At 51.8% G+C, this 139,999-nt stretch overlaps 1 protein-coding gene across 5 annotated transcripts; it reads left to right on the top strand.

Moving 5' to 3' along the window:
* The first annotated feature begins 70,437 nt into the window (after window positions 1-70,437).
* NDRG4 (NDRG family member 4) lies at window positions 70,438-135,744 on the top strand. 5 transcript variants are annotated; one of them, XM_077831248.1, is made up of 19 exons: window positions 70,441-70,524; window positions 75,974-76,018; window positions 80,765-80,788; window positions 96,790-96,825; window positions 99,384-99,413; window positions 106,884-106,989; window positions 116,138-116,258; window positions 116,901-116,963; window positions 118,462-118,522; window positions 119,655-119,741; window positions 120,995-121,051; window positions 121,971-122,074; window positions 126,362-126,418; window positions 126,510-126,561; window positions 127,579-127,626; window positions 130,888-130,923; window positions 131,467-131,518; window positions 133,214-133,252; window positions 135,590-135,744. In XM_077831248.1, the coding sequence occupies exons 1-19, from the start codon at window positions 70,456-70,458 to the stop codon at window positions 135,742-135,744; spliced, it is 1,242 nt and encodes a 413-aa protein (XP_077687374.1). In that variant the 5' UTR covers window positions 70,441-70,455. The 5 variants fall into 5 exon arrangements, with proteins under 5 accessions (XP_077687377.1, XP_077687378.1, XP_077687374.1 ...); XM_077831249.1 differs by lacking the exon at window positions 133,214-133,252; XM_077831247.1 differs by lacking the exons at window positions 80,765-80,788; window positions 96,790-96,825; window positions 99,384-99,413 and adding an exon at window positions 101,144-101,224.
* The last annotated feature ends 4,255 nt before the right edge of the window (window positions 135,745-139,999 follow it).

Below are 139,999 nucleotides of genomic sequence, written 5' to 3'. Positions count from 1 at the left end.
GTCTCCTTTCGTGACAATGGACAAGTCACATAGGCCTGGATATTTAAAGGTGTTTAGGCATTGCCTGTTTTGTCCCTTGGTAAAATGAGGATAATAGCAACCTAAAGGGGTCGGGCATCTTGTGAGGTTTAACTTACGTTTGAATGCCTGCAATATTTTATAAACATAAGTAAAAAGTATTAATTTGTTGCAATAAATCTGTACCTCAGTGTTTACAATAGGGAAAGGCCCCTGTCTCTGCCAAACTCCAGCGCCTCACTTAGGTGGGGCTCGACGGAGTATGTAAAAGTTACCCCTAGTTAGAAATCATTCTAGGTTCTTTGATCAGCCCAGTAACACGCTTCACTGTTGAACTCTTCTAGGGGTGTGACCCACCTGATCACCATGAGGGCCGGCTTTCTTACACCCTCGCCCTTCTATCCTACCTAAACAGCACCTTGTCACTGCTGCAAAGTGGCCAGAGAAGCAGGGCTGAACTTGCATTTTCTTCTCTTTACGGGTGGTTTTCCCCGAGAGGCAGTACTTCTGCTGGAACAAGCGGAGTCCTAAGCACTTAATATTGCTAATCGTCTTTGGTGAGATTTTGTATGAAACCGATAACATCACAGATTGCACACACTGCTGGAACCACTGCAGGGATGGAAGGGGTGGTGAGTATTGGGGAAGTCTGGCCCACACTAGCATCCAGTGTGACCAATGGTTTCTTTTTCCAAGACTAGCTTTAGAAAGGGATCTCTGTGATGGTTTTGATGTGGCTTTCCATGCTTCCCTGTGAACGGGCAACATGATTTAAACCTGTGGTGGGCAGAGTCCGTTTCTAAAGGCACTAAAATAACACAAGGGGGTATTGGTCTGGGATTAGGGCTCCTGTGTGCAACAGTAACCTATATAATAAGATTCCAGGATTGTCACTCTGGGTGTCATTTTGATGCCTAGTGTGTCTGTTGAAACAGGGTGAAGAGATGGGAACAGCTAGAAGCATGGCTGAGAGCTTTTTGTTTAGAGTATCACCAGGCTGACTCATCACTGGGATTCGCAGTTTGTTACTTGTCCAGTTCTCAGCCATTTTCACCTTTTTTACACGCTGCAAATTCAACCTGTACGACAGCCTGGGCTTTTACCTAGGGCAGATCATTATTGTTCATCATAACCCAGGCTTCCCATGGAAATACCTCCTGGGGGAAGAGTCTCTGAAGATTGCCCTCACAGCAGAGCTTTCAGTTGGGGAATGGAGCTGGGTGTAGAATCACAGTTCATTCTGCAAGGATCTTACTCCAAGCCCATTGACTCTTGGGGAATCTGTAAGAAGCCGCAGACTTTTGCTCCAAGGCCATGTCTTCTGTTTCCTCGCAGCAACAGGACCTTAGGGGTATGTTGGCACTGAAGGCTGGAAGCAAGCGCCTTGACCTAGCACGTTAAAAATAGCTGTGTGAGTGCTGCAGCTTGGGCTGCACCTTGGCCTCTCAAGCCTAGGGGCTCAGGTGTGCTTGAGAGCCCAAGCTGTACCCTGAGCCACCATGTTCACGTGGCTATTTTGAGTGTGCTACCTCGAGCCAAGCTAGCATGAGTCTGTCAACCCAGGCTGGCTCCCAGCTGAAGTGTAGATGTACCATCAGCATCTTAATCACCTCTCCATTCACACCCATCCCCCATTCCCATTACCAGCAGTTACTCACATGCCTTGAGAGAGGACAGACCCACTGGGGCTGGGTTAGATTTTGACGTGTACATTACTGGCCCAACACCTTCCCCCACAGTTAAATCTGGCCCCGGAAATGCTCAGATCCCTTGCTGATGATCCACAGATTCAGTTTCATTGGAAGAGGGAGGAAGGCTTGGTGATGTCCGACTACTATGACCAAGCCATTGTGATCTCAGCCAGCCATTTAGATTGGAGTGGCCAACCAGAGCCTGAGAAGGAGCCAGAATTTACCAATGTACATTGTCAAAGAGCCACAGTAATATGTCAGCAGCCCCCCATCAGCTCCCTGACGGTGCTCCCAGCGCCTCCCACCCACCCCTTTGATCAGTGCCTCCTGCTCCCTCCCCAGCCTCCTGAACAGCTGTTTTGTGGCATGCAGGAGGCTCTGGGAGGGTGGGGGGAGGAGTGAGGGCACTGCAGGCTCAGGGGAGGGGGAGGGGAAGGGGTTGAGCGGGGCCAGGGTCTGTGGCAGAGCCAGGGGTTGAGCAGTGAGCAGCCCCCGGCACACTGGAAAGTTGGCGCCGGTAGCTCCAGCCCCGGAGTCGGTGCCTGGACAAGGAGACACATATTAACTTCTGAAGAGCCGCACGTGGTGCCGGAGCCCCACGTTGGCCACCCCTCATTTAGACCAATCATGTCAGGAGCTCAAGCTGTATTGTCTGCTGCCAACGTAAGGGACTTACAGTCGCCCTTCTTTTTATGGCAGTGTTTGTATTAACCGCTTGCTTGCGGAATCCTACACATTTATCAGTTAATTACTGAATTTTCCCCACTAGTTCCGAGAGGAGTTTGAAATAACCCCATCTGTGCACTCACCTTCTTTGTGCTGTTTGTGAATCGCCTTGTCAGAGTCAGCAGAGGGAGCACTGAGCAGAAGACGCTGTTTTTGTATGAATCCTACCTTAACTTTTTTTTTAATCTAGGCTAGTATGAATTTAGGTGCTATTCTCCAGCAGCTGAGGTCAAAGTTGGAGCCTAAATTACTTGAGAATGTCTCTTTGAACTTGTAGACACTGTAACAGGATGGAACAAATATCAAATGGGACCCAACCTGCGCCCTGACAGCTGCAAACAAAAACCAAAACGTTAATTTCAAGCTCCATCAGGGACGAGAAAATATATCCCTGTTTGCCAAATAGAAAAGGACCAAACTGGCGAGAATGAAGCTGTGCTCTGAGCTACAAACAACAGAGAGGACAACCGTTAAAGTAAAACAATGGTAAAGACTATTCCTTATCTGCGTCCTGTTAACAACAGCCTTGCTTGTGTTAACAGATTGTGCATCCACTTTGGCATAAAACAAGCCCCATCAAATCATGAGTAACTATGAGTTACCTGGAGGTCCGGTAGATGTCACAATGAGTCAAGGAATGGAACCCAGGCGTTCTGACTCCCTGTCCCATTCTCTAACTGCTTTAAAACAGCTGCATAAATATCCATCTGTCTGAGAGCAGGAGAACAGCAATTCCACCAGTAGTTTTGTTATGAATATGTTCCCCCTCCATCCAATAGGTCAGCACCTTGTGCCTGGCTTTATTTCATCCAGTGCTAAGAGGAGGAGAAAGGGACATTTTTGGATTAGTAATAACTAGTTCTTATACAAAGGCCAGTATCTTTAACCCTGCTGTACAGATGGGGAAACTGAGGCACAGGGAGGGACGTGAGTTGCCTACGGTCACCCAGCAGTCCAGGTCTCTTGAAAACACAGGTCTCCCTATCTGCTAGGCTACTCTGCCACTCCCACCCCCATATAGCGCACTCACTTTCCCTCCTCCCCCTCCCATTTCCAGGGCGCAGTGCTGTGGGCCATGCTTCCTGCACAGGCGAAGAGCGCACCTGACGTTAATCTTTGCTATTCCCTTGTAGAGCGGAACTCCATTCCAGAGAGCTGTGCCCTGGGCGTCCCTTCGATTGTTGTGGAAAATTACAAGGAATGGCGCAACCCAAGAAGCCAAGGCGCTCGCTCCGCTTTTAAAACACTTCATTAATGTCATTGACAATTCCAGCAGGTTCCTGAGATTAGCACACTTCTATTTTTGAAGAGTTCTTTCTAACGGCGGCCTGCCAAGCAGGGCCAGCAGCCTCAGAAATCTTTCTATCTGGATTGGCAGGACACCCTGTGGTCTTTCACCTTGCATTAGCCTCTGTGAATTCTTGTAGCTTCAGCTCTTCCCCCTGCTGCTCCCCCGTGCCTGGAAAAAAATTGAAGTCATGTTTTGTAGTTAGCCCTGCAGGGAGGTGGAAGCAGATTCCATGCCAGGGCTGAGAGCTGCAAGCACCAGTCTTTGGGCATGACCAGCATGAGTTTGTTGCCCTGTCTGGGCAGAATTTTGGGCATGGTGAGTCTCCTCCTAAAATATTATGGCGCTTGGGAGGGTCCCCGTGCCGAGCTCTGTGCCTTGGTGCCTCAAGAAAATGTCTAGCTGGATTAAAACAAAAAACCGTTCAGCACCAAACCGCAACCAAAAGGGCTGACTTTCAAAAATTAAGGAAATTAGTTAGGGAAGTGGATTGGACTGAAGAATTTATGGGTTTAAAGGTAGAGGAGGCCTGGGATTATTTTAAATTAAAGCTGCAGAAGCTATCGGAAGCCTGCATCCCAAGAAAGGGGAAAAAATTCATAGGCAGGAGTTGTAGACCAAGCTGGATGAGCAAGCATCTTAGAGAGGTAATTAAGAAAAAGCAGAAAGCATATAGGGAGTGGAAGAAGGGAGGGATCAGTAAGGCAAGCTACCTTATTGAGGTCAGAATATGTAGGGATAAAGTGAGACAGGCTAAAAGTCAAGTAGAGTTGGACCTTGCAAAGGGAATTAAAACCAATAGTAAACGGTTCTATAGTCATATAAATAGGAAGAAAACAAAGAAAGAAGAAGTGGGACCGCTAAAAACTGAGGATGGAGTGGAGGTCAAGGATAATCTAGGCATGGCCCAATATCTAAACAAATACTTTGCCTCAGTCTTTAATAAGACTAAAGAGGATCTTAGGGATAATGGTAGCATGATAAATGGGAATGAGGATATGGAGGTAGACATCACCATATCTGAGGTAGAAGCGAAACTCAAACAGCTTAATGGGACTAAATCGGGGGGCCCAGATAATCTTCATCCAAGAATATTAAAAGAATTGGCACAAGAAATTGCAAGCCCATTAGCAAGAATTTTTAATGAATCTGTAAACTCAGGGGTTGTACCGTATGATTGGAGGATTGCTAACATAGTTCCTATTTTTAAGAAAGGGAAAAAAAGTGATCCAAGTAATTATAGGCCTGTTAGTTTGACATCTGTAGTATGCAAGGTCTTGGAAAAAATTTTGAAGGAGAAGGTAGTTAAGGACATTGAAGTCAATGGTAAATGGGACAAAATACAACATGGTTTTACAAAAGGTAGATCGTGCCAAACCAACCTGATCTCCTTCTTTGAGAAAGTAACAGATTTTTTAGATAAAGGAAATGCAGTGGATCTAATTTACTTAGATTTTAGTAAGGCGTTTGATACGGTGCCACATGGGGAATTATTAGTTAAATTGGATAAGATGGGCATCAATAGGAATATTGAAAGGTGGATAGGGAATTGGTTAAAGGGGAGACTACAACGGGTCCTACTGAAAGGTGAACTGTCAAGTTGGAGGGAGGTTACCAGTGGAGTTCCTCAGGGATCGGTTTTGGGACCAATCTTATTTAATCTTTTTATTACTGACCTGGGCACAAAAAGTGGGAGTGTGCTAATAAAGTTTGCAGATGATACAAAGCTGGGAGGTATTGCTAATTTAGAGAAGGACAGGGATACCCTACAGGAGGATCTGGATGACCTTGTAAACTGGAGTAATAGGAATAGGATGAAATTTAATAGTGAGAAGTGTAAGGTCATGCATTTAGGGATTAATAACAAGAATTTTAGTTATAAGCTAGGGACGCATCAACTAGAAGTAACGGAGGAGGAAAAGGACCTTGGAGTATTGGTTGATCATAGGATGACTATGAGCTGCCAATGTGATATGGCTGTGAAAAAAGCTAATGTCGTCTTGGGATGCATCAGGAGAGGTATTTCCAGTAGGGATAAGGAGGTTTTAGTACCGTTATATAAGGCACTGGTGAGACCTCACCTGGAGTACTGTGTGCAGTTCTGGTCTCCCATGTTTAAGAAGGATGAATTCAAACTGGAACAGGTACAGAGAAGGGCTACTAGGATGATCCAAGGAATGGAAAACTTGTCTTATGAAAGGAGACTCAGGGAGCTTGGCTTGTTTAGCCTAACTAAAAGAAGGCTGAGGGGAGATATGATTGCTCTCTATAAATATATCAGAGGGATAAATACCAGAGAGGGAGAGGAATTATTTAAACTCAGTACCAATGTGGACACAAGAACAAATGGATATAAACTGGCCACTAGGAAATTTAGATTAGAAATTAGACGAAGGTTTCTAACCATCAGAGGAGTGAAGTTTTGGAATAGCCTTCCGAGGGAAGTAGTGGGGGCAAAAGATCTATCTTGCTTTAAGATTAAACTCGATAAGTTTATGGAGGAGATGGTATGATGGGATAACATGGTTTTGGTAATTAAATATTCATGGTAAATAGGCCCAATGGCCTGTGATGGGTTTTAGATGGGGTAAGATCCAAGTTACCTGGGAAAGAATTTTCTGTAGTATCTGGCTGATGAATCTTGCCCATATGCTCAGGGTTTAGCTGATCGCCATATTTGGGGTCGGGAAGGAATTTTCCTCCAGGGCAGATTGGAAGAGGCCCTGGAGGTTTTTCGCCTTCCTCTGTAGCATGGGGCACGGGTCACTTGCTGGAGGATTCTCTGCTCCTTGAGGTCTTTAAACTACAATTTGAGGACTTCAATAGCACAGATATAGGTGTGAGGTTTTTTTGTAGGAGTGGTGGGTGAAATTCTGTGGCCTGCGTTGTGCAGGAGGTCAGACTAGATGATCATAATGGTCCCTTCTGACCTAAATATCTATGAATCTATGAAAAACCAATGCTCTCAGCATTGGGGGCGGCGTGTGGATGGCCCTTGCTCTCAGTGGGAGCTGAGCCTTCTTGAAAACAGGCCAAATCCTGCCAGACTGCAACTGGAAGCAGAGGGCGCAAAGCACCTCCCAGGATCAGGCCTGTACAGTGGGCCCCTGCCCCATGGACCCAACTGACCCCCCTCCACCCCTTCACCGTGAGCCAGCTGCACGAGCTGCAGCTGGTCTGCTTCCAGACCGCGCCACGGAAACATCCATACACGCTTGTGCTCCACACCCTTCACGCCCTCACCCTTGTGTCCCGTCCCGATACAAAATGGCGGGACCTCCTGCCACCTTTGGAGGGTGAGGAGCCCCGGTGGGCCAGCCTATATTCCACCTTGGTCCCGAGGCCCACCGGAGATATCAGTTGGCGGCTCCTTCACGGAGCTGTGAGCACGGGCGTGTTCTTGGCGCGGTTCACCTCTATCCCAGACACCTGCCCCTTTTGCGGCGTGAGGGAAACCCTGGCACACACATATCTGGAGCATACCAGGCTGCAGCCCTTATTCCGGCTCCTCACCAATATTTTTATTATGCTTTTGGTTGCACTTTTCCCCTCACCCTCTTATTTATGCACTCCTTATCTGCGGCCCCACAAAGTCATGGGATCTCCTGGTCAACCTCCTCCTGGCCCTAGCTAAAACGGCCATCTATAAAACCAGAGTGAGGAGGTTGGCCGATGGAGTCTCTGTGACTGTGGGGCCTATTTCCTAACCTCTGTCCGTTCACGTATCCGGGCAGAGTTCCTCTGGTCGGCGTTCACTGACTCCCTTGATGCCTTTGAGGAGCAATGGGCGCTGTCCGGGTTTCTCTGCTCGGTGTCCCTAACCGGGTCCCTTCGTTTGACCCTTTGACTGCACTCCTGTCCCTGTTATTTCATTAGTTGTCCCCCGGATTTATTTGGTGTCCAGGTCTTGTGGATCCCCCTCTTAGGCTGGTGGGGGGGATCCTTTAGCAGTGGATGGGCTTCGCCCGCCCACTTCCCGGATCCCAATCAGATCAGGCCTGTAGGGCCCAGGTATTTCTCTTGCAGGTATTTCTGTAGTGCCTGATGCTGTCTCGTGTGTGTGCGCTGGGCAATAAACAAGATTCAAGCAGAACATTACTTCTAAATCCTCGTTCCCCTCATGCTTCAGAGTCCATCTCCTCACGGAGTCCTAGGCATTAAAAATGGAATTATCCCAGCCAAAAAAAACCCAAAAAAACAACCCCAGGGAAATGCTTTATAGCCTCTTCTGGTTCATCCTGGGATCAGAAGAGAAGAGGCTTCCTATATTAAATCTCTGCCAGAAAAATCACCATTTGGCCTAAGAATGAACGTGAGAAATTTCAACCTAAAGGTAATCTACGTCCCCCACTGCCCCCAGAAAAATGCCTGAAAACAGGCTTGTAATGAAAATCCCCTCCTGGACCATGACTTTGCTGTTACAATTCTGCTGTGACATTGTAATAAAAGCATCAATGTAAAAAAGCAAATAGAAGTGTTAATAAAAAGCCAACCCCCATAGGATCTGAGCTCTCAGCTTGTGAGACCCATAAAAGCAGACAGATGTTCTGCTAGCCACAGGAGGGCTCTGGGCTTGTTCCCTGGTTGCAGTAGAAGCATATGGAGAATTACAAGAACAAGAGAAAAAAAAATCAAATACCAGAGCTGAACTGATCAAATAAAGCCCTGTGCCGGGGTCACACCAAGAAATTGCAAAAGGACTGTGCAAAATTACCATGGAAAAACAAACCCAAAGCCAGCTCCTTGGCGGCTGTAAATCATTGTAGCATCAGTGAGGTTGATGGAGTTATGACAAGTTTACACCAGCTGAGGATTTGGCCCACAGTCTAATGGTTTAAAGATGGGATACAAGGCCAGGAATGCATAAGAATGGCCACACTGGGTCAAGACCTAAGGGCCCTCGAGCCCAGTATCCTGTCTCTCACCGTGGCCAGTGCCAGATGCTTCTGGTAGTAGCTCTGTTTTGACCCTGCTGCTGCCACTTACTTGCTGGATGATCTTGGACTAGTTACTTAATTGTTCTGTGCCTCAGTTTCCCTAGATGTAGACCAGGATTAATAATGATCCCCTTCTTCCCTCCCTCCCCCAGAAGGATGGTGGGATCTCCTTTGTGGCTGTCATGCCCAGCTGGAGGGCGAGTCGGCCAGGGGCAGCCTAGCTTCTGAAGGAAAAATGTAGAGGAAACCACACAAGTCAAATGTCATGGAGCTTCCTGGTGCTGAGTAAGGACTTCAGTATCCGCCATCATTAGAGCCATGAATGCCTTTCTTGGCTAGCAGAGGCATCTGTATCTGTTCCAGGCCGTCCATCTGGGTGCTAGAGCTTTCACGATTGATGTTATATCCAGCACGTCATGGGTACTTGGCTCATGTGATAAGCGGCAAGTTACAGCTTGGGTTAAAATGAATTTAAATGAGTATTTCTGTCTTTAACAGACTCTTTACCTAAAATCACTGGAACGAAATAACCCCTAGCAGCCCTGGGGGCCTCCTCTTTCCTGCTGCTTGAAACATGCAGCCAGCCTACAAGGGTGCTGCGCTCCTGCAGCCGGGCCCCAAAGCCCCTTATGCTATACCGCTGGGAGAAGGGCCGTGGTAACGGACACATGCAAACGCTGGGGACAGGAGGCAGGGGGCATTCAAACAGAAGACAGGCCAAAACCCACCACATAATTCTCTTGCTAAACTCTCCTGATTTGGGGGTCAGTTGCATGGTTTGAGGAATTGGCAACATTGAGTGATATGACCAAGGTGACGTAGTGTGTCAATGGCGAGCAAGGAATACCATCCAGCTCTCCTGACTCCCAGCCCAGTGCTGTCTCCATTGGCCCATGCTGTGGCCCATCCAGTATCGTGCAGCGCCTTATCCTGTTCTGTTCTACATGGCCCAGGCAGTGGAACTGTCCACTGTGACCCCGAATGTAAATTCTGAATGGGCGTTTATTTCTGCGGGAGGTGTAATCCGATCATATGTGTAATTCACATTACTGCAGGTTGTGAATTAAACTCCCAGTGGTCAGTAACCAGCAAAGGGAAATAAGGCAGGGGCCCTGTTCAGAATTAATGACATGTACGCTCCCAGCCTTCCTCAGCCATATAGAAAATGGAGGTTTTTAATGACTGTTCAATCATTGATTCTGAGGCCAGGCTACACTCCATAAATTAGTGGAGTGACGGCATCCATTCCTAAGCCCTCCTCCGCAAAGGCTTTCAAAGGAAAAACCACTAGAGGATAAAAGCAAGCCAAGGGCCAGCTTCTCATCTCAGACCAGTGCAAATCAGGTGTATGCTGGAGGAATGGAGATCAGAATCAGGTCCAAACTGTACCACTCCAAGCAAGACCACTATGTGGTCACTCTTACATTGGTGTCAATCTGGAGTAATTCCAGTGGAGTTGCTCCAGATTTACACCTGTGTGGATGAATCCTGCCTTGGTCTCTGATCAGGTTTCTGAAGGTCTCGCCTGCATTTCTGGTACTTATTCAGTGCTAAATCATACCCTCAGATACACAGGCACTGCTCCCATTAACAGCACTGTGACTCCAACACTTGCCTCCAAGGAGAGAACTTGGCTCATGCACTCCTCAGGACAGAGATCATGGGCTAGATTCTGACCTCTGTTACATCAGTGTAACTCCATCGACTGGAGGGGTCTCTCCAGGTTTACACCAATGCCTTGGAGCTCAGAATCTGGCCCATGTCTCCGTCTCTGTTTAGACAGCACCGACTGTACTGATGGCATTTAGTGACCAAACGACGTTTCTAGGAAGCAATTGCCTCGCTTGCGGGTGGCTACCCATAAATCTGGGGGCACAAATCTATTGCAAATGAGTCTGCGTAGGCCCAGGGGCTTTGCCTGAATCAGCAGTGCAAAAGTGCAGTGATACCTCTGGGTGACATAGAGGCGACTGCTTTAAATCGCACATTGGGAACTACATCCAATACGGGGCAAAGAAAGACGATCTCATTTACAATTGCTTCTATCATAAAAACAAGCAGGGAGCTAATTACTTGGGAGCCATCTGCCTGGGAGAGCTCTGATCTCACCAGGCTTTGAGCAAATCTGTTGAACCCGTTGGTTTTTTCACCAGAATAGCTGATATGCTGCCATACAGAATAGATCGGATGCCTTTGGCTGGCCCCCTCTGCCTTTACCGTCTGGAATGCAGGTGATGACGCAGGATGGGTGGATTTTTGCTGCACTGTGACCGTTGTTTCGTGCCCTCTGCAGGCTGTGAGCAGAGAGTGTCTGTTACTCTGCACATGGGCAAGAGCATCTCTGCACAGCAACCTCCGGTGGCAGGAGATGGAGACAAGCCCAACTGATGCTGTTGTGCACAGTAAACGGCAATCATCTCATTTGGGAGGCAGCTCAGAAATCAGCTGCATTGGGACAATATAAGGGATTTGCAGCCTAGTAAACAAACAAGTCTGCAGACAGGCTTTCCGGAGGCCTGATGCTGAATCTCCCTCTGCGTGAAGGGAGAAGGAATCCTGGCACTATAGTGAGAGGAGCTGAATAAATACCTAGGTAGGTTACACTGGGGAACCTCCTCTTAGCAGAGTGATCAGTGCCTAGAAGACTGGGGGTCCCAGAACACAGGGCCTTCCTCTTGGGTAGCATCTCCTAGAGAGACCAGCGGTGTCTGGCAATGCAAGACTGACTCGCACCACAGCCCCCTCTTGAGAACGGTGCGATAACAGCACCCACAAAAGCAGGTCAAGCAGGGAATCTGAGATTATTAGCCCCTTGTGCTCCTCCTGTAAACGATCAGAAAGCCAGCGAGGAGACCAGCGGGCAGGCGTTAGGTGCTCCCCTTGCCTCGGGCCACTCTGGGCCTGGAGCTATATTCTGCCTGGGTGCATCCACAGGCGGCTGTGAGCAGAGTGCATTGCGTGGGTCCAGCCTGGAGGGGGCAGAAATGTCGCTGATCATGTGCAGGCTTGTGCTGGAGAGCCGGCCATGAGAACCCAGAGAGAGGAGCTGCAGTCCCTTGGCCTGCTGCAGACGATGTGGCTTGTGGCGCCTTCCTGCATGGGAAGGGATCCAGCGGGAGCCTGGGGCTGCAAATCATTTCGATCTCCAACGACTGGGTGCTTATGTAAATGATCCTTTGGGGGTTTACCAGGGACAGAGGATGTGGCTGCACAGACAGAACTTCTGGACTAGAGTTGGTCCTGACGCCTGTGGCCATGGCAGATTCCTGCCCCCGATGCTACAGCTTGAGCCTAGCAGCCTTTAACTTGGATCAAGAGGAAGCCATGAATGTTGGGAGGTGTGATCTAGAAGGGGGGGTGTGTGCCTCCATAGGAGATGCGGGTGGGTGTCCTATGGTAGTGCCTGGCAAAGAACCTCACTAATACCCAAGTCATGAGATCCACCCTGCTCCTCTAGCTGAGCAAAGAATAGCTTCCAGGCTGCTTTCAGACTTCCATAGCCCTGGTCTGCCTGCCTCCCGCTCTGCAGCAGAGCTCTCCTGGGGGGCATGACCTTGCTGACCCAGAGCCCCCCCAGCCTCGATCGCATTGTGTGACACTGACCCTAGCTTCCCCAGGAGAGCAAGAGGGACGGGGGGTGGGGAGGGATGCTCCCAGACCTGTAGCTCCCTCGCCTGAGAGCTGGCCCCTAACCGTCCACAAGCCGATTAAGCCCAGCGTGTTAATTGGCTGTGACAGCTCATTTTGTTATCGCCCGCCTCGTTATTGACCTGGTGCGCGTGACCGGGTGCAAAGTGAAGGTCAGAGCCGGCCCACAAGCCTCCCGTTCCAGCAGGGCTCGGAGAGCAGCAGGCCCGGGCTCAGCCCTGGCAGCCTCTAATCTGGGACTGTGCTGGAAACAGGCCACGCTCTGGGACAGGAGGGAAGCTGCATGGTTTGGAAGCTGTAGCTTAATGCCTCTGCTGCTGGACAGGCCCCTCCTGGCAGGCTCACCCTCTGGGCTGACAGCCCCCTCGCCCATCCCACCCTCCTGCTAAAGAGGTCTCCCTTTGGAGTCCACCCATTCTGCTCCTTTGAACCATCCTTTGGAGTCACTGCCCAGCAATCTGCTCGGTCTGCCTGGCACGCTATGGTGCAGTGCTAGAAAAAACCCCAGTGGTGGGGGGCACACTCCTGTCGTGTGCACTGGGACTGCAAGTGAGCAGGCAGAGCAGAGAAGGCCTCCGTGATGACAGCTGGGGAAGGTGAGGCACAGAGAGGAGAAGCCAAGAGAAAATGGGTGTTAGGCTAGGTGTGCTCAGACCCACTGAGGTCAACATGGCACAGAAGTACGCAGGGATATGGGCGGGGGGGACTAAACCCTCTCAGCTTCAGAGCTGGCCAGTGCATATATTTTTTTAAAGGACAGCCTCCCTTTCCTTGGGTGCAATTTGCCCTTGCAGATCGTGCGCCCACATATTTGTTTTGCACCAGCAATGAACGACAGGCACCCATCTGACTATTTAGAAGGTTAAGCCTCTGAATTGCAAGGTCCTGGGCCCTCGACATGGCTGGATTTGCATCCGCAGTTAGCTGCATGTATAAAAAATAACCCCACATGTGTGATGGGATGGGATGTGATGTGATGGCTTCTTGGCCAGAAGCAGAGGCAGGGAACTCAGCCTCTCTCGGGTTTGCTGATGCTCATGGGATGTACACTACAAAGTCTGCTTTCCTGGGCTCCTGCAGCTGCCCCTCCAACTGTTCGGCCATCTGCCCAGCTTCGGCTGCACTTCTGGAAGGAGGAGCCTTCTGACCGTGAGCAGAGCATTGCCGTAAGATGAGCTGACTCAGCCCTCTGCGCTGGGGCCTTCACTTAGAATCATAGAAGATCGAAGTTGGAAGAGACCTCAGGAGGTCATCTAGTCCAACCCCCTGCTCAAAGCAGGACCAATCCCCAACTAAATCATCCCAGCCAGGGCTTTGTCAAGCCGGGCCTTAAAAACCTCTAAGGATGGAGATTCCACCACCTCCCTAGGTAACCCGTTCCAGTGCTTCACCACACTCCTAGTGAAATAGTTTTTCCTAATATCCAACTTAGACCTCCCGCACGGCAACTTGAGACCATTGCTCCTTGTTCTGTCATCTGCCACCACTGAGAACAGCCGAGCTCCATTCTTTTTGGAACCCCCCTTCAGGTAGTTGAAGGCTGCTATCAAATCCCCCCTCACTCTTCTCTTCTTCAGACTAAATAACCCCAGTTCCCTCAGCTTCTCCTCATAAGTGATGTGCCCCAGCCCCCTAATAATTTTCATTGCGCTCCGCTGGTCTCTCTCCAATTTGTCCACATCCCTTCTGTAGTGGGGGGCCCAAAACTGGACGCAGTACTCCAGATGTGGCCTCACCAGTGCCAAATAGAGGGGAATATCACTTCCCTCGAACTGCTGGCAATGCTCCTACTAATGCAGCCCAATATGCCGTTAGCCTTCCTGGCAACAAGGGACACTGCTGACTCATATCCAGCTTCTCATCCACTATAATCCCCAGGTCCTTTTCTGCAAAACTGCCACTTAGCCAGTCGGTCCCCAACCTGTAGCTGTGCATGGGATTCTTCCTTCCTAAGTGCAGAACTTTGCACTTGTCCTTGTTGAACCTCATCCGATTTCTTTTGGCCCAATCCTCCAATTTGTTTAGGTCACTCTAGACCCTATCCCTACCCTCCAGCGTATCTACCTCTCCCCCCAGGTTAGCGTAATCTGTGAACTTGCTGAGGATGTAATCCATCCCATCATCCAGATCATTAATGAAGATGTTGAACAAAACTGGCCCCAGGACCGACCCTTGGGGCACTCCGCTTGATACCGGCTGCCAACTAGACATTGAGCTGTTGATCACTAGCCATTGAGCCCAACAATCTAGCCAGCTTTCTATCCACCTTATAGTCCATGCATCCAGCCCACACTTCTTTAACTTGCTGGCAAGAATACTGTGGGAGACCATGTCAAAAGCTTTGCTAAAGTCAAGGTATATCATGTTCACTGCTTTCCCCTCATCCACAAAGCCAGTTATCTCATCATAGAAGGCAATCAGATTGGTCAGGCATGACTTGCCCTTGGGGAATCTCTGTTGACTGTTCCTGATCACCTTCCTTTCCTCCAGGTGCTTCAAAATGGATTCTTGGAGGACCTGCTCCATGATTTTTTCGGGGACTGAGGTGAGACTGTAGTTCTCTGCATTCTCCTTCTTCCCTTTTTTAAAGGTGGGCACTATATTTGCCTTTTTCCAATAGTCCGGGACCTCCCCTGATCGCCACGAGTTTTCAAAGATAGTGGGCAATGGCTCTGCAATCACATCCACCAACGCCCTCAGCATCCTCGGATGCAGTGCATGCAGCCCCGTGGACTTGTGATCGTCCCGCTTTTCTAGATAGTCCCGAACCTGCTGTTTAAACCTTAAACATATATAAAAACACGAGGCGGAGGCTTTGCTATGAGAAGCAAAGCAACCGACTGTGTGGGCAGGTGTGTCAGGCCACTCACTGTGAAGGATCCCCAATTGCCTTACATGCTGGGTCTGTGGGGATAAGTCACCAACCACTGAAATGCAGCCACCTCTGGGGTGTAGCACCTGCTTTACTCTAGCAACAGCTTTCAGGAGGGGCAGAGCAGAACATCTTTTTGCACCAAAACCCCTTTGGGAACTTTAAGGAGGCAGAGCTGAAGTTTGTCCAAGATCCCAGAGCACTTACCCCTGCTCTTGAACAGATCTTTAAGGCCCATGAGGGGTATCTCATCAGCAAGACAGCCCTGCCAGCAGCACTGTGCCCCTTTAGCACCATGCTGGGGCTTCTTTCCAGTACTGACTCTGCAAGGGATGGGGGGGCAGAGGGGAAGAACGCCCCCTATTGAATCTTTAACACTGCTTCCTAGGTTTGATGTTGAGGTTTCCCACAGTTCTGGAGCAGGACTGATCCTGCTTAATACACAAGATTACAGCCTGAGTGGGTGGGGCTGAATCAAGAGGGGGGTGGCTCTTTGTCCCACCCCCCTCATGCTTTCGATGGCTGTCTCTCTTTTCGGAACCATTGCGCTGTCCTGAGCGCAACCCTCAGAGGCCGATTCCTGAGAACCAGGCCTGGAAAGTCCCTGCACAAGTTTGGAGCGCTTGGCCTGGGGGGGTTGGCTGTTTCTGGCATTCTCCGCCCCCGGAACACAGTCCTGGAGCACCTGTGTGACTCAGAGCCATTACAATGGGCATGAAGGGGGTCCAGATCGTGTCCCCTGGCAAGTGAAATATTAACAGAGCTGGAGACCCAGAGGCAGTAAGCTACTGCTGCGAGGCAGGTGCCTTTTCGTGCTCCGCCAGGTAGCAAGACGTGGGTAGGAGGCAGAGATCAGACCTCTCCATGGAGGGGGGACAGTCCTTCCCTCTCCACGCCCCGCCACCACAGGCTAGCTGTCAGTGGCAGCAGCATCTGGCATGTGCTGTGGAGATCAGCTGGCAGAGGTTACTGCAGAACCAATCGCTAAGTCTCGCACGTCACTACCAGCATGCACTGAGCTAGCCCGGGCCCTGGGGATTTGGCATCTTTCCTTGCGCCTGGGTTTTCTTATTTTGCAGCTCAGCAGGCTGCTGCTGGGAAGATCTCTGCTCAGCTGCCCCAGGGACGTCATGGCTTTATGGGGGATACGGCCTCTTAAGGGGTGGGGAGCTGATGTGATCGCTTTCCCCCGGGATGGGCGTTTCAGAGGTTCCCCCAGCTGCACAGATTGTACAGGGTCAGCAAGGCAGATGGGATACAGCCCCAAGAGCACTGTCTACTAACCCTTCCTACCCACCCTAGAGGCGAAGGGCGGGGGCTTGTGAGGGCAGTTCCCCTCACTGGCACCTCTGTGCCATCCCCACTCCCTGCAGGAGGTGGAAAATCCAAACCCGTGAATGACTCACAGGACTCCCCCAAAGTCCTAAAGTAGGGGATGGGCCAAAGGACTGCAGTGATATCCGAGTACCCCAGGGAAGTTGTAATAGTGGGTTGAACCAAAGAGGGGGCTGTGGAACAGGGGGTGCGGCCCCTGTCCTGTTTGATTATCACACCCAGCTGGGAAGAGGTTCGGTGTTCCCTGTAAAGGGCTGAGAGACCCCGGGGTGGAGATGGGGATGCAGGAGGGAGGTTGGCTCCTGTGACTAGCCCTGGGATGCAGAGTGAAAGGTTCTGGGTCCCAGCAGCCTGCATTGGCTGGGAGCTTTGTGTTACTTGTGGAGGTTTTATTTGAATTAAGAAAACGGTGGTTTGGAGGAAGGGGCTGAAGGACCCTGGATGTGGCAGTGAATCCCTCATAGGCTGGGGAGACAGGCCAGCAGCCTACGGTTGTGACAGCAAAGCCTAGAGACAGCCCTTTACTTGGGGAGGTGCTTGAAATCCAAACTACAATCCAGATCTGCATTTGACAAGCGGCTCTTGTCTTGATATGATTAACAACGATTTATTTGTGTTTTGGTAGCACCCAGGAGCCCTAGTTATGGGCCAGGACCCCCTGGTGCTTGGCGCCGTACAGTCACCGAACAAAACAACTGTCCCCGCCCCAAAGAGCTTCCAGTGTAAGGGCAAGACGAGAGACAACAGATGGATACAGAGTACAAGGAAACAAGGAGAGAACCCAACCCCCACTCCTCCAATCCAGGGAGCAGAGTAGCCAAGTGGGGAGGATTCCAGACTGACACCTAGGTTTTCTTCCTGGCACAGCTATTGACTTGCAGCGTGACCTGATGCAAGTCACTTCCCTGCTTTGTGCCTCGGTTTCCCTATCTGTAAAAAGGGGTTAGTGGTCCCTTGTAAAGTGCTTTGATCTCCTTAGGGGGGATTTGCTGAGTGTTATTATTGAGCATCTCTGCACATTGGCTGTTTCACAGATTCCAAGGCTAGGAGGGACCGCTGTGATCATCTAAGCTGACCTCCTGCATAACCCAGGCCAGAGAATTTCCCCAAAATAATTCCTCCAGCAGATCTTTTAGGAAAACATCTAATCTTGATTTAAAAATTGCCAGAGATGGAGAATTCACCATGCCCCTGAGTAAATTGTTCCCTGGCAAATTGCTGGGCTGATTTGCTTTGCAATCCAGGTCCAAATTGGCACCTCCTTGAGCTCATCGTGCTCTTGCAGAACGCTGCAGCAAGTTCTGAAAGCAGAGTAACTCTGAGCTGAGTGCTTGCTTCACCGCACCCCGGCTTGGTGTCTGCAGGGAGGCTGAGAGCCCGTACTTTACCACGGGGGCGGGGTGGGTGTGTGTAAGCAGTGTTGGAAACCTGCTCAGACACTCACGCCAGGTCTCATCAATCAGCACTGATCCAGTGCCCGTCTGACGCTGATGTGCCGGCGGGGAAGACTGCCAGGCTGGGGTGTGGCTGCTTCTTGACGTACCAGGCTGAATCTTGGGGACTGGGCAATGAAAACAGGGAAAGGAGAAGTGCCAGGGCTCTGTTTGTTGTTGCCCTGCAGTGGCTTTCTACTAGCTGGCCTGGGGCAAAGGGGCCACTAGGGCAGGCATACAGCCACCCCAGGGGATAGCCCTGGTGCAGGGGCCCTCTACGCCAGGTACACATTCAGCTGCGTGCTGCCCATGCAACAGGGGCTGTTCAGGGCAGAGCAGGAGTGGACCACAGGAAGGAGAGAGAGTGTCGGGCATGGATGGGGTGTTCTTATGCCTGCTGATTCTGCACGCCTGCAGTGGCCCATGGGGCTATTCCAATAGGAGGCCACGTTGGAGCAGCTGCTAGGGCTGCCAAGTGTACCCCTGCAGCCCCTAGGGATGCAGGTTTCTCTGTTAAAGGGGCAGCAGCTCAAACATGAAAACCACAGAACTTGGTGTTTACCCTCTGTGTTCTGCATCCCTTGGGAAGTGACTGAGAACCAGCTTCCAGCCCCACACACGCGTGATGTGTGGTCTGGACTGAAATACCAGTTTGTGACCATTAATCTTTCTCTGAAGAGTGACTCTGTGAAAATGACATTGTGAGGTTCCTTGTTCATTGGACCGATAATTTCCATCTCAAATGTTTGCCATTTACTAAGACAAAGATACGATTTTTCTAATGGCCAGGTCTGCAAGTTCACCTTGGGATCTGAGACTCAAGCTTGGTTCTTTCCTTCTTGAGCATCATCAGCTGTAATATAATTTGCCCTGAATAATGTTTGTCCTCATTTAGACCTTTATAACACCAGTGGTTTTAAGCTATGCCCTGTGGGACCTCTCTGGAGTCACACTGCTTTCACTAGTTTTATTGTAAACATAACTTAGTAATCAGTTCTAGCGATAATACCCAGGAGCTATGGCATGGTCTAATGCGTAGGGCACTGGTTGGGAGTCAGATGACTTGAGTACTTGTCTTAGCTCTGTCCCTGAGCTGCTGTGTGACCTTAGGCAAATCACCTCTCCTCTTCCCCTCCAACTTTTTGTCTACTTCCAGTCTCACCTGTGTGTGTCTAGCACCTAATACAACAGGGCTGCAAGGCGCTATGGAACAGCCACCACTGAAAGAACAGGGTCCTGCTCCCAGAGTTGTGTAGAAGTTACAAGCAGTTCCATTTTCTGAAGTCAGAGCGGATGCAACCCTGGATACAGGCGGAGGAGGAGGTCTCTCTGAGTCCCACGATGCCATTTTGCCATGGACCCTTTCCAGTGTTGGCCCACACTTCAGGGCAGACGCTGGGGTCCCTGAGAGAGGCCGGGCTGCAGAAATTCTGCTCAGGGAGCTTTGGTTAGACAGTATGCAGCAGAGATGTTCAATCATACCCCGTCTGCTCCCTCGCTTGAATGCATGCTGTGTATTGTCAGCAGCAGCAAGGACGACTCCTTCCACCATCGCCTTGCCTGCCACTTCTCTCCCTGGCCCAGGAGAGCCACTAATTCCTTTTTTAAAACCGTGGGTGCAGATGCTGGAGAACTGTCTGTCTGTGGCGGGTGCTGGATGCAACGCAGTCACACGGCCAGATACCGTGACATGAGCTGGATTGCTGTGATGCTCGGATACAGGGCAACAGCATCTCTCTCTTGGCTGAATGTGCGTGATCTATTTTCCTCCACTGCCTACAGCACTGCAGGGAGGCTCAGAACTTCTGCAGATCCTCTCGTGCGGGGATCTCCAAGCACTTTGCAAACAGTCAGGCACTGAGTCTCGCATCACCCCTCTGAGCTGTTATCAGAATTTTACAAATGTGGAAGCTGCGGGCCACAGAGGTGAAGTGACTTACCCACGGTCATGCAGTGAGTTAGTGCCGGAGCTGGGAATGAATCCCAGGGCTCCTGATTCTCACATGCCACATTTTGACCGCTTCGCTATACTGTGTGCTCTAAAAATTCGCCTAAGGCAGGCGCTGAGCACCATATGCTCAGAAAATGAGGAGGACAGCCCAAAGGGGAATGCAAGCCAGTCCGTGCTGGTTCTGAAAGCCCTGGTAGGAGCCTGTGAATAAGGTCATGGAAGATAGATGAAAGGTTACAGAGCAGGGAGAGGCAAAATGCACAAATTGATGAGACTGTTCCTCGAACCTGCTCTTACAAAGGAGTATAGCCAGCCCCAGCGTGTCAGCTATTAATAATGCAGAGGCACTCACAGAGGAAGGTACTTGGTCTGTAGAATCCATGCGTCCTAGGTGGAGCCACACAGCACCATTCCAAGGAGAGAAGCGAGGCCTTGTCTGCACAGATTTGCCCTGATTTCCGCTACCAGTGACAAGCAGCCAGTGCAAACCCCTGGAGTAACCAGGCAAAGGCACTATCAGCCCCAGGGAGCGGAGCGCCTCCTCACTTGAAATCACGGCTTATAGTGGCGTAGCCTGTCTGCACGAGGGATTTGCACGAATGCAGCTACACTGGAGCAAAGCCCTAGTGCAAGGCCTGAGTTTCATTCTCCCACCGAAACCTCCTCTGTCCCCACCAAAGATACTTGATTCTCCTTGGTGGTTCTATGGCCCACTTAGTGGCAGATTCCAGGGGCCTGATTCTCCTCGGCCCTGTATTACTTGTATTGTGGAAGCCCCTTGGGGCCCCGATCAGGGTCCCATTGTGCTAGGCGCTGTACAAACACCCACCCAGCAAAAAGACGGCCCCTGAACTGAAGAGCTTCCGATCCAAGTACAACAGCCGGGACAACAGGTGAGCACAACAGACGCATGGCGGGAGCACAACCCCTGTAGCCACCTGGGCAAAGAGGGTGCAAAGTGCAGCCAGATCCAAATTCTCCGCTCGCAGCAGTACCAGCGTTTTACATTCCCTGTGGCCAGGTGCAAATGATGACGCCAGGCTGCAGAGAGCTGGGCCCAAGGTGCCCTGCACAGAGGGTGAAATGCGATCACCCGAGGCATTACGTTGCTGCACAGAAGAATGCTGCCTGGCACACATGCGTGCCTGCCCTGACGGCCCTGGGTTGATACGCGGCTGCATTGACAAGAAGCAAAGCTTGTTTGTCGGGCGACGGGATCGATCGCTGATGCTGCAAGTCTGGTACTGACCTTGTAGTAGACACAGGCAGCCTGATCCTCCCCTCACTTACACCAGTTTAAATTTTCCCTTGACTTTCACTGGGCTACTCCTGATTTACACCGGAGTGAGGAGAAACCAGATTCTGCAGCATTTCTGTTGCCAGCGTTTCTTCGCCAGGAGTACGGTGTCTTCAACGCAGCCCGAGAAAGTCACCAGCGCTGGTAACTTAGGGCCTGTCTATGCTGCGGCTGGGAACAAGCCTCCCAGCCCGGGTAGACTTGCCTGAGTGGGGCTTGAGCTCCCGTGCTAAAAATAGCCGTGTGGACTCTGGCGGAGAGTCAAGCCACCCGAGCTCAACCCCAGTGGGTCAGGTCGGCTTGAGAGTCCAAGCCGCCACTCAAGCCGCAACGTCCACACTGCTATTTTTAGCCCGCTAGCTCAAGACCCACTAGCACAAGTCTGTCTGGGAAGCCTGTTCCCAGCTGCACTGTAGCTATACCTTAGTCCAGGGAGAATCGACATCTCAAAGTTTGGTTCCTTATGAGACACACACTAGAATGGCAGGAAGTCACCGGTCCGCCTCTGTGCTATTTGATCAGGTAGCTCCCTTCGTGGGTTTGGATCAATTACAGACGTCAGGAAGGCAGGTTGCTTCCCTTAGAGTGATGCCAGGAGCACAGATCCTGCTCTGCGCACTCAGAGATCCTCTCCTATGTGATGACTAGAGTTTGCTTAACACCGTAGCAGGCATGCCAGCTCTCAGGGAAGTTATCGTGAGAGATGCGACTCCGAAGTAAAATTACGCTTTACTCATGATCATAGAATCATAGGACTGGAAGGGACCTCGAGAGGTCATCTAGTCCAGTCCCCTGCACTCAAGGCAGGACTAAGTATTATCTAGACCATCCCTGACAGGTGTTTGTCTAACCTGTTCTTAAAAACCTCCAATGATGGAGATTCCACAACCTCCCTAGGCAATTTATTCCAGTGTCTAACCACCCTGACAGTTAGGAAGTTTTTCCTAATGTCCAACCTAAACCGGCCTTGCTGCAATTTAAGCCCATTGCTTCTTGTCCTATCCTCAGAGGTTAAGAGGAACAAATTTTCTCCTTCGTCCTTGTAACGACCGTTTATGTACCTGAAACTGTTATCATGTCCCCTCTCAGTCTTCTCTTCTCCAGACTAAACAAACCCAGTTTTTTCAATCTTCCCTCATAGGTCACGTTTTCTAGACCTTTCATCATTTTTGTTGTTCTTCTCTGGATTTTCTCCAATTTGTCCACACCTTTCCTGAAATGTGGCACCCAAAACTGGACACAATACTCCAGTTGAGGCCTAATCAGCGCGGAGTAGAGCAGAAGAATTACTTCTCGCGTCTTGCTTACAAGACTTCTGCTAATACATCCCAGAATGATGTTTGCTTTTTTTTGCAACACCGTTACACTGTTGACTCATATTTAGCTTGTGATCCCCTATGACCCCCAGATCCCTTTCCGCAATACTCCTTCCTAGGCAGTCATCTCCCACTTTGTATGTGTGCAACTGATTGTTCCTTCCTAAGTGGAGTACTTTGCATTTGTCCTTATTGAATTTCATCCTATTTACTTCAGATCATTTCTCCAGTTTGTCCAGATCATTTTGAATTACAATCCTATCCTCCAAAGCACTTGCAACCCCTCCTGGCTTGGTATCGGCCGCAAACTTTATAAGTGTACTCTCTATGCCATTGTCTGAATCACTGATGAAGATATTGAACGGAGCCAGACACAGAACTGATCCCTGCGGGACTCCACTCGTTATGCCCTTTCAGCATGACTGTGAACCACTGATAACTACTCTCTGGGAATGGTTTTCCAACCAGTTATGCACCCACCTTGTAATAGTTCCATCTAGGTTGCATTTCCCTTGATCTCGCCATAGAACTCTCAAATGTCAGGCTTTCTGAGGAGGATCGGGGCTGATGGGTTAAGGGGGCTGTATTGATGGTGGGCTCTGAGCAGTGGGATGAATGCTGGGAGGGTGAACTGAGAGTGGTGGGGGTCGCTAGGGTAGGGGGGCTGGACTGATGGGATGCTGATGATGCGGGTTGTGGACTGAACTGAGGAAGAGCTGAACTGGATGGGGACAGAACTGACGGGGGACAGGATTAATTGTGGGGGTCAGAGCTCCTGCAGCAGGAGCAAAAATTACCTTATCCAGTACATATGGGAGAGTGGGCAACACTAATTGTCACAGGTACACATCCTGGGGATGGCCAGGGGAGTTTAAAAATCAAGAGACTGACCTAAAAAACCACAATATGATCTTTTTTAAAAAATTGTCATGATTTGTGGGGCAATCTCATAATTTGGGGGGATCCGACTCTCGCTTTTTGATCTCCTGAAGTTGGGAATACTGTGTACCCAAACCAAACAGTCATGAAAACATGACCTAGGGCCAGAAAAACCCACATCAGTTCCCACTACCAATCCTGGTAGCGGGAATTGTCTTAGAAATAAGGAAACTGATAATATTCATAATAAAAACCAATAAGCCGGTGAATAGTAAAAACATTTTATACGTCTATAGCCTCTGTTCCCTGAGGATTGCAAAGCAATTTACGAACATTGAACGAACCCCATAACCCACTGTGAAACAGGAAAATAACACTGACTTTTCTTAAAGATGGAGAAGAGGCACTGAAGGTTTTTCGCCTTCCTCTGCAGCATGGGGCACGGGTCACTTGCTGGAGGATTCTCTGCTCCTTGAAGTCTTTAAACCACGATTTGAGGACTTCAATAGCTCAGACATAGGTGAGGTTTTTCGCAGGAGTGGGTGGGTGAGATTCTGTGGCCTGTGTTGTGCAGGAGGTGGGACTAGATGATCATAATGGTCCCTTCTGACCTTATTATCTATGAATCTATGAAACTGACACAGAGGATACGATCAGTGTTTTCAAAGGTGGGCACAGTAATTCATGTTTAAGCCTTATTTTCATGGATGATGAGCGCCCACAACTCCCACTATCCCCAGTGGGTGTTCTGGATGTCAGCATCTCGGGGGGGAAAAATAATCAGGACTCTTAATGAGGTGCCCAACTTTGAAAATGTTGGTCTGAATGACTGGCCCGTCATCCCACAGCAAATCGGTGGCAGAGCTTAGAATAGGATCAAGGTCTCGCAGTTCCCAGGCCCTCACTCTGACCACTAGGCAATACCGCCTCCCTTTAAAACCCAACCAACCAACCAGTGGCATAGCCAGTACCATCACAGCAACAACGTTAACTGCATTAATGCAACTGCTCGCCTCTCTTTCATCGTGTCTGCACAAACTAAATCTGATGGCCCAGGTGCATTGTGCGTGAGAGGGCCAGGAGGGTCAAGACACCTCACAAAATGATCTCATTCCCAAAGGGAGAAGAGCTGTTCTTTGGAGTTGCAGGAAGGATTCATTCATATTTTCACGCTCTGACACTACTCCACGGGTTTCCAAGTACAGCAAGTTACCTTTATTGATCTCATCTGCGCTGCTGCAGGATGCAAGAATCCACCTGTCTAATTGCTTCACTTACAGGATTGAAACGGAGGAAAGGGAACAATGTGGTTTTTTTCCTTTTTGCGTTACCCTAGCACCTGGGAGCCCTTGTCCTGGATGAGGACCCACTGAAATATACAACTGTTGTCAACAAACTGCATTAAGGTAGGTTGGTTATTTGGCTGCGTGATGTTACAGTCGTTTAGTGGCTTTACAATCCCATCCGTTGTGCAGGAAGAGAATGGGTTGTTTACTTCAATTTTAAATGGCCTTTTGTTTACTGGCATGCAATATCATTTGGTGGAATTCACTGTGGGCAGGCATCATTGTATCAAAGACAGATCAAATCAAGGTGAGGCAGAGGATTGGAGAGGTGTGAACCCCTGTGGCTCTCCCGTGAGAAGGAGCTCTGAAAGGTTCTCCCCGGGGAGTCCATGCAGCACCAGAGGGAGGTGACTGAGCGAAGGAGCTCTCAGAGAGGTGCTGAGACTCGGCTCTGAGTATTGTACTGCATGGCACATGCCTCCTGCTTGTTATCTCTATTGGTGGTGGTCTTGGGTCTAACCCACTAGAGTCAGGAGTGTGTGACTTGTAAACAACCCTTGAGCAGCTACAATGTCCTTTTAAAGTGTGGCTGAAAGTGACTTTGGCACCATGAGATTCTGCTTATTGTATCTCGGGTTTCCCAGAGAACAGCTGCTCAGCTTACAAGGGAAAAGGTGGCTCTCTCCTGTCTGCACAGAGCTGGGAGGGATCATTTCCAGCTCAGGGAGACATACCGGTGCTAGCTAGTGTGCTAAAAATAGCAGCATAGCCATGGCAGTGCAAGCGGCGGGAGGGTTTAGCAGCCCAAGAACAATCCTGTCCGAGACCCTAGGTGCGTACTTGGGGCGGGTAGCCCATCGCCCTGCTTGTGCTGCCATGGCAACACTGCTTCACTCTAGCTGGAGTGCAGCCAGTGACCATACGTCTCTGTAGCAAAGCGGGACTCACCCCCGCGGCGCCTCCTGCTGGTCGTCTGGGAATTAGCTCTTTTCCAGCGGACGGCGCGCCCTCTGCAGGCCAGTGTCTCGCCTACTGCTGGTGCCATGTCCCTCCCGGACCCTGGTGCCCCTTTCCTCAGGGTTCTGCCCCAGCAGTACCCCCACCCTCTGAGTCTTCCCTCCCAGGGGAACCCCCAACCCTCTACACCCACCTTGCCTCAATGGCTACTGCCAGTCATCATCTAGCCCCCTTTCACTGGGGCAGTCTGCAGTGGCCACTCATCATCGGCCCGGGGTTAGGACCAGCTGTCTCTGCCTATTCCCGGGCTGTATCTCTGCAGCCCCAGTACCTCTGTAGGCCTTCAGCAAGGCCTGCCGCCTGGGGGTTTACCAGGCTGGAGCTCCCCAGCTCCCTTTGTCTTTCCCCAGCACTGCCCACTTCAGGTACCTCACTCCCAGGCAGCCAGGCCCTTCCCCCTCCAGCGCTAGAGTGAGACTCCTTCAGCTCCTGGCCCCCAGCCCTCTTATCAGGGCCAGCTGGGGCCTGACTGAGCTGGCCATGCCTGTGGTCAGCTCCTCACTCAGGTGCTTTCACTCCTTTTCCCAGCTGCAGCCCTCTCCCTGGCTGCTTTTAACACCCTGCCTGCAGCTGCCCCATGACAGTCTCCTTGACACCTCCCAGCTCGAATGTAGACGTACCCTAACAGCCAGCCCCGCAAACTCCTCCCGGGTGTGAAGGTCACTCAGGGTTCTGCTGGGCTCCTACACCAATAAAGATTTGGCAGCTGGAGCTTGGCTGACCCGATTCTGATGGTGCATGATCCAGAATAGCCAGCTCCTTCGTCCAGAGCTCTGGTGGCTCTGCCTCACTAACAGGGGAGATCGTCTTATTTAGGTAGTGAAATAAGCAGATGTGACTCTGAAGGGAACAGATCTATTGCGTCAGAACGTGGGAGCCAGGGAGGTTTTCAGGGAGGAATAGCATTTTAAGGGCCTGGGTTCTGCTTAGTTACATCAGTGCAAATCGTAGAATCATAGAATATCAGGGTTGGCAGGGACCTCAGGAGGTCATCTAGTCCAACCCCCTGCTCAAAGCAGGAGCTATCCCCCAATTTTTGCCCCAGATCCCTAAGTGTCCCCCTCAAGGATTGAACTCACAACCCTGGGTTTAGCAGGCCAATGCTCAAACCACTGAGCTATCCTTCCCCCCAGGAGTGACTCCACTGAGTTACACTAGTGTAACATCAATGTGAGATCAGAGCTGGGCTTAAAGGAATGAAGTGTTGTAGTTTGATGTCTCAGAGGGGCCAAATTCTTCATACCAAACCAGATGCACAAATACAGAGTGTGGGATAAGTGGCTTGGCAGCAGCGCTGCTGAGAAGGATCTGGGAGTTGTGGTGGATCACAACCTCAACACGAGTCAGTGAGGTGATGCTGCTGCAAAAAATAAAAGCAAATGCAAGTTTAGTTTGCATTAACAGAGGCATAGCATGCAAATCACAGGAGGTGATAGTACGGCTCTACTCAGCGCTGTTAGGCCTTAGCTGGAGTACTGTGTCCAATTTTGGTAAGGACCCAGAGGCGAGCGACAAAGATGACCCAAGGGATGGAATGCAAGTCATATGAGCAACGGCTGAAGGGACTGGGTATGTTTAGTTTGGAAAAGAGACGCTGAAGGTGGGGGACATGATAGCGGTCTTCAAATACTTGAAAGGCTGCCATAAAAAAGAAGGAGAAAAGTTGTTTGCTCTTGCCACAGAGAGCAGGACAAGAGGCAATGGGTTCGAACTGCAGCATGGCAGATTTAGATTAAATCTCAGGAAAAGCTTCCTAACTGGAAGAACAGTAGGACACAAGAAACCCTCATCTTGGCAGGGGGTCAGACTAGATGCCCCTTGCCGTCCCTTCTAACCCTGTGATTCTATGATTCTGGCTGAGCTAGTCCCACTAAATAGCAGAATTTCTTCATGAGAAATTCCACCGAACTGTACAATGAGCTAACTGCTTATTCCTTGACGGGTGACTATCCTGGGGCATGGCTGCCCGTACTGCTAGCACTCCCTGACTCAGTTTCTTTCCCCAAGGTGGGTCTCCTCTGCTCGCCACATACCAGGCTGTGCTGGAGATGTGGCTTAGCACTCTGGCCAAGTCACAAACAACACTTAACCGCTTCCAGGGTAGCAAAAGTCCAAACTACAGAGTCCCAACAACCTCAAAAGTTCTTCTCCCTTTCGGGGACATCTCTTCTAGGGTTGCCAGTTTTGGCTGGACACACTCCTGGAGGTTTCATCACGTGATCTAGTCTTTCATTAAAGATAATACTATAACAGGGTTCAAAAAAGAACTAGCTAAGTTCATGGAGGACAGGTCCATCAATGGCTATTAGCCAGGATAGGCAGGGATGGTGTCCCTAGCCTCTGTTTGCTAGAGGCGGAGAGTGGGTGGCAGGAGATGGATCACTTGGTGATTACCTGTTCTGTTCTTTCCCTCTGAGGCATCTGGTGTTGGCCGCTGTCAGAAGACAGGATACTGGGCTAGATGGACCTTTGGTCTGATCCAGTAGGGCCATTCTTATGTTCTTATTAATCTTTAATTCCTGGAGGATTGGCAACCCTAATTTCTTTAGCCCTGAGGGCCATGCTCCCAGAGTCTTTTGGACTCTGGTATAAAGCGCTGGGCCCCCAGGCTGGTTCCCCTGGAGTACCTGGCCTCCTGCAGACCCTAGCTCAGAGCCTTCCATTGGCACCTGCCTTCCTGCCTGCTCCCTATGGTTTCACTCTGAGGGCTCTCATCTAACATTTTTTACAAGACCCAGGTGTTGATTCAGCTATCACCTGACCCTCTTAGCCTGGCACCCTCAGGCTGCTGGGAAGCTAATTAATTATGGCACAGGTGTGGCTGGCCCCATCTCCCCTTAAAGGGGCCAGTCACCTTGTGACAGTGACACATCTATGCTTAAGCATTGAAGTGAGATCCAAGAAATACACTTACGGGTGGCAAGGAGCTGCAGGAGCTGATGGCACAGGTGTTAATGAAATGCAGTATTATTAGTTGACGTACAGTAGTGTCTTGAGGCTCTAACCTTGTGCCAGACACTGTACAAAGACCTAGTGAGAGACAGTCCCTACCCCCGACAGCTGTCAATCTAAACAGGCAGACAGGGTGGGGCAGAGACTTGCTCGAGCACAGACAGAGGGTTAGTGACTGTGTCAAAGTGGGAATTTTCTCAATGTTTTGTATGAATACGGTGTGTGCCTCAGTTTCTCCTATGTGTTGCACTAGTATCTAGGTGGTGGGACAAGGATGTGTGGTCATTGCGGAGACCCCTAGAGGGGCGGGTGTGACTGCCGTCTAGTTCCCTGGGCACACACAATGCCCGGACACTCTGATCCTGGTAACTGCTGGCCGGGGCCCACCCTCTGCAAGAAGCCAGCTGGAGGAGTTGCAGAACAAAGAGAGAGGTGGAGGCCAGGTAACTGGTTTGCCCGGAAAACAGCACAAAGGACCGAGAAAGGGCAGCTGGGCGTTACTGAGGGTGAGCTGTGGGAAACTGGACAGTCTACTGGTTTGTGGCTCGGAGGGAGAACCCAGGGCCCTGGATCCCCCGCTCCCCGCCCCCAAGATGGACTCTGATGAATCTTCCTGCTTTCTGTGCTAGCTAAGAACTGTTCTACGCTGTGTCCCAGTCAACCAGTAAACCCTTCTGTTTCACAACGCTGGCTGAGAATCACTGCTGACTGTGAAGTTTGGGTGCAGGGCCTCTTCAGGGGGCATGTAAGGCTTCCCCAGGTGTCCTATTCATGTGGACTCACTGCGGGGAGCTCACGGCTTGAAACAGGGGTGCTGAACACCCCGAGGTCAGGCCCAGGAGCTGTTGAAGCCAGGGAGGCTTGTCCTAGTGAGAGTGTGCCCTGAGGGATGTCACACTGCAAGAGGGGCTTGTCTGAAGTTCATTCAGAGTGGCTCCAGAATACCGAGTCTGTGCACCCATGACCGTCACAAAGCCAGGAGCAAAACCTGGGTCTCCTGACTCTGAGTGCAGTGCTCTATTCACTAGACCACACTGCCTCCCAAGTGCACATCCTGGTATGTGCATGATCTGAAACACTCCATAGAAGGGACAAACAGCGAGGGCCCTTTTCCAAGGGACCTCGCAAAGGCCAGTGAAGTAACTGCTCCTGGAGGGGAGCTAGCAGATGGGCCAGCTCCAGTGGATGCTGGGTAAACTGAGATCCTTCTGTGTTGCAGAGCAAGAGGTGAGTGCGTGCCCAGGCCCACCGGAAGGAGCTGGTGCTTAGTCCTGAGAACTGAATTCTGTGTGGCCCAGGCTGGTCACATTGAGCCAAAAGGTTTCCCTGGTGGGAGGACAGAGGAACAGACACTGTGCAGAGAGGTCAAGGGCCCGAGAGAAGGGAGCGGGCTTGGCTCAAGGGTATCCCAGCTGGGATTCTGCAAGGAGATTTGCTATTTGCCTCTTCAAGGGAGATAGCAGCTGGAGGGCTCTGCTGCTCTGAAAAGGGGGCTGCCGGGGTTGGGAACCTAGTGAGAACACAGAAGAAAAAGAGATTCAGGCCAAAATTGTCAAGCTGGGGAATCTAACATGAGGCACCTAAATCCATATCTGAGCACGACTGTAAATAAAAATGGCTTGGTGTGGAGAGGTGTGATTTCCCACTGAGATCAACAGGGCCTGGAGGTGCTCAGACTAGCAGGCTGCTTCTCTTTCCTGCAAGGGAGGCTCGAGCTTTTAGACCCGGAGGATCGCTGGTTCAGTCCCCAAAGATGCCCAACCCCGGGTGTCATTCCACTCAGATATGGATTTAGGGGCCCAAGTGTAAACATATTGTCCTCGGATGTTAACTGTGGACTTAGTGCTGGAAAAGCTTGGCATGCCCCAGAGCCAGGGCTGCCTCCACCTTGGAGCAAGGCAGATGTTTGTGTGGAAGCTTCGCAGCGAGAGACTGTCTGCTGGGCCCAGGTGCCATGCGAGAGCAGGGCGTTTGCAGTGGTGGAGGGATTGTATGACGAGTGCCCGCTTCTGACGGGCAGAATCCAGGAAATGGACTGTGTCAAAGACAAAAGGGAGGAGGGCAGGACCCAGCGTAGACATTTCATTCCACCCGTTTATTATTTCAGCTTGTGCACTGTGCTGCTCTATCATCTAACTGCCCCCACGAGCAGTTCAGTGTCTCAGAACAGATCCTCAGCTAACGTTTTCCGCTGCCCATGTGACTGGAGACCCCTCCCCACTCAGCTCAGCCGCTCCAAACTGGCCTGGATAAATGAACCTTGGGTTTTGCCCTGACAGTGCGGTTTTATTCCGAAAGGTGACTTGGGCCAAGATTTTCAAAAACAGGAGCCTGAAGCTGGGCTCCCAAATCCTGATGGAGGCTCCTAAATCAATGGGCTGATTTGCAAAAGTGCCGAGCACCCAGCAGCTCCCATGGAAGCCAAGGGGAGTGAAGGGCGGTATAGATTGAACCCGATGATAAATGACAGTGCCGAGCTAGACTGCTGTGGGCTGGGAGCTGGGGGAGGCTCTCGTTAGAGGGCTGGAGAACTTCTGTAATGGCAGCACTGTTAAGGGTTAGCCCGTTGTCCTGTGTCATTAGCCTGCATTGTGCTAGCCTGGTTGATCAGGCAGTCCCTGTGGTTCTCTAGGGCCTCTGTCCAGCCTCTTTCGGGACCTGTGAGACACAGTACTTGGAAATCTCCACCCCTGTTCCCAGCGGAGAAATATCCACAGCCTAAAACCCGAGTGGCATGTTAGTGCATCAGCGAGAGCCAGGACGTAATCTTTACGAACAATGGATCCATCCCCAGAGAAAGAGGGATTGATCGGCTATGGGTCAGGGAGAAGGGCAGCAGCTGCGGGGCTGGAAGGGATGCAGGGCACCCTGTGCTGTTTCTGAACTGCCAATGAGCAGGCAGCCTTGCCTTTCAGTGCCAGCTTTTCTGACAGCTCTTAGTAAAAGCATGTAGGCTCAGTTCGATACCTGCTGTGTCCTCTACAGGGGCTGCCTGCCCTTGTGAGGACGTGGACTCGGTGGTCTGACAGCTGTTTCTCTCACTACTGTGATCCTAGGGACAGAGCCAAGCGATGGCCCACCACCCCAAGCTTCATTCTGAAGAACCTCCCTTTGCCTTTTCCATGCACCATCTTTCTGATGGGCGCTCCGGTCAGCCTTCCCTAAAGTTGACACTGATACATCTCCAGGAATCAGCCAGGACGAGTCACTCACAAAGCAGCCAGAGGTCTATTTCCCTGTCTTCTGCCTCTGACCCCTTTCCTGAATCTGAGCATGCCCCTTCCCCAGCTCTGGCATCCCCGAGAATGAGACCCAGGTCTCAGAATTGCTGACATGCTACCGTCAGATCATTACGCACCACACTGTGGGAGTCTAGTTTTTGTAATGTTACATTCTTGTTGCTAAAGGTGTGGATCCTAGCGACAGATGCTCTGGATCCATCATTGCCTGGTGGCTTAAACAGAACGGGCATGTTAGGGTCTTTCAACACTAGAAGATGTACAACCCAGGCAGATGGGAGCTTGAATAAGGAGATGATAAGCCTGTCAGATCCATGGAAAGAAACATGGGTAATTAGTGGCTTTATCAGAATGGGTGGTCATAGAATCATAGAATACCAGGGTTCGAAGGGACCTCATCTTGGCTGTTGGGAAACACACCATATCCTGGGCAGAGAGGGTTATTAGTGTCATGCAGGGGTGTATTGATGTTTATTGACCTAGTTATAGTCTAGAGAGAACTGATAGCAGAGCACAGTTTGCTGGATCCACTCGGTAATAGAAGGGAACTCCAATCAAGCCCCACAAGCTGGGGGCTTCAGCTGAAATCTCCCCTGATTGTCATAGATTCCAAGGCCAGAAGGGACCAGTCTGATCTCCTGTATTACACAAGCCATGGAGCTTCCCCAAAACAACTCCTAGAGCAGATCTAGAAAAACAGCCCATCTTGAGTTGTCACCCTGGGTGCTCCGCACCTCTGAGACGCAGGGTCTCAAGTGGATCTGAGCACCCCATTTCAGAGGCGAACACATCATTGTGCTCTGTGTTATCCCGCAGGTCTGCAGCAGGCACGTTACACTGGAACAGGTTGTTCGTGACATACTATGGCCCGAGCTGTAATTGGGGCCAGAAATGTGCCCAGTACCTGGGGAAGGAGGCTGGCTCCTTCTCAGAGTGGGACCTTGGTGTGAAAGGCAATGTACCACCCCACGCCCACTCCTGTTCTGGTAGCTGAGCTTCTGACAAGCAGCTGGATTGACGTGCTCTGTGGCTGAGAACCACGTTTCCCGGGACTGTAGGAGTTGGATTCCAAACCCTGCCCTTTGATTTTCCAAACCGGGCTCTGGTTGTCATGGATTTTTTGAACGTGTGGAAACTTTTAGAAAAATGATTCTTTCCACGCCGACCCCCATAAAAGCCACAGATCAGCGACTTGGAGCAGGTGCATTGTGCTGCTCCCTGGAGGTAAAGTAAGGAAGTGGGCGTCATCCTCCCTCTTGATAAGTGGCTGCTTTATTAAAAATGCTTATTAACACTCCCTCTGATAACATGCTGATTCCTTGGCGCTTAATAGAGGAGACCCTGTTATCCCTGGCCTCTCTGTGCTGTATCAACTTGTTAAACACATTTGCACACAAACAATCGCCCCCTTAACAGCCCCTCTCCGTTCCTTTGACAGGTATTCGTTTAAAGTCCAGCTCTGCTCTGAAAAGTACGTCTGTCAGTACTGTCACCATGGGGCTTCATGTCTGTCACCTCTCACTGACTCCAGGTCAGAGGTGCTCAGTTTGCAAGGAAAACTGGTTTTGGGGAACTGCTGGCCCGGCAAATTCGTGCTTGGATCCAGATGTCGAGTGGGGATCTTGCTTCTCACCATGTCACTAAGGGGCTGCTGCTGAGAGCTGTTGACACCGCTGCAAACCTGATGGGGTTACATGGATTTGGACCTTAGCACACTGTGTTGTTGAAGTTCATGAGATGGAGGTGAAATCCTGGCCCTATTGAAGTCAATGGGAGTTTTGCTGTTGATTTCAATGGAGCCAGGATTTTCCCCTTTAGCTTGTTTTCTTGTACCTGTGTTGGCTCTTCCCTGGCTAATGAGTAAAAAGTAGTCAAAAGATAGGATTCTGAATATGCAATAAGGGGTCAGATCTGTTGAGTTAGAAGACATCATTTTTACAGTCACTTATCAGAGTGGGAACACACTTGTTCCATTATTTGATGCAATATGTTTGGTTAGGTCCATAGGAAAACGTGGTTATCTCATTAGGTATGAGGTTGGTCTCCAAGGCTGTTGTATCTCACAGAACTGTAAAGACAATTGTCTCTTGTGCGTCTCCTTTAGAGAAACTCTAAATTCCTGGATTGGGGCTCGATCTGGCTTTCATCCAAAGGGGCTTCTTTACTGTGGCATACGTAGCTAGGGAAATGTAGGGACGATGATTCTGCTTTTCCCTGCACTGCACCTTCAATGTAAAGGCCTGCTTTCCCCGCTGTCTGGCACCTTGGGGAACCAACTGGACCTGTACAGAGTGGATGTCAAATGCGATCAGAATGGTAGTGTCTTACATGCACTTTCCACAGACGTAAGGGCTTGGAGTCAATGGAAAGACTGCGATTGATGTCTGTGGGCTTTGGATCAGGCTCTATGGGCCAGATTCAGTTAGTGCCTAGGGTTAGTGGTAGGAGATAGTGACGGGGTGTCCCCACCCGAGCCAGGAAAGGGTTAACAGGCAGCTGGGGGTGCAGTGCGCCCTGCCTTGTGACACCAGAAACAGGTGTCAGGCACCAAAAGAGGAGCCAAAAAGGAAAAGCCCAGCTCAGAAGCTGCCTGGCTGCTGGGAAGTGGGCCGGGGGGGGCAGACTTTGAGCTCTCGGTGGCGGGGACAAGGCTGGAGCCAGGAGCTAAGGAAGGCTGCTCCTTAGGAAAAGGAAAGGTTTGTTTCTTTGTGATGATTTGTGAACTCCGGGTGCCATGGGAAGGGTGGAACTGTCATGTGACATAGCCGGAGGGCTGAGCCACCTCCACCCGGAAGGTGTTAGGGGCTGGGCAGAGCCGCAGGGTCAGGAAACTGGATGCAGAGCCGGGGCAGAAGGGGGAATGATGTGGCCACAGGGCCATTCCAGTTGAAGTCAGTGGAAACTTTGTCATTGACTTGGAGAGCAGCGGGATCGCCGACTGGTGCCGCTGAAGTGGGTTCATATATAACTAACTAATGCTCAGCCCCCTACCCCCTAAAAATCAGGGCTGACTATATATATATATACATATATAACTAACTAAATAACTCAAATCGCTGGGCAAATTGTCCTCACCCTTAAAAAATAGTCATCTTTGGGCTGAGACCAAAACTGGAACATGTCATAACTGGCCAGTTCTGAGCAGTTGAAATAAGGGGAGCTAGAATGGAAACTGGTGCACCTCAGAGGAATAAGTGCACCCTGAGATCTCTATAGATCTGTAAGAACCTGTACACGTCAGCCCAGCTCTTTGAAGCCAACTGAAGTCACTGGAGCCAGCGGAGCTGTGCTTTAATTACACCATTGAGGATCAGGCCTCAGAGTGACACTTGCTACAGCATTTTGTGTCTGGCTAGCAAAAGAATCCAGATAGAAATGCTGAGTGGCACAGGGAGACCAGATGCAGCCTCGTGGGTGCAACCCCATTGAACCCAGTGGAGTTACCACTCGGACGCAGCTGTCCTATGGGAATTTCTATGGTCGGGTTTAAAAAAAATCCTCCATATTTGCACAAGATCAAGTGTGGGGAGGGGGGAGCTTGTGTTTACAAGGAGACCAGACGTCCCTTTGAATCATGACTTTAATTGACTTGAAACATGAATAACAAAATAAATGTGCACTACATGGACTGGGGGCTTCATGAAAAGAAAATCTGGAACTGGACCCAGCCCTATTCAAGATACTTAAAGAAGAATCTCTCCTGCTAGGACTCTGGTTTGGGAGGCACTGGCTGCCAGGGTGGAAAATTACTGGCAGCCCTGTGCTGACAGAGCGGAGGAAATGGCATGGGGAAGCTGGCGTCCTTCCAGCCAGAGCACATGTTACACACTGAGGCTGAGGGAGAGGAGCAGCCGCGACTCTGTGCTACAAGGAAGCAGGCTGTGCTGGCCTTCAGAGACAAGGCTGTGGGCCTGATCCTGGGTGGTGCTAAGCACCCCCTCCACCCATTGATCTCAATGAGGGTAGAGGATGTTGAACTCCTTGCAGGATCGGGCCTTATATATGCCCCGCATCATAGGGTGCTGGAAAGAGAAATTCCCCCTCCCCCCACCCCCCATCCTGTTATACGCATCTGCTTCATTTGGAATCCTGGAGCTGATTTGCCTCCTCTGGGGGGGTTTACAGCCAAAGCCAAGGGAAACAAAGTCCTCCAGGAGTGTCAGTCTGACAACCCCAGCGGGCCACGGGCTGAGGTTCTTGCTCAGCTTGGTCTTGACTCAGGGAAAACTCCTGTTGGGCCAGAGGACAAAATCTTCACTCCATTTTTATTTACGAAGACAAAAGTGGCCCCATGCCCTTCCCCCAGTGTACCCCCCAACTGACTTCAATGCGGGTTTTGCCTGAGCGAGCCACGGCTTCAGGACTTGGGCCTTAGTCTATTTCACAGACAGAGTACGTGCACATTTTAAGCCGATGTGGAAGTCTTTGTAGCCACCGGGACTTAAACCAAGTGCTTAACGTGCATTGCTGAATAGGGATGAACTGCTGAGTCAGGGCCCAGAGGAGATGGTTCTGGGGTCCAACTGAGTCAAAGTGTATGGGCAATAGACGATCTCATGGAAACATGGGAACCATTACTAAGTTACAGCACGAGGAATGGTGCAAATTAAAGTGCAGGGTTTTAGTAGAGAAGGTAATTAACCATTGGAACAACTTACCCAGGGATATGGTGGATTCTCCATCGCTGGAAATCTTGAAATCAAAATTCGATGGTGGTTTTTGTTTCTTTTTTCCTGACTGATATACTCAACCACAGCTCTTGGGTTTGAAGCAGGAATTCATTCAGGGAAGTCTATGGGCTGTGTTATGAAGAGGTCAGGCTAGATGACCACAATGGGAATTTGTGGCCTTTAAGGGTCCATCTACACTGCAAAACCAGACCCATGACAGCAACCCTCAGAGCCCGTGTCAACTAACTTGGACCTTGTGGGGCCGGAGCTGCAGGGCTAAAAACTGCAGTGTGGATGTTCAGGCTTGGGCTGCAGCCCAGGCTCTGAAACCCGGTGAGTGGCGGTGAGGGTCTCCGAGCCTGGACTCCAGCCCAAGCCTGAACGTCTTCACTGCTATTTCATAGCCCCACAGCCACAGCCCAAGTCAGCTGAACTGGGGTTTGAGACACGTTGCTGTGGGTTTGGTTGGGGTTTTTTTTTGTAGTGTAGACGTACCCAAAGTTGACACAAATGGTCTCTATCGAGGCAGCTGGGCAAAATTTTCAGAAGTGATAGAGATTTTGGGGTGCCTCCTCCTTTCGGGTGTCTGGCTTGAGATGCCTTAAAAGGCCCTGAGGCCTGCTGGACACACAGGTTTTGTCCTGGCATAATTATTTCAGTTAGGGGCTACGTTTTTTTTCCTGCTATACCAGTACAAGCCGTTCTCTGCCTGCAGTTCTACTGGTATAAAAGTGCCTCATACCCATAGAGCGTATTCTCCATCCCTACAGGGACAGCTTCGCCAATACTGATCTCCTTGGTAAAGTGCTTTGAGATCTACTGAAGAAAAGAGCTGTATAAGGGCTGCCTATGTAATTGCAGCCACAGTAGTCCAGGTGTACCGCTTTAAATGGATCATTATAGAGAAAGTGATACAACTTTCTAGGGAGACCAGCCCTGATTTTTAGGGGGTGGGGGGCTGAGCATTTTTTGAAAATCCACCCCCTTTAAGGTGTCTCGGGTTGGGAACCCGAGACACAAGGCTTCCAAAATTGCTAATCCCTTCAATCGGAACCAAAACAGACCATCAGACGTTCAAGGCAGGGATGCAGAGGCCAGCTAGTCACTGAACCAAACTGATGATCAGATTTATTTTTTCTTCAACGTGCTTTATAGCAGGAAGGAACGTACCTCAGTGTGACATATGTTTCTGAAGCACTGCGATGGAGACAGATCGGCTTCACTGAAAACCAGCTGCACCTTATGTAGAATGACCTTCACACGGAATTGGTGGATTGTCATCAGGGCCGGCTCCAGGCACCAGCTCTCCAAGCAGGTGCTTGGGGCGGCATTCAGATTGGGGCGGCCGTCCGTGTCCCGCAGTGGCAATTCGGCGGCTTCTGGGTGACAGCTCCGCCGCTCTTCCGGGCCCGGCGGCAATTCGGCGGCGACTGCTTGGGGCGGCAAAATTGGTAGAGCCCTCCCTGATTGTCATCCGTCTCTATGCACCCCTTTTCCTCTTTTACAGACACCCCCTGATTGCTCTGTATCTAGGTTGATATCTATTTATATACCATAGACCAATATGTGGGAGTGATGTACTGTTTGCAGGGCTCTCATAGGCTGATATATTGGAAAATGCTTCTGTCTGTAGATACAAATGAATGCAAGAGAATGGATGTCAGATCTGTTCTCACATGGACGTTTTTCAGAACTGCAAGCTGTTCTGCACCTTCCCATGGCCAACAATAACACTTGTAGCTGTATAGCCTGAATCCAGCTTCATGCTTCAGGACATAAACTGAGCAGAGCAGAGGGCAGGAAGGCACTCCCCTACCCCAGCATTTAATCTTCCACTCCTGGCGAAGATGACTGAGAAGAAGGTTGCGGTGAGACGAGTCTGAGTACCTGACTGCTTTTAACTGCCTTGAGCCTGGCCAATCTGCGTACAGAGCTGGGCGCTGGTTGCATTAGTAGATGATCGACTCCTAGAGTTGGATGGAGATCAGGTATCCAGGCAGGTGTTAAATAAGCTGAGCAGGAAACGGGGTTCCCGTCCTGTGAACATTTTTTAAGATTTCAAAACTTTTCCCTGTTCTGAACTGGGACAATAACGGAGACCTGCCAACATTGTTTTTGTGGAAAATGAGAGCGAGGGGGCAATTGGCTCTTCTGGGGTCTCTTTCCCTCTTTCCTGGCCAGCTGCTGTCTCCCTTTGATACTCATGGCCATGAGGGGTTGCTGACTCACTTGCCAACGGAAGCAGGAGTAGACTGGGCTTCTCTGCAGTAGCTTCGTTTTTCAAAATGGGAAAGATCCCTACCTGAGCGTGGTTTGGAGCAATTGCTTTTCAGGCCCTAGAGCTCTCTGTGCCCCTGTTCCCCTTTCACTGTGTACATGGAACTGTTAGAGAAGATTCCCATTGAGTCTAACAGGCACTGTGTCAATGCCTTAGTGAGGAGGCACGTGCTTCAGTGTTTTCAGTGTGCTGATAACATTCGACTCTGTCCTGCTGTCCCATCCAGCCCAGCAGATTGAAAGCATTGCTAGGTGATTGGTAATGACTGGAGCATGGAGGAAAACTAACTGGCAGAAATTCAATCCAGGTATGCTGAGCGGAGGGTGGGGAAGCAACTGGACGATGTCGTGAGAACTGTATCTGTCCCTTTAACTGTGAGTGTGTTGTGTGCGCACGAGCACCATTTGTTTTGAGAGTTTGCAGCCTGGAGTGGTTGTCTCTCTGCCTGTTGTTGTACAATCCTGTGGCAGCTGCCGGATGGTCTGTGTCTGGACTGGAGATTGCCATTACTGCAAGATGGGCGTCTTGCTGCGATAGTCCATGTCTACGTCACTGCGACAGACACGATGCTTTGGAAACGGAAAATTCAGGCTATTCTACTGAGATGTGACGGACACGTTGGAAACATGGAATGTTCAGACTATTGTACTGATGTTATACTGTTGTATGTACCATTGTGGACTGGCTAGCGGTTGTATTCCTGGCTCAGTGATGAGCCAATGAATGCTTCTTGCAGGAACTAAAGTCCCGGGGGATAATTATTTCAGGTCCCCAATCCTGGAGCCATGCACGTATCAAATCTGTGGAAAGTATGCCTCCAGCCTAGACTGGTTTGACCTGGTTCAAGAGACCGGGAAGACAAAAGACTTGAAACTCTGTAAAGTATCAGCCCTGGCCAGAGGGGAGCGTCACTCACACTCGATCCAAGAACTGACATGAAACTGGGACCAAGAGAGACAGGTCCTGTGAGAGGGCTTGAATTACTTTGTTCCTACCAGGGTCTCCATAGGGAAGATGGAGATGGCCCGGTAAGCTAGCCGTAGCAGCTCTTTGTTGTTCTTGAGATAGCTTTTCTCTGAAATGCTTTTGTTCTGAATAAATTGTCACCTGTCCTTTGCTTTAGAACTGCTGGCTGGTCATTGATTCTCCCTGTCATTGCCCTTGAGAGAACAGAACTGCTGATGCTGAAAGGAATCAGACCTGCTCAGATAATCCCAGTGAATCGCAGGAGCCTGCAGCCTAAGGCCCAGGAGCAGACTGTGGGATCCTGCCCTGAGAAAGGTGATGGCTGGAGGCCCGAGATCAAAGTCCTTAAAGAAGTTATATAGGGGTTAGGTGCAGTTGCCTCAGGACTGTGACTGTCCCCTCAAGATCAGATCCCTGCAATGTACTACTCCACATGGGGCCATGCCTTGAAACAACTTGGAATCTGAAGCTGTCACAGAACAGGGCAGCCCTCTGATTGAGCCTTGCACGTAGCTGTCAGCATGACACCAGTGCCCTGGGGTCTTCCCCGGCTGCCTATGTGGAACACAGGCATTGCCAGGCTGGGTCAGACCAATGGTTCTGTCTCTAGTGGTGACCAGACCCAGTGTCAGAGAAGAAGCTGCAAGAAACCTGGCAGTTATGGAATAACCTGCCCACAGGGAAAGTTGGTAACTTGGCTATTCCTGTTCTTCATAGAAAAGGACCTGCCCCTTTGGGAGGTCCCGTGCTAGTGCTGATGGCTGTTGGTAGGCCACCAGTGATCAAGTAGCTTCTTGAGCCCCCTCTCTCCCCTCCCTTAGTTGCTCATGCATGACTACCATCTAGCTCCAGCTTGATATGGAGTTTCCTGTTCACAGGCAGCTGAGAGCACTATTCATTAGCCTAGCTGTCTTTGCAAACACTCTCAAGATGGATGAACAGAGAGGGATGCTGTTGATAATTGCGCACTACTGGGCAGCTTGGAATGTATCATCTGCCTCACTGGACACCACCCACAGCAGATTTGAAAATGCCTGTTCAGGGCTTTGAGTTACTGCAGAGAATTCTGCCCCAGGTATCTGCCTGTGAGTCTTGCCCACGTCTGAGTCTTGCTCAGGGCCTAACTGATCGCTATATTTGGGGTCAGGAAGGAATTTTCCACTGGATCAGATTGGCAGAGACCCTGGGGTTATTTCGCCTTCCTCTGCAGCATGGAGCACGGGTCACTTACAGGTTTAAGTTAGTGTAAATGGTGGATTCTTTGTAACTTAATGTCGGTAATCATGATGTGAGGACGTCAGTAACTCAGCGAGTGATTAGGGGTCTATTACAGGAATGGGTGAGATTCTGTGACCTGCGATGTGCAGGAGGTCAGACTTGATGATCACGATGGTCCTTTCTGACCTTAAAGCCTATGAGAACTGCTCTGTGTCCCCTTCCAGGCTAGCAATCACTGTCCCAGAGCAACACACTATGTCCTCTCCCTGTGTTTAAGGTAATTTTTTCCATCTCGCTGCAGGATGGTCCATTCCTTTTGAAAGAGCTCCCTGGTTTTCTACCTCAGAGGCAGACTCCGCTGGAAGAACTGTGCCCGGGGCACCGAGGGTACCGGTCAATCACCTTTGCACCTGTCTTGGTTTCTCTGGCAACCACCTTGCAACAGTCACAGAAGCAGAGGGAAGAGAGGAAGGAAAGTGAATGTGAGGAAGGAGGCCTCTCACCTTGAGAAAGAGTCTGACAGTTAAGAAACAGCATAGTAATGAAAATACTGAGGAGAAGACTGCGTGGAGTGTAAACTAGGCATAGAGGAGGTGGTGGGGGATAGCACTGGTTAGGGGAGAGAGCAGGCTGGATACCACTGTAGATTCTGGGGAGCAAGCCTCCAAACTGGGCCCCTAAATGCATTGGACTTGGGGGGTGGGTTGACCCTGGCATTGCAGAGGGGCCAGTGACCTAATGACAAAAGCCAATCAACACCTATTAGCTAGGGATTGATGGTCTTTGTTTTGCTTTTCTTACATTTTCTTTCCATTGTTTTTCTCCAATAAAGGAGAAACTAAATGTAAACGTTGATGCCTGTCAGGGTCGAGGAATTAAGTACTCCGCAGTCAGGAGGTTCTAACTTCTCTGTCTGATTCTCTGTCCTGATCAGACCCCAACTCCCCAGTACCCCTGCCCTCGGAGCACAGATAGGCAACTTGTGCAACAGCGGCCACTTGGAGGGAAGCAGGATGGTCCTTTGGTTAAGGCTCCAAGACCTACAGCTCATTCCTCCTTCTAATCGGCAACCATGGACTCAGCCTCTCTGTGCCTCAGTTTACAAAATGGGGCTAATAAAACTTAGCTTGCAGGAATGTTGGGAAAATTAACTGAGCTTCATAAAGTGCTTTGAGATCCTTGGACATAAGTGCAAACTATTACAGCTGACAGTAATGTTAGTTCTAAGGATACATGTACACAGGATGTAACATGCAGGCCTAGTGTAAATGATTGCAACTCCCTGGGCTTCAACTAAACCTCACCAGCTTACACCAGGTCTGGATTTGGTCCATGAACTCTCTGGTATGCAGCTAACTCACTCTTTGCACATCCCCGGACACAGTAGCGTCTGCCCAATACAGAGCTATTACAAAAGTAATTCATGGGACACACAGAGACAGCTGCTGCTTTCACATCAATGAAAGAACAATCCAGTACTCCCTGTTGTAGCTGTGTGTGGGTGTTGGCACTTGGAGTGCCCTGGAAAATGAAACGGGCGTGTCTATGGAGGTGGTGAATGATACATGTTGAAGGCCTGGTGAATGATGTGTCCCTGGGTTATATCATTGTAAAACAAACTACGGCAGTATTTTGCAACCAGGGGCCTAGTTCCCCATCACTGTGGCTTAAGCTAGCATCTCTAGCATCTAGCAGCTGCGTAGGCCATTGCTGTCGTGTTTGTTCGCAGGGGTGTGGTGGGGAGAATTAGTGATGTGCATTTGGGAATGAGGGGGTTAATGATGCTGCCTTTTATTTCTGTCATGTGGGTCCTTGTGTCTAATATATTCAACCTATTGCCTGGCAAAGGTTTAAAGACGGCTTTGGCAGATGACACTGCAATTACGGCAGAAGCCCAGACTTCCCTGAACTGCTGAGTCAATGGAGTGTGCTCGGTCTTCTGACCGAGCCCTGACTCACCTGGCTGCCTTCCCTTCCTCCTCCCACTCCGGCTTTCAGTGCAAGGTGGGAGAACAACCAGACCGACCGGTGACGGACAACTTCCTGCTGACAATGGAACCAAACTGGATCTGATCTGTGTGTGACTTTGCAGGGTTCATCTGGAACCGGGCCAGCCCCGCTGCGAGGATCTCAGTGGAATGGGAGGCCGTAGGTTTTGCTCATTGTCCGGGGAGGCGATGAGCATTGTTTTGGAGCATCTGTGCAGGTGTCACTTTTAGTGTGGCTGAGCTGACATCCCTCCATCTAAAGTGTGTGTGAATCAAGTGGGACCCCACTGATGTCTTGTTTCCTGCACCTGACTTCCGTGACGCCCCCAGACTGGTCAACCCCACTGCGGTGTTTCGGAGAAGAATTAAGGAGCAGTTGGGAGATTAAGTATTGGAAAGGGCTGGAACGCAGCTTTTGGGCATCCTGCCAATGTTCTGGCAGGAGAAACATCTCTTGATTGATTGTTTCTGCAAAGAAACCTCTAGCACAGATAAAATTACAAGACCCACCAGTTGTCATGCTTCAAGACACAAAGCTGGCCGCCAGCTGGGATCAAGGAGAAATTTCACCCTGTTCTACTGTGCAAAAAGCAGGCACAATTATATTCTTTTAGGGGTTTTGTCCCTTCTTCCAAAGCATTTGCGTTCAACCCCATGGGCAACAGGATATCAGACTGGCTGGCTCGTTGGGGGGTTATGGTATAGCCAAGCCAGTGGGTCTAATTCTGATCTCACCTACAGCAAAGACAGGCTGTCTACACAGCAACTGAGAGCTGTGATTCCCAGCTCAGGTAGATCTACACATCCTAGCTCTGTTCGACCTAGTGCACCAAAACCATCAGTGTGGCCATGGTGACATAGGTGGCAGCTCAGGCTCTCTGCCCAAGTACAATCCCACCTGGCCCTGGGGGTACATACTCAGGGGGTGGGGTTGGGGTGGGAATCAGGCCCTGTATTCCTGCAGGAAGTCCCTGAATGCCAAAGGCTGGATATTTTCTAGGCAACCCTCTTTTTGTTTTTGTTTCCCTGGGCCAAGCTCTGGTCCCATTAAAGTCAATCAAAATCCCCATTGACTTCAGTGGGAACAGGATTTAATCAATGTTTTGGCCTGTGGGTGTCTTTGCTCCAGATTCTGCTCTCAGCTACACCAGGGTAAATCCAGATTTACCCTGCTGTAAATGAGATCAAAATAGGGCCCCTGGTGCCTATGCCCACTGAGGTCGAGGTCAAATCAGAGAAGGTTCCAAGGAGCCCAACAGGTTTAATTCTGACCCTAAGAGGCCACCATCTCCTCAGTGCCTTGCAGTCAAGCACATCCTTTAGCCTGGAGCCCTGGTGACTGCTGTCGTGGAACATGTGAATGTTGCTCCCAAGATTGGCTCAAGACACCCACCCCATTTTCACATCCACAACACCACTCTACTTTGTTTCCACAGCCTCATTTAAGTCCTTTCTCTTAAGGTGCACTCAGTCTGGTCTTAAAATTGCCATTTATTTCAGCTTCCTGGATACTAGAGTTGCGTAGTGTACAGTGGCTTAGCCCATAGCACAAAACGGTTACTGCTTCTAGGGATCAGTCACTAGACACCAGCCCTTCAAGGTGTGTAGAACCCAAGCCCCTGTGGGTATAAATACTAGAACTTAAAACCTTTCCCAGGGACTCTGGGACTCAAGCTTTCTGGAACTCAAAACTTCTTGAGATGGGGTCAAACTTCTAAAACTCGAGCCATCAGTAGCAGGCATTAATTTCTGGTGGGTGGGCCTTCTGGGAGGTCCTAATCCTGTAATGAAAAGCTTCTGGGTGGTCTTAACTTCTAGAACTCAAACTTCCTAGGAACTGACTTGGACAAATCAAGCCAAGGCTTTTCGATGGGAGCTGGAGCATTGTCTTTTGGAACTCAAACTTCTTGGGCATCTAGAAACCAATCCTGCAAGACCAGGAACAGGCTTCATCTGTCTCCTCGAGCCTAGGTCTTCTTGGCATCCACGTTTTAGAACTGTCAAGGTTCCTCCCCCACTCTGAACTCTAGGGTACAGATGTGGGGACCTGCATGAAAAACCTCCTAAGCTTATCTTTACCAGCTTAGGTCAAAACTTCCCCAAGGTACAAAATATTCCACCCGTTGTCCTTGGACTGGCCGCTACCACCACCAAACTAATACTGGTTACCGGGGAAGAGCTGTTTGGACGCGTCCTTCCCCCCAAAATACTTCCCAAAACCTTGCACCCCACTTCCTGGACAAGGTTTGGTAAAAAGCCTCACCAATTTGCCTAGGTGACTACAGACCCAGACCCTTGGATCTTAAGAACAAAGAACAATCCTCCCAAACACTTGCACCCCCCCTTTCCTGGGAAATGTCGGATAAAAAGCCTCACCAATTTGCATAGGTGACCACAGACCCAAACCCTTGGATCTGAGAACAATGAAAAAGCATTCAGTTTCTTACAAGAAGACTTTTAATAAAAATAGAAGTCAATAGAAATAAAGAAATCCCCCCTGTAAAATCAGGATGGTAGATATCTTACAGGATAATTAGATTTAAAAAACATAGAGAACCCCTCTAGGCAAAACCTTAAGTTACAAAAAAGATACACAGACAGAAATAGTTATTCTATTCAGCACAATTCTTTTCTCAGCCATTTAAAGAAATCATAATCTAACACATATCTAGCTAGATTACTTACTAAAAGTTCTAAGACTCCATTCCTGGTCTATCCCCGGCAGAAACCAGCATATAGACAGACACAGACCCTTTGTTTCTCTCCCTCCTCCCAGCTTTTGAAAGTATCTTGTCTCCTCATTGGTCATTTTGGTCAGGTGCCAGCGAGGTTATCCTAGCTTCTTAACCCTTTACAGGTGAGAGGAGCTTTCCCCTGGCCAGGAGGGATTTCAAAGGGGTTTACCCTTCCCTTTATATTTATGACAAGAACCTTGGCCTTCCTGATCTTCCTTCTAGAGCCCAACCAATATTCAACCCTCTTAGCTTTGGTTGGCTGAACTAAAAGCACAATGAAAAGCAATGTGGAAAATGCTATGTTGACCTGAATTGAAAAGCAATGTGGAAAAATCCATACTGCAGAACCCCATCTTCTCTCTCTTCAAACACACAACTTCCATGCACAACACATTTGTCCTACCAACAGATGTATTCTTTTCACAAGCTCTGTTTCTGAAGTATCTGTCAAACTGTGTTGTTCTACATTCTCTGGCTTACTGTACAGAAAGCCTGTGCTTTTGGAGGTCTAATTAATATTGCAATTTATTTCTGGCACACAGGCTGTTCTTCTTAAGGGGTATCCATCTAAAATCCTTTATTCCATTATTCAATAAAGCTCGACTTGGTGCAGAGATGATGGCCAGATGCTGATCTTATTTACAGTGGTATAAGTCCCTGGAAGTCAGTTGAGTTAGTCCAGGTTTACGCTGGTGTAAATGAGACTGAAATCTGGTCCATTTTATTCCCATAGCAGAAATACACATAAACCTTTGAGTTCTGTATTTTCTCTCCTTGCTCATCTTTCCCCCGTGACTTAGGGAAGCACCATGAAATTCAGACCCATAATTTTCCCAGCCATGGTGAGATGACTGACCATAGAGTGCAGACTTTAAGGCCATGTGATTGCTGGTGACCTGTCTGGTAGTAAGTTGTGGGGATTAAATGCACTCTGTGTTTTCATGTTCTCTCAGGAGTTCTCACTGGTAAGTGAAGATTAATGCTATACCTGATACTTAGCTATTAGATGTTCTGTTCATACGGCAGAGAGGTCGAATTAAAATTAAAAAGGGCTGCCAGGTGACACACAAAGTATGATAATAGATGAGTGATGATGCACCGACGATGAAATTAAATGTTTATATCAATAGTTTGTGTCTCATCAGCCACTTATTTCACTCGGGTGGTGAGAATAATGGGAGTTATCAGAAGTTATGAACCCTCCTTGAATGAATATACTCAGCAGCCTACAGGTTTTCCCATTGTAGGGATGTGTGTTTGTCATTTTAAGACATTGCACAATACATTGGTATTAGAGCAACCTTGTTGGTCAGCTAAAGAGAGAACAGGGTGAAGCTTGTGGCTTCCGTCTCCATACATCTCTATCAGCCTTTGTCCTGAAAGATCTTTGAGTCCTGGGATTTTTATGACAAGAAGCCAGATTCTAATGCCCAGGTAAATTCAAGGTAACTCTAGTGGAGTCAATGCAGTTCCTGCAGAGTTACACAAGTGTGAGTGAGATCAGAATCTGGGGCAAGGAAAGTGAACTAGTTCATTAGTAATTTTCTGAACCACCAGCTCACTACAACCAAATGATCTGAGGTCACGTGGCAACTCCTAAATATATGGAAATACATTTTAAGCAAAAACCTGTTAAGATTGAGACTTTAATGTCACAGTTGTAAGCCAGAATTTAGCAAGGGAATCCCCCGCATCGCTTGCAGTAAAATCTGGATCTCTTTCTCTAAATTATGCTATAGCTCCAACAGAAGTTATTGGCTTCATGCAGAAATTACTGAGTGAGGTTCTCTGGCCTGTGTCGTGCAGGAGGTCAGACTAGATCAGCGTTTCCCAAGCTGTGCTCCATGGAACACTGGTGTTCCACATGATGTGAACAGGTGTTCCGTGAAAGGATCTAGAATTTAATTTTGACTCTTGCACTTGATTTTTGCTCTACTTTGTACGCGCTTCCCAGTTAGAAATTGTTAGTTCACGTTATTTTAAATTTGTGTTTTTGCTTTGTTTTATACAATAAAATATATTTGAGCCTAAATAACGCAATTTTTTATTTGAAAACCAAACGACTGCAAAATAATATTATGCGTGTTCTGTAATAGGCTAAAAAGTGTTCTGTGGCCAAAACCGTTTGGGAAACGCTGGACTAGATGATCATAAAGGTCCCTTCTGGTCTTAAAATTGATAAATTCATGATCATTCAAAAGTTAAGGGCTCCATAACACCTGCATCTTGGCGTCATTATGCCTTTGTTACTCTGCGAGTGGTTAAATGGATTTCTTCAGAGGTAATGTGAACCTTGAGCTCCCATTGGCTCCAGCGTGAGCAGAAGATATTGATACCACAAAGAGAGCCTTCATGAAGCTTTGAGGTATGCTCGAGTTGCAGATCCCCTGCACAGCATCCCTAAATCCTGCCTCCATGTGCAGCGTAACTGTACCAGTCCAGGTCGCTCCACACTCAGAGGGCAGCATTTGCCCTTTACAATCTCAGCCTAAACACGGCACTTAACATACCGCTAGCTTTTGGCCTAGAACTTCTTTCTTGCTCAAAGGAAGCGAAAGCAACTGACCTTAGGTCAAAACCGTGACTTACATAGGCTGGGAAATAAATGAGATGCTTAAAAATCATTTATAAATCAGTGTCAGTTGGTGGCTTTGGCAACTAGTGTGTAATGTGGAAAGCGGAAACGTTTTCATCCCTGCTACAAATTCCTGTTGAAAATGTTCAACTGGTTCCAGTGAGTGCTGGGTTTTGGAGTGGAATATGGGGTTTACTGGGCTGCTAATGGGCTACTGTCAGGACAGAACATATATTCCCCTGCTCCAAAAGCACAAGGCCCTGCCACTGAGGCTAAGAAACAAAACTCGTTTGGCTGCATTCAGTATAGGGCTATGATAGGGGCTGGTGCAGGAACGGGCAGCAAGGTGCACCTACTAGCCACTCTCCCCTAGTTAAAGTCAAGGCTCAGGCTTTGCAGTTCACATGCCCTGGCTAGCACCTCAGCAGGTTCAGCTCCAGCACATGTGGTCTGAGCAGAGGGGCTGCACCCTAGCCCTGGGCTCACCATCATCTTTAGGGGGGTAACAGATGTGAGAATCATAGAATATCAGGGTTTGAAGAGACCTCAGGAGGTCATCTAGTCCAACCCCCTGCTCAAAGCAGGACCAATCCCCAACTAAATCATCCCAGCCAGGGCTTTGTCAAGCCGGGCCTTAAAAACCTCTAAAGGAAGGAGATTCCACCACCTCCCTAGGGAACCCATTCCAGTGCTTCACCACCCTCCTAGTGAAATTGTTTTTCCTAATATCCAACCTAAACCTCCCCCACTGCAACTTGAGACCATTACTCCTTGTCCTGTCATCTGCCACCACTGAGAACAGTCTAGATCCATCCTCTTTGGACCCCCCTTTCAGGTGGTTGAAGGCAGCTATCAAATCCCCCCTCATTCTTCTCTTCTGCAGACTAAACAATCCCAGTTCCCTCAGCCTCTCCTCATAAGCCATGCGCCCCAGCCCCCTGATCGTTTTTGTTGCCCTCCGCTGGACTCGTTCCAATTTTTCCACATCCTTTCTGTAGGAGGGGGGGGCAAAACTGGATGCAGTACTCCAGGTGCGGCCTCACCAGTGCAGAGCAGAGGGGAATAGTCACGTCCCTCCATCTGCTGGCAAAGCTCCTATTACTACAGCCCAAGATGCCATTCGCCCTCTGGGCAAGGAGGGCACAGGGCTGACCCCTATCCAGCTTCTCCTCCACTGTAACCCCCAGGCCCCTTTCTGCAGGTGCGGGTCTAGACGCCGCCAGGCTTCTCCCCTCCACGCCCCCGGCCTCGCGGGGCCCCCCTGCGGTGCCAGCTGCCAGCCCCAGCCCCAGTCCCCGCGCCCCGGGCGGGCAGCCGGGGCCGGGCTGAGCGCTGGCTGCTTCCCTCCCAGCCACCCACCCACGCAGCGCTGCGCGCGGGGCTGCCCGGTGCGCCCGCTCCCTGCGCCGCCGCCGCTGCGCGCGACGCGCCCCGAGCCCTCCCCGACGCAGCGGTGCCTCCTCTCCCCTTTAAAGCGGGGCAGCCCAGCCGCTCCCTCCCCCTGGCTGCAAACCCCGCGCCGCCGGCAGCCGCATCCTCCCGCCGCCCCAGCCAGACGAGCCCCCGCACGTGGGTGGATTTACAGCCCGCGCCGGCCGGCTGCCTCCCCTGCCCCCCCCCCGGGACGGAGCCTGGGGGCGACGCGGTGCGGCGGCGGCGGCGGGGGCTCCTGCGGGGTGGGGCGGGGGGCTCGCGACCCGCCCGCGCGTGGGGACTTTACCGCCGGGAGGCTGCGAAGAGAGAGGCGCAGAGGGCAGCCGGAGACTCCCGCCCTGCATCGCACTGATCTGGTGAGTCTTGGGGGCACGGCCCCCCCCCCGTGTCTCTCCCCCCCCCATTCCCCCGTGCCTATTCCCCACCTCCTGGAAGTCACCCCCACCCCCACGAGAATGCCCCCCTCCCCCAGTAAAGCCTTTCTGCCCAGATCGGACCCAGGGAGGTGGAAACGCAAGCGGGGGGGGGATCGGTTCTTGGCTCTTCTGCAGCTGGTTGGTCCAGGCACGAGCTTCCCAGCGGCGGCCCTAAAAACGGGGCCCTATTTGTATAGCGCTCAAAGGTAAAATCGGGCTGCATTTCACCACCCCGGTAGCCTGGCCTTTGAGGGTGGGCGTCCCTCTTTGGAGCTGGGAAGCAGCCCTGCTTTCCCGGCGCCCCTTGTTGCTGCATGCGTGCCGGCAGAACCCCCCCCCCCCCCAGCTTTGCAGACATGACAACTGTTGTGTAGCGAGAGAAAGCTTTGCTCTTTTGTTCGAGAAGGGTGGGGGGCTGGGGTTTTGTCTCCGAGCCCACAGCCTGGGTTGGCGGTCCATCTGTGCCTGGAAAACCCCAGCCGTGCGGTGCCAGGCTATCGGCTTTTTTAGTGCCTGGCATTTTTGCAGCGTAAGTGAGGGGTGGGGTTTTTTGTCTTTTTTTGTGAAATGGGTGAAGCTCCTACCTATCTGCATTGAACAGCCAGTCTCTCGCCTTCTCTCTCTCACTCACTCTCTCACACACACACACATATGCTCCATGTTGCACTTCCCACTCCATCCAGGCGCCCTGTCTCATTCCTGATTCAAGCTGCTTTGGGCTCAGAGGACTCTGATCTTCCCTCGCTAGTGGATTTTCCTTACTGATTGTCTCCAAGAGCTTCCCTCCCCCCCCCTTGCCATTTTCACCTGTTGGGAGAATACGAATCACAATGAAGGTTCTGGGACATAAGATAGAATTATTAACAGGTAAATGCTGTTTTATTTTCGACACCATTCCAAAGGCACTGTTCCATCTGCTGGGCTGATGGCCAAGTTACTTTCCAAGCTAAAGTCGAATGGGTTTTCCTACTTCTAGCCCAAGCAAAGATTCTTAAATTGATATAGCTACTTTCAGCAGCACTGCAGTGGCATAATGACTTGGGGCAAAATCCTGCGAGTCGGGGGAAATCCCCAGGCGCAGACCTCATCAGAGACTGGCTTGAGCCCTTGGTCAGGTGTCTGTCTAGAGGAGAGGGTGGGGATGTGGCTTTATGCAAGAAAATAGTGGTGGAGAGTTCTTATTTATTGACTCCTGAACAGGAGGCGGTGGGATGGGTTGGCTGGCTGCAGGAGTCCAGGTTGATTCAGAGTCTGGGTATCTTTCACTTTTGGGGGCAGTTTTTCTCCTTCCCTGATCCTTCTCTCTCCTTAGCTAGTCAATGTTTGTGCAGTGCTTGGAAACGTGAAGTGCCATGTAAGTCTAGTTTGTTTTTCCTCAGTGACCAGCAAATTCCCTGCAGCCAGCAGTTTTTTCTGGGGTATTGACCTCCATCCTGCTCAGTAATCTGCCTGTTGCTGTGGGGGGTGGTTAAGGAATGGAGAAGGGGGCCATTTCTCCGTGCAGGAGGCCGCAGTTATGCCCTATGTGACGCATGATGCTTTCTGCCTCCTCCTCCACAGGACCAGTGATTGATCCCAAACCCTGGTATGTGCGGGTGGGTCAGCACCCCCGTACTGCGTCAGGGTTCCTCGGACAGGATGGGCACTGGAGAGTCCTGACTTCCCCTGCTGCCGAACGGCACCACTGCCTGCCCACCCACGGTACCTGGGGATCTCGCTTGGCTTTTTCCCTGTGTTGCTTCTGGTTGCCAACAGCCCGTGCATCTGCCAGGATGCTGTGACTGGGCAATTCAGGGTGTACTATGGCAGCGGGTCCCTCTGATGGGGGCACTGTGTGTTTGGGGCCCCCAACCTATGATAGGGCTGTGAGGTGGCAAAGAAAAGGGCCTGTACTTGGCCCCAAATATGTCTGGGGCTCTGAGTTAGCTGCAGCTCCTCATCATGTTTGAGGGGCAGGATTCACAACCCCGAAGAACAACTCTAACTCTTGGTTTTACTGCAGTACTCTGCAGTAATGGCCCCCAACAGGAGAACAGGTTAGACTGTTATTCTGGTAGGATCTTTTTGCTGTAACAATAATCCCTAGCTCTTCTATAGCACTTTTAATCAGTAGATCACAAGTAGGACAGTGTCATTATCTGCACTTTATAGATAGGGAAACTGAGGCACAAAGTGGGAACATGACTTGTCTAGGTCAATAGAATCCAGCGCTCCTGCATCTCAGACCCGAAGAGATCCTTGATCTCCTCCAGAGGCTAATCCCCTGCACCCCAGCAAGGGCTGGAGCTGGGGGAGGAGGCAGCCCAGTCTGTAACGAGGGAAGCCAACTGGTGGGGGACCCAGACAGGATAACTGGAAGCTGACCTGGGGTGCATAATCTGCTGGTTTTTATGAGCACCCACCTTGTTGGAGTGTCACCAAGCGAGTAAGGAGATGTGGCTGAAGCCAGGGTCCCTCTTATGGCAGGCTGGAGGAGCTGCTGCAGGGAAAGTGCTGGAATAGGCATGGGTACTGTCTGTTTTCTTTCTTGCTCCGAACCCTCCTGTGCTGTCTGGCTGCCTTTTTTTTTTTTTTTTTTTTTGGCTTTCCTGCTCTGTGCTCTGGGGATTGGGGGTGGAGAATAGGTTACAGTCAGCCATAGCTGCAGCCCATGTAGACAATCAGTATATAATGGGTCCCTCTTCACGGTCAAGGCTGCTGTGCTTGGGGATCTCATTAGCTCACAATAGCACCTAACCAGCTTGATGTATGTATAAAACGGTTTAGTTCTTTGGGGACCAAAGTGTTTTACAGTATCAGGAAAGATCAGGGCTGTAATAGAAATCTGTAACATGGTTCCATCTACACAGACGAGACTGAACCAGACCTCAGCCTTCCATGTGACAGAGTGGATGTGAAAGTGCGCACATACCCTCGTGTCTGGGCCCGTGCCCCGCATGGAACGTGCTGCTCTCTTGTTGACCAGTAGGGGGCGAGCTTCCCTTGGCATGGGACTCTCCCGCCGCTGGCGTCTAAGGCACTGTGAAAGCAGCGAGAATGTTGGCACCAGCTGGGTGGCCTTCCGGCCTGGGCTTCTTGGGGTAGGGACTGGAGGGATGCTGGAGAATGATGCCGATTCTCTTGCCCTGGGATCTGTCCAAACTGGGGTGCCGTGTGTGTGGGGCCACTGATCTTTCCTAGAGTGGGGAGGGGAAGGGAGCAGACCCTACTGGGGAAAAATGTGCTCTGCAAGGGGCCAAGATGAATTGTAGGAGGATGCTTTCCCTTGGTATTGACATTGAACCAGTGGTGCCCTCCCCTCCCCTCCTCAGGGACTCCCGGTTAGACTGTGACGCTCTGATGTAAGCTTTCTCCATCCATTGCCAGTTGGGGATGGGGGGAGGCGAAACTCCCTTGCCTCCTATTTCGCTGCGGCCTTGTTCTACACGCTCGTGATTCAGGGTCTCCTCCTGAATGCTTCCCTAGCCTCCCTCCTCCTCCGATTGCTCCAACTCTCCTTCGCTCCTCCATCTGGCGCTGGGCCAGGCCTGGCTCCTCCGGGAGGTGGTTTCGTTACTCCCCGTCGATCAAGGATTCCTGTATTAGCCCAAAGGCTCCGTGATGGGACTCCTAAGGAGTGGGGGCCGGCACCAAGCAGGCGTGCTGACACACTAGCCGCCGTGCCAGCAGGCAGTGCCTGCGTGTGTGGCAGGCGGAACCGCCGGGGAGCCAACAAGTCGTTCAGTTTGCTCAAAGATCCCCAGTGCAGCGCTGTAATTCATGAGCGTAACGGCGGGCACTGTGTGATCTGTTTGCGCCGCCCTTACAGGGACACTGCTCTTTATAGCCTCCCCTGCTCTTTCCCTCTCCCGTTCTTAGAATCCTTCCCGAAGCTTCATAATAAATATTCTCTCCCTGACGTACAGTTTATTCCTTCTCCAGGAGGTTTGGCTGTAGTTCGCCCGTGCAGTGAAAGCCCAGCGTGGTTGCCTTTCGTTTGCTTCTTTGCCTGTACTCTGGGATCTGCAGGAGAGGGTCTCTGGGAGCAAAGGCAGGACGTGCTCCTTTATTCTGATAGCTCCTTGGGGCCAGGGCTGGCCCTCACTTTGTACAGTGCCTGGCGCAATGGGGCCTGATCATGGCTGCAGCCTCTAGGTGCTGTGATAATGCAAAGAGCAGCCCGTCCATTCATCAGCACTCCCTGCCTGACACATGTAGAGGGAGATTCGAGGAGGCTTTTCTTTCTGCAGTGTGGGATTAGGGGGAGAGCTAGCCCCTGGAAGCAGACTCTCCGGCTGTGTTACATGGAGTTAAATTGAGCCCTGGAACAAGTGGGTGTTTCTCCTCTATGCTTCAGTGCAGGTTCTCTTTCTTGTGGTAAGAGAGAGCCAGTCATTGCAGAATCTGAGGACTGAAGTACAGCAAAATAAGAGGCATAAGCGACAAGCCCACATGGGCTCTGGTTGGGCTCCCCTGGGGTTCAGTCTCTTGGCTTTTGCTTTAAGTCTCCTCCCCAGTTAGTGTGGTGAGGCTATTGCACTCTGGTGGGATTAGCCCGTGGCTCTGAACATGGCCAGGGGAGAGCACAGTGTGATACTCTCGGTGGGAGGTGGTGGAACACTCCGACCTCGCACAGAAAATCCCCAGTCTCCCTCTCCCAAATAGTCCTACCGTACCTGTTCCTTGTTTGTGTCTTGGGCCAGTGATGCTGGATTGGAGGGTTGTGGATGGAAAGATGGCAACACATGTGGGGCCCCCATATACAGAGGCAGGTCTGCTGTGCCAGGGGATCTCATTAGAACACAGGAGTGCCCTGACCAGGTTATAACACGGTTTGGTCCCAACGCACTACGATTAGCATGCAGGCCTTGAGTCGGAGCCCGGGTGTGATGTTCTTCCCATGACCAGGCCTGCTCAGGAGGTGGGCAGCTGAATGTTGGGCAAGGTGGAATTTGGGTGGCCTTGGCTGTTAGCCCTATGTAGAGGGTGTTACAGTCAGTAAGTCTGAGTGATGCATGGTGGGTTACAGTTGCCAGGCCTCGGAGGACAGGGAATGGTCTCCTGGCAAGTTGGAAAGACTTTTTCCTGGTCTCTCTCGACCTGGTTACCCAAGAGCAAGGATAAGTCTAATACTGCCATGCAGCTTTGCAGTAGGATGGCAGTCAAGGAGTAGAGGGGAAGGTCGCTGGCTCCTCAAACCGTTTCCCTTTCCAGCGCCCCTCTGGGCAGAGCTCCAGGCAGCTGTTTTCATCCTGGTGTCCGTCTGTGGCCGGCACTGACGTTGTGCGAGAGCACACAGCAGGGCAGTTTGCTGAGATAGACGTACAAGGCAGGGTGGCATCAGCACACCCGTGGCAGAGGAGCCTGCGGTGCCTGCTGATTTCCCATAGGAGTCTGTTGAACAGAAGAGGGGGCAGGCTTAGCTTCTGCAGGATTTCACTGAGGAGGAGGAGCATCACTGCAGAGATCTGCTGGGGAGATGCGATGACCTAGGCTAGCATCAGGCTGCCCATCCTGCCTGGTCACGAGGGCAGGTCAGTAGCACTGTGTGATATGGTTGGTTGTAGGTTGTTGATAGGAAGAGCTCAGGAGTCTGACCACACATGCTGCTCAAATAGCTTCTGTGCTGGGACCAGGTCTGAATCCTGAGTTGAGGGGCTGAAGACAGAGATTGGCAGGGACTCTGTTCTTGGTGGAATGGTGTTGCCAAGGAATGGGGTAGAGAGATGCACCTCCTTATGTCCGTGCTGAGTGTGGTCCAAACCATTTCAACTACTCCATTTCTTCTGAGAATCCAAACTGCTGGCAGAATGTACTCCTCAGCCCCAATACACTGAGCCACCCCAGAGTTTCTCCTCCGCTTAATCTCCTGGCAGGACCAAGTGTTCCCCCGAATGCTGTGTGGCTGGCTGAGTGCCTGGAGTAATGCCAGAAACACGGGAAGCTGCTTTGCTTTAGGACCGTTACCTGCCATTGCCGGGAACCCCAGAGCCCTGCACAGGGGGAATGTACCTTCCGATTGTTTGTTTGCAACTTCAGTATAAAGCTGTTTTATTTCTGGTCTGGGATCTTAAGCTAAAAGGGACAATGCTTTTCCATTCTCCTTCAAGTCCTTTTGCCTGCCTCAAACTCCCAAAAAGCCTGAAAATTGAGAGTCAAGATAAAATTGATTGTGTGGCTCTGTCCTTCACTCGCACTGTGTCCTAGTGTATGTACCGCATGTTACACTCAGTCATCACAGTTCTCAGACCCTGCGATACCTCGGCCTGGCCGTGAGATTGCAGCACAAGGCTAGGCACTGAAGGGCCATCCCCTCCATGAATACAGTGCGTCAGCACTGGGATGCCGTGTTGAGCGCCCACTAGTCACTAGGGAAGGGGCCAGTCAGCAAGTTTTCAGGCAGGTAGATTGTTGGCTTGTGCATATTCTAGTGCCCCCAGCATGCTGTGTGTGGGGAATGTCACGGCTAACGCTGAGCCCATCTCCTCTTAGAGCCCTGCCCGCTCTATCAGAATACCTATCTAACTGCTGCTCTGAAACATGGTCGTGCATTATAACAGGGCTTCTCATTGTCAAGCGAAGGAACCATGTCCTGGATCGCATCTCTGCTAGGGGAGCTCTGCCAGGCCGCCCTGTTGACACCGTGAGTGTCCTTTGACACTGTTTAAATCATGTTTTTATTCTGAGAACTAACTGCTTAAATTGTGCTACCGCCCTGCTCTGTCCAAGCCAGTAATGTGGGTTAAGCAGATGGGTCCCCAAAGGTGTCTGTCAATCCGAGATAAAACCATCTCAGGGGAGAACTGGATGATCCCCCAGCAAGGAGGCTGTCGCAGCAGAGTCTTACTCCTAGTGCGGCTGTCAGCTGGGGGAGAACATGGGCCACTACTTTCTATTCACACAGGCAGGAAGGAACCATATCAGAACATGGTTGGCCCACAGCCATGGTTCACAGCTGGGTTTAAACACTGGGGCAGGGCTGTATCCCACCAAAGATGGGATCTTTGAGGCCATTTCGGGATTCAGTGGTAGGTGAGATGTCCTAAGTGGAGCCCGCGCCAGGGGTACCCCATTGAGTGTCGAATGTGTGGACTTTGCAGAGCTGCGAAAAAGCTACCGGAGGTCTACCCTACATTCTTACCCTGGTGTCTGGGCCATTCACGTGCTGCAGTGATGCTGTTTGATCTTCCATGTGCAGATCCCCCTTCAGCTCTGAATATCTTTGCATCTGTGGCTTGCAGTCTCACCTGTAACATCCCCTTGATCAGTGTGGTTTTGGGTGGCCTTATTATTTACTATGGTAGAATCCTCTTGGCTGGCACAGATCCTGACGGAAGGGGGAAAAGCACCTGTTAAGCGATGCCCCTGGCCCTCAGAGGTTCACAGGGATGAGTTGCGCTGGCGAGATTTGTTTGAATGGCATAGCTTGCTGTGAAAAAAAAAGCATGAAAAGGCTAGAGAAAACCACATGAAGGCAAGAGGAGTTATTTAGCAGCCGTAACAGAGCAGGGAAGCAGCGTGATGAGAACTGAGGAAGGTGGAGTGGGAAACCCGTGCTAGCAAACTGTGATTTGCTCCTGTTAGCTATATAAACTGGCTGCATGCACCACCTTCTGTGCCAATTAAACAGGCAAGGAACACCAATAATCCATTGTTCAGAGCCATTGAAAGATATTGTACTGAATCTCTGCCCCCAGCCACTATCCCAGTCAGGCAGGGAGAGAGCTAGTTAAGTGGCTGCCATTTGAATGAAGCATGTTGCCTTGGTGTGTACGCCACAGTGATTGATGCAGGGCTTGGACTTCAGAAACACCTTGCAATGAGTCAGCTCTACCTCCAGTACACAGCCATACCAGTCACAGTTATCTCTAGATTGCAGAGATTTACAAAGGAATAGTTACACTGGCCCTCCTGTTTTACAGATGGGGAAACTGAGGCATGGAATGGCCAAGTTATTTGCCCAAGGTGTCAAGGTTCCTTCCCCACTCTGAACGCTAGGGTATAGATGTGGGGACCTGCATGAAAAACCTCCTAAGCTTATCTTTACCAGCTTAGGTCAAAACTTCCCCAAGGTACAAAATATTCCACCCTTTGTCCTTGGATTGGCCGCTATCACACCAAACAAATACTGGTTACTGGGGAAGAGCTGTTTGGAAACGTCTTTCCACCCAAAATACTTCCCAAAACCTTGCACCCCACTTCCTGGACAAGGTTTGGTAAAAAGCCTCACCAATTTGCCTAGGTGACTACAGACCCAGACCCTTGGATCTTAAGAACAATGAACAATCCTCCCAACACTTGCACCCCCCTTTCCTGGGAAATGTTGGATAAAAAGCCTCACCAATTTGCATAGGTGACCACAGACCCAAACCCTTGGATCTGAGAACAATGAAAAAGCATTCAGTTTTCTTACAAGAAGACTTTTAATAGAAATAGAAGTAAATAGAAATCACCTCTGTAAAATCAGGATGGTAGATACCTTACAGGGTAATTAGATTCAAAACATAGAGAACCCCTCTAGGCAAAACCTTAAGTTACAAAAAAGATACACAGACAGAAATAGTTATTCTATTCAGCACAATTCTTTTTTCAGCCATTTAAAGAAATCATAATCTAACACATGCCTAGCTAGATTACTTACTAAAAGTTCCAAGACTCCATTCCTGGTCTATCCCCGGCAGAAAAAGCATATAGACACACAGAGACCCTTTGTTTCTCTCCCTCCTCCCAGCTTTTGAAAGTATCTCGTCTCCTCATTGGTCATTTTGGTCAGGTGCCAGCGAGGTTACCTTTAGCTTCTTAACCCTTTACAGGTGAGAGGAGCTTTCCCCTGGCCAGGAGGGATTTCAAAGGGGTTTACCCTTCCCTTTATATTTATGACACAAGGCAACATAGCTAATCCATGGCAGAGCCAGGAATAGAATCCAGGCCTTCTGATTCCCAGTCAGGTGCCCTATGCTGTAGGCAAGCTAAAAACCTTTCAAGACTTTTGGGCCAGCAGGTTTTTGTGACTGCACTGTCTGTGTGGGTTCATGGAGTGGTTGGATGTGTATTGGTATGGGGAGAAACCTGAAGAACCCTATCTGGCCCGTGCTGTGTACAGAGAGCTGCGGGAGGGCGTCTGGAGAGCTATGGATGGGGAGCTGGTCTAGCGACCACATAAAAACAAGAATGGTCCTAGTGGGTCAGACTAGTCGTCCCTCTAGCCCAGTATCTTGTCTTCTGACAGTGACCAATGTGAGATGCTTCAAAGGGAATGAACAGGAGAGTTACCAAGTGATTCATCCCCTATTGCCCAGATGCCACATCTCGCAGCTTAGCAACACTCAGCATGGGGTTGCAACTCTGACCATCTTGGCCAATAGCCATAGACGGACCTATCCTCCAGGAACTTATCTAATTCTTTTTTGAACCCGGTTATACTTTTGGCCTTCTCAACATCCCCTGACAATAAGTTCCACAAGCTGACTGTGCGTTGCGTGAAGTCCTTCCTTTTATTTGTTTTAAACCTGCTGCCTGTTAATTTCATTGAGTGACCCCTGGTTCTTGTGTTTATGTGAATGGGTAAATAATGCTTGTTTCTCGACACCATTCATGATTTTTATAGACCTCTATCATATCCACCCTTACTTGTCTTTTTTCAAGACTAAACAGTTCCAGTCTTTTTAATCTCTCCTCATATGGAAGCTGTTCCATCCCTGTAATGATTTTAAAATATATCTTTTGAAATGGGGCACCAGAACTGCACATCATCATTGTTGTCAATCCATTGGCATTTGAGGATGATTGCCATAAAATGATAGCCAGTATGCAAGGTGTGGGCATACCATGGATTTATAAGGCTGCATTATGATATTTACTGTCTTATTATCTATTGCATTCCTAATGGTTCCCAACATTCTGGTCGCTTTTTTGACTGCCGCTGCACATTGAACAAACGTTTTCAGAGAACTATCCACTATGACTCCAAGATCTTTCTGGAGTGGCAACAGATCATTTAGACCCCATCATGTTATATATACAGTTGAGATTGTTTTCCAATGAGCACTATTTTGCATTTATCAAAATTTGAGTTTCATCTGCCATTTTGTTGCCCAGTCCCCCAGTTTTGTGAGATCCCTTTGTAACTCTTCACAGTCTGCTTTGGACTTAACGATCTTGAGTAAATTTGTATCGTCTGTAAACTTTGCCACCTCCCTGTTTACACCTTTTTCCAGGTCATTTATGAAGATGTTGAACAGCACTTGTCCCAGTACAGCTCCCTGGGGAGACCACTATTTTCTTCTCTCAGTTCTGAAAACTGAAGTTTAGTTTAGATTTAGTCCTATCTTTTTTGTTTCCTGTCTTTTAACCAGTTTCTGATCCATGAGACGACCTTCCCACTTATCCCATAATTGCTTACTTTGCTTAAGAGCCTTTGGTGAGGGACCTTGTCAAAGGCTTTCTGAAAGTCTGAGTACACTATATCCACTGGTTCACCCTTGTCCACGTTTATTGGGCCCCCACCAAAGAATTGTAATAGATAAGGGAGGCATGATTTTCCTTTACAAAACCCACGTTAACGCTTCTCCCAACAAATCATGTTCATCTAGGTGTCTGATAATTCTATTCTTTACTATAGTGTCACTCAATTTGCCTGGTACTGAAGTTAGGCTTACCAGCCTGTAACTGCCAGGATCGCATCTGGAGCCTTTTTAAAAAATTGGTGTTACCCTAGCTATCCTCCAGTCATCTGATACAGAAGCTGATTTAAGTGATGGGTTACATACCACATTTAGTAGTTCTGCAATTTCATATTTGAGTTCCTTCAGAACTCCTAGGTGAATACCTTCTGGTCCCGGTGATTCATTACTGTTTAATGTATCCGTTTGTTCCAAAACCACTTCTGACACTCATTCTCGGACAGTTCTTCAGATTAGCCACCTAAACAGAATGGCCAGGTGTGAATCTCCCTCACTTCCTCTGCAGTGAAGACTCATGCAAAGAATTCATTTAGTTTCTTCGCAATGGCCTTGCCTTCCCTGAGTGCTCCTTTTAGCACCTTGATCCTCCAGTGGCCCCACTGATTGTTTGTCAGACTTCCTGCTTCTGATGTAGTTAAATTTTTTTTTGCTATGCACTGTTAGAGAGAAGGAGACCCAGCAAGCAGCTGACTCAGTCTGGAGCCTGGGCTGGGCTGTTCCACAGTGCATGTGCTCCGCTGTTTGCACGGAGACTTAGGTGAGCTCTCGCGAATAGGAAGGCTGCTGTGTTATGCCATGAGGCTGTATGTGTTGGGGCTTGTTCACTTGTTGTGCACTTGGGACCTTGGCAGGGCGAGAATATGGCTTTCACAAGCCTTAATGTACTGGAGCTGGGACTCCTGGGCTTGGTTCCTAGATCTGCCACTGACTTGCTGCATGAACCTGGGCAAGCCGCTTTGCTAGTGTGTGCCTCAGTTTCCCCAGCTGTGAAATGGGGATGATCATTCCTTACTTCCCGGGGGTGCTGGCTGGCTGTATTCACAATGTTCTGAGATGCTATGAGATCCTCCCCTGTGGAAGGGCAAACTATTATATAATAAAAATAACATTTAAGGGACAAATTCCTGCACCCAAGCTTGGGTAACTGCGGGAGAATCCCCAGTAAGATATAAATGGATGCAGCTGGGTAACACTAACAATAGTACCCCCCATCTATCTATGTAGCCTGGCCCCATGGCCCTAGCTCACCCCCACCCCTGTGAGGCATTATCCCTATTGTACAGGTAGGGAAGCAAGGCCTAGAGAGGCTAAGGGACTTGCTGAAGATCACACAGGAAGTCTATGGCAGAAAATTCCCATCTCCCAAGTCTCAGGCTGGGGCCTTAACCACTGGACCATCCTTCCTCTCCAAGTGCCTGGAGACTGGAGGTTTGCTCATTAACTGGGTGTTAACTGCTTGCCCAGCCAGCCTGACCTTTCCCTGCTGCTGTATGATCGATCAGCTGCCTCTCTGATGTCCTTAAGGTTGCCGACCTGAACTGGGGCTGGATGAAAATCCCCCCTCCCCCCCGCCATGTTAAAGGTGCCAGGTTTCTTCCATATTGAGCTGGGGGGGGGGGGGGGGGGGGGAAGAGACTTTTTTAACCCTTCCATGGATGTGCCGCGGTCATCGCTGCTCTTGTGCAGCCATGGTCTGCTCCCTGTGCTGAATGCTCAAGTGTGTCGGGGGTTAAAGCCATGGTTGTGCCCCGTGATGGTGATGGGGGATAGTGATCAGAGCGAGGTCTGCCCCACCACTCTTTGGGTTAACCCGCCGTCTGCATGTTGCGTGCCGCCCGAACGCTCCATCACCTGGGATAATTTCTTCGGCTAGAATAGAAACCCCCCTGGGTCTGTGCTGGGGGTGGGTGGGTCTTCAGGGGGGCTCAGCCCAGAAATCTCCCTGACAGAGGGCTGCAAATGCTGCTTGGGAAATGCAGCCCCCGACCTTGTTGGCAGGGCTGAGTTCACTGGGCCTGCGGCTCCCTTTGTGGTGCAGTTTGCTCATCACACTGTACAGCATTCGCTCCTTCTTGCTTTACTGAGGCATTAACCACCGCATTACTGGGGTCGCCCTTATGGAAAAGGTCTGCAGAACTGAACAGAGAAGTCTCTCTCCTGGACAGCCCATGGAATTCTGTAGCAGGAGGCTCATTCCCTGTCAAACTCCATAGGTCGATAGAGTATCTCCTGGAGAACCCTGTTAATGTCATCTTCTCCATGAAATTCCCCAGGACATTTCCGTAAAGGGTGACCATTGGAGTCGTGCCCAAAGCCTCCCATGAACTGGGGACTTTCTGCTCTGAGTTGCCAGTGCTGGAACTAGAGCTTATCTGAAAAATTAGGATTTTTCTGTGGAAAATTTCAGCAAAAATGAAGAAAATTTGTTTTTGTCGACCGTTTCCATGGAAAGTTTAGAGTTTTCAATGCAAAATCCAAACTCAAAATATTCTGAAATGCCACCATGGTGCCTCATGGGAGTTGTAGTTTGGGTGCTTCTGCCTTCAGCCTCTCCTACATGCCAGGCTCCCTGGTCAGACTACCCTCTTGGTGAGGGGAAGTGGTGCAGTTGCATGGCTGCAGTGCATCATGGGAGAAGTAGTCCAGTTGGGAATCCCAGTCTCTCGAGAAGAATGGGAGAAACAAAGCACTTATACTGCAACTCCCATGAGGCACCACAACATTTCACCCTCAAAGTATTTTTGGGTTGGGCAATCACTTTAACAAAAAAAAAAAAGAAAGGAGAGAGCAGACATTTCCACCCAAAAACGTTTTCTGGTTGAAAACCCAATTTTGCATTAATCCCCCCCCCGCTGCAGTTCTGACAGAAAATGTTCGACCAGCCTTAGCCAGAAGCTCAATTTACAAGAGCATTTGGAGCAGATGAACACTCCCTTGCCACTCTTGTTTTCTCCCGCTCCAGCTCCTTCCTATTTCAGTCCATCCCTCCACATGCCGCTGTCTCCACTGTACCCTTTTTATAGCCGCCGCCTCTGGGGAGCTGAGTGGCAAGGGGTTGCGCCAAGATACCCAGTGGAGTAGAGATGACCTGTGCATACCGATAGTGGGGGGGGAGGGGCAGAGTGAGGGCAACTGGCTTCAGCAGCATTACTGAGCATGCTCAGTCCGTGTGAGCATGCGCCGTACAAGCCAAGCCGCAAATCTGGGGGTGGGCACATGACCCCGCATGCCCCCCCCCCCACATCACTCAAGGAGCAGGGAGAGTTACCAGGCAGCGCCCTCTGCCACGCGTGGTGCGCAATGGCTGCGCGTGAAGCCCCGCGTCAGAACAGCTGGGGAGAGATTTGGCATCTAAAAATACATCCTGTCTGCATTGGGTCGTCCAGTTTCCATGGATACAGCTGAGCCACGGACTGTGTGGTCAGGGGCTTGGATGGAACAGGAACGATCTGTCCCCGGTGCAGTCCAGGTGCACTAACGAAGCCAGGTGCTTCTCCCTATCAATGATGTGGGGCTACTGTTGCTGGGAACGCCCAGGAAACCAGCTGGCGCTGGCTAGCAATGTGTGACTCTCCAGTATCACCGCTAGCCTCCTGCACAGACCCAGGAGGGGATGGTGTGGGAATCAGTAGAGACCTACCAGACCTACCTTGGCTGGGAGCCCTGGGTTGTCAAAAGAAATCTAAATAGAAAAGATTTCCATTGGGAGGAGGAAATGAGGCCTAAGCCTGAGGTATCAGTCAACCACTTCATTGCTGCCTAGTGCACCAGATCCATGGGGCAAAACATGCTTCTGGGATGTGTGGGTCTTGAGGGCTCTGCACCTGACTCTCATCTCATGCCTGGGTGAATAATGAATCCACTGATGTGCATGGAGTTGCACCCATTTTGCAGCATTGAATCCCCATAGGTTACAATGGTGGTTACAGCTGATTGACGTTGGCATCAGTGAGATCAGAATTGACTCTAAGCCAGGGGGTGTCTAAGGTGTGTCTCACCTTGGGATGTAAGTACCATCCCCCTGCTTCCTCTGCAACCTTACTCTGGGCAACGGTCTTGGCAAGCACAATTTCCTGGGCCCTTCTTTCCCTGCGGGTGCATAACGTGGGCCTAAGTGTTGTTCTCCTTGAATCTCTGATTCCGTCAGGCACAAGCGAATACGCCTGTGACATACACCTGTTGTGCCAGGCACCTGGATGAGTCCTGCGAAAGGGGCCCGCACCACTTGGCCACTTTCAGAGCCATTCCGATCATACCAAGCTTGTCAGGGTCCCTGGGCTCTGGCTCTGGCTCTCTTGACTGGTGCTTCCTTCCTCTCTCTCCGCTCAATGCATCCCCACATCCAACCTGGGGAAACTTCCCCAGTCATGCTTTTGGCAGGTTGGCCCTGTACTTCTCCACTGGCCGAGGCTTCTAGCCCTTCTGTCCTGCTGGCTTCAGAATGGGGGAAATCCTGGACCCACTGAAGTCAGTGGTGGAACTGCCAGTGTCTTCAGTGGGGCTAGATCTCCCCTGAGATCAGCCCCTACTTGATAGGGGGATATTGAAATTCTGTTGTACTCCAGGTGAGCAAGTTTGGCCCTCGGTTACTCCACTGGAGCACCCATGACCTCAATGGGGTTTCATGGATGTAGCAGGGCAAAATTTGGCCCTTGGTCTTACAGTTTGTCCCCCTTTGGTCCCTCAATTCAAAAGACTTGACTGTCCCCTCACTTACACCAGTTCTGCACTGATGTGACTCCAGGGTCGCTACTCCTGACGTACAGCCGGGAATGGGAGAGGTGAATCAGGCTTCCTCTTACCCTCAGATGGCTGCCCCAGAACAGGAAGAAGAAACGTAGAGATTCTCCCTTCACTTAATTCTATCTCAGAGATGCCGAGAGTTGGGATTTCTTCTTTAGTTCTGCTCAGACTTGAGCCTCAATCCTATCATTTTTAAGATAACCAGGATAATGAAATTACTCTACCATGAGAAGCCTGGTACGGGCTTAAAGACAGGCAAATAGCACAAGACAGTTTGCACGTTTTCTTTAGAGGAAACACCAGGAGTTTGCTGTGGTGGTATTCACGGTCTGGGTGATTTTTGCCCTTCCCCCCGGCCCCCCAACGCTCCTGTTGCCTGATACTTTCATTTTTTGGCTTTCATGTTGTGCAACTGAATGCTCCAGGTGAATGTGTTCCTCCCTTAGGTCTTGCCTGGTATGTCTAAAAGAAAAGGAGTACTTGTGACACCTTAGAGACTAACCAATTTATTTGAGCATAAGCTTTCGTGAGCTACAGCTCACTTCATGGGATGCATAAAAGTGGAAAATGCAGTGAGGATGTTTTTATACACACAGATCATGAAAAAATGGGTGTTTATCACTTCAAAAGGTTTTCTCTCCCCCCACCCCACGCTCCTGCTGGTAATAGCTTATCTAAAGTGATCACTCTCCTTACAATGTGTATGATAATCAAGGTGGGACATTTTGTAAGGAGAGTGATCACTTTAGATAAGCTATTACCAGCAGGAGCGTGGGGTGGGGGGAGAGAAAACCTTTTGAAGTGATAAACACCCATTTTTTCATGATCTGTGTGTATAAAAACTTCCTCACTGCATTTTGGCCCATGGGCCATGACTCCTCTGCCGTCCTATCCATGGGCCTCTCTTGAGCAGAAGTTCCCCAGTCCTGCCCGGTAGTGTGGCCTGTGGGTATGCACAGCTGTCTCTTAGGGGCAGGATGAGACTTGGTAGCCCTGCTGAAGTCTCCAAACCCTCTTAGGGCTTGTCTACATGGGAACGGCGTCCTCTTTGATGCTGAGAAGGTGGGACTACTGGTAGAACTCCCCATGTGGACGCTTATTCCAATCAAAAAGCAGCTTTGTTTTGGATTAGCTCAACCCCTTCCAACACAGAGTAAATTAAACTGCCTAATGCCACTGCTGTGCTGGAAAAAGCGTGTCCGTGTGGGTAGTCACACAAGCATAACTATAGTGGTTTAGTTATACCGGTGTAACTGGGAACACTTTCCTGGTAGACAAGCCCTTACTTAAGACCCCCTACCCTGCACTCCCAGGGCAGTGGCTCTCGTTGCTCCATTGCAGAGCCTGGACCCTGGGACAGGGCAAGACTTACCCAACTGCAAGCTGCCCCCCCCCCCCGTGCTGAGCTAAGGAGCCCAGTGCAGAAATGCAACGGGAGGGTAATGAGCAAATGCCTTGTAATGGGCAAACTAGGGCATCCTCACGCTGCTGCCCTGCCCTCTCACCCAGCATTGTCTACAAGGGAGTTAATTAATCTCAGCTGCCTGACACCTCTCTAGGGAAGGGAGAGAGGGAGGATGGTTTGGCTCAGGCTATATATAGAGGGCGGAGAGTACAAACCTGAGGGTGCGGAGGGGCTGTGATGTCTCCTAGGTAGGTGTGCGTGTGTTTCAAGTCTGAGGCTTAGCTCAGCAGATGGGGTAGAAGAAGTTCAGATCCATGGGTATTACTCCAGGCTCTAGCTGTTGTGTGGCTGGAGGGGCTCTGTTCTCTCTTGGGGGTGGGGGGGGCCCACACCAAGCACTGCTCTCTGTATTCTTTGCAGTATTCAGGTGTGGGCGCACCCCTTGAGGGCAGGCTTTTGTTCCAGTCCCCTATCGTATCACTTTGTGTGTAGCCTCCTTGTGCTGCGGCAAGCCTGACACATGTCCGAAGTCAAGCGGGGCTGGCCCTTAGCTGGGGGTGGTGCTGCTGGGATGGTGCCATGTTTCACGGTAGGTTGGCCACATGTGGTCACAATCCTGTGGCTCTTTCTACAGAAGCAGGAGAGTTTTTGCCTGAAATTCCAGCTTGGACTCTACATGCTGAATCCCCTGCTGCTCGGTCAGTTTGATGCAGCCTCCTTCAAGTCTGTCGTAAACTCTTGTGCAGTGGAATATAGCACCCCAGAGGTGGCTGGAGCGGGTGAAACGATTGGTGTATAAACTGCTTTGTGCAGCTGAGATTAAATTTATCGGCAGCATCTCCCTGCTGTGTCTCCCTCCCCTCCAGGTTTACACGGGAGGCTTGTTTCCCCCCTCTTCCAAGATCTTTTGCACAGCTGAAATCTCTGTTTAAACCCGTCCATCTTAGATTGGAAGCTCTCTGGGGGCAGGGATGTTATTTTGGGTCTGTGATTGTACAGCCCCTAGCATGCTGGGGTCCGGGGCTGTGTCTAGGACTCCTAAGTGCTGTGGCAATACAAATAATAAATGATAATTAGGGCCCTACCAAATTCACGGCCATGAAAAACGCGTCACAGACCGTGAAATATGGTCTTTTGTGGGTTTTTACCCTATACTATACAGATATCACAGGGGAGACCAGCATTTCTCAAATTGGGGGTCCTGACCCAAAAGGGATTAGCAGGGGGGTCACAAGGTTATTTTAGGGGGGTTGCGGTATTGCCACCCTTACTTCTGTGCTGCCTTCACAGCTGGGCGGCCGGAGAGCGGCGGCTGCTGACTGAGGGCCCAGCTTTGCAGTCAGCAGCGCAGAAGTAAAGACCAAGCCATCCTTCCTTCTGCACTGCTGCTGACCGTGGGCTCTGCCTTCAGAGCTGGGCTCCCGGCCAGCAGCCACCGCTCTCCAGCTGCCCAGCCCTGACAGCAACGCTGCCGCCAGCAGCAGCGCAGAAGTAAGGGGGGACCCCCCCCAAACGCCTTTTTGGGTCGGGACCCCTACAATTACAACACTGTGAAATTTCAGATTTAAATAGCTGAAATCGTGACATTTACGATTTTTAAAATCCCATGCCCATGAAATTGACCAGAATGGATGGTGAATTTGGCAGGGCCCTAACCATCATGCTCTTGCAGATTACTCGGCAATGGGTCTGAAGGTAACCGCTGCTTGGCACCAGCTTTCTGCTCACAGGATGGAGTTAAGCACAGACCTGTGCAAAGAAAGTGAAGCTCTTGTCTTGTTGCCAAGCAGGAGCTTAGGCCCAGTTTCCCAAGGTCCCAAACGGTTGGAGCCAGCTCCGCGCTGACTTGCGTGGGTTCCATATGTAACTGTTAAGAGTCAACAGTTCCCCATAGCTCAGATTGCAAACCTGGGCCGTTCCAGCTGAGCTTTTCCCTCGCCTCTGAACCTCAAACAAGCTGGGGCTTTGTACATGCACTTGGGTGCACTGATGGGTTAATCTGGGTGCAAACTCCGGCATGGACACTTGGCTAAGAGCAGCTGCTTTCAGTTTAGTTTAGCTTTATTCCTAATCAGCAGGAGCTTAAACCGAATCAGCCAGGTTTCTGTGGATTTAAGCGCGTCCGCACCGCTTTTTGCATCAGTTCAACTGACTTCACTTTCAGTTGCACCTTTCGTTGAAACTGGTGCAGCTTTGCATGTGGACACAGAGCAGAAGGAAGGATTTTTGTGACAGCCCAGTCTGATATGCCTGAGGTTATGCAGCTGTAACAGTCTACCCTGCAATTCCATAGGTAATCTCGATTTAGTCCAGGGGCTTGGACATCTCAAACTCTTGGCTATTAGGGGGCGACAGCTCCAAAGCCTGCAGAACTGATGGCCCTGATTCTAGATCAAGCTGTCCGGGGTACTCACCTGACCCCTGCGCACCCCTCACAAGTGTTAAGGCATTTCTCCCCACAGCACCCCCGGTGGGCAGGGCAGACCTGTTATCCTCGTGGTGCAAAGCGGGAGCGGAGGCACAGAGAGACCGAGGCCGAAAATGTCTTTAGGCGCCGTTCTGCTCAGTGTTGCAAGGCCTAAGACCCAGCTCCACAAAGGTCGTTAGGCTCCTAACTTCAATGGAAATAGGAACCTAAATACCTTTTGAGGAGCTTGGCCTGAGTGACAGAGGATCCTGGGCCCCTTTCAGTGAGATTTAGCTTTACAATGCTGAAGTGACGTAGGAGCCTGAGTGGTGCACTGCCTAAATACTTTTAAAAATCAGGGCCTAAGTGACTCAGCCAAGGTCACCCAGGACGTCAGTGGCAGAGCACAGATTTGAACCTAGCTCTCCCAAGTCCCAGAGTGCTCCCTGCCCTCGATGACCACTTGGAGGATCCAGCCAGACGCTGCCCACAAATTTGTCAGTGCTTGTGGGCTTCAGCCCAAAGGGTCCCCCTGGGCCAGCCAACTCAGCGGTGTGCGCTAGGATGAGGGCACTGAGGTTAAACCCCAGGGCCCCTGGAGCGGTGAGGGACATGCCCCCCTTTCGGGTAACGGGCTCGTGGCTGAAGCAAGGAGCTGGGGTGCGATTCCTCCGGAGAGTCTGTCACCCAGCGACACGCAGGAGCCTCCCTCCCCACGTGGGAGGGTCTCACAGGCTGCACCCCAGGGTGCCCTCTCCTGGCAGAGCAGTTGGGTGAAGGCATCATGCACACGTGCCTGCCCCCCTGAAGGTGAGGGGGCATCAAGCGGCACTAAGCCTGTCAGACCCTCCCTCTCACCTTGGTGGGGAAGTTCCCCTCCCGCTGCCCGAACCTGTATAGCATGGGCAGCAGTAGTGCAAGCTGTACCCACCCCACCAATGTGCCCCCCTCTAGGCACGACTAGGGTCAGACTCCACGGCCCAGTCAATCCCTGGCCCCTCTGCTATGGCTGTCCATGCGGGGGACCAGCTACTGCCTGCTGAGAGAGCCACCATGTGCTGGGCACATCAGCCCCATCCTGATGCCACCCCAGATGGACCTTATGGGAGAGCTGATCCTTGGGGCGCGCACAGCAGAGATCTGGCTGCTCTCCTCTGCAGCTGGCCCTTGCCAGCTCCAGCCCAGAGCTCAGGCTGAAGGTCTGTGGGCAGTGCTAGGAGGCTGGCTGCCAGGCAGCTGACCTGTGTGCTGGGTTTTTTTCCCCCTGCAGGGCTGCTGCTGCAGGAAGTGACCATGGCAGGGCTGCATGAGCTGCGATTCACCGAGGAGAAGCCACTGCTGCGAGGCCAGGATACCGAGCTCGTGAGTTGCCTTCCTGCCCCACCGTCCCCCCGTACGTCCCGCCTGTCAGCCTCCTTCATTCCCAACACGGAGGTGCCTGTGCCGAGCGAGGAGGTGTTGATTGTATGGAAAGGCTTCCTGCCTTGCTTTGCCCTAGCCTTGGTTTGATCTGTTCACCCAACAGCACGGGGTATCTGTAACGTACTGGCTTTGTGTGTGGGTGATGTTGCCCCCTAGTGGCTCAGCGGACAAGGTGGATAAGGGATCTACTACAGCCACCAGCTAGGGGAGCTCTCCTTTAGCTCAAATGCAAGGGATCTAGCCCTGGCTCTGTGTGTGTGTGTGTGTGTGTGTGTGTGATTGTTCTCCTCCTCACACAGCTTGTCCTATAACCATAAATTTACCAGTGCATTCTGGGATATGCATCTGTCCCAAAGATCCGTTTCTCGGAGCATGGGCTTTTGGATAACTTCCACATAGAGATGCAGCTAGGAGGACTAGCTGACCTGAAACTAGTTGCAGTGTTTGCCCACACTGAAGGGAAGCCATTATAGGCTGGACTAGTTCAACTGGATTTGAGCTGAGGGCGTAGCTGGCTTTGTGAGCCGCGAGGGTGACATCATGTGGCCCAACTGAAGAATGGCAGCTTGCACTCTGCAAGGTTCTGAGCGTCTGGTAGCCGCTGGGCCCCTGTGGAGAAGGTGGCCAAGAATCAAGTGCTTGTCTGTTCCTAGTGTCTCCACTGCTCCCCTCGGCACAGCCTGGAGTACAGGCTGGCTGCAGTGACGGGCAGCGCCCAGCTGGGCAGTAGGTTCTGAAGCAGATGAGAGGGTGAACAATTCAAAGGCAGGAGATGAGGGTGATCTGGCTTCCCCCACCACTTCCTGTTCCTCAGAGGCTCCTTTCATGGCAGCCTGTGTTCCATCTGGAGTCTTGCTCCTAGCTCAGCTGCAGGGGGTTCTCTGACCGAATGATGCAAGATCACCCACCTGCCCCTGCCAGGCCTGGGAGTAAGGGACGACTCACAGGGACTCCCCCCACTCCGCGATCAGACCTTAGTAGGTGTTTGTCTCAGAGTGGGAGGGAGGTGCTGTCTGGAAAACAAGTGGGAAGGAGTTGGTGAACGTCAACAAGCTGACTTCTTCCTACAGGCTAGAAAGAGTGGGAGACCCAGCCAGCCCAAAGAGCACGCCCCCAGCACAATCTCTGAGGCCTGGAGGAAGGGGAGAATGCATGGTCATCTTCCTGAGGCCTGTTGGGTGGGTGGGGTGCAAGAGACAGGTCTGGTGGAGCTGAGTTGATAGGGGGAGGAAGGGGTTGGAACGACTCTCACTAGCTGGGTTTGGGTGGGCTTGTTCCTCCCCATCCCACTATCTCCTGTGGCCTTCTAATGTCCCTTCCCTAATCCCCTATGAGGATGAGAGCTCCAACACGCCCTCCTCCCTGTCGTAATGCTGACCTTGAAGGGCCCAGCTTGGTCTGCCGCTTTCCTGGGTTCCCCCAAGCCACGCTCCTGGAGGACCGTGCTATCTGGATGCCGGGAGGTGGGGAGGGCTGGCTGGTAACCTGGGTGAGTTCAAGGAGCAGGCAGCTTGCCAGGCCCAGCCAAGAAATCTGCGTTCTGAGTTTCACAGGGAGGAGGGGAGTAGTGATGGGAGGGAAAAGAACTGGGCAGGAGGCAGCTGCAAGGAGCCAGCAGACTGCAGCTTACACTGAGATGGTGCATCCATCGTTGCACCATCCTACCTTGCTGCCCCAGTTATGTCAATGCACCTCCAGCCTGGCCTGTGGCACTCCCTGCTCCTGCAGGCACATCAGACACTGTCCAGCCTGCTGAACTGTGGGTTGGCTCTCTCAGGTCGAAAGGCGATCCCCAGCAGTGAGGGGGTTGGCCCCCTCTCGCTGAGCCAGTCTCCAGCATCCTACCTGATCTCAGGAGTTGAAAGGCTGTTTTGCAAAGCCAGCGTGTGAGCATGGACCTGCTAAGCTGGGTGTGTCACCACCCACGTGTCTGTGCTCATCTCGCTGGCCTCATCAATCCGAGAGCGGGAGCCAGAGGACTGGGTGTGTGGTGGGCAGGGCCGCCCGTCCTCAGAACCTGCAAACATTCATTCGCTCTGGAGCTGCACTGGGACATTCCTCTGGGCTCTGCAGTGGTGCCCAGGCATGGCGTGTGGCCGGGTCAGGGATAACAAAGGGCTCCTAGCGAAGCAGACGTGGCTTTGAACCAGAGACTGCATCTCTGGACGTGCCCGTGAAGCTGTGTCCTCCAGCATTGTTCCTTTGGGGACTGTCTTAGTGTCCCAGAATCTGGTCTGATGCCAGGACTCTAGAATCTGAAGAGGTTTGACTTGGCCCCTTCCACCTTTCGGAGGTGGATATTTGCTTGGTGGGGATGCTGCAGAGGAGGTCACATCCTGCTTCCTGCGGGTGGGCATTGGAAATCTCATAAGTGAAGGGGTTTTCCCACGTGTCCGTGGTCAAAATCTTCCACTCCTAGTGCTGTTGTGGTGGTGACTGCCCCCCACCCCAGAGCTGGCTGCATTTCAGGGCCTCAGTGTTTGGCTTGTAAAGTGCTCTGGGACCCTTTGCAACTCAGGACCATCCTTTCAGCCTGAGGTTTGGATCTGGAATCTGATCTGATCCCAAACTCCTGCAAAGTCTGGACATTTGAGCCGGATTCTCCTCTGCCTTTCCCCTTATGGAATTGTTTACACCTGTGCAATGCGGGGCTCGGCTGCTGCCATTCGGAGATGTGCTAATTGCACTGGTAAAAACCAGTTGCACAAGGGGGAAGGCAGCGTTCTGGTCCAGCCTGTTACAGACAGGCCTGAGTGACACAAGTCAGATCTGACACAAGTCAGAACTCCCGCCAGGGGTTGGGGGAGTTAGACCAGGCTCAGAACAGCAGATCCATCTCCAGCTGGATGGTGCTACAGCAGAGATGCATCCCACTACATTTTCCAGTGTGGGTGGCTATAGTCAGGCACTAGAGCTGCTTGGAGAATGGGATTTCTGTCCTGCAGGAAATTCCGACATCCTGAAAGTTTGTTGCATTTCGAATCGGGACAGAGTTGAAATATTCTCGGAATAGAAATTCCAAAATATTTAAATTCAGAAACACTGAACCGACCTTGTCAAAACGTTTAATTTTGATAATGTCAAAACATTCTTCTATAAAATGAAATGAAATTACAGTAAAAGTCTCAAGGGAACAAAGCCAGAAAGTCCAAACAAGTTGCCTGGAACTGTTTCTGTTGAAATCGATGCGTTCCTGCAAAACGTTTCAATTTCAGCAAAATAGCATTTTTCTGCTAGACTGTTGCCTCATGTGCTTTTCACCCTGCTGTATTAAACCCCCAAATAATTATCCGGTGAGGGCCCCCTTCCCCGGATTTCTAAGCTAACAGGAGTTGTGTGCTCAGCACTTCTGAAAACTGGGCACCTAACTTCAGGCCAATACGTTCTAACCTTGGCGTCTGGGTGTCCGCTTCTGTAGAGCCAAGGGTTGGGCGCTGGGGATGGTAGCGTTCCTCTACCAAAAATGTGACTCTTCCTTGTCTTCCACCCCCACCAGTGCTCTCTCTGCCCCCCGCCCCCCGGATCCTGTCTCTGCCTGATCACTCGGAGGAGCGGTAAAGCTCGGACTATGTCACTGATGCCAAGAGGCCGAAACTGCTGGGAGACTGAGCACGTTAAGAGCTTTATTGATCCACTTGAATGACTGGCTGGGTGCCGAGGGAGGCAGCAAGGGGTTGGGGGAAGGTGAGGCCTGGCTCAGTCAGCTGCAGATGCCAGGTTGCTGGAGCTGGGCAGGTGGCCAGGGAAGACAGAGGCACTCTTCCAACCCAGCCAGGGGTGGCTCCATCACTTCATCCTGGCACGGAGGGGAGGGGAAGAACACGCACTCCTTGGTGGTGATAGGGGAGGGCGCAGTGGTCAGCAATTGCAGGCTGGAGCCCTGGAACTGTGCCGGGAAGATAATCTCTGCAGAGATCAGAGCAGGAAGCCTGTGCCCAGCTATCTGGTATGTCTGGGTCTCAGGTCACTCCAGCCTTTGGGTCTCTGCAAATGCAGCCTGAAGTCTGGATGCGGGGGAGCTGCACATTCATGCTGAGTTGTTCCATCCTGGGCTCCCTAATACTGAGATTTCAAGGCTCCAGGAGTCCAAATATTGCCTCCCCCTCCCCCGATCCCTGGCTGTGGTGCTGGGGATGGGATGGATGGGAGCTACAAGCACTTGCGTGGGTGTGGGGGACTTGTGCCATGTCCAGGGGCAGATACTCTGAGGCCTAGTGACTTCTGCCAGGCTCAAGCCTCTAGAGGCTGCTGCCTCCCATCTCATCATGCCTCCTCCCAAGTTGGTGCCACCAGCTGATGGACAAAGCTGTGACCCGCCTCCCAGCTGCTGGAGGTACTGAGGGATCGGAGTCAACTGCTGACACCAAGCAGAGCTCTGCTTCGTTTTCCGTGGAGAGACTCTCCCTTCACCTAACCAAGCGTGCAACAGGAAGCTTCCCCAGCAACTCAAAAAGCCGGGAACCACCTGAGACGCCAGCGGGAGGAATCTTGCTCCGGCCTGTCGTCCTCCTTGTGCTCCTGAGTGTTCCCTGACTGAGCCCTCTGATCCGTGCGTCAGTACCGAATGCCATCGCGTCGTGAGGACACGCAGTCCTATGCCCGAGACGCAGCCCAGGTGGCATCTCTAATGCCCATGTGCGGATGCTGATCCAGGGCACATGCCTGCACCCAGACAAGGGCTCGCCCAGGCGCTGATGTGGGATGCTGGTGTAACCTCGGCACGTCCCCCTCTGGGCCTGATCCACCGGCAATAGGAGTGTTACAACCCCAGCTCTTTAGCTCAGGCTAGCGCAGATTATGCTTTTAGCTCTGAAGGTCCCCAGTTCAGTCCCCAGTGTGTTGGCCAAGCTGGTGGCAGCTGGACACGTACTGAGGAGGAGGGCTCTCAAACCCTGGCGGACACAGCTGCCAGGGCTTCAATTCCGTAATCCCCCTCTGACAGCATTCCTAGAGCTGGTTGTGGCAGAGATTGCACCCTGAGGCCTGCGTCAGCGGCAGGGGATGAGCCGCACAGCACAGGGCTTTGCCGTCTTAACGCTTCTCGGGTCAGTTGTCCACTGGGACTGGCAGCTCCCTGCCTCCCTGATCTCAACTGGCCTCTTTGCTGGCAGTCTCAACTGGCCTCTTTGCTGCGGTCCCCGAGATCCTTCCCAGCTCTGAGTGGCGTGAATTCCTCCCTGGGGTATTCGTTATCGCCGGCTGTAGCCTTCTCCGGGGTCCAGAGGAGGAGGCTGTGCGGAGGCTCATCAGAGCTCTCAGCGGGTGACTGGAGGGCAGGTGGTGGCAGCGAGGGCATAGGGATGAGGCGATAGCCAGATGTCTGTGTTACTGCTCCGTGGTCAGGCCTATATGAGCTCTGATGGTTCTTTCTGGTCTGTTTCCCCTCCAGGAGCATTCGGATACGTTCCTTTCCGCGGTGGACACGGACTGGAAGGTAAGGCCCCTCCTCTGACTGTCCATCCCCTCTGCCTATTCTCTGGGACCTGGGTGGGATGGTCGTGTTCTCCCGATTGGCCCCACTGTTCCAGCGCTGTCCAGCAACGGGCTCCCCTGCTCCCTGACCAGTGCTACCGGGCTCTGCTCAGCTGGGAATGCTGCAGAACAGCTGCCGTTCGGTCCTCCCTTCCTGGTGCGCTTGGGTTCTGTGGCTAGTCACCCACTCCACATGCCTGAACTTCAGGAGCGAGGGGGACAAAATGGCTTGTGGGCACATCCCTGAGTGTGGATGGCTGATGTGGGGGATTCGGCCTGGTTCCCAGCCTGAGGCTCTGTGTCTCTCATACACTAATACGAATACTCTCAATGCTAACGGGTCTCTGTGCACCTAAAATCAACGGGACCGAAGCCATGATCTTCGGAGTGGCAGATAGTTAGCACATTACAGTATTCCGCCGCAAGTGTGTGTTCGCATCGCTGTCTTCTGATGGAGGGAATTGGAACTGCTACACTGTGTGACATTGGCCCTATATTGCTAACCTCTAATGGAGATCCTCCATTAGCTCAAGTGGTGGAGACTGAGCAGGTTTAACCGCACTGTCACAGTGACATTGCAAGTGGCGGTGGCATGTGGTATAGTGACAGCCATAACATTGTGACTGGCTTTGGATTTGTTAAAATAGTTCAGCTTTGAAATCGCCCATCTCGATCTATTCTAGTCACGACACCCACCATGGAAGTGCAGCCACCTCTGTGGTGTATCCTGGCAGCTGGTTAATGGCACCACTACAGCTGGGGGCTGGAAGTGTAAAGAGAATACACTATAGGAGAACAGAATATCCAGACCTGCAATAAAATCCCCCGCCCCAATGCAATTAAGTGCATGGGGCCAAATTCAGCTGCGGTGTAAGAGCATAACTGCTGCTGTCAGCGTTGCCCCTGATGGTCACACTGCTGTGGAGAGTGGCATCTGTGGGGTTTATGGGCCCTGTAGGGGACACGTTGGCAGATCTCCCCTGTCTCCTGTTCTCTTTCGTGAGGCAGCATGGGAGGCTGGATCTTATTAAATATCATTTTCCATTTATACCAAAACAAATCAAGGAAATCTCTCCTCATGCCTACGCCTGCCCGGTGCCCTGGCTTCCCCTGGCACTTATGCTCCTCGGGGTGCCTGTGCTGCCTGGAGAGGTGGAATCAGCGGGCCGGCCTTCAGGAAAACCGACTCCTCCCAGGAGTAGGGATGGAATAGGAGCGCAGGCTGCGGTGCTCACAGCTACTCCACTCTCTGCCTCCTCCAGCAGGAGGTGCTGTGGGGAATGGTGTGGTAGGGTGGGCTGCAGTGCTCACACTACTCCAGTCTCTGCCTCCTCCAGCAGGAGGCGCTGTGGGGAATTACACAGCAACGCTGGGTCTGGTGGGGGGTCATTACTGCAGTCCCTCGCTTCTACCAGAAGGGGGCGATATGGGGAATGGCATAGCTGCAAGCTCTAGGGTTGCCAACTTTCTGTTGGCACGAATACCCTAGCCCCGCCTCTTCCACGAAGCCCCCCTCTCCCCCCGCCCCCAGCTCACTTCATTCCCCCTTCCTCGGTGGCTCACTGTCTCCCCCCCCCACCCTCACTCACCGTCACTGGGCTGGGGCAGGGGGGTTGGGGTGCGGGAGAGGGTGAGGGCTCTAAATGACAGTGTGGGCTCCGGGGTGGGGCCAGAAATGAGGGGTTCAGAGTGAGGGAGGGGGCTCTGGGCTGGGGCAGGGGGTTGAGGTGCAGGGGGGGTGAGGGCTCTGGATTTGGGGGGCTCAGGGCTGGGGGTTGGGGTGCAGGAGGGGGTACAGGCTCTGGGCTGGGGGTGCAGGCTCTGAGATGCAGGAGAGGGCTCTGGGTTTGGGTGGGGCTCAGGGCTGGGGGTTGAGGTGCTGGGGGAGGGGGCCCTGGGTTTGGGGGGATCAGGGCTGGGGGAGGAGGTTGGGGCTTGGGGTTGGGGTGCAGGCCTACCTCAGGTGTCTCCCAGTCAGCGGCACAGCAGGGGAGCTAAGGCAGGCTACCTGCCTGTCCTGGGGCACCGCACTGCACCCCGGAAGCGGCCAGCAGGTCTGGCTCCTAGGTGTGGGGGAGGCAGGAGGCTCCATGGCATGCACTGCTCTCACCCATAGGCACCGCCCCCTCCCAGCTCCCATTGGCCAGGAACTGTCCAATGGGAGTGCGGAGCCAGTGCTCAGGGCGAGGGCAGGGCATGGCGCGGAGGCTCCTGGCTTCCCCACTGCCTAGGAGCTGGATCTGCTGGCTGCTTCCTGGGCACAGGAAGGGCAGGGCCCAAGGACAGTTTGGGACTAGCCTGCCTTAGCTCCGCAGCACCGCCGACTGGACTTCTAACAGCCCAGTCCGCTGTGCTGACCAGAGCCCCCGGGTGTTCCTGATCACCCTAGTAAGCTCCCTTTTCCTAGTCTCTGGAGCACTGGCTGGTGCGGTGCCAGCCTTGGCCTGAAGCGTGAGCCACACACGCAAACGCTTGGGGGTCTCTGCCTTTCGGAGGCCACAGAGTCTCAACAGCTCACAGCCTGGCCTAGTCTCCCTTCCTCAGTAGAGCCGAGAGGGGCCCTATGAGCTGGGAGCCCTGAGGGGAGCTCCCAGCGTGTTCCAGCAGGAGGCGCTGCAGGGGATGGAGTAGCAGCCCTGACTGTGGGGGGCGGGGGTTGCTGTTTGCTTCACGCACACACAGCCCCCCCATCTCTCAGGACTTGCTGTGGGGCGCTCCTAGGGACTCTCACCAGGAGTTGCTGTGGGGCAGGTGTTGATCGGCTAAACAGGAGTGGGGGAAGGCTGTCAAAACTAGCAACTTCCTCCAATAAAAACCAAGCTGACTTTCAGAAATAGCTGCCGTTTCCACGGTGACAGTTGCCTGGGCAACTCCACCCTGGGTTTTGTGCCAAGCCTGCAAATCTACCTCTTCCTCTGAGGGCTTTGGGCCCTAGAAAGCCGCAGCTTTGCTTGCGCTCAGAGATCCAGGTACCCCCTGCTTGTGCGGCAGGGAGATTTCAGCGCATCTCTTACCGAGACCACGAGGAACAAGCCCATTTCCTCCAGCCCTGTCTCAGCAGGGTGCTGCGTGGAGAGCTGTTATCCAATTGTGTTAGGCTGTCTGGGTCCTGCTGAGTCTGGCTTTCTGAAGAGCAGCTCTCCCAGCTAACAACATCCACGCAGCTGAACAGAACTGGAGCATGCAAAGGAATGACAGGAGAGTGGCGTATGTGTGAATCTCATTGTAATACATACGCTAACAACTCTGTGGCCTCTGTAGGAATTGTCACTCTGTTGCCCAAGTCGCTTCTGTGCTCTGCTGTGCCTCGGTTTCCCCATATGTAAAATGGGGAGAATGGTATTGACCTCTTTCTAAAAGTACTTTGAGATCTGCCGATTAGACTGGCTGTGTAGAAGAGCAATATATTATCAATAGAATTACTTGGAACTACACGCTGACGGTGCTCAGGGAACTCGGATCTTTCGGAAAGAGAAAGAGACAGTATCAGGGCTATGACACGCACATCGGATTCTGACAGCAGTGTGTCTCGCTCCTCCTCCTGTCCCAATCCCAGTTCATTACAATACTTTCTACTTCTGTCACCGGACAATGCCAAAGCATGGTGCAAATGTAGTAATGAATTACTTCTCACATTCCCCCGCCCCGCCCCGTGCTGCTTGATTAGCCCAAGGTCACACAGCACATGGGTGTCGGAGCTAGTGATAGAACCCAGGACTGCGGATCCCCACTCTAAACCATGTTTGTTCACAGCGGGGTCCAGGCCCATGGATTGTGACTGTCAATTTCCACCCTCCCAGCAAGACACTGAAGAGCAATACCATGATGATTGCAGTGTGCAGTGGAACCAAGTTAACAGGCATAGAGTGGGCTTGGGGAAGCATTTGGTGCTGATGGGCTGTGGGTCCTGGGTTCAAACCCTGCTGCAGGGGGCAACCATTTTAAAATGTGCTTTACTATATAAAGGGGAAGAACAGGCCTGTGGTTGATGCACAGAATTCTGTGCATCCATTCCCAGCTCTGTCACTGCCTCACTGGGTGACCTTGGCCAACTCGCCTCGGTTTCCCCACTTGTAAGATGGGAATGATTCTTGCCTACCCCACAGGGATGTTCTGAGGCTGGTAAAGAGATCAGAGCTTCTCAATACAAGGGCAAGGGGCTAACGGGGTTATTTGATGCTGCAGAGTTTAAAGTCCTGAGACGTCACGTTTTTGGCATTCCACAAAGGCTAAATGTGAATGTACCCACACACACACGTACTGAGCGTGCATATAACAGGATCTCTGCTGTGCACTGCACTATGTTGTTAGAACTTAAGGCCAAATTTTGCTCTCACTGGTCTTGCACCTGTGAAATTGTGACTTCAGGGGTGACTCTCACCTGTGTCTGTCAGATCTGAATCTGACTCCTGGGGCCTAACCCTGCTTGCACGGAAGTCAGCAGGAGTGGGATTGGCCTTGCTAGGTGATGCTAGCTAAGCAGGATGTGATTATAACTTGATTTCTAAACCAGCTTTGTTTCTACTCCTCAAAGGCTCCTGTCCTCTGTATGGACTCAGCCCAGGGCATGGTTTAAAAATAAGCCCCTCTGGTCCTCTAGAAGCAAAATCTGTTCTGACCTAGAGAACTGCCACTGTTCTGACCACTGTTCTGACCTAGAGAACTGGGTGCTTCTTGGGACCCCCCCCCCCCCCCGACATGCACACAGTTAGGAAAAGTAGCTGCTGGAGTTGTCTTTACAAATCCAGTTCCCATGAATCCATCACAGCAATGCCAGTCACTGATCCTAGAGCAGAGCTTCTCAATGAGCTGTCCGTGGACCGGTGCTGGTCCCTGAGATCTGACGCAGTTTAGGAAGGCAGCAAGCCAGTCCCTGGTATCAAGAAGGCTGAGGAAACACTGTCTTAGAGGACTGTAATCAGGCCTGTTGTCCCAGCTCTCAGTGAAGCTAGTGACACAGCTTCTATTCGCTTTAACAGAGACCGGGCTGGCTCCAGTGTTTACAGGCTTAAACCCTGTTAAAACTTGGTTTCAACCCTGTGAGCCATTCTTTCCGTTTGGACCAACCCGAAGCGTTTGTCCACATGGGGAAATTGACCCAAAGAGCTCTTCTGAAATACCTCCCTGTATAGACACTCTTATAAACACTTGGGAAGTAGATTAAGCTGACCCACGCATTTCGGGAATAGGAGTGGCCGTATGTGGTGTTTCAGAGTAACAGCTGTGTTAGTCTGTATTCGCAAAAAGAAAAGGAGTCCTTGTGGCACCTTAGAGACTAACCAATTTATTTGAGCATGAGCTTTCGTGAGCTACAGCTCACTTCATCGGATGCATACCGTGGATACTGCAGCAGACTTTATATACACACAGAGATCATGAGACAATACCTCCTCCCACCCCACTGTCCTGTGGTGTGACCCTGAATGCCTACAGCGCTTTCAGTTCAGAGCCTTGCTTATTCCAGACTAATGTAGCCTAGCTCCAAATTTAGCATCCTCTTGGAAAGCTGCTTTTCCCCCTTGTCTGGCCCAAGTTGCTGTACAGCTTTCTACCCTTATGCGTAGACCTAGATCGGGCCAGCACATCCAGCCCACAGCATAAAGCAACAGGGTGCAGCAGGCATCCAACAGCAGCTAGCTTAGAGTTTCCCCACCTGCTTGTTCTTTTTAGCAGCAAATCTAAAGCTGAAACCCACTGGAAAACCGCAGAAGTGACTTTTCCTGTCGCCATCCCTGTCCCTCAAATTAGCACTTGCGTTTTCGTCACCTGCTCTTTATGACCCTCTTCACATGCGCCAAACCCTCCCCGCACTCAGAGGACCGCCCCGTCTCCATAGCCTTGGGCAGCACACCCTGCGGCTTAGAATACCCCACAGCTGGGTGCTGAACTGTCTCTGAGTAGGGCACTGGCTGCTGCACCATTAACGGTGAGCTGGGAAGCATTGCGGGGGGGACTGATGTCAGGAGTTGACGGTGTTGCTCTGCGTGCTCATTTGCTGTCCGCGCTTGTAACGCCCCTTTAGAATCGGGCTGCAGGTGTAACCCACTGGTGCGTGCGTGTCAGGTCCCCCCCTTTGCGCCTGGTCTGCAGGGGGCATGAGTCTGCTACAGCCCACCTAAGGAGAGCTGGCTCTGGAGTTCACACTGTGACAGTTCAAGCTTTGAGCTCTGGAAGTCCCCGGTTCAGTCCTTGGTATGGTGGCCATCACACAAGTGCCTTGAGGCAGAGAATGGGTCTGTCTCTTTGTGCTGTACGGTGCTTTCCTCATCTTGGATGCCGTGAACAATCACTAAGGGCATGTGACCAGCAGGGGGCACTCAGACACTCTGATCTGGGGCTTGTGGGGGATGGAGTGGGGACACTGGCGGAGGAAAGTAGTCTAGGGTGATGGGCTGAGTCCAGATGAGCATCCTCAGAGGCGTAATCAGCAAGACCATTACTCAGCAATGCTGTCCTCCCATCCTGGGCTCATTGTTAAGGTCCCTTCCATGCAGGCAAGCTCTCTCTGGGCCTGATTAGCCTCTCACTTACACTGGTGTAAATGAGGAGCAAGTCTACTAAGTCACTAGTTTCACCAGGGTTAGAGGAGAATCTGCCCCCATCTCCCTTTGCCCTCGAGCAGGGAGCTGTAGTCCAGATTCCCTGAGTGCAAGCCTTGCTGTCCGGGGAATCGGGCTCTGCAGGGGATGAGATACGGTGCATTAATCAGCTGCATCACAGCATCCTCACAAGAGTGAATGAATAACAAGGCCATGACCTCAGAGGCTTTCAGGGACAGCCGCTCCCTGTGCCCCAGGAATGGAGGGAACAAGTTCTTCCCCAGTAGCGGCATGGCCCTACGTCCGGGAGTATCCCCTCCCATAGAGTGGGTGAGCCAGTCTGGCACCAGCCGCCATTGCACTGAAATCCGTGCTCCAGTGTGAGGTTCCTCGGTGGTGAGCTGCTGCTCCTGGCAGGAGGGTTATTCGCTAACACAGCTGAGTGTTCTGCTTTCTCTGAGGATTAGCACAAATGGGAAGGAGTGGCTGTGTCACTCTGGAGAGCTGTGAAATTGACAATGATTGCCCTGCCTGTGATCGCTGGGTGCAGTGCAGCAGCCGGCTGCTGCAATTAGCACTTTCCTGTCCCGTGATCTGGCTAAATATATTGGACTCTAGATCAGTCCGTCAGCAGCTGTCCCTCTGTCCTCACGTGTACGGTGGTGGTTAAAGAGGAAGAGTTGCACATGCTCAGCAATCAGCCTGACATGACCAAATGAGTCCCAATTCTGAGCCCATTCTCCTGCCCTCCAGAAGTGGCTGGACCAGGTGTTGGCCATAACTTAGCACAAAGGCAGTGACCAGCTAGAATTCATGAGCAAGAGTTGTTGCAGCCTGAGACAGGGATCTGGTGGGACCTTCTTGTGACAAGGTATAGTAGTCTGAGTACCTCTTCAGCACCAGGTTAAGCTCCAGGGATTTGACTTGTGCATGCTCACAGAGAAACTGGTTGTAGTACTTTCTATTCTGGCAGTAACTGGGGAGGATATTACACAGCAAATGCTAAAACTAAACTTTTTCACATCTGCGGGACTGGATAACTTGCACCCAAGAGTTTTAAAAGATTTGGCCGAGGAGCTTTCTGTGACATTGATATTTAGCAGTGTTTGGAGTGCAGGGAATATCCCAGAGGACTGAAAAAAAAACAAACTAGGTTTGTTCCAATATATAAAAAAGGCAATTGGTATAACCTAGTTAACTATATGTTGGTTAGCTTGACTTCAATCCCTAGGAAAATCATGGGAACGCTGATATGGGGTGCAATCAGTAAAGAATTAAAAGATGGCAGCATAATTAATATCAGTCAACATGGTCATATGGGAAATAGATCTTATCAAACAAAGTTAGTAAGTTTTGATGAGAATACAGGTTTGATTGACAGATAACTGTGATATAATATGCTTTGACTTCTGTAAGGCATTCGACTTAGCACCACATGACATTCTGAATAAAAAATTAGCAGTATACAAAATCAGTGCAGCACATATAAAATGGATTAAAACCTGGCTACCTGATAGAACTGAGAGTAACGGTAAATGGAGAATCCTCATCCGATGGGGACATTGCTAATGGCGTCCCACAGCGTTCTGTTCCTTGCCCAGGGCTATTCAATATCTTGATCCGTGATATAAAGGCAAACATAAAATCATTGCCAGTAACGTTTGCTGTTGTAACTGCTGGCAAGATGCTGTTCATAGCTCTTGGAGAAAAAGCAAAGCACAGGGCCTCTCCTTTAGGCAGACTGGCAGTCTGGGAATATCAGCAGTGTAAGGCAGGGAGCTGTGCAGCCTTAAAACCCCCAGTCAGGAGGGAAGGAGACCACGGTCTCCACCCAGGAGAGGTGATGGCTGGGAGCCAGAAACCTTAAATGAGTGCCCCCAAGGGACCACGGAGGGGGAATACAGGTGCTGTTACCCTGAAACTGAGATATCCTCAGTCAGCTAGTCTGCCTAAAGGCCAGCCCCTGTGCTTTGCTTTCTCTCTCCACAGGCAGTGAACTGCGAGCAATTACAGTTACCACACAGCTCCTTCTAAGCAAGCTCATTTATTCTTAAGGTAAAAACATTACAGAGAAAACCTATAGGAACATATATTTATAGAAGTATGCTTAAAGCTCACTGGGGGCCACTCTTATGGGACCCTCGTCAACCAAAGTCTTTCCAACCCTTCCGCCAGGGTTGGGGGGGCCCCCTTCGGGCAGAAGGTCTGTCCATTTGCTGGATCAGCATTGCTGTGTCTCAGGCCCTGTCTCAGTAAATGCTCATCCTTTTATGCCCAAAAGCCCTTTCTTTGTCTCCTCATCTCTGGAAAACCAGCTTGAACCAGTCTCTGCAAACCCCTCCAGGGAGCGGTACCTCTCTAGGATTGTTCAGTCTCAATGATTCATCTTCATCACTGTTTTTAGTGCCAGGAGGAGCTGTCATAACCCCCTTTTCCCATGGAGTAGAACATAATCATACATAACCCTTTCATAGAGCCAATGCAATATGGACCCCGAATAGATTGGTAAGAATCATAGAATATCAGGGTTGGAAGGGACCTCAGGAGGTCATCTAGTCCAACCCCCTGCTCAAAGCAGGACCGATCCCCGACTAAATCATCCCAGCCAGGGCTTTGTCAAGCCTGACCTTAAAAACTTCTAAGGAAGGAGATTCCACCACCTCCCTAGGTAACGCATTCCAGTGTTTCACCACCCTCCTCTTGAAAAAGTTTTTCCTAATATCCAACCTAAATCTCCCCCACTGCAACTTGAGACCATTACTCCTTGTTCTGTCATCTGCTACCACTGAGAACAGTCTAGATCCATCCTCTTTGGAACCCCCTTTCAAGTAGTTGAAAGCAGCTATCAAATCCCCCTCATTCTTCTCTTCCCTCAGCCTCTCCTCATAAGTCATGTGTTCCAGTCCCCTAATCATTTTTGTTGCCCTCCGCTGGACTCTTTCCAATTTTTCCACATCCTTCTTGTAGTGTGGGGCCCAAAACTGGACACAGTACTCCAGATGAGGCCTCACCAATATCGAATAGAGGGGAACGACCACGTCCCTCGATCTGCTGGCAATGCCCCTACTTATACATCCCAAAATGCCATTGGCCTCCTTGGCAACAAGGGCACACTGTTGACTCATATCCAGCTTCTCGTCCACTGTAACCCCTAGGTCCTTTTCTGCAGAACTGCTGCCTAGCCATTCGGTCCCTAGTCTGTAGCGGTGCAAGGGATTCTTCCGTCCTAAGTGCAGGACTCTGCACTTGTCCTTGTTGAACCTCATCAGATTTCTTTTGGCCCAATCCTCCAATTTGTCTAGGTCCCTCTGTATCCTATCCCTCCCCTCCAGCGTATCTACCTCTCCTCCCAGTTGAGTGTCATCTGCAAACTTGCTGAGGGTGCAATCCACACCATCTTCCAGATCACTTATGAAGATATTGAACAAAACCGACCCTTGGGGCACTCCACTTGATACCGGCTGCCAACTAGACATAGAGCCATTGATCACTACCCATTGAGCCCGACAATCTAGCCAGCTTTCTATCCACCTTATAGTCCATTCATCCAGCCCATACTTCTTTAACTTGCTGACAAGAATACTGTGGGAGACAGTGTCAAAAGCTTTGCTAAAGTCAAGGAACAACACGTCCACTGCTTTCGCTTTATCCACAGAACCAGTTATCTCGTCATAGAAGGCAATTAGATTAGTCAGGCATGACTTGCCCTTGGTGAATCCATGCTGACTGTTCCTGATCACTTTCCTCTCCTTTAAGTGCTTCAGAATTGATTCCTTGAGGACCTGCTCCATGATTTTTCCAGGTTCCGGCACTTAACTGTCGTTACAGTTTTAAAAGTTTTTCCTGATATTTAACCTGACTCTCCCTTGTTGCAGACTAAGCCTCTTGTCTTTTCCTCAGTGCAGACGGAGAACAAGTTATCACTGTCCTCTTTATAACAGCATATTTGAAGATTGATATCAAGTCCCCTCTCGCTTCTCTTCTCTGGACTAAACATGCCCAGTTCTTTCAATCTTTCCTTGTAGGTCATGTTTTCCAAACCTCTTATTTTTGTTGCTCTCCCCTGGACTCTCTCTAGTTTGTTCACATCTTTCTTAAAGTGTGGTGCTGAAAACTGGACACACTACTCCAGCTGAGACCTCGCCAGTGCTGGGTAGAGTGGAACATATCTTCTGTGTCTTACGTATATCACTCCTGTTAATACACCCCAGACAGATATTCGGCTTTTTCGCTGCTGCATCACATTGTTGACTTGTATTCCATTTGTGATCCATTATAACCTCTGGGTGCTTTTCATCAGTACTACTGCCTAGCCCGTTACACCATTTTGTAGTTGAGCATTTGATTTTTCCTTCCCAAGTGTAGTACTTTGCACTGCTCTTTACTGAAATTCTTCTTGCTGATTTCAGACTGATTCTCCCAATTTATCAAGATTGTTCTGAATTCTAATCCTGTCTTCCAAAGTGGTAGCAACCCCTCCCAGTTTGGTGTCATCTTCAAATTTTATAAGCATTATCTCCACTCTATTATCCAAGCCATTAATTAAAAATATTGACTAATACCAGTCCCAAGACAGATTCCTATGTGATCCTGTAGTGGGGTGGGCTGTCTGGTCAGCAGGCCTAGTGGCCTGCTGCTCTAGTCTTTCAGTTCAATGTGTCGGGCATCCCCTGGACAGGGTTCAGCTGGATCCGCTTTCTTGTCGGTAGCTCTCTAGTCCTGCCGTCCCAGGGCTAGGCGTAGAGGAATCTGGGATGAGTAGGGGGACCTAGGCCTTTACTAGGTCAGGGCTCTGAAGATGTGACAGCACAGGCTGGCCTACGCTTGGCCCACCTCCTGTTCACCTTCCCCTGGGCCTCCTCCTGTCCCACCCGTTGTCTCCGTTTCAGGCATGGCTGCTGTTTGATTATAGTTCTTTGCTCCAAACCCCCAGGATCTCAGTGCTGATGCAGGGACCCTCTGGTGCCCTGCAAGTGGTTCTCCATGTCTCTGGGGCGGCCTCCAAGGAGGGGGAAAAGACTCAGTCAGGCCTCCTCAGGATGAGCTCCTGCTGCTCCTGAAAGTGGTTTCTCTCCTCCCCACTCCGGCCTGGGCTGCTGGAGCTCTCGTTAAGCTGGGCAGTGCCAGCGGGGCAGAGCTTTCCTGGCCCAGTGCTGCTCCAGCCTCTCCCAGCCTTAGCAAGGGGTCGTAAACCCCGTCCCAGAGCCCACTAGATCCATCCTGCCAGTTTGACAGTGACTCTGGGAGTATGGCAAAGTTGTGCACGCACCTCCTAGTAATTTCATCTCCATCCCATTTCCCTCGCTTGTTTATGAGCCGCTCCTGCGAGGCTGTGCCAAAAGGCTTCTTCTGAACTCCCTCTGTATCCCCTCTACTGCTTCTCCCCCATCCATTGGGCTGGGTACCCCGTCAGAGAAGGAAACTAGGCTGGCTTGGAATGGTTCTTCACAAATCCATGCAGGCTGTTCCTTAGCACCTCATTATTCTCCATGTTTGACCAAACTGATTGGTTAATACTTTGTTACAGTCTCTTTCTGGGTATTGAAGTTGGGCTGCCTGCTCTATAATTCCTGGGGTCCCCCTCTCCCCACTCTTTGAAGATAGGTGCTGTTTGTCTTTCTGCAGCCCTCCTGGCCCTCCCCCATCCTCCAGGAGTTCTCAGAGATGATTGATGATGATTCAGAGGTTGCTTCAGCTGGTCTCTTAAGTACTCTAGTGTCAATTTCATCAGGCCCTGCCGACTTGAATAGATCAAACTTACCTAAGTATTCTTTAACCTGTTCTTTCCCGATTCTGGCCTGAGATCCTTCTCCCTGGTTAATATTCATTGTGTTAAAATGATCTTTTTAGTGGAGACGGAAGGAAAGAAGGCCTTAAACACTTGTTATGCAGTAGGTAAGGCTAGATGATCACAATGGTACTTTCTGGTCTGAACCTCTTTGAATTTGTAATTAAGGCCGAGTTGAGTTTTGCAGCCTCTGTGTTAGCGTGGATGCTACACTGGGTCCTCTCCAACCTTCCAGTGCTGGCTCTTTGAAGACAGAATCCATTTTCTGAGCATTTGCAAGCAAATCTGTTGATTGTTTGAGTTCACATTAATTTAAATGAGCCTTCTAAGAAATAAAATATGTAGTAAACCATGGGCAGTACCTAGGAGCCACAAGATGTGCAGGTTAGAGATTCTTTGGGGGTATCTGCTGTCCCCTGAACAGCTGCAGCCAATAAAAGAATGGTTAATTAAAAAAAACAAAAACCAAAACCCTTCACCCCTTTGGCCTTCCTAGTTGTCGTTCGGTTACAGCCAACAGCCACTCGTGGCCTCTTTGAGCCGGCGGAGGTAAAACTCAGGCTCTCCTGCTCTAAAAGCATAGGCCTTTACCGCTTCAGCTAAAGGTGAATCGCCAGTGAGATTTAGTAGTACGGGGGGTATGGCACAAGTACTGCCATTCTGATACCATCCAGGAGAGGGCAGCGGCACCGAAAGACTTGCCTGTTTACTACCAGCTGCTTAATCCTGATTCTGTTCTGGCATGGGAGAGCCGTATATTTTTAGCCAAGGAGACTGGGCTGTTAGCTCATCTGTGTCCCCTCGGGTTGTGCTCAGAGGCCAGGAGTCAGATTTTGGGCACTAGCGCTTGGAGGTTGGTGGTGTGAATTCCAGCGTTGGTGCTGTGGGGCGTGGATCCTTCTGCGTTGAGAGGCCAGCTCCAGGAGTGCACCCACCTCACAGGGTCCTACAGCCCGGGCTCCAGCCTGAGCCTGGAAGGCCACGCAGCAGTGAAACAGCCTGAGCCATTTGTTGCCCTCAGAGCGTGGAGTGTCACTACCCAGACAGATCTGAAGGTCTAGTCCGTTTTACAAGTTTTATTAAAGTTACAGTTAAAGTTGTGATGATAGAATTTGGATATGCATGGGTCAAGACCTGTGCACAAGTTACTCACGTCCTCCTGGATCGCGTCAGGGTCTGATGGGTCTCTCATGGTTTGATCATCAGTAAAGGGATGGTTCCTGCTGGAGTTTCCCATAGGGAGCTCAATTTGTCCCACTCTGGGCACCCTCTTTTTATAATGCGATTCTGACTATACCTCATTCACATGTATGCACATATTGCACCCCGCGGTGATGGCATGTGCTAGAAAAATATGATTACCGAGTATCTGGTAAGCAAAACATTGCTCTTACTGTTGATTTTTTGCAGTATCACCCACTGGGACCTCTTTTCCCATCATCTTGTGGCATAGGATCATTCTTTGGTCACTTACGTATGTCAAGCCTTCTCTTAAGCCTATGGCAGGGGCAGGCAAACTTTTTGGCCTGAGGGCCACATCGGGTTTCGGAAATTGTATGGAGGGGCAGTTAGGGGAGGCGGTGCCCCCGGCCCTTATCCGTCCCCACCTTGCTTCTCGGCCCCTGACACCCCCCTCCTCCCCAGGACTCCTGCCCCATCCCCCACCACCCCTGCTCCCTGTCCCCTGACCGCCCCTGGAATCCCTGCCCCTGACTGTCCCGCACCGCCCAATCCAACCCCCCCTCCTTCCTGACTGCTCCCCCTGGATCCCTGCCCCCATTCAACCCCCCCTGTTCCCCGCCCTCTGACTGCCCCGACCCCATCCACACCCCACCCCCTGACCACCACCCCAAACTCCCCTGCCCTCTATCCAACTCCCTGCCCCTGTTACTGCGCAGCACAGAGCACCGGTGGCTGGCGGTGCTATAGCCGTGCTGCCCAGAGTGTTGCCCGGCCGCCCAGAGCATTGCGCCCGTGTAGCGTAGTAAATTGCTCTCCCTAACGGCTACCAGTAGCACATTCCTACGCGGAGCAGTTTAATACACGACACCCGCAACGTGGCATGCTGAGGCTGTGGGGGAGGGGGAACAGCGGGGGAGGGGCCGAGGGCGAGCCTCCCGGGCCAAGTGCTCAGGGGCCAGGCAGGATGGTCCCACGGGCTGTAATTTGCCCACCTATGGCCTGGTATGGCTTACATAAAATCTTACAGGCCTTACGTTCAGCCCTACTTACTTAGATACCTAATGCATACTTAATCCTTCTGACTGCTGATCAGTCTCATACTTCTATAATCCAACAATTTAACACTAATTAGCATACAGTAATTATATATGATGTGATGTTGCACTCCATATGCTTTATAAAACTATGTTTATAAGTGTGAGTATGATGTAACGGGAATATGCTTTATGCAAAAAGTCTCTTGTAAGGTATCATTACAAATCTTATAATTTATTGTGTTCATTCTATTCGTATGAATGTATCATTCTTGTATCTAAAACTAGGAATATGAAGTATACCTCTGAGGTCCTATTGTAACTATGCAAACTGTGGGCCATTAATGATGATAATGATAAAGATAGAATCTTGATGGCTCCCATTGACCAGGACAATTGGTTGTAAATGGGTTATTTACCTGCAAGCCTTCCTGTATACGTGCGGACCAGCCCTGGAAGAATGGAGGGGGGGTCTCACAGGACATGTGAACATGTCACCTGATACTGGAATTCATCTTATACCTGGTGCTTTTCCATTTCGAAGGAGGGGTGGGAACCCAGAGAGACAAAAGATTCTTGCCTTGTGCCAAAAATATAAAGGGGGGGGTGGAACAGGACAAAGGGGGTCCCAGTCATGAGAGCCCCTGCTTTTCACCTATGATGCCTGCTGGAACCGACAAGGACTGTATCAGGGGAAAGGATTGGGCCCAGACTAGGAAGGAGTCTAGTCTGTGAAAGAAGTGTATTGGAACATCTCTGAGGGTGAGATTTACCTGTAATCAGTTTCTTAATGTGTTAGGCTTAGACTTGCGTGTTTTGTTTTATTTTATTTGGTAACTTACTTTGTTCTGTCTGTTAATACTTCAAACCACTTAAATCCTACTTTATATACTTAATAAAATCACTTTTGTTTATTAGTAAACCCAGAGTAAGTGATTAATACCTGGGGGAGCAAACAGCTGTGCATCTCTCTCTATCAGTGTTATAGAGGGCGGACAATTCAAGAGTTTACCCTGTATAAGCTTTATACAGAGTAAAATGGATTTATTTGGGGTTTGGATCCCATTGGGAACTGGGTGTCTGGATGCTGCAGGAAGGTAGCCTGCTGAGCAGTTTTTGGTTAAAGTCTGCAGCTTTGGGGGCGTGGACCAGACCTGGGTCTGTGTTTGCAGGTGGCTAGCGTGTCTGGCTCAACAAGGCGGGGTTCTGGAGTCCCAAGCTGGCAGGGAAAATGGGCTCAGAGGTAAATTCAGCAGGTCAGGTGACAGTCCCAAGGGGGTCTCTGCGACCGAACCCATCACATATGACATGACATGTTGGTCATTTATGGTGTGATGTTATGATTAACTAATAACCTAAAATCATTGGCTACAGCTGTAACGGGGTGGTGTTGTGATGAGGGGTGATGGCAGACAGCAGGGGAAGGTTTTCTGACTGTTGGGTCCAGTAGCAGTCGCAGACAGGGATTTTTGCTCTGTCAGAACTGATTTGCATGTCCCTGGCACGGTGCGTCACTCAGCAAAAATAAGCCATTTGAGCCGGGGCGGAGCACCTCCATCCATCCACCAGCTCCCCTTACCCTGGGGCAGTGCCCAGCGCCCCAGCCAGTTTAGATCGACAGTGGGGTTGTGGCCCTGGTTATACATCAGTAGCTGGCCAGCCGGACTGCACCTCTCTCCAGGCCCCACCGGGCAGTAGGGCACTATTGGTGGACTCTGGGGACTTTGCAGTGAGCCCCCTAGAGCGCTCTCCAGGGTTTGGAATGTCAGTACAGTGGGTGAACAGGGGGTTGGCATTCCAGAGCATGGCTTGTGGGCCCTGACGCCTTGAGAGCTGGGTGTGTCAGCAGGCCTGTATTTGGGCTGACGGCTAGCCTAGCAGGGGGAGTTGCAGGTCAGGATGGAGGAGCATGGGCAGGGCTGTGGGAGCCTGGTCTGGAACAGCATGTGGTGCTGCAGCTCCTGGCTGAGGTGTGTTAGCAGAGCTGTGCTTGCTTCTGTCCCTGAAAGACCGGCTGGTCTTCCCCTGAAAGCAGGTCAGTGTTTGCGGGGGCCCCTCTGCAGTGCACAGCAACGTGGGAATCGTTTTCAGAGGACTGACACGGCTCCTCTTCCCCGAACTGGCACAGCAGGGTCCTCTCTAACACATAGGCAGCCAAACATCAGCAAGGGAGATGCTGCTCCTCGTTTGTGCGTGACTGCAGGGCTGGGAGGGCCAGGCGTCTGCCTAGGGCAGCAAGAATCCTCACCCAGGCCCTGCAGCTACGTCAGCGGGAGGAGAATGTGCGATGGATTTTTATATGTAGAAGTTAGTCCAATAAAAGAGGTTCCCTCGCCCACCTGGTGTCTCCAATGGAGTTTTAGGCAGGAAAGACTAGGGATATTGATTTTCCCCCCCCCCCCCCGCCATGACTTTCCCAAGGAAATCCAGACTCCTTAATTATGTAACCCACTCTGATGCATCCCCTAATCCCATAGCATCCTGAATATTATTTATCAGGGTTTTCTTCACTCCATCAGTCTCCTTCTCCCACACTTCAGCTAGGAAGTGAAGGGGGAAGGCCAGGAGCTGAGCCGGGATCAGCACCACTGAGATGCTCAAAGCTGCCAGCTTGCAGTTTTCTCCTGGCTGAGTTACCTGGCGCTGACCTCGCTAAGATCACCCGCTTGCCAGTGCGTTGCAGAGGAGAGGAGGAGGTGGAGGAAAGGAGGGGAGCTGCTAGTGCAGCTCACTAGCCTTGTGCCACTGGAGACCAGGGATAAAAAACTCACTGGCGGCACATGTGCAAAGAGTTTGGAGATCTCGGGCTAATTCCCAGTGGGAGTCTCAGAGCCAGCACCCCCTTCAGGGAGCTCTCCAGACTGGAGTGCAGTGGGCTGTCGAAAATGAAAATGACAGATCCCAGGGAGTTCATTGACAACCTTTCCTCCCACTGTGACAGTCTGTAGCTTTACGTTCACCACTTATACAAAACTATGATCAATCTTGTACAAAGTATGTTTTGTGAGGTATCACTTGAAAACTTATAATTGGCTGATCATTATTGTCCTGGTACAATATGTGTGGCAAATTTGTATGCAAAGTTATAAAATTCTATTGTATGATTTTACTGAGACATGCTCCAACTTTAGAAAAGCAGGCATTGACCAGTTCCTCAGGGACAAAAGGCAAACTGGCACCTCAGCCAGGTGTCAATGCAATTGAATGGACTATCACCTGGTTAAGTGGCCATTCTTTGGCAGGAAGAAGGGGGGGAGTGAGAAATTTATGTTTTTGGCAGTGGAACAGCTGGGGGTTCCCATGTAAACAGACTGGCTGTCGCCTGAACCCTAGCTAGAGATGATTCTCAAAGAGAAGGAAAAGATATACAAATGAGGAACAGAGGCCCCAGATCACCTCTCTTCCCTCATCTCTATTCATGGCATCAACAATGGTTGAAAGACAAAGGAAGCATCATTGAACTGGGGAAGAGGTCCTGTCTAAAAGATGCAGCCAGACTGCTGTGAGCATGTGGTAAGGAAAAACTTTTTGCTTCAAGTTCAGGTAGCTTGTTAAGTTAGGTAGTAGTTTGCGTTGACCTTTTATTTCTTTGCAACCAATTCTGACTTTTATGCCAGCCTCATTACTTGTAATCACTTAAAATGTGTCTCTCTGTAGTTAATCAACTTGTGTTGTTTTATCTGCACCCAGTGTGTGTTTGGATTGAAGTGTATGGGAAAACTCCATTTGAGATACCAGAGTCTGTGCATATCACTTTCTGTTAACAAAATGAGGGACTTTCTGTGAGCTTGTATTGTCCAAAGGAAAGAGCTGGGCAATCCAAGATGCACACTCCTGGGGACAAGTCTGGGACTGAGAATTTGCTGGTGTCTCTGTAATATAATTCAGGAGTGGCTGGCTAGAAGCACTCGTGTAATTCAGCTAGGAGTGATTTTGCACACTGGCAGCTGTGTGTGAACAGACCTGGAGTGGTTGTTCTCACAGCGAAGCAGTGTGAAAGGCACCCCGGGTTGGAGAACCAACGGGACACAGCTGTTCAGCAGTACAGATTGTATTCCGGGTAATGTCACATCCACCCACTGTGGCGTTGAGTCATGGGCTTGCCCTCTGACTCCCTGGCCAAAGCAGCCCCCTTGTTGAGCTAAGCAATCCTAGCCCTGCAGTCAAGAGGGGAAGCCCAGCAGAGAATGAACTGGGCAAGGAGCAGGGTCTGATGCTGACAGATGCTGAGCACTGAGGGATGAGGAGTGGAGGTGCCAGTGAGCCATCCAGGTATGCAAAGGCCCCTTCTTAAGGATCCTAGATTTTGTGGCCTCTTTTCCAGGTTGACCCTTTCACTGGTTCCTTCTTTTGGTGATCTACCCCCCCTGCCATCCCCACTCCTGCAAATACTTGAATCCACTGGATTTTAACAGCTCCGCCCTCCTGATGTTTCAGCAGGTTGAACCAGTCCCTCTAGAGCAGTGGTCCTTAAGCAAGGGTACGCAGAGGTCTTCCAGGGGGCACATTAGCTCATCTAGACATTTGCCTAGTTTTACAACACTAGCAAAGTCAGTGCAAACTAAAATTTCTTATAATGAATTGTTTATACTGCTCTCTATACGACACACTGAAATGTAAGTACAATAGTTATATTCCAGTTGATTTATTTTGTAATTTATAGGGTAACAATGCGAAAGTCCGCCATCTTTCAGTATTAGTGGGCTGTGACCCTTTTGTATTTCTATGTCTGATTTTGTAAGCAAGTAGTTTTTAAGTGAGGTGAAACTTGGGGGTACTCAAGACCAATCAGACTGCGGCAAGGGGTACAGTCTGGAAAGGTTGAGAGCCACTGCTCTCAGAACGGGTACCACTCTGCACTATCACAGCAAACAGAGTGAGGCCTATTAAAAATGCACCGTGTACTAGAGAAGCCGTGTACCTGTGTCCCTTCCTGTGTGGGGTTGTGCGTGAGCACATTTTTCATGTCTCTGTGGGCATGTGTCTGTTTGCATGTAGGCATGCTCATGCCCTTGTGGAGCTGCATCTCTCTGGGCGTTCTGATGCATGCATGCATGTTAATATACTTCCTGTTATGTGGGTCTGTGTGCATGCATGCTTGTGCATGCATGCTTGTGCATGTTTCCGTCTCTGTGTTTGTGTGTGCATGCAAGTCAGCACATGTCCTTTTGTGTGTGTCTCTCTCTCTGTCAGGGCAAGGAAGATGGAGGGCGTAGTGATGATCTGCAGTGGTTTGTTTTTTTCTTAAACGGGTATTTTGAGCCAATTGGAGCATGCATAATTTTATCAGCAGCCAATTGCTAAGCTCCTGGGCTCCATTTCAACAACTGCCTGCAATAAAAAAAGAAGGAACAATTCCTAAGCCAGAGCTGGTGGAGGGAGAATGGGGCAATGGGAGGGGCTAATAAAGGGGATGGAGCTGGTTTATAAATCAAAGCCGAGAGGTTGACTTCATACCCAGGCTGTCAGCTCTCCGCACTCGTGACAGTGGCCCACCTCCTGGGTCCCTGTCCTCAGTGCTACCTTCTCTCCCCTGAGGAATCTGCACCGGACGAGCTCCTCACGATGCCAGAGTGCTGGGACGGGGTAGGTACAGCCCCCACCTCTCCCCAGTGTCAGGTAGGGATTTCCCAGGCAGCAACACCCATGATCCACACAGGGTCTTTGCACCAGCCAGGGCTGCCTTTCACAAGCCAGCGCAGGCACCAGGGCAAAGAAATCTCACCCTGCTTTCTAACTTGTGCATTTCCCCGTTTCCCCCCCACCCCTGAATCGCAAGCAGGGGTGCCCAGTCCCCAGCATTATCCTTGAGGCTTCGTCCCCACTAGGCTCGGGAGCTGCAGAGAACCGCCTTGGTCCTTGCAGCCCTGAGGGAAGGAAAATGAATTCAGGAGCTTTCTCGGGCAAGAGAGATGAGGTGTAGGGAAGCATGCCTGGAGTCCCGGGGCCATCCCTGCATGTGTCCTTCCCAGCTGTGATGCCTGTGTCCTGAGAGGTCTGCGGGCTGGCTGGGGGGCGATGGGGGGCATTGCATGGCTTGTTGCATGTATCAGCAGCCATCAAAGCCAAGCACATTCTGCAGTCTGCAGGGACTGCAGTAGCAAATGACAACAACAGGCACTGCTGGGGGGGGTGAGCACTACAGCGGGTGTAGTGGATAACCTTGTGCAGGCTGTAACATCGAGGCAAGATGCGCAGGGCTGGGCTTGACGAGCCCCGCTGCAGCGTGATGGATCGTCCCCGTGAGCAGCAAACGTACGTGGCGACCCATGATGACACCCAGGGCCTGGATGGTGCTCCCCATATCGCCCACCCAGGCTCAGTGTCCTCCCTTTGCTGCGACCTTGGCCCAATGGCATCTGAGCACCTAAGTTGGGCTAATTTGTGATGAGCTAGGGTCTCCCCCCCTCCGCCCCCTTTCCATGTAGGGAAGCAGGGTGCAAAGGGGCCCTTCTGCTCAGCCCAGGGGGAAGCAGGGGGACCTACGGCTTTGGGCTCAGGGACGCAGCGGTGTTGCTAGGCAGGGTGGAGCGTGTGGGAAGCTGCAGGGGGACGCTGGGGAAGGGGCAGGGAAGTTCTGGGCTATTGACCCTGCGCTGGAAGGAGCCGGGCCGGGGTAGAAAGGTGTGGTGCTGGGGCACCGCGTGGCTGGAGAGGAAGGTGCAGCAGCAGCAGCTTTGGGTAGCTTCCTATTTCCGACCCATAAGGTGGGGGATAAGTGCTACTAGCACAGCATATGTGCTAGCTGTTAGTCATTAGCCAGGGATAGCAGGGCATGGGGGGGGCTGGTAGGTAGGTCTCAGAGCTGAGTGTCAGGACACCTGGGTTCTAGTCCTTGCTCTGCCCTGTTCTGTGACCTTGGACAAGTCCCGTCTCTGCTTTGTGCCTCAGTTTCCCTGTCTGTAAAAGGGGGCTCATGATCCTCCTGTGAGAACAGTGGCTGAGAAGTGGAATATAATTGCCAAGCGGAAGTAGGGACGGTCATGGGGATGATAGGTACTTGCCTCCCGGAGGGGTCATGAGGCCTCGTTAGAGAGCTTAGGACAAATTACGCTTGGACAGAAACAAGCGGGTGGTCAGGATGGGGTGTGCAGGGGAGACTCATGACCTGGAGGCTCAGCACCATCCTCTGGCCCCATTGAGACCTTGAGCAGCTGGCTGGAGCTCATCAGCCTCCTTTGGAGGATGGGCCAACCTTGGAGCAGGGAGGGTGATTCCTGAGCATCTCGGTCTCTGTGGCTGATGGCTGGGATTCCCCTTTTCCTCCCTTCCCGAGCCATGGTCTGTCTGTCTGTATCGGAGATGCACATGGCTGTGCGTGTCATGCCGAATTCCCTTCTGCCTCTGCCCCTTTGGGAAGAGACGCATTCTGCCTTGGCACGGGGAGGGAAAGACCGCTGTGACCCTTGCCCCAGAGCCAGGAGGAGCAGGCAAAGCCAACGTGCCTGGATGGGAAGGGGGATGTACTGGCTGAGACAGAAAGCACAGCAGTTTAGTTAAGGTGACAGCAGAGAGCTTTCCTAGCCAGACAGACACTGGGTCCAGGTCAACCGTGAGTTATCCTTGCGCAGCATCAGTGAGTTTGCATGGATACCAGGGAAGACAGGATCAGGTCCCTTACATAAAAGCAAAAGCCACACCTGGCCAGCCTCACCACAGGGTGTATTTCTATTAAAGCCAGCAAAGTGACACCAGCCAGGAGTCTAGATTAGGAGCCAAAGGGCCTTTAACTCACTGGGAGGGGACTCTTCAGAAATGCACAGCTCTAAAAAATGGACAAAAGCAAGACGCAGTCTCTAACCTGAGTCCGTCCTTGGGAACACAGGCAGGGGATGACATCACTAAGAGCCGGTCAGAGAGCTGAAACTGCATCCTGCATCCCAAAGCCACCTTTTGCTTTTTTCCTTTGTTGCAACTGGAATTTTGTCAGGAACAGCTGAAGAGGGAGTGTTGGTTTGGGGTTAGAGCAGAGACCTGGGAGTCAGGATTTCTGGATTCTGTTTCCATTCCTGCCACTGAACTATTGGGACACCTTGGACAAATCACTTAACTGCTGTGTACCTCAGTTCCCCTAGAGAGAATGATTCTTTCTTACCTAACAGGAGCAGGGGAAGCTGTGAAGTGTAGCTATTAGAGCATCTAAAGTCCTTGGAGATCCTTGCCAAAAGGCTCGGAAGAAAAGCACAGGGTCACTGTGAAGTGTGTTGGAGAAATGCAGACTCTCCAGCCAAAGCTATGCACAAAGCTGAGAGGTCAAGCAGAGAGCACACTAGCAATCCAGGCCAGGGGACATGTAAGCTGCATGTGAAAAACACCTGGCATGCTTGAGCAAGGAGGGGATTGGCTTGCACATGTGTCTGCGTGCATGGCCCTGGCTTGCGCGTACAGATCAGGTGTTTTGCAGGTGGGAGTGCACTTTTGCACACGTGCTCTCAAAACAGTGTAAGGTACCGGGGCCAAGAGGGGGATGCGGGACGGGTGTTCTCAATGTCCCAAACAAAGTTTGGTGGCACCTTGAGGTCCAAGTCTGATAGGGCCCCATTGTTCTGGGTGCCGTACATGTACTCCAACTGCTCCTCTTCGTCCTCCTCCTAGCTAAGGTCTGGGTCAGAGGAGCAATTCTGGGTAAGGGGTCCGTGCCCTCTCCCAATCCCCATTCACTAACACTGAGCAAAGCCCAGAAGCTCATCTCCAGAAAGGCAGTCTGACCCGTAAGTCATGCACAGCGGCACTGGTGTGTGACGCTACACACTCACTGGGGTGCTGAGACTCCCATGTGGCAAGCCAAGGGTGATGCTTAGTCCTGATGCCCAAGCATCCTGCCCTGTCCTGTTCCCACTAAGCCCCGGTGACAAAATTTCCATTAACATTCCCGTCTCCTAGTTTTTATGTATTTAACTGATTGGAATTAAAGCAAACCCTTCCATAAACCAAATGTGATGTGTCTATGGCTCTGCTCGTGAGAGGCTGGACAGGCACCCTGGGGACAGCATCAGGCCTGCAGGTTTTTGTTGGGGGGGATTTTTGCAAGCACACTACTATAAGCATACCGCTGCTGCTTTAAACCAGTGGGCCTGGGTCTCGGGGCATCGTTTTCCATCCTTGCACATATGACCCACCCTGTTGCAGCTGCTGTTTTGGAAACCCTCATTTCTCATAAGCTTTTAAGAGCCTGGGCCTGGTGGAGCTTTTCTACCCTTTCACATAACCAAGGGAACTTGGCCACTTTGGGCAGAGTGAATCCAAAATGGCAGCCATGAGAGGGAGGGAAGGTATGGAGGGGAGACATCCAGCAAGCCCTGGCCCGTGTGCTTTTAAAGGAATGGCAATGATGTGATGTATATTAGATCACTGATTTGGGAGATACTTTTATGACTCCCTTGTGAGGCAAAATATACATATTAGGGGGAGATACCCAAGGACAAAGAAATACCATGGGCCCAATTTTCCTCTGGTCTGGTGCCTAGTTTTTGAAATACTGAGCACCCACCACTCCTGTCAAAGTCAACGGGTGCTGCAGTATTATGGCAATGCCAGAAGTCTAAGTCAGGACTGAGGCCTCATGGTGCTAGGTGCTGTACAAACACACAGTCCCCCGCTCTGTTGACAAAGAAAAGGAGCAAAACCCCTCCACCACAGAGCTTCGTGACAGAGGGGCAGACAGACCTGTAGCACCGGGCATGGGGTGGAAGCAAGGATCAGAGAAAGAGAGGTTGTGGAATGATTAGTTGAACCTCCTCCCCTTGTACCCAATGCCCCTCACCCCGGCTGAGTGACTCGACCAATGCCGGGAAGCCAACAGAAGCTGACTCATGCCTGATTCTTGTAAACTGTTCCTCTCTGAGCCACAAAGGGCAGGTCTGAGCAGCATGGCCATGCTTGAGGTAGCAATGAAAGGCCGGCTCCATCAAGAAGGCTCCCCAAGGCCATCCCAGAGCCCAGGCCTGCATTCCCTGGAATGTGGCCAACTATTAGCACATGGCCAGGTGCACTGTGCAGTCGATATCGTCTGCATGGTGAGACACAACGTTGCTGGGATCACGGGCAGGTGCCCAGAGGTGGACTCCAGCTGGGGATGTAACACCCTGGGCTACGGCGTCCGATATGCCCTTCCCCCTCACTGCCGGCAGTGAGAATGTACGGGGGGCTAATTAAGAATGGAAGGGGGAGCCCTGAAGTCTGGGGACTTCTGGTCGATCTGTCTGTCTTAGGGGCTTATACTGCTGCCCATCGGCACGGTGCTGTAAAATCAACAGCAGCAGCGAAGTCCCGAGTGGACTTTAGATTTCAGATCAACCCACTGGAACTGGAAAGTCCAGATCCAGATTTGGGCTGAGATTTCGAACCCCCCGACCCTGGGTGTGGTGTGGGTGTTGGGTTGGGTCCCCTCTTTAATCCTATTATATGTGAGTGCTCGGTGCTATGGGGCGTTCCTGCCCCAAGGTGTTTACCAATCTGATGCAGACACCGGAGCTGTGCAAGGGGATGGGTTCTTAGCAATGGGGTGATTGTTCTGACTTAACACCATTTTCCCCTACAAAAAGGAGAGACTTCATGGAGAAGATCCGGTTCCCCGGGAAGATGGGTCTGACGGTAGCAGAATAGCTCTGATACAGCGGATGGAGGTTTGGCCGGAGATGTCCTTGCTTTCTGCTGCGTGGACAAAGCTCCATGACGCACCCTCACTCACCCCTCGGCTTGTGGGCATCTATGATGCGCTTTACTGGGGACTAAACTAAAGAAGCAAACACCGTAGATCAAAATCCCGGGGCTGGTTGCCTCCCTCCTGTTTGTTCCAGCGCATTGCAGGGCTCTGAGCTCCCGCTCCCTTTTGGTGCATGCTGCAATACTGCCAAGCCACCATTAATCCCTGCCCCAAATCAATACTCCGCCAGGGGTGGGAGTCGAGAAAGCAAACCCATCAGAGCAGGCAGCTGGAACGTGGCTCATAAGAGGGCGAGTGGGAGCTGGCAAGCAGAGCCGATTGGGTCTGTGCCCTGGATCTGACTGAGCTGGGAACTGGAATGAATGCTGAGCAGGGAGGCCAGGCAGCTTAGGGGCTGGAGAAGGAGAACAGAGCGGCTTTCCCCTCGCTGCTGTGGTCCTGGGACGGACAAGGGCCAGCTTTGTTCAAAGGGGGCAGGATTCAGCCATTTCAGCAGCCGTACAGCGGAGCTGGGAGGCAGAGCAGCAGATGGTGCAGGATGAAAAGCTCAGGGTGTCGTCTGGTTTGTAAACCATTCAAGTGACTCTTTGTCTGACAAGGGCTGCCCTTCCTCCCCCTCCACAGCAAGACAGATTAGGGTCAAGGGCTCTTTCTGAGGGAGAACCTGGAATTAGAGCATCTCTAGCTCCTGCTGATTGCGATTGAGCGGGGCCAGGGCTCACTGCGTCTTTTAGCATCGTGCCTTATTGGGATTTAGCTTCCCGTTTTAACCCCACGGTCCCTGTTGTGCTATTCCAGTCCCCTCATCCCACCCACCCACATCCATGCTGGGAATGATTCTTTCTTTCTAGCAGGCTCCATTGTCTCCAGTAAGAATGATTTTCTCTAACACTAAAGTTCTTGCTGATTCTGGCTGCAGATCCTGTTTGCTAATTGCCCTAGTTTTCGTTAAAAGGGAACACTGATGTCCTGAGCCCGGCATCCTGCTCTGGAATCTGGCAACTTTCCAGTCCTCCCCCCAGGCGCTCTGGGAAAACCCCTGCCACGGCCAGTTTGCAGCCCCGGCACATGCTGTCTTGAGGTTGTTTCCAGCCATGTGCCTGTGACCCCAAAACCCCGAGAGGCTTGGCACAGCTGCCCTGAATCTGTCCTCCTGCCAATGCTGCTGCCTCTCTGGTTATAGCACTGGGTACGGATGGGGGGATCGGGAGCTGGAGGAAGGTGCTGAAAGACTGCCTGTTCCAGCCAATAACAACAGAGGCTGTCTGCGATTGACTGCTTACATTATCCTCCTCCTCCAGTAGGCAGGAGTGGTGTGTTCTGATTGGCTGGCAAGGAGATCACGGTGCGGGTGTGATTGGCAATTTTTAAGGGCAAGGGAAGTGGCAGCCCTGACAAGCTTAATGCCAGCCCAGAGGGACCACCTCTAGGCAGGAGCATAAGCCAACCTGTACCAAATGAGGAGAAGTGTTCCCTGGGGGCAGGTGGGCCCGTAACTGCCTGCTGTGGGGATGCTTGTGCCTTCCTCAGGAGCAGCTGGCTGTGGCCGCTGCTGGAGATGCGGGGGCTGGAGTGGGTGGAGCTGAGCAGGGCTGTGGCCCGGTCTGGCAATCTGCATGTGAAAGGGCATTTCAGATGCCATAGCCCATTCTGTTGAGACAGGCAGCATCCCAGGCGTCATGGGGGTCTGTGAGGTGGACACCTAACCTGAGATTCTCCAGCTCATTCCACAGCAAACGCCTGCGTGATCGTGATGGCTGACTTAGGCCTGGTTTGAACCAGTGACCTAGGGATGAAGGGCCCTGTAATTGCCCTCTCTCTCTCTCTCCTAACCCTGTGCTCATCATCACTATAGTATCTGAGCAGCTCATCTCCTGGTGTTGGTTCCTCTCTTCGGAGGCCTCCATGTCTGCCATGACCCTAGGATCCTCCTCACCCTGCATCGTGACCTCCCACTGGAATTAGGAAACTCTCAACCTCTGGCGTGAGATGTGTGGGAGCAGGAAACGGGGCCTGGTCAGCACCGTGGGACTCCCTCGTGGTGGAAATGAGAATGATCACGAACCATAGCATCTTCCTAGTGCAACGGCCCAGCCTTCCCCCGGGAACAGAAACATCCTATCCATGGGGCAGGAAAGGCGTGACTGTGACATTACCCAGGGTTGGGAGGCACCTCACCACCACCTGCCCTGAGCACAAGGAAGTCATGTCTGTGCCTGCTCTGGGTCAGCTCCCTGACACCAGCAGCCTCTGGCAGCACGCGTGCTGCTTTGCAGGTCTCTCTGTCTCTGCGCAGGTGGCAAAAGGCGCACATCAGCCCCTGCCTCATTTGCGTGTTCCCTGTATAGTCCAGCCCCTTATCCACTGGACACTCACAGACTTACCAGGCCTGCTCTTCCCAAAGGAACACATCTCAGGGCCAGCACTTCGCGTAACCCTACAGCACTGAGATGTAGCGAAAACAAGAATAAATTTATCGTCAAAGCACAGAGATTCAAGTGAGAGTGAGTAAGAACGTTGGGAACAAGTGGTTACGTACAGAACAAAATCATAACACACTTTCTAGAGCCTAAACTTAACTAACCTGTTCTCCCCTGTCTGTTTATCGACCCAATGTTCTCTTCAGCGTTCTCAACCATGCCTGGTTGAGACTCCTCTTTCATGAAGTAAAACCCGCTGCCCGTTTACTTGCTAGGCGAAGGAGGACAGAGTGTCGTCTTTGTTCCCCAGATACACTAGAGCAAACCTTGGATGTTTACCTCAGGGAAAGCCCTCTCCCCCACCCCCCTCCCTACTCCCTGCAGGGTTTACTTTTAATTTTCTCTCTTTGAAATTCTTACAATCCTTACGGGCAGTTCAGACAGGTGAGAGGAGACCCGTTGTGAAACATACAATACTTAATTTATAGTCAAGAGCCAGCTAGATAAATATTTCTTGTCTGAAAGAGAGCCTACCTTTCACTTTTGCTGGTGACCGGTCCCCAGACACACTCTAAGAATACAATTTTCAGTATACATACATAACTCCTCACACAGCCTCTGTACGTACGTTTCACGACAATGTTGGTGACCAGTGTGACATCGGCTTTCATTTGAGACCTGACTTGACGTTCGTTGGTGAACTATAATGTACATACCCGACCCAAGAGATCCCAAACTGTGACCCAACCTCTCTGCACCTCCTTTGTGCTGCTTGCCAGTTGGCATTAAGACGTTCCTGGGTCACATCAGACCCTTTGGGGTCTTTAACTTGTAAGGCACTTGGATATCATGCTGATGAGTCAGCTATAATTGCCTGGACAGTCATCCCATTATTGTCAGTAAAAACCACGCTGAGTTCAGTCCCTGTGATCTTCCCAGATCTCTTGTATCTGCTGTCAAGCTAGTGAATTGGTGCGAAATTTGCTTGTCTGCAATTTGGTGTGTGTCTCAGCATTGCTGTGATGAACCTCCCTTCACCAGATTCTCTGCTGATGTAAATTGACATCGCTCCTTTGAAGTCAATGGATCTATGGTGATTTCCACTGTCTGAGGATTTGGGCCCTGTTTCTCTGCAACTGTTGAGCTGCTAATTCAAGAAGCTTAATGGGACAGGACATTATTTCCCTGTGTACCCACTTCGGATCTTCCCGTTTCATTAGGGCTTCTGGTAAATGCTAGAACTGCAGCATAGAGATCAACATTGGTGTCCCAAGGCTGCCTTGTCATGCCTTTAACTCTCTGATGGTTTAGGAAGGAGGGGGAAATTTCTTAGGTGATTAATTTTTATGAAGCTGCCGCTACTCTCTGGAGTGTCAAGAAATCTGTGCTAATAAGAGCCTAATGAAGTTGACATTTACAGGAAGGATTGTGCATTTTATGGGTGCCAGGAGCTGTCACTGACTCTCTGTGTGACCGTGGGCAAGTCACTGTCTCTTGTTGAGCCTCAGTTTCCCCATCTGTAAAGAGATCCTGATGATTGCCTCATTGAGGAGTTGTAAAGCTTAATTCACAAATGGGGGAAAGGCACCCTGTGCAGAGGGGGTTTAAGTAGGGATTTAGTGGGATTTAAATGGTTCAGGTGGTTTTGTGCCAGCCTTCACCATGGGGCGAACATCACCCTAATGTTTCTCAGGGGCTTTGACATCCTTGGATGGAATAGACCCTAGAAGGGCAAAAGATTATTTTTGGGTAGCCTCCTTCATACATATTATGGGCCTGCTGCTATTTAAGTCAATGAGAATGACTGGTCCCTGTATCCTGATGGCTTCATATAGTTAAATAATAGAGGAGTGGGTGAAATGCAGTGATTTGTGTGGAATTGCCGTGTGCATGTGTGTGTGTAATTAAAGGTGGAAAATTCAAATCTGATGAAAGGAAATCCTTTTTCACACAACACACAATTAGCATATGGAACTCACTGCCACTGGATGTCATTGAGGCCGAGAATTTAGCAAGATTCCAAAAAGGGATTGAACAGTTGTTTAGATAACTAGAATAGCCAGAGTTATCAGAGTTAATGATGATACACATGTTGGAAGGGATTAAACCTTGTTCTTCTGAGCTTCATTCAATTATTAGAGACCAATGTGGGGGGCAGATAATCCCACATCTCTTTGTTCTTGCGCTTTCCTCTGAAGTATCGGGTTCTGTCCGCGGTCAGAGACAGAACACTAGGCTAGATACCTTCAGGTCTGCTCCAGTCTGGCAATTCATAGGCTCCTAATCTTTGGGGCATACTTCTGGGGCTGGAAGACAGCAGGACAGCCCTGTCTAATCTGCTCTAGATCCACATCTGGCCTTTTAAAAATGCAAAATGGCAAGACAAATCTGGGTTGCTGTAATCCAGAGTCTCCTGCCAATACCTGCCAGTGGGGGATATCTGGCATGGTTTTGGATACTTTTGTCTGTCCCATTGCTCACCCCGGTTGGGTATTTGTGCAAGTAAATGACCATGTGTGTTTCCAGTTGGTGATTTGGGTGTGAGTCATGTATGCAGATGAGGTTGTGGATTTGGGATGCGGCTGTTAAAAATCCATCGCCCCTTTTCTATCTTTGGGAAGGATGTGGGGGATATTTGTGTCGATCGGATCCAATGCCATGAAAATGGTTGCTGTGTTTATGGGCATTTATGGGAGTCAGTTTGGGGAACGTCTGTAGGAGGGAAGGGTCGACAGGAGCGTGCATCTGCATGTGAGGGTACACCTGTTTTGAGCTGTAGCTCACCAAAGCTTATGCTTAAATAAATTGGTTAGTTTCTAAGGTGCCACAAGTCCTCCTGTTCTGTTTGGCAGAGTGGACGCTAGAAGTGTGTAAAGGCATGGGTGTGTCCGTGCGTGAGAGTGAACGTGTGTGCTGCATGTGTGAACAGGCTTGAGTGCATGGCAGCGTACACACGTGTGATGATGTCAGTGACAGGGGTGCATCTGTTGCAGGCAGAGTGTGTCTCTAGCGATTGCTGTCACTGGTTACTTCCATCCCAGCACGATGCATGGCCAGGCTTGCATGGCTCTGCGAGTGAGAGAGCTGAGGAGGGCAGAAGTTGCCTGGTAGAACTTTGTTATTGGTCACCTTTTTCGGTAATAGGGTGACCCCAGGGAGGGGCGACATGTAACCCTGTCTTTTCTCTCTCTCTTCCAGGAGCATGATATCGAGACCCCATATGGGCTGCTGCATGTGGTCATTCGAGGGTCCCCAAAGGGAAATCGCCCGGCTATCCTGACCTACCATGATGTTGGACTCAACCGTAAGTGCAACCCTTCCATCCTGGCCACAAGCTGCTAACCGTGTAGGGGAGAAGGGGGCGTGATCCCATTGTCAGTCTGGTCAGTGTTATCCCCAAGGAGTCCAATGTTTCATGGCTGCAGTCATCAACTGGCTGCCTTTGGGGTTTGGCATCAGGAATAACTAGCAGAGGTTGCCAATGCAACCTGCTGAGAGTGAGCAAACTGCTGCAGCTCCGAGGGTAGTGATGGCTGGGATGTAATGTTCTCGCCTTTTGGGTTTCAGATCCCATTTCTAGGCAGGCTCAGGATATCTGTGGAACTCACTGCTGCAGCATGTGATTGAAGCTGAATAAGATTTACCAGAGATTTAAGAAGCTGCAATGGGGCCTAGTAGCATGGGTTCTTAGAGCTGGGGTAAAATTACAAGAGGTATTACTCTTTGTGTGCATGGTGCAAACTGATCACCAGTAGGGGGCAGGAAGTTCTCCCTCTCCCCTCCATGGCTATGTATGACGCACGGCAGGTTATGCTGCTTGAAGGTTTTCCACCTTCCTCTAAGGAGCCCATGTTGGCCACTGACAGAGGATGCGGGACAAGATGCAGCCTTGGTCTGCCCCAGTATTGGAATGTCTGTGCCTCTATCTCCCGACACTGCAGAAGTGCCGGGGGTCACTGTGCTCCTGGAGACGGGCATGTCTACCTCGTGAATTACACCTTCTCCCAACCCTCCAGGATGATGCCAGGGAGCCCTGAGCTGCTGGGTGGTTGAACTGAGCCACCTCGGCTGTAAGGCGCCAAGTAGGGGCTGAACGCCTGTGACCTCGTTAACGTCCTCTCTGATGCCTCAAACTGGCAGGGCCGTGCCATCCTAGGCAGCTGCATTTGCGCTCCATCCTGAGCTAAGCCCACTCAGGGGTCTGAGTGCGGGCGTGGTGGAGAGAGCTGGCAGGAGGTCGGTTTTCTGAGCACAGCCCCAGCGGAGAGCAGCGAGGTTCTGTGGAAGCGGAAAGTGAGGGGGATTAGAAGCAAGCCCGGAGGCAGGCTGCCAGCCACAAAAGAAGGGCAGAAGAAAATAAACCTAGTCCAGGAGAGACTGGAGATTATATTTGAGAGGCTCCTGGCCCGTTGCTGCCGGAGTTGGGGTTGATGGCTCTGTGGATCTGAGACAGCCACTGCTCCCTGATCTCAGAGCAAACCCAGATGAACTGGAGCCAGGGACTTTATTAGCCAGTGATGATGGGTGATGGCCCAGAGCAGCAGTCACCACGGGTGGCCCAATTGGCTTCCAACTTAAGTCCTCCAGAAATTCTGCACCTGGGGTGAAATCCTAGCACCAGGGAAGTCAAGGGGAGTTTTGTCATTGACTTCACTGGGCCCAGGATTTCACCTCTGCAATCAAGCTGCAGTCTATACTCTTGGCTGCAGAGGCAGGGAGTGCTGTCTAGTGGTGACAGCAGGGGTCCGAGGATCAGCACAGATGGGTTCTGTGACTGACACTGGGACAGAACTGTGTGTTGTGGTTAGAGGATTGGGACTGGGAGTCAGGACTTCTGCGTCAGTTCTGCCACTGACTCTGTGTGCACAGGGAAAGGCCCATTTAACTCTATGAGTTTTCCCACCTGAAGTTAAGATTATTGTTCCCATTTTTGTCTCACAAGGGTGGTGTTATTTTTACTTCAATGTTTGAGAAGAAATTATTTGCACTTTCATTCTAGATCATTTTATGACCCCAAAATTTCTTTTATTTGAAATGGTCTCCCCCCGCCCCCTTCAAAATTGAAGTTTCTCACATTTCCAAATTTCACATATTTGGATGAGAAAAACTGATTTTAGAGGCAGTGACACTGTGACTTTTGAAAAACCTTTAACTATTTGCCTTAAAACGGAATCAACAATTTGAGAGTGAAAATTCTTTTTATTTATTTGTAGCAAAACCCCACCTTTCCCAGGCGCTTTGTGAAATTTGAGATAGTTTTGTAAAATCTGTTTTTTTACACAAGTCTACTTTTGAGGATTTCAGATTTTGTTGCAAATATTTTGTACAGCCCTCAACCCTGGCCCTGCCTGCCATGCAAGGGTGAATTCTATTGAATAACACTGAGTTCCTGTTAAAAAAACTGAACAGAGGAATTTTTAAGGGCCAAGACAGTAGTTGTGAGTCCAAGTGAATGTTAGTAAAGCACATTGGATGAAAGGGAAAGCATGTATATTAGTTATTTTCTATCTGTTTAGGTGTTTATATGGCCCTCAGCCCTGTAATAGCTGAGCACCTCTCAATCCTGAATGGATTTTATCCTCACAACACTCCTGTGAGGTAGGGAAGGGCTTTTATCTGCAATTTGCAGAGCAGGGACCAAGTCACAGTGATATTGCCTAGGGGCTAAAGCACTGGAATGGGAGTTGGGAGACCTGGGTTGTGTTCCCAATTTTGCCACTGGCCTGCTGGGTGACTTTAGGCAAGTCACTTTTCCCTGTGTGTGCCTCACTTTCCCCATCTGTGAAATGGACATAATGAGACTGACCTCCTTTGTAAAATGCTTTGAGATCTATAGATGAAAAGTGCCATATCAGAGCAAGCTATGATGATGAAGTGATTTGCTTAAGGTGACACAAAGGGTACATTTACACTGCAAAAATAACCCTTGGCAGTGAGTCTGAGCCCAGATCAACTGACTCGCACTCACGCTACAGGGCTAAAAATAGCAGCATAGACATTCCCACTGGGGCTGGAGCCTGGGCTCTGAGACACACCTCTTTCGTTCAGCACCTGAGCGGGAACGTCTACACTGCTATTTTTAGCTCCATAGTGTGAGTCTCAGGACCCGAGTTAGGTGATCTGGGTTGTGAGACTTGCTGCCATGGGGAGGTCTGCAGCATAGACGTAGCCAAAGAGTCTGGCTGAGACATGATCTTTTGAGTCCCAATCCAGTCCCCTACCCACCAACCTGTCCTTCCTATCCCATTACCTTTTCCTGGTGAATTGATTATTATTATTGATTATTTTTGATTACACCAAGATGGAAGTGAGCTGTAGCTCACGAAAGCTTATGCTCAAATAAATTGGTTAGTCTCTAAGGTGCCACAAGTCCTCCTTTTCTTTTTGCAAGATGGAATTGTCTCCAGTACACAGTTCTTGATGCAGAATTGTATTAACGCAATTCCCCATACTGGAGTGTGTGTGAAATCCAAGTTCCATTGACTACAATGGGGCCAGCATCATGTCTGTAGGGCTACCAAGCTGTATCCACTGACAGTGTGAATGGCTGTAGTGTGATTGGCAGCTGTGATTAACCAATCAGATTACACAGATTTGCATAAGCACCATACAGTGTTTTCTCAAACTGTGAATATACAAATCTGTCTACTCTGATTGGCTAACATCATCCCAGCACGCAGGATAGCTCCTGTCATTACTTCCAAGCTGGCGACAGGGATTTTCTCCTCCCACACTGACATCCATGGGAGCTTTGCCAGTGAGGTCAGAGGCTGCAGGATTAGCCCCTCAGGCCTGTCCCTTAGCTTCGCTGCAGTCCCTACAGCCTACCACAGCTCTTGTCCCTACAACAGCGGCTGTTTTTTACCTTCTGAGAGAATCCAAGCCCCTCCCATCCAATTCCATTGTGAAACAAAGTAGCAACAGCAAAGGGTTGCATCCATTCTGGGGAGGGTCAGCCTTGCTGAGTATAATAATGACAGGTTTCAGAGTAACAGCCGTGTTAGTCTGTATTCGCAGAAAGAAAAGGAGTACTTGTGGCACCTTAGAGACTAACGAATTTATTTGAGCATGAGCTTTCGTGAGCTACAGCTCACTTCATCAGATGCATACCGTGGAAACTGCAGCAGACTCTATATATACACAGAGAATATGAAACAATACCTCCTCCCACCCCACTGTCCTGCTGGTAATAGCTTATCTAAAAGCCATTTCCAGCACAAATCCAGGTTTTCTCACCCTCCACCCCCCCACACAAATTCACTCTCCTGCTGGTGATAGCCCATCCAAAGTGACAACTCTTTACACAATGTGCATGATAATGAAGTTAGGCCATTTCCTGCACAAATCCAGGTTCTCTCACTCCCTCACCCCCCTCCAAAAACCCACCCCCATACACACACAAACTCACTCTCCTGCTGGTAATAGCTCATCCAAACTGGCCACTCTCCAAGTTTAAATCCAAGTTAAACCAGAACATCGGGGGGGGGGGTAGGAAAAAACAAGAGGAAATAGGCTACCTTGCATAATGACTTAGCCACTCCCAGTCCACCAATGTGATTTATGCCATCATGTGCCAGCAATGCCCCTCTGCCATGTACATTGGTCAAACTGGACAGTCTCTACGTAAAAGAATAAATGGACACAAATCAGATGTCAAGAATTATAACATTCATAAACCAGTCGGAGAACACTTCAATCTCTCTGGTCACGCAATCACAGACATGAAGGTCGCTATCTTAAAACAAAAAAACTTCAAATCCAGACTCCAGCGAGAAACTGCTGAATTGGAATTCATTTGCAAATTGGATACTATTAATTTAGGCTTAAATAGAGACTGGGAGTGGCTAAGTCATTATGCAAGGTAGCCTATTTCCTCTTGTTTTTTCCTACCCCCCCCCCCCCCGATGTTCTGGTTTAACTTGGATTTAAACTTGGAGAGTGGCCAGTTTGGATGAGCTATTACCAGCAGGAGAGTGAGTTTGTGTGTGTATGGGGGTGGGTTTTTGGAGGGGGGTGAGGGAGTGAGAGAACCTGGATTTGTGCAGGAAATGGCCTAACTTCATTATCATGCACATTGTGTAAAGAGTTGTCACTTTGGATGGGCTATCACCAGCAGGAGAGTGAATTTGTGTGGGGGGGTGGAGGGTGAGAAAACCTGGATTTGTGCTGGAAATGGCTTTTAGATAAGCTATTACCAGCAGGACAGTGGGGTGGGAGGAGGTATTGTTTCATATTCTCTGTGTATATATAGAGTCTGCTGCAGTTTCCACGGTATGCATCTGATGAAGTGAGCTGTAGCTCACGAAAGCTCATGCTCAAATAAATTCGTTAGTCTCTAAGGTGCCACAAGTACTCCTTTTCTTTCTGAGTATAATAATGACTCCGCAATAATCCTAGCTGGGTAGGGAGCCCTGAGGATTTCAAAGTAGGGTTGGGTGATTAATAGATTTTCAGTTCTCTGGCACTTTCGAAAAATGAGAAGGGGGGGGGAGATTTTGTTGTGGGTTGAAGCGAAAACAAACTTTTTTGAAATGCATGCCGAATCAGAAAGTTCAAAGCCTTTTGTTCAGGAGCAGAGAGTTTCGATTTTGTCCAAACAAAATGTTTTGCTCATTTCAGTATTGACCCGTTTCAAACATTTTTGACTGCTTTTTTTAATTAAAGGGAATCTTGGACTGAAAAATCAAAACGTTTTGTTTTTAAAAAAAGTTGAAACTAACCTTTTTGGTTTTTCCACACTTTGGTTTCAATGAAAAAAAAAAACCCCATTCGGCAAATCCAACATGAATTTGTGAAACATTTCTGTGCCACCGAATCTGCATTTTTTTGCAGAAAAAAAGTTTTGGTTGAAAATCTTGCCCACTTCTACTTCAGAATTAACCCAGGATAGAATTATCACCTCCTAGACAGTGGAGACCCTCCAAAGTTGCTGTCAAAATAAAATAGTACATAGTGATTGCAACAGGCCGAGTACAGAGGAGCCCAAATCCCAAGATGGCAGATGATATTTTATGTAGGATTATAAAATCCAAAGTCTCTGAGCACATTCACATTGGATTATGTGAGACCCTTGTATATTTAAAAATCACCATCTGGCTTCTTCAAAATATATTCAACTAAGAATGGGGTAGAAATGGTCGTTTAAACCACAGTATGCAGCCGTTGAGTAATCACATGGCGTTTTCCTTACCTTATAATAAATCCATTGTTCATCCTAAATAAAAATTCCGCTAGAAAGTCCTGCTTTGACAAAGGGAATTTCACAGTGCAGTTATTTGGAAGCTAGTGAATATTGATATTAAACTCCTCCATGCCCCCTTCTATCTCTGGACTTGCTGGTGGCTGGAGTGTGGTGAATGCTGCCTTCTGTGACAGGATGTGCCAGCTAGGTTGAAATGGTTCCAATTCTGCTACCAGTTATATGGGTGTAAATCCGTAGTACTTTTCCAATACTAATACAGTCCCAAAGCTTGCAGAAAGCAATGCCTGCCTCCAGCCTGCGGACTGCAACAGGGAGGAGACCTTCTTCCAAGCAGGCTGCGGATTCCAAGCTAATGGAGGCTGCAGCCGTGGAAAAGCAAACAGGAGCAGTACGATCAGCCGCAGATTTAGGGACTGTACTGAAGCCTCAGAAGGAGGGCTGGGGTGAGAGGAGCGGTGGGGGGAGGTCTGAAACACCTGGCTTATTTTTTTGCCCAGTATAACAGCGCAGAGAGAGCAAACATTGTTTGATGTGACCCTGAGACACGAGGAACAAGGCTGTGCCGAATCAGCCTGCTAGTGCTTAAAAACGTTTGCCTCTCCCCAGGGATAAGCAGTAGGGGATTCTAGGGCAGAGAATCGAGATCGAGATCAGCCCTGCTTCTGGGAAAGAGCAGGGGCTGCTTTCATACCCAGGAGGCTTTTGGTGAATGGCCCATCCAGAGGGGATGCCACCGGGAAGGTCCCAAAGCCCCCATCACTTGGCTTGGCTTGGCTTGTGGGGCCCATGCGTGCATCACACTGTCTTTTCCTTCTCCTCTCCGCCCACTCCATTTTTGTGAGCAACCTGGCACTGAAGCGTACAAGAACCCTCAGAAAGCGATCCCCTGCCCGGGGCACCCGTACCAGCACAGCAGATGGGCAGGGCGAAAGGACAGTGGGGCGCAGGCAGCCAGCCAATGCTGCTGGGTTGCCTGCAGGGAGCTGGACGGTTGGTCAGCTGTGAATTCCAGTGCCGGCAACAGGCGCTGGGTTGGGGAGCAGAGTCCTCTCCTGATCCACAGCAAGGGATGCTTTCCCCCCTGCCCTGGAGCGTCTCCATGACGCATTTGGTTCTTGGCCAGGCTGCTGAGTCTGCTGCTGCAATGGCGATCCCAGTATACACAGCCGTGCCCTTGGAGCTGGCCTTGGGTTCACGGCAGCCTGGGTCATGTTCAAACCGCTGGCCTAGAGCTGAATGCCGTGGTGTTCGCTGCCCATCCACTCCGCCCCAGCTGCTTGGAGGAGCCCGGAGGTTTGTTCTTTCCCCCTGGGATCACGGTGTAATGTTTTCAGGGGCATTGGTGGGTTGTGTTCAGTTCTGTGGCCCAGCAAGGCCTCGCTGAGCAGTTGTGGGCATAGCAAGCTCTGGTTTGAATCGGACTTCCTCCTCAGACAGGCGATGGCTGGAAGCAAAGGGGGGAACCTTGTATCGTTCACCATGGAGCTGAGAGGGGAGCATTGATGGGATCCAAAGGGAGCCCTGCCCAGAGAAGGGCGTCCTCTCCTGTCCCCCTTGCTCAGCTGTGACAAGGAGCCCAAGGCTCCTTGGGGGGAGTTCCTAAGTTTTGGGGGGAAGAGTTCCTAAGTGATGAGGGCTTTGGGACCTTCCCGGTGGCATCCCCTCTGGATGGGGCATTCACCGAAGGCCTCCCTGGGTATGAAAGCAGCCCCTGCTCTTTCCCAGAAGCTGGCTGTGGCTGTGCGAAGGGAGGACTGGATGGGAGCAGAATGGATGTCACCTGATTGCAGGCTGGAGGCAAGCTGCTGCTGCAGGAAGGTCACCTTGGAAGCGCTGCAGAGGGGGGAGGGGAACAGCATGCAGGCTGGCCTGCCGGAGAGAGGGGGGATGGTAACCATCTTAACCAGCCCTGGTGAGCTGGGCATTCCCAGGCCAGGTAAGTGAGGCATACAACAGTTAGGGGATGAGAGTTTTGAAAGAGCCCAGGGGGATTAGGAGCACAAGTGCAGCCCAATAGCATTTTGGTGGGGCATGTGTGCCTAAGTCACTTAGATGCTTTGGAAAATCCCACGCCACGGGCCCAGTTTCGAAATGTGCATGCCTGTAGTTAGACACCCAAACGACTAGACAGATCCCACGAAGAGTGGTTTGATTCTCAGTGCCATGCAGCTCTGCAGATGCTCTGAAAATCAGGCCATTGCTGTGGGTGCCTCCGTATGGATGTAGGTGCCTGAAGATGTTGGCCTTTCTGACTTGCCCAAGTCCACACGAGAAGTCAGTGGCAGAGCCTTGAGTAGAAACCTGGAATTCTGACTCTCAGACCTGTGTGCTAACCACTAGACCACATTGTCTCCCCTAGCGATGGGTGAGTAAAGCGTAGCAGGGAGAGCCCATCAGAAAGGATTGGTGTTTGTGGCCAAGAAACACAAGATGTTGAGAAGAGGACAGGCCTGCTTCTGATCTCGTTCACCCCAGGGTGAATCAGGAATAACGCTCTTGATGTCAGCAGTGTGAGTGTGGGGCAGGTGTGAAAGGCTAGTCAGGCCCATCCAGGAGTCAGATACCTGGGATACCACATCTGCTCTGCACCCCAGAGCCAGGCTAGATATTGAGAGCAGCAGCTGATGGCCAGGATTTCTCTCTCAGCGTTTGTCTCTCCATGCATTTGTTTTCTTTAGCCTTCATCTTGATTAAATGTCAGCTTGACAGAATTCCATTTGTATGTTTTTACCATTGCGATGGATCATGTCGATGTTTATTCTTAACCATTTAAAAACATTTTTCATGATTTACATTGTCACAGTTGCAGGAAATTACGGAGGGATTAGACCATGGGGAGGGGAGGGGGGTCAGACATAGGGTGACCAGATGTCCCAATTTTATAGGGACAGTCCTGATTTTTGGGTCTTTTCCTTTTATAGACTCCCACCCCCTGTCCCGATTTTTTCACGTTTGCAGTCTGGTCACCCTAGTCAGACAATTAATTACCGTAACACGTCAAAATATACCAAGTGTAAATATCCTGTTCTCAGGCAGTGTTCTTCTTACTTGGCCAGTCTGTAAATTTCTATCAGGATCGACGGAAATATTTTTATTGGTTTGTGTGTGTACGGTGAAATTGACGGTTTACCAGCATTTACTGCTAAAAATCTAATAATTCCATGCCTAATTAAATGGTTGCTGACCTTTTGCCTCTGGTCTTTTTTTCCCTTTGTCCTTTGTCCCCCTTCCTTCCCCCGACCTTGTACAGACAAGCTGTGCTTCAACACATTCTTCAACTTCGAGGACATGCAGGAGATCACCAAGCACTTTGTGGTGTGTCACGTGGATGCACCAGGGCAGCAGGCCGGAGCGTCGCAGTTCCCACAGGGGTAGGTGCCCAAGCCCTCCCAGCCTGTCTGGGATGCTGTTCATGGAGGAGCCCAGCTCTTCATGTTCAGGGTCTCTGTCTGATTTCCTGGCTCCTTTCCCTGGTTCAGAAGGTGGGCTCTCCTGCCGGGAACGCCCGGCCTGTACCAGCTGCTAGGAGGTGCTGCAGAGCAACCTGGGGCTTGGCCTCCCTCATCCTGGGCCCCGCAGAGCATCCCGTTTCTGAAGGGGAGTCAGGTTCCTCAACCCCTAGAAGGGTCAGGATCATGGGGACTTCCTCCTCCCGAGCACATCAGCACGGCTCCTAGCGTAGCAATAGGGAGGGCGGCTGGAAGGGGCACCAATGGGGTCCCTGGGCATGGCCCACACCCTGTGGGGGGAAATAGGAAGGGGATGGTTGTGTCTGTCCCAGAGGGGGGAAGGGAAGGGCTGTGCCCTGCTCTGGGAGGAGAGGCCAGGTAGTGGGGAGTGGGAGGGGAAGAGCTGTCTCTCCCTGGAGGGAATGTGTGTGCTTAGGTGCCCAGAGCCTCTCCCAGCCCTGGCCTGGGTTCTCCAGGCCCCAAGGCCTGGGCTCCCCCTGTATGAGCACTTTGGGGCCTTGCCCCAACACTCCTTTTCTCACTGTGTGTCCATCCTGCCCCCAGGTACCAGTTTCCATCCATGGACCAGTTGGCTGCCATGCTCCCTAGCGTGGTGCAGCATTTCGGGTAAGTACTGGGGGCCTGTGACCTAGTGCCATGGGGCCAGCAGGGAGGGGTGGGATGTCAAGAAAAATGCCAAGGGCAGGCAGCGGGCGTAGGGAGGCAGAAACCATGATGTGGCGTTTGGGATGCACAAGCGATGCAGGGTTGGGCCTGGCTGAAAAACAGGGATCGAAGCACCCATGCCTGCAATGCACACTGTTAGTGCCAAGACTGACCTACGAACACCAGGTAACTCGGGGTTCCAGGCCTCACAGCTTGTTCCCTGCTCTCCTGCCTTGTCCACTTGGCTGGCGCTGGAAACAGTCAGCTCTTCGGCCATGGCTCGGCGACCCCCAGTGAGACGGGTCAATCCCCTCCACGCCGTGGGAGAGCCACGTGGTGCGCAACAGACTCCGCTTGCCACGGAGTCGCTGCTTAGACCAGGGTCACAAGAGACTCTCGCCCTTTGTCCCCTGCTCGTGGTTTGTGCCGTCACCTTCGCGGCACGGAATAAGGGAAGCTGCTTTCTCCGTTTCAGGAGCCTAGAAATGCACCCCAGGGCCTGTCCCGTCCGGCCCAGGGGTCTGAATCCAGCCCAAGTCAGTAGTAAGCAGCTGATCGATGCCCTGTGGTGAACAAGTCGGGAGGTCTCCAGTCCTCACCAAAGCCACCCTGATGTCTGGCTCTAGCTGGCTTCCTTCAGGGCCCCACTCATCAGGGAATACGCCAAGGGGACTGAACTCCTGTCTCACCGGCAGCTCAGGGCCACGTGTGTGAGGGGGTTAGCATGGCAGTTGGCCAGGTTCCGTGGGTAGCAGCCTTCTAGCCCCGAGGTGTGGTGCCAGCCCCCAGGCTGGATTTCGTGGCTCAGGACGACAGCCTGGTGACAGCCACAGGATGCTCATATTCCCTACCAGTCTGGCCTTGATTTATCAGATGCTGCCCCTAAAGTGAGAGAGGGAAGATGGGGGCAGGTTTACTCACAGAAGAGGAGGAATGTAGTGTACAGCTGTTTCTGGCGGCTTCTAAACCACAGAACATGGTGAGCACTCTTAGAGGGCTCCCGACCTATTTAAAGGGACACTACCCAATTCCTATAGGCTACAAGGAACTCTGTTTGACCAGGGCTTGAGAGCCAGGAAAGGAGCCCAGGATGTCAGGGGAGGGAGAGCTCAGTGGTTTGAGCATTGGCCTGCTAAACCCAGGGTTGTGAGTTCAGTCCTTGAGGGGGCCATTTAGGGATCTAGAGCAAACAGTGGGGATTGGTCCTGCTTTGAGCAGGGGGTTGGACAAGATGACCTCCTGAGGTCCTTCCCAACCCTGAGATTCTATGATTTTATGTGGAGACCCAGCCAGGGCCCTGTGGGAAGATCTCCCAGGTACCGCCTCCTCTTGCCTTGGCCCCGTTTCCCTCTCTCTCTGCTGCTCCCTGTGCCCTGCCTAGAGGCTCCTTAAAAAGCCAGACTGGCCTAGCAAGGGCTATTGGGAGCTGCACAGGGACACTTCTGTCTCTGTTTCTCAGGTTCAAGTACGTGATCGGAATCGGCGTGGGAGCAGGAGCCTATGTCCTGGCCAAGTTTGCTGTAAGTGAGCCCTGGCTGGGAGCGTTCTGCAGAGTGACCCAGGATCCCATAGAGCAGGGCAGGTGTGACCCACTTCCAAGAGAGGTCACGGGGCAGAGGGAGAGCTGATCTCTCAGGCAGCAAGTCAGGCTGCTCCGTTTGCATCAGCGGGAGCTTTCTCAGGGTGTGGGGCTCATTCCTGGATGGAAGGAGTTGCAGTAATCAAGCCTGAAAGAAGGTCATCAAGGTGTGGATCACTGTGGCCATGGCTGTTTCTGATAGGCTGGAATACAACTTCCTGGCCAATCAAAGCAGGTGTATTTTGCCACTGTGGCTATTTGGGTATCCAATAGCATTGAGGAGCCCCCAACAATGTCAGCCCATAGCCTTGGGGTACCAGATTCTCTGAGAAGTCGGGGATCTGAGAGAGGAGACAAGTGCTTCAAAGTGCGTCCCGCATCTGACCAGCCAGAGCTTGGCTTTAGTCAGCTGTTCTTCATCTGGTTGGTGATTTTGGCTGAGCGTTGAGAGAGCTAGGAGATGGTGCTGTTCACGTTTGATGTTTGGGAGCCATAGTCCTGGGCATATCCTGTAGGCTCTTATGAGTCACATGGACGAGAGGCTTGGACCATCTGGAGCTGCGTCCTGGAGCTGCCTGTGACAGCCCTCTGGGTTCAGGCCGACAGGAAGGGCCTCTGCCATTTCAGGGCAGTTCCTTCTATCCCTGCAGTTCCTTGGTGTAAAGAATGCAGGGAGGTGCAGCAGGGTGAACGTGGATGCCGTCCCCTTGTCTGGCGGTAGGGGCAGTTATCCACCAGAGCCATCTCTGGACCATGCCCTGCTCCCAAGCCTGGCTGGGAGGGATCCTGGCAGCCTTGTTGTAGATTCTCCGTGGGCAGAGGTGCAGAGCAGTGGTGTGCAAAGCCTTTACCTCATTGGCACTGGTTGGCCTGTTTCATGTCGGAAGGTGGTGGGAGGGTCCATCCGAGGACGTGGTCTCCTACCCATCCCTTGCCCCTGGAGAAGTGCGTCACTGTCAGTAAAGGATCTCCACCTATGGTGAATCCACACATCTGCTAACTGCCCCCCCAGCATAGGCCTCTCCTATCGCACCAGTGCCGTGAGCAATAGCCCTGTGTCTGCTTGCCTGCAGCTGATCTTCCCAGATCTGGTGGAAGGGCTCGTCCTGATGAACATCGACCCCAACGGCAAAGGCTGGATTGACTGGGCAGCCACCAAGGTGAGCAGCGTCCACCTCTCAGGCTCCAGCTGGGATGCACTGGGATGAAATCACTTGGAGCGGGCGTAGGGACTGGCAGGGTCTCCTGGGGCACAGGAGAGTTGGGGCTCGGCTGTAATGAATATAAAGGGAACTCGTTAATGAGGCCGCTGGACACAGACAGACCCTGTGGTTCTGTCTGGCTCCCCAGCTTGAAGGCTAACCACAGCCTGTGTTGCCTGGTCTCACCACACCGTGTCTTCCTCAGGCATGGCCTTGACTGAGGCCTCTGTGCTTAGGAGAGGAGGGAGCAGGGAAGGAATAACGTGGATTGTTGAGTTTAAAATAGTCTCCTGTGGCCAAATCCAGCCTGAAAATCCACCCATGGAGCTGCCCCGGTAGTGTGCAGGGACTGTGTCTGCTTCCCCTAGGGCAGTGCCCCCCTGGGGGGAGTGTGCAGCAGAACCCAGCCAGCCCTGACTGGGGGCAGGGAGGGAGCACCACCCAGTCCCGCTCTGGCCCCAGCTCCACTCCGGCCCTGCCCCCCAGCCCCAGCTGCAGGTCCAGCCTTGGCCTCAGCCACCAGCTGGCCCAGGCCCACTCCCAGCCATAGCTCCCAGCCCTGCTTCTGGCTGCAGCCCCTGGCTCCCGGCCCCGATCGCAGGCCTGCTCCTGGATGCGGCCGCTGGCTCCCAGCCCTGACTGCGGCCCTGCTCCTGGCCAATGCCCCAGCTGCAGCACTGACCCCACTCCCAACCATAGCCCCTAGCCCTGACTAGGGCCCCGCTTCTGGCTGTGGCCCCCGACCATGGCTCCTGGGAGGGCATGGACCAGGTAAGGGGGGGGCATAGACCAAAAAGTTTGGGGACCACTGCTCTAGGGGTTAAAGAAGTCAGTATCCCCAAGAAGATCAGCCCTCGGGGTACATGGACCTGGGTAGTCCAGGGTGCAGAAGCTCCAGGCATGGGTGATCACCTCACAGCAGATACCATCATCGGGCTCTTCCCTGACCCAGCCCTGGTCTACAGCAGGCTCCCCAGAGACAGGGGATGGTCTCCGACTCCTCTTCTTTTCTTTCTGCTCCGATTGGTCCGAGCCAGAGCAGCTGTTGCTCTTCCCCGCTGGCTCAACAGGTTCTGGGCTCTGGCTCCAGTGACGCCTGCCTGTCTCCAGTTAACGTCGCGAGGAGGGATCCCATGGCGAAGGTGCAGGGGTGGGAGTGCGTGGTGCCTGGCGCCAGTCAGCGTAACACTTCTAGCGTTCTCTGTCCGCAGCTCTCTGGCCTGACCAGCTCTTTGCCTGACACCGTGTTATCTCACCTGTTCAGCCAGGTAAGGGGGAGAGCACTGGACACGTTCACAGCTGCCCTGCTCAGATCAGACTCTGGTGGAGAAAGGGCCAGTGTACAATCCAGACAGAGAGTCAGCCAGCTACCGGCTGGACTGGATCAGCAACTGGGGCTGCTCTGCTGTCTCCTGGCCATGCTGCTGTATGGAGGAAGAACAGGCCAAGAGATACCTCCCTCTCTGGTCCTGTCTGTAGCTGGGCTATGCCATGGGGAAGGAGAGCTGGCTTGAGATGCAGGCCCCCGAAGAGAGCGCAGTTGTGAGTGCTTTGCCCGCCTGTGCCCAGGATGTATAGGAGGGGCCCATCGACAACTGGATTTGTAGGGCACAACGTGGGGTGTCTCCCCCAGGATGCAGTGCTGGAGGGCCCCACAGCCCACAGTGATGGATGCTCTGCTCCTCTGGCCAGCACCCCTTTCCCAGACTGCAGCCTCTTCAGCACAAACTAGTTAGCGGGATGGGTCAGAACCAGTCCCTGGGAGCCAGCCCCAACTCTTGGAAAACTGAAGCCAGATCTGACTCCCAGTGTCTCAAGTGGCGTCACCTTTAGAGCGGGCTGAACCCCTGTCCTCGACCCAGGTACTGTGCGATGTTCAGACTCCAGATCCCAGGTCTGCAGCTTCAGTCCCTCTCCTGGTGGCAGCCAGAGGCCAATCTCGGGAGTTCGTTACGAGCACTCCCCTCCCTCAAATACAGCCCTGCAGGGTGTGAATGCTCTGTGGGCTGAGTGGCTAAGACTTAGCCCCCGCAGGGTGATCCTGGGGGAAACTGGGTCTTTTTCCTCCGTTGCACTCAGATCAGTCCCCATGCCCCGCTAGCCTGTCCCTCCATACAACACAAGCCGAGCCCTTCCTCCCTGCCACGGGTCAGCTGATCTCTCGTTTCTCTCGCCCCTCCTGCTCAGGAAGAGCTGGTGAGCAACACGGAGCTGGTGCAGAGCTATCGACAGCAGATCGGGAGTGTGGTGAACCAATACAACTTGCAGCTGTTCTGGAACATGTACAACAGGTAACTGCCCCCCTCACCTCTCCGCAGTGGCACACGTCTCCACCTGGGGCAGACTGTACCACCCGGGAGGGGTTATCTCTGGCGTCATGGGCTGAAGAGCACAAGGGAGCTGGCACCTTTGGCCAGATGCAGATCCTCTGTGGTGCGGTGGAATCTCTTCCAGCTGGCTGGGGGGTCTGTGCAGCCTCCGTTGGCCTTTCACATGCAGACCCAGCAGAGGGTGGGTGCCTCACGGGGTGACCCTCTTGTGCCTCGTAGCTAATGGCCATTGTTAGCTGGGGCATGGGTGGGGCAGGGTGGCACGGCATCGGTGGGAATGGCAGGGAGATCTCTGCTCCATCTGCCCGGGTGGCAGCTTTTGGAGATGGCAAGCAGCGGAGCTGAGGATGCCCCTGGTGCCACCAAGAGCCCAAGACCATTGGATGCAGTTCATTGGTCGAGGAGCAGGAGACCCCATGCGGGTAGCCATAGAGCCCTGCTGCTTCCGGGCCCCCTGGGGACGAGGTGCAGGAGGCCACCCTCTGAGAGCTGGGGTGGTACATGTCGTGTTGCCCCCAGTCAGGCTCCAGATCAGGATTCGCACCCAGCACCCTCACAGACACAGGCCTTTGATGAACGGCAGCCAGAGGCATGGGAAATAGCCCGCAGCATGTCTGGCCTTTCTAGCTTGGCCACCACCCACGGGATCGTGGCCGGAGTGGGGCTCTTTGTCTCTGAGAGGCAGGTCCTGAGCTGGGCACCCCCGTTGCTTAGGGGCTGTTGGGGTGGGAATCAAATTACAGCTGGGTCAAGCACCACCGAAAATCCAGCTTTGAGGGGAACAAATGGCAAACGTGGTGCCTGAGGTCCTGCGGGGAGGCTGTCACTGCACTCGTGTGCTTTGGACAGTGGGGCACACAGATTGGCCGTGCTCCCAGCAGGGGAGTAGTGGGGCATGTGATCCAGGCAGGTGGGGTGGCAGGGGTATGGGCTAGCCCCAGTCTGGGAAGGGGAGCAATGGGCCACATGGATAGGTCACACTCTGGCAGGGGAGTGGTGCGGTGTGCTGGCTGGCCCCACTCTGGGCAGGGCGGGTAGTTGCGACACCCAGGTAAGCCATGCTCCAGGCAGGGGGTGGTGGGAGGCGTGATGCGGACCAGGCCTGCTTCGGGCTAGGGAGTAGTGGGGGCATGTAGGCTGGCCCCTCTCTGGCCTGGGGCCAGTGGGGCACATGGGCCATGCTGCGAGCAGTGGGGCGGTGGGGGCATGTGGGCTGGCCCCCTCTCTGGGCAGTGGGACATAGGGGTAGGGTGCAAACAAGAGTGATGGGTTATGGCTGGAATCTACGAGAGCCCATCTAATCAGGAAGAAGAGATGGGTGAGGCTTTTTTTAAACAACTAACAAAATCGTCCAAAGCCCAGGACTTGGTGGTGTTGGGGGACTTCAACTCCCGAGACATCTGTTGGGAAAATAACCCAGCAGGGCACAGATTATCCAACATGTTCTAGGAATGCACCGGAGACCATTTTTTATTTCAGAAGGTGGAGACAGCCACCGGGGGAGAGGCTGATCTAGATTTGATTTTGACAAGTAGGGAGGAACCGGTTAAGAATGGGAAAGTGGAAGGCAACTTGAGTGAAAATGATGGTGAAATGGTAGAGTGCATGATTCTAAGGAATGGTAGGAGGGAAAACAGCCCAATAAAGACAATGGATTTCAAGAAGCAGACTTCAGCAAACTCAGGGAGTAAGATGGCAAGAGCCATGGGAAGCAAGTCGAAAGGGAAAATCAGTTATTGGCAGTTTTTTAAGGAGACATTATTAAGGGCACAAGAGGAAACTATCCCCCTGCATAGAAGAGACGGGAACTCTGGTCAGAGACTATCCTGGCCTAACCAGACCTTCAGTGAGCTGAAACTCAAAAAAGAGTCCTACAAAAAATGGAAACTATGTCAAATTATGAAGGATGAATATAAACAAACAACAACAAGCATGTAGAGACATAATTAGAAAGGTCAAGGCACAAAACAAGATTAAGCTAGGTGGAGACCTAAAAGGTAACAAGAAAACATTCTACAAATACGTTAGAAGCAAGAGGAAGACCAAGGACAGGGCAGGCCCATTACTCAATGAGGAGGGGAGAGGAACAATAACAGAAAATGTGGAAATAATGAAAGTGCTAAATGCCTTTTTTGTTTGTTTTCACCAAAAAGGGTAGTAGCGATTGGACGTCTAACATAGTTAGTGCCAGTGAAAGTGAAGTAGAATCTGAGGCTAAAATAGGCAAAGAACAAGTTAAAAGTTACTTAGACAAGTTAGATGTCTTCAAGTCACCAGGGCCTGATGAAATGCATCCCAGAATACTCCAGAAGCTGACTGAGGCGATAACTGAGCCATCAGCGATTATCTCCAAAAACTCATGGAAGACGGGAGAGATTCCAGCAGACTGGAAAAGGGCAAATATAGTGCCCACCTATAAAAAGGGGGAATAAGGACAACCCGAGGAATTACAGACCAGTCAGCTTAACTTCTGTACCTGGAAAGATAATGGGACAAATAATCAAGCAATCAATCTGCAAACACCTAGAAGGTGATAAGTTACAGTCAGCATGGATTTCTCAAGAACAAATCATGTCAAACCAACATAAATGCTGTTTTTGACAGGGTAACAAGCCTTGTGGATGTGGGGGGGGGAAGCGGTAGATGTGGTATATCTTGACTTTAGTAAGGCGTTTGATACTGTCTTGCATGACCTTCTCATAAACAAACTAGGGAAATATAACCCAGATGCGCTACTATAAGGTGGATGCAGAACTGGTTGGAAAACCCTTCCCAGAGAGTAGTTATCAGTGGTTCACAGTCAAGTTGGAAGGGCATAACAAGTGGGGTCCCACAGGGATCAGTTCTGGTTCTGGTTCTGTTCAATGATTTAGATAATGGCATTGAGAGAACACTTAAAAAGTTTGCGGCCGATACCAAGATGGGAGGTTGCAAGTGCTTTGGAGGATAGGATTAAAATTCAGAACGATCTGGAGAAACTGGAGAAATGATCTGAAGTAAACAGGATGAAATTCAATAAGGACAAATGCAAAGTCCTCCACTTAGGAAGGAACAATCGGTTGCACACATTCAAAATGGGAGATGACTGTCTAGGAAGGAATATTGTGAAAAGGGATCTGGGGGTCATAGTGGATCACAAGCTAAATATGAGTCAACAGTGTAACACTGTTGCAAAAAAAGGGAACATCATTCTGGGATGTATTAGCAGGAGTGTTGTAAGCAAGACGCGAGGAGTAATTCTTCCGCTCTACTCCGCTCTGATTAGGCCTCGACTAGAGTATTGTGTCCAGTTCTGGGCGCCACATTTCAGGAAGGATGTGGACAAATTGGAGAAAGTCCAGAGAAGAACAACAAAAATGATGAAAGGTCTAGAAAACATGACCTATGAGGGAAGGTTGAAAGAATTGGGTTTGTTTAGTCTGGAGAAGAGAAGACTGAGAGGGGACATAACAGTTTTCAAGTACATAAAAGGCTGTTACAAGGAGGAGGGAAAAAAAAATTCTTGTTAACCTCTGAGGATAGGACAGGAAGCAATGGGCTTAAATTGCAGCAAGGGAAGTTTAGGTTGGACATTAGGAAAAACTTCCTAACTGTCAGAGTGGTTAAGCACCGGAATAAATTGCCTAGGGAGGTTGTGGAATCTCCATCACTGGAGTTTTTAAGAACAGGTTAGACAAACACCTGTCAGGGATGGTCTAGTTATTATGTCGTCCTGCCTTGAGTGCAGGGGACTGGACTAGATGCCCTGCTGAGGTCCCTTCCACGCCCACACTTCTGTGATTCTGTGCTCTGGGCTGAGGAATGGTGGGGTGTGCGATCCAGCCCTGCTTTGGGCAGGGGGGTGGGCCAAACAGGTCAGGCCCATTCTGGGCAGCGGGAGTCAGGCAAGTGGGATGGCCCTCCTGCAGGCCTGGGGCCACGTGGGGTACGCATGGTTGCAAGGGTAAGAGGAAGACGGCCAAGTGTCTCATTAACCCCTCTGACACTGGGTTCGGGGAACTTAGTGCTCGTGCCAAGACTTTGCCGTTGTGATATGTGCTGGAGTTCGGAGACCATCACTCCACATTTCCATGGGTTGGGCTGGGTTCTGCTGCCCTCTTGCACCTCCATCCATGACCCTCCCCTGTCTGGATGGAGAGAAGCTTTCAGGCCGGAGAAGCTGCCGGCGTGCTTTGCCTATGGGTATTCTGGGAGGTCGGCCATTTTGCTCTGGGGCACTAACCTCTGGCCCCACTCTCTCCCCCTCAGCCGCAGAGACCTGGACATTAACCGGCCTGGGACTGTCCCCAATGCCAAAACACTTCGGTAAGTCACACACTGGTCCCAGTGGGGCTGAATTGCAACCGGGTGTTAAAGACCAAGCCCCTGACCACTCTCTTCCTCTTGGTGTTTCCAGCTGCCCAGTCATGCTGGTGGTGGGGGACAACGCTCCTGCTGAAGATGGGGTGGTGAGTAACGGGTTAAACCCCATGCTGCCTACTTCTCCCCCTAGCAGGAGCGGGCATTCCTAGGGCACTGTCGTGTCCTGCCCAGACCCTCGGCATCCTGTGCCACTTTCAGGCTGTTCCAGTACACCAGCCTTCATGCTAGGGGGATTTAAACCGGCTCCCCAGACTAAGGAAGGAATCCAGATTCTCTCCCCCTGCTGCACCCCCACTCTCTTTTCTCCATTGAGCGGTTTCTCCTGTCCTCACTCCCTGAGAGTCGGTTTCTTCTCGAGCGGGTTGAAAAACAAAATTTGTTGACATTTTGATTTTCTTTTTCCTTTGCTGTATGTCCCTTTCTTCTCCCTCTCTCTCAGCATGTCTCTCTTTCTCTTCTCCCCGCTCTCCCGGGTTTTTGCAGAACAAATTCCCATTTTCCACCGGGTTTCTCCCCCAGCACCTCTGCATGCCCCCATCCCTGCCACTTTCCCTTCTCTGCCCCCTGCTCTCTCCCCATTCCGGGCAGACACAGTAAGTCAATCCTTCCCTACGGACACTGGGGGGCCACTGCCCCACCCTGCAGGGCACTTTTTCTCTCCAAGTCCCAGCCTCTGCCTGCATCCCAGATTCACCCCGAGCTGAGCCCCACCTGGCATGGAGCGGATAGTGCATGCTGCAGCCATGGGGCCAAATGAGGAATCCCTCAGCTACTTTTTGGTTCTCTGTGTCTTGCTTTCTTGACCCATAAAGGAGAATTAGCTCTGGGCGCATGGAGAGGGAGGCCTGTCTGGGACAGAGTCAGAGGGTGGGGCACCCTTCAATTCATAGATCCCAAGGCCAGAGACCTTCCCCAACGTAATTCCCAGAGCAGATCCTTTAGAAAACCAGCCAATCTTGATTTAAAGTTGCCAGTGCTGGAGACTCCACCACAACCCCTGGTAAATTGTTCCAGTGGTTAAAAACGCATGCCGTGGAGGTGTAGCAGGCATCCCCGGCACGCTGCTCTCTGACCATCCTAAACCTCTCTCTTCTCCTTGACAGGTGGAGTGTAACTCCAAGCTGGATCCAGTCACCACCACATTCTTGAAGGTAAGCTGGATCCGCCAGCCACCTCTCACTGCGTGGGGGGCTGGCCGCCAGTCAGGGCTGAGAGTGGTGCAGACTTCTCCCTCAGAGTTCTGCCCATGCCTCTTGGCCCCCCCCGCTATTCCTTTCCCTAATCCCCCCTCCCCCGGCTCTGCCAATGGGGACCCCTTAATCCTGCCCTGGAGTCCTCCCGCTACACCAGCCCTGGCCCCTCCACCAGCTCTGCCAATGGGGGCCCCTTAATCCTGCCCTGGTGTCCTCCCGCTACACCAGCCCTGGTGCCCCCCCAGCTCTGCCAATGCCCCTTAATCCTGCCCTGGAGTCCTCCCGCTACACCAGCCCTGCCCCCCCCCAGCTCTGCCAATGGGGGCCCCTTAATCCTGCCCTGGAGTCCTCCCGCTACACCAGCTCTGGCCGCCCACCAGCTCTGCCAATGGGGGCCCCTTAATCCTGCCCTGGAGTCCTCCCGCTACACCAGCTCTGGCCCCCCACCAGCTCTGTTCAAACCCCTGAGTCCCACCCTGCAGTCCCCCTGCTACACCAGCCCTGGCCCCCCCACCAGCTCTGCCAATGGGGGCCCCTTAAGCCTGCCCTGGAGTCCTCCCGCTACACCAGCTCTGGCCCCCCACCAGCTCTGTTCAAACCCCTGAGTCCCACCCTGCAGTCCCCCTGCTACACCAGCCCTGGCCCCCCCACCAGCTCTGCCAATGGGAGCCCCTTAAGCCTGCCCTGGAGTCCTCCCGCTACACCAGCCCTGGTGCCCCTCCAGCTCTGCCAATGGGGGCCCCTTAAGCCTGCCCTGGAGTCCTCTCGCTACACCAGCCCTGCCCCCCCCCAGCTCTGCCAATGGGGGCCCCTTAATCCTGCCCTGGAGTCCTCCCGCTACACCAGCCCTGGCCCCCCCCCCAGCTCTGCCAATGCCCCTTAATCCTGCCCTGGAGTCCTCCCGCTACACCAGCCCTGGTGCCCCCCCAGCTCTGCCAATGCCCCTTAATCCTGCCCTGGAGTCCTCCCGCTACGCCAGCCCTGCCCCCCCCCAGCTCTGCCAATGGGGGCCCCTTAATCCTGCCCTGGAGTCCTCCCGCTACGCCAGCCCTGCCCCCCCTCAGCTCTGTTCAAACCCCTGAGTCCCGCCCTGCAGTCCCCCTGCTACACCAGCCCTGGCCCCCCCAGCTCTGCCAATGCCCCTTAATCCTGCCCTGGAATCCTCCCGCTACACCAGCCCTGGCCCCCCACCAGCTCAGCCAATGGGGGCCCCTTAATCCTGCCCTGGAGTCCTCCCGCTACACCAGCTCTGGCCCCCCACCAGCTCTGTTCAAACCCGAGTCCCACCCTGCAGTCCCCCTGCTACGCCAGCCCTGGCCCCCCCACCAGCTCTGCCAATGGGGGCCCCTTAAGCCTGCCCTGGAGTCCTCCCGCTACACCAGCCCTGGTGCCCCTCCAGCTCTGCCAATGCCCCTTAATCCTGCCCTGGAGTCCTCCCGCTACGCCAGCCCTGCCCCCCCCCAGCTCTGCCAATGGGGGCCCCTTAATCCTGCCCTGGAGTCCTCCCGCTACGCCAGCCCTGCCCCCCCTCAGCTCTGTTCAAACCCCTGAGTCCCGCCCTGCAGTCCCCCTGCTACACCAGCCCTGGCCCCCCCAGCTCTGCCAATGCCCCTTAATCCTGCCCTGGAGTCCTCCCGCTACACCAGCCCTGGCCCCCGCACCAGCTCTGCCAATGGGGGCCCCTTAAGCCTGCCCTGGAGTCCTCCCGCTACACCAGCCCTGGTGCCCCTCCAGCTCTGCCAATGCCCCTTAATCCTGCCCTGGAGTCCTCCCGCTACACCAGCCCTGCCCCCCCCAGCTCTGCCAATGGGGGCCCCTTAATCCTGCCCTGGAGTCCTCCCGCTACACCAGCCCTGGCCCCCCCCCCAGCTCTGCCAATGCCCCTTAATCCTGCCCTGGAGTCCTCCCACTACACCAGCCCTGGTGCCCCCCCAGCTCTGCCAATGCCCCTTAATCCTGCCCTGGAGTCCTCCCGCTACACCAGCCCTAGTGCCCCTCCAGCTCTGCCAATGGGGGCCCCTTAATCCTGCCCTGGAGTCCTCCCGCTACACCAGCCCTGGCCCCCCCAGCTCTGTTCAAACCCCTGAGTCCCGCCCTGCAGTCCCCCTGCTACACCAGCTCTGGCCCCCCACCAGCTCTGTTCAAACCCCTGAGTCCCACCCTGCAGTCCCCCTGCTACACCAGCCCTGGCCCCCCCACCAGCTCTGCCAATGGGGGCCCCTTAAGCCTGCCCTGGAGTCCTCCCGCTACACCAGCCCTGGTGCCCCTCCAGCTCTGCCAATGGGGGCCCCTTAAGCCTGCCCTGGAGTCCTCTCGCTACACCAGCCCTGGCCCCCCCCCCAGCTCTGCCAATGCCCCTTAATCCTGCCCTGGAGTCCTCCCGCTACACCAGCCCTGGTGCCCCCCACCAGCTCTACCAATGCCCCTTAATCCTGCCCTGGAGTCCTCCCGCTACACCAGCCCTGCCCCCCCCAGCTCTGTTCAAACCCCTGAGTCCCGCCCTGCAGCCCCCTGCTACACCAGCCCTGGCCCCCCCAGCTCTGCCAATGCCCCTTAATCCTGCCCTGGAGTCCTCCCGCTACACCAGCCCTGGCCCCCCACCAGCTCAGCCAATGGGGGCCCCTTAATCCTGCCCTGGAGTCCTCCCGCTACACCAGCTCTGGCCCCCCACCAGCTCTGTTCAAACCCCTGAGTCCCGCCCTGCAGTCCCCCTGCTACACCAGCCCTGGCGCCCCCCATCTCTGCCACACCCCTCGATCCTGCATTGCAGCTCCGCGCTCCTCCCACCCCCCACCGTTATGCCAAACCTCTCCTGCACGCTCCTCCCCCAACAGCTCTGCTAGCGTAGACTCGGGTAGTAGGAATTGCTAGCTGTCCCTCCATGGGCAGGGCTGGCCTCTCCCAGGAGTGGCCTGCAATAAATGGCCCGCGCCGCGTCCCTGTGGCCTGTCCCCCGCCCGCAGATGACCAGGGGCATTCCAGCAGGGAAAGGGCTCTTTGGGCACCCCCACCGCTCCTGAGCGCCCATGTCCACCTTGCTGGATTCCCCCTGCGCAGCCAGCTGGGCTGAGGTGCTGGCAGGTTGGAAGAGGGTCCCTGCAGACTGCCCCAGCAGCTACCGAAATGTCCATGCAGCAGGTGGGCTGGGCTCTGAGCCAGGGCGCCGGTAGAGTTGTCCCCAGGGCCCTCCACTAACAGAGTTCTGTTTTTCCCCTCCAGATGGCCGACTCTGGGGGGCTCCCACAAGTCACACAGGTGAGTCCTCCAGCCCCCCACCCTGGCTCTTTCTCCTCCCTTCCCCCACCCCGGTCCTCAGCTCCACGCCACCCTGGCTCTGTGCTGGAGCAGCAGGCAGAGGTGTGTCTGCGTGTGGCTGGAGGGGGCGGTGGGATCCCTGCCCCAGGGGCTCGGTGAGCTGCCCCCGCTGCTCTGCCCAGGCCCTGCGGAGGCCCCCACTCTGCTCTGCTCCCATGGGGGCTTGGGGTGGCCCCTGGCCCTGTCTAATAGTGGGGGAGGGGAATGTGCAGAGTCCACCTGGCTGCTTTGCTACAGTCAGGCCAGCCCCGGGGGCGGGGGCGGGGGCATCACCGCTGCCCAGGAGAGGGGGAAATCCACCCCCCCAGTCTCCTCATGGCCTGGGAAGGGGCTGCCGGGGATGGGGTCTCTTGGCCTCTTGGGTTTGGTGAGGGAGGGCTGCAGTCTGTGTCCCAGCAGCCCCTCCCTGCTGAGCGAGCCAGCAGCAGCCAGCATCTCCTCCCGCCCTTTCAGCCTTGTTTTTCCTCTCTTCCCCTCCAACAGCCTGGAAAACTGACCGAAGCCTTTAAGTACTTCCTGCAAGGGATGGGTTACAGTAAGTGCAGGTGCCAGGTGTGTGTGGGTGTGAGTGTGGATATGGCTGGGGGGACAGGTGTGCGAGGGTGGTGGGAATGTGCCCTACACATGCGGGGGGGGGTGTGTGTGTGTGTGTAAATGTTCGTGCATGCAGGTGTGTAGGTAGGCGTGTATCCATGCCGGTGCGTGAAGTTGTCTTTCGCACGGCACTGTGTGTGTGTAAGGGCACAGGTTGGGTGGATGGGCACATGCCCACCGGGGCGTGGTGGGGTACCCATCTCTGCGACTCAGCCTGGCACGGTGCAGTGCCCGGAGCCCCCGGCATGCCAGCGCTCTGCCCCCATGGCACGGTGCCCCCTGCCCTGCCTGTGTAGTCACTGCCCGTGGTGTGAGCATGTGCCCTGGGCCAGAAGCCCCCGCCAGGCCCCTGGGCCCAGGGAACCCAGGAGGGGGAGAACTGAGTTGGTTTTCGGCACTCAGGAGGTGCGTGTGAAAACCACAGATCAGTGAGACAACCTGGCTGCCTCCCCACGGGCTCTCTGGGCTCCATGCTCAGTCCCTGCTCTTTGCAGATTAATTAGCGTGGCTCGGCTCTGCAGGGACAGAGGCGGCAGGTTGCCCCTTGGAGGGAGGCAGGCAGAGAGCCCTTGGCCCTTGAAAAGCCAGTCCCAGCCCAAGGTGCCTGGTCTCCCTGGGTGCTGAGCACCCACTGGCTGGTGGGAGCTGCGGGCACCTCAGGATCAGGCCCCACAGCAAAGGCCATCTGAACTTCCTTGCAAAGCAGTGCGCACAGTGTGGGAATGTGGCGAGGGGGCCTGCCCAGCCCCCCCCCTCGCCATCAACACTGCTGCCACCTTCGAGCAGGACGAAGGGGCCTGTGCACAGGGGAAGGGCAGGACCCGGCCTGGCACTGGGAGGTGTCCGAGCCAGCTGTGATTCCACAGTGGGGGAATGGAGGGGGATGGGACTGAGCTGAGATTCCCCTGACCCCTCTGCTCTCTCAGGCCTTGGCTGCTCTGGGGTCTCCAGGGGGTGGCCAGGAACCAGCATCGCTTCATTAGACCCGTGCGGTCCCGTTGATGGTTCTGTGAGACGGGCAGCGAGGTGGGGGGCGAGCGTTGTCCGGTCAGATTGCGACTTGCCTTGCCTTGTACAGATCACTGGGCTAGCCCCCAGGAGAGAGTGAGTGTGTGTGAGTATAGATAGGGGGTGTAGTTGGGGGAGTGTACAGACGGGGGATAGGTGTGTTTGTGGGGAGGTATAGACAGAGTGTGTGTGTGTCTGTGTAGGCTGGGGGGGGGTAGAGATGGGGTGTGGGGGGGTGGAGACAGAGGTGTGGGTGTGTAGATGGGGTGTGTGGAGACTCTGTGTGTGTGTGAGGATAGAGACAGGGTGTGTGTGTGTCTGTGTAGACTCTGGGTGGGTGGGTGCGTAGAGACAGGGTCTGTGTGTGTAGACGGGGTGTGTGTGTAGACAGGGGGGTGTGTGTGTGTAGATGGGGGGTGTGGGGGGGGCGTATAGATGGGGGGTGTGTGTGTGTGTGTGTAATCCTTCCTGCCGTCTGTCTCTCTCCCTCCCACTCTCTCCGTTTTGTGGTTGCCATCCCAGTTGTTTGGTTTTTGGGGCAGATCGAATGCTGACGCTCTCTTTCTCTCCCAACGTCTCTTGTCTCCCCGCCCCCTCCCACCCCCCTTGCTCTCTGTCTCTCCCTTAGTTGCATACTTGAAGGATCGGAGGCTGAGTGGAGGAGCAGGTACCCCCGTCACTGCTGCTCACCCTCCTCCCCATCCGCTGCATGCGCCCCCGTCCCCCAACTCCATATGCATTGCTGCGGGGGGGGGCTGTGTTCCAGTGCCCACCCCCAGCCCCGCCCTCCCCAGGAGAGGAGCGGTGGCAGAAAGAGGCTTCCCAGAGTGAAAAAGTCTCCGGCAAGCTGTGAAAGAGGCCAAGTCAGGGATGGGGACGGGACTAGGCTTTGGGTGCAGGAGAGGCGGGGGAATAGCTGCTTGGGGCAGGCAGGGCGGGGAGCACCCTCCCTGCTTGGAATCCGACCCCTTGGGATCTCTACCCGCAGCTGGGCATCGGCATCCTCCACTCCTGCTGTTGGCCGCCAGTGAGTGGCTGGTGCTGCGGTGGCGCCTTGTGCCGCTGGGTGCTCTGTTCGCCGGGGCTAGCGGCCAGCTGTGGATTGTGCGTGTTGGTGGTGAGGATGGGAGTGTGGCTGGGACAGCTCAGGGCTGCTACATGTTTCCCCTGCTGGGTACCAGCTGCTCTGCGGCCCCCACCTAGGTTGGAGAAGCAGCCTGGCTCTAGGGGTCCCAGGGCTGCTGCCCCTCACTTCCGAGAGCCCCTTGCTTGCCTACCCGACACCCGCCCTGAGCTGCTTGGAAAGGCTGGAGAGGTGTTAGTGGGGAGGGGAGGGGATGATTCCTGTGGCCTGGGACCATTCCTGTGCCACTTCTCCATCCCCTCCCAGGGAGGCAGGAGAAGGCTGCTTAACCTGGGACCCCAAACCAGGGAGGAGACCCCTTGGCTGCTCTAAAGGCCGGGACTGGAACAACGAATCACCAAACTGTAACTAGTTCTCGGATGATCTCCTCCCCCGGCTCTGCTGCACTGAATTGGGTCTTTTGCCTCCTGGCTCCTCTGGGGCCCAGGACGCCGGCTCAGCTGCCGCAGGGGGTCCTGGAGAACATGCCTCCTATTTCAGGGAAGATTTAGGGATGTCCTGTCCTGGTAAAGTGCATTCAGAGCCCACCGGATGGTGCGCTGGGGACTGCGGAAACACCACCATGAGAATAATTAGCTGCTCTCCTTGGCCGCACATGTAGGGTCTTTTCAAACCTGATGCAGATGGGAATCCCAGGGCAGCATCACGGCATAAGAGTGCCGGTCAGATGTTGGGGGAGCGGTGGGCTTACAGCTTCCCCCGTGGGGTTGTGACTCTGAAATCCAGCAGTGGGCTAGTGCATGAGAGCCCAAGAGAGACCAGCCTGCTTTCGTGGCCCCCAGGTGTAGACGAACAGCACAAGTGGGTGAACGTGGCTTCCATCCCACTTTGGCTCTTACTGCCACATCCCTTGGGAATAAGCCGCATTCACAAAATGTAGCTGGACTAGTTCATTGCTGCGGGGGGGTGTCTCCTTCCTGACCTCTGCTCTGGGGGGAGTTCTAGTAGCAGTGGTATGTCCCAGTCTCACAGGATGGGGACGGGAAGGATCCCATTTCTCATGTCCATTTAGCACAGAACGGTCTCCCCTATTATACCCTCTCCGTAGGGAGCAGCTCCAAGGCAGTGTTCCCCTCCCCCAGTGCCAGGCAGAACCCCCAGGGTCCCCATTGTGGATAATACACCCTATAGGGCAAAATTGCCCCGCACAGTGATTGAAAAGCTGTGTGGAACAGTGCAGGAGGCTGAGACCCCATTGCTTTAGCCCATGTATTTAAGGCACAAGACACGTCACCACCCCTTGTGCATTGCACTAGGAGGGGTATGTTTCACAGATCATCGTGAGTGCACGATGGCATGCCAGCATTCTTGTGCGTGGGGATTTTCACGGCCATATCAGATGCTCTGTGTGCACAGACCAGCTAGCATACCAGTTGGGTGTTAAGGCCCAGATCCTCAAAGTCTTTAGAACACCTGACCGCCCGAAGGGGCAAAATATCACACGTTAAAACCTCCGCCTGCAAACTCCCACCGGGACTTGTTGGAGGCTGGGGAGCAGCCCTTCCAATAGTCTGTTCCCACACAGTCTAGAGTGCACCGCTCCAAAGGTATCTGGGCTTAGCAGCAGGAGTCTCCCCACCTCCCACTCCATCCCAGTGACAGATGGATTAATGGACCCCTGCTGCCCTCCATCGTAGGCCGGTAGCAACTCATCTCTTGTAACACCGCATGCTTCAAGCTTGAGCAGTTGGAAGCTGGCATCTCAGTATGCAGAGGCTGGGAGAATGGCGCTTCACTCGACGGGCTGGAGAGCCCGTGACTTCACCAGTGTTGGCTTTGCTTGTGTGTCGTGTCTGCCTGAGTCCTCCTTGCAGGCCCCAGGTGCAATCCCTAACCCCATCTTTTTCTCCCTCCTCCCAGTGCCCTCAGCCAGCATGACCCGCCTGGCCCGCTCCCGCACTGCCTCCCTCACCAGCGCCAGCTCGGTGGACGGCAGCCGCCCTCGGGCCTGCACCCACTCGGAAAGCAGCGAGGCCATGGGGCAGATCAACCACACCATGGAGGTTTCGTGCTGAGGTTTCTGGTCCCTCCACCGTCTCCTCCTCCTCCTCCTCCTCTTCCTCCTCCGCTGGAGACATTTAGCATCGTTCTGCATCGAGTCACCATCCAAACGGCCATCCTGTGCGGCTTCCAACCGTTACCGTGTTGGGGTTTCGTTTTCTTTCTCGTTGGGGTTTTTTTTCCTTTTAATATTACATAAAAAAGGGGAGCGGGGAAACACCATTGTAAGACCGACGGTTCAATCCACCTCTAGCTATAGCTGCAACTTTGAATTAGTGACGTTATCTTGTTGTCAGTCGAGCCGTAACAAGTCTCTCCACTGGTCAGGTCCGCAGGTTTCTGCCGTGCAGTTGGTTCGGAGAGTCTCCTGAGACAAGCCCTTGGCAGAGGCAATGGGTGTTGGCTCCGCCCAGCCACTTCGGTAGCTTGTTAGCCAAAGGCTTGGTTTCCTCAGGTCACCCGTGGGAAGTGTCAGCGAATTGGCCAACGGCGGGAAAACTCAAGCAAGCACGTAATGTCCATAGTCACCGAAGGGTTCACCACAATTCTTTCACGTGAGGTGGGGTGTTCATAACAATCTGGGTTTGTTTGTTTAAATAAACTGCTAAGAGTTAAATGTTGCATGGCCCCCCCTTCCAGTGATCGCCACCGTCCTTTTTTCTCCGATTGACCTGCCCCTGGGGGAATTGAACCTAGGACCCCAAGAGCTAAAAGCATGAGTCCCTACCACTTGAGCTAAAAAGACCACCCCAGTTAGCCACAGTACACTCCTACCCTGCTATAAATGGTTCGGCCACTAGAGGGGGGACAAAGACCCACACAGCGTTTACACGGGTTAAACACTCCATGGTGTTGAGTGTCACTGGGTAGCAGTACCCAGGGTTGGGTCCATGCATCCTTGGGATAATGTGGGAGATGGGGAGGAAGAAACAAAAAAGGGCTTGAGAAATCCTGGTTTTAAAACGTTGCTGCCCACTGGGATTTAATCCCGGTCACTCTGAACTCTAAGCATTTGCCTAGCCATGGAAAGAGCAATCCGAAAGGTAGCTTCTCTGCAGAATGGCTCCCTGGGACCTTCCTTCCTAGCCCTCTGGCCTGTCCATCCAAAACAGGAAGTAGAATTGTTTTAAGGCAGGAAGTGACGTGTCATGAGGACTGGGCATTAGTCCCTCCCCTACAAGACAACACCACCCAAATGCCACAGGGGTGAGAGCTGTAAAACCATATAATAAAAATAACCATGCCCCAAGAAATACCTACACTAAATGAGACCTAGTGATCTCTGCCCTTTCTGGTTCCAATAAAGTGCGCAAGTCACAGGATCTTAAATTTGCCCCAGACGCATTTAGAAACAATAGTCGCGCATGAGCCAGTGCTATAAACTAAGCTCCCGGGTGCTCCATGGCAGTACGGAGCCCTGGGGTTCCTGTGCGTGTGTTTGTGATTCGTGCACACACGCAATTATTTTTTGCAAGAAGGACAATCAACGACAGTAACCAAAACCAGACTAAACTCCTCCGCGGTCTCTGCGCCTCCCCCTCCCTCCCACACCGATCCAAGATTCACAAGGGAAAAGCTCCGTCCTGGCTCATGGCAGTGCTGCCAGGGGCAGGATGTTGGGGCTAGAGGATGGAGGAAATTTATGCAGCGGCAGGTGGTGGCAATGTCCGTGACAGGGCTGCTGGCTGTGCAGGTGTCTTTCTCCCTCCCTTAATGTGAGGCCTGTTTCTGCTCTCCAGAAAGGCTGTTAGAAGCAAACACTCCAGGAACCTATAAGGAGCGTCCAAAGGCCCACGGGGCAGCTGTTATTGTTCTGTTGCTGTTTTGTGCTCTGTTGGTGGACAACTGTAGTATTTACAGACCTTGTGCTGGGGATAGCCTGCCCAAGGGACAAAAGCAGTGCTTAATTTGTGCCAGAGCTCGCCAGGGCTGATCCCCAGCACCTCCAGGCTTGGCAGTTCAGAGCCCCGGCACTTCTGGGCTTGCCGCATCCGATATGAAAGTAAAAACATTGCTTGAGCACTGGTACCTCTTTCATCACAAATTGAGCACTGGACAAAAGCATCTTCCAGGTTGTTTGTACAGCACCTACCACAACTGGGCTAAGTTCTAGCGAATGGGTGATGCATCTTTGCGTGATTGGGACGCGACTTCATTGGGTGTTGTGTGCGTACCACAAGCAGGCGGCATGGACTCCAGAAATGTCTCTCTCCCTCTGACTGTGTGTCCAGTACTAGCTGAATTAAGTCTGTAATTTGTCCCAGTCTATTCTGTTTACTGTTAGTCTATGTGAATTGGGCTTTGAACTTTGCATCCTATGCCCACTGCTAGGCAGGTGTGAGGCCTTGTTTCTTGGCTTTGTGCCAGTGTTTCTGTGGTTGGCGCAGTGGAATCAGGGCAAGTGGGTACCACCTTTCACAGGGATATTTTAGTCTGTGCCAGTCAAGAGTTTTGCTCCCCAGATTCTGGTGGGAATCCCATTGGAAACCCCCAGAGCCAACACCTCTCCCCCCACGCCCCATTCTCATTGTCTCAGACACATTTGTCGCTTGGCGTACCGTGCTGAGTGTCTGTCTAGGGCTTGGTTCTTCCTCAGTGTTGTGGCTCGATCCATTTTGAGTTGGTGAGGTTCCTACGTGTCTGTGATCCGTCCTGAGGATCTGGGGCTGAGTGTGGTTTGGGTCTGGTGTTTCGGGCACAGGATGAGAATTTGTATTGTAACAAATCCATGTCTCTGTGCTGCATGGCTGCTCAGAATGTCCTGGTGACAGCGGGGAACTGAACACAGATCCTCTTGTTCCAAAAGCCCAGCCCTACCCACTTGAGCTAAAGGAGAATCTCTGTGAGCTGTTAGCAGTACAGGACCCATGACATGCAGCTGAGCATTTCTGATTCCATCTGGTAAATGGGTTGTTAGCCAGTTTGTTCCAGGGTTTACTAGTTGGTGCGTTGGGAGTGGAAATTTCCCTAGTCTCACCTGTCAGTGGGATTCCCTTGGTTGTCAGCGCCTTGTATGCAGAGGGTGAGGAGTGCTTGGGAGGGCATCTGGGGTAAGGGGAGCTATGTTATCATGTACTTTGTATGAAAGGGCTTCCTAAACTTCATGTTAGCCCCGCAGGGTCACCTGGCTCTGGGGCTCTGCCCCCAAAACCCCATCACAGCATAAGCTGGAGACAGCCAGCATTTGCAATTCCTCTGCATGGTTATAGAACTGTTCCTTTTTCACCAGTCCTGGGGGGCAGGGAGAGAAACAAGAGCTGACCTTACACATTCCCGGGATTAGCCACCATCTCCTTCCACCATGTCCCAGGCAAAAGTGAGTCGCCAAGGGAGGCCACAAACCAGTGGGCCCAAGCATGAGCCACGCCCACATGGGAGTGCCATATTTTCTCTGTTAGGATGAGAACCCTCCCCTTCCTGTTGTATTGCCCTTAGGCCAGGGAGGGGGGAAATGGACCATAAGATGAAGTCAAAGGGACTACCAAAATCCATGAGGAACACAACCAGTGGCATTCTGTGCCATTTCAGCTGGTGAATGCCAGCTCACTGCACTGGGGGGCTGCAGAGCCAGTTAATAAGGTACTGAGCATTCACCATCTCAGATGCTGGGTCTCCAGTCCCTTTGATCCACCCAACTTCCATTCTGGTCCTTTGTGACCACACAGTCCCTACAGGGCTCCTCAGCTGCCTGGCTTGCCACTCGAGGTGCTGGAGGGAACAGATCCAAAGCTGATCATATTAGCAACAAGAAGAAATTCTATTAGAGATATAAAGAGAGACAGCATTAAACATCCCGTGGTGTTCCAGACACACTGTCTCTATGCTGTCGAGGAGAGGGTGCGTCTCTCACCTCTGCTTACCGTACGGATAAATACAGAACACACGCGCCACACACAAGCATACTGCCTTTAAATGGTATGACATCACCACAAGCATTCTAGAAACTCTCTGTTGTGTATTAGTTTGTCCCAGACTCTGTTTTTCCGTGTGCTTCCTTCTGAACATTAAATGTGAATGTTTGAAAGCTAGTAGGAATTCTTTTTACTGTAGATACTGCTGCAATTTTTCTTGGTTTTTTTAGTGTGTCCTTTCAGATAATATATATATAAATACCTATACATAATATATATATTGGATTTTTCCCCCTATTTCTTTCGTTCTTGTAGCAACTGGTAACAAATGTGTGGTTTTAACATTTAAGGTGTTCTGGCTGTAATTTTGTTCTGGGTTTGTTTTTGTTTTTGAGTTTTTTCTTTTTTCCTGGTTAAG

This window comes from Eretmochelys imbricata, chromosome 12 (genome assembly GCF_965152235.1).
Source record: "Eretmochelys imbricata isolate rEreImb1 chromosome 12, rEreImb1.hap1, whole genome shotgun sequence".
Lineage (NCBI taxonomy): Eukaryota > Metazoa > Chordata > Testudines > Cheloniidae > Eretmochelys > Eretmochelys imbricata.
This window is presented reverse-complemented; position numbering and strand designations above follow the sequence as displayed.

Excerpts from the sequence above, each read along its gene's own strand:
- NDRG4 (XM_077831248.1), top strand. The coding sequence starts at position 70,456 with ATGGCAGGGCTGCATGAGCTGCGATTCACCGAGGAGAAGCCACTGCTG. Across the intron at positions 106,990-116,137 it reads CCATGATGTTGGACTCAACC|ACAAGCTGTGCTTCAACACA; the intron begins GTAAGTGCAACC and ends GACCTTGTACAG. Across the intron at positions 116,964-118,461 it reads AGCGTGGTGCAGCATTTCGG|GTTCAAGTACGTGATCGGAA; the intron begins GTAAGTACTGGG and ends TCTGTTTCTCAG.